The sequence below is a fragment of the Apium graveolens genome, chromosome 1 (assembly GCF_009905375.1).
Source record: "Apium graveolens cultivar Ventura chromosome 1, ASM990537v1, whole genome shotgun sequence".
Lineage (NCBI taxonomy): Eukaryota > Viridiplantae > Streptophyta > Magnoliopsida > Apiales > Apiaceae > Apium > Apium graveolens.
The window spans coordinates 161,401,819-161,545,997 of record NC_133647.1 but is presented as its reverse complement, the minus strand read 5'-3'; the positions used below and the strand labels follow the sequence as shown (position 1 = coordinate 161,545,997).

General features: G+C 36.0%; 5 protein-coding genes, 2 long non-coding RNA genes, 1 other non-coding gene and 1 pseudogene across 11 annotated transcripts; 2 read left to right on the top strand and 7 right to left on the bottom strand.

Annotated features, from left to right (window-relative positions):
• Positions 1 to 17,971: 17,971 nt before the first annotated feature.
• Positions 17,972 to 18,484, bottom strand: LOC141708923 (uncharacterized). The gene is made up of 2 exons (XM_074512765.1): positions 18,178 to 18,484; positions 17,972 to 18,105 (listed from the first exon to the last, which is right to left on the bottom strand). Exons 1-2 carry the CDS (start codon positions 18,482 to 18,484, stop codon positions 17,972 to 17,974), a joined length of 441 nt encoding a protein of 146 aa, XP_074368866.1.
• Positions 18,485 to 20,522: 2,038 nt separating this feature from the next.
• Positions 20,523 to 21,709, bottom strand: LOC141708914 (uncharacterized). Its single transcript, XM_074512753.1, has 3 exons — positions 21,601 to 21,709; positions 21,224 to 21,480; positions 20,523 to 21,014 (listed from the first exon to the last, which is right to left on the bottom strand). The coding sequence occupies exons 1-3, from the start codon at positions 21,707 to 21,709 to the stop codon at positions 20,523 to 20,525; spliced, it is 858 nt and encodes a 285-aa protein (XP_074368854.1).
• A 35,324-nt stretch (positions 21,710 to 57,033) lies between these two features.
• On the bottom strand, positions 57,034 to 58,197 carry LOC141708890 (uncharacterized; annotated as a pseudogene).
• Positions 58,198 to 60,773: 2,576 nt separating this feature from the next.
• LOC141721416 (uncharacterized) lies at positions 60,774 to 62,115 on the bottom strand. Its single transcript, XR_012574733.1, has 2 exons — positions 61,662 to 62,115; positions 60,774 to 61,033 (listed from the first exon to the last, which is right to left on the bottom strand). It is a non-coding gene; the product is annotated as an uncharacterized LOC141721416 (long non-coding RNA).
• A 115-nt stretch (positions 62,116 to 62,230) lies between these two features.
• On the top strand, positions 62,231 to 68,562 carry LOC141669173 (uncharacterized). 2 transcript variants are annotated; one of them, XR_012553467.1, is made up of 4 exons: positions 62,231 to 64,603; positions 64,690 to 64,785; positions 65,092 to 65,764; positions 68,332 to 68,562. It is a non-coding gene; the product is annotated as an uncharacterized LOC141669173 (long non-coding RNA). The 2 variants fall into 2 exon arrangements; XR_012553473.1 differs by lacking the exon at positions 68,332 to 68,562 and adding an exon at positions 67,350 to 68,246.
• A 541-nt stretch (positions 68,563 to 69,103) lies between these two features.
• On the bottom strand, positions 69,104 to 71,321 carry LOC141669157 (uncharacterized protein At5g01610-like). The gene is made up of 2 exons (XM_074476077.1): positions 70,735 to 71,321; positions 69,104 to 69,498 (listed from the first exon to the last, which is right to left on the bottom strand). The coding sequence occupies exons 1-2, from the start codon at positions 71,236 to 71,238 to the stop codon at positions 69,436 to 69,438; spliced, it is 567 nt and encodes a 188-aa protein (XP_074332178.1). The 5' UTR covers positions 71,239 to 71,321; the 3' UTR covers positions 69,104 to 69,435.
• Positions 71,322 to 76,205: 4,884 nt separating this feature from the next.
• Positions 76,206 to 77,210, bottom strand: LOC141708876 (uncharacterized). The gene has a single exon (XM_074512698.1). The coding sequence runs from the start codon at positions 77,208 to 77,210 to the stop codon at positions 76,206 to 76,208; it is 1,005 nt and encodes a 334-aa protein (XP_074368799.1).
• An 8,579-nt stretch (positions 77,211 to 85,789) lies between these two features.
• Positions 85,790 to 94,478, bottom strand: LOC141669126 (U1 snRNP-associated protein usp106-like). 3 transcript variants are annotated; one of them, XM_074476075.1, is made up of 13 exons: positions 94,219 to 94,478; positions 92,750 to 92,802; positions 92,377 to 92,545; positions 92,189 to 92,252; positions 91,686 to 91,765; positions 91,444 to 91,597; positions 89,634 to 89,695; positions 89,402 to 89,467; positions 88,618 to 88,676; positions 88,219 to 88,300; positions 87,172 to 87,215; positions 86,800 to 87,039; positions 85,790 to 86,122 (listed from the first exon to the last, which is right to left on the bottom strand). In XM_074476075.1, the coding sequence occupies exons 1-13, from the start codon at positions 94,363 to 94,365 to the stop codon at positions 86,101 to 86,103; spliced, it is 1,242 nt and encodes a 413-aa protein (XP_074332176.1). In that variant the 5' UTR covers positions 94,366 to 94,478; the 3' UTR covers positions 85,790 to 86,100. The 3 variants fall into 3 exon arrangements, 2 of the variants coding, with proteins under 2 accessions (XP_074332176.1, XP_074332177.1); XM_074476076.1 differs by having other exon boundaries at positions 85,790 to 86,119; XR_012553443.1 differs by lacking the exon at positions 85,790 to 86,122 and adding an exon at positions 87,322 to 87,392 and having other exon boundaries at positions 86,946 to 87,039.
• A 44,201-nt stretch (positions 94,479 to 138,679) lies between these two features.
• On the top strand, positions 138,680 to 138,786 carry LOC141681927 (small nucleolar RNA R71). Its single transcript, XR_012559347.1, has one exon. It is a non-coding gene; the product is annotated as a small nucleolar RNA R71 (small nucleolar RNA).
• Positions 138,787 to 144,179: the final 5,393 nt, after the last annotated feature.

The following is a 144,179-nucleotide window of genomic DNA, read 5'->3' as shown; positions in this document are numbered from 1 at the left end:
AAAGGATGCATCTATGAAATGTGTGATCACTTTGAGCTCAAATTAGCCAAATCAGCGAGCATCATGTCTAACTAACATACTTTGCGAATTATTTTACTTTTGAAATTTAATTTTTAGGTTTAATTCATCGAAGCTGCAGTCTATCAGTGTCCACGACATACTTCAGTTGGTAATGAAGGTAATTTTGACTTGTTTCGGATTAACTAAATATTTGATCTTCTATATGCATTTAGTAGCAACGAAACCTACAAATTTATCATGCAATAACAAATATGGCTATATGAGTACAGTTTGTGCAAGTAGAAAAAACAAGCCAAGATATTTAACGCCACCATAACTATGAATTAAACCAACAGGAAGAAAGTTACAAAACTTGCATGTAGGCACACATACCAGGATGATGAACTCTGCAGCAGGTGAATTACTGAGCAAATACTTTATGACATGATTATTTGAGCTGGATGGGTATTACTTTTGGCTTGAAACTTTTCAGGTACAGTGAGTTAAGGTTAACAAATGGAGAAGACTGATACTTGAATAAATTGGGAATCCTTAAGAGAACCTATATGAATTGAGGTAGGCAAACAAGTGAAGTAGCATATATCACTAGATCTCTAGAAGTAACAATTCCTATTATTTTACTGAATAAAACCATTAAATACATATTCATTAAGCTTGATTGATCATACCTCAACAGTGTCCTGGAAAAGTGTGAGAACCTTGGGTTTTTCCAAATAAGCGAAACAGACTACTAATCTTCAGTATGATTTCATTCACTTGGTTCTCGTCCACCTCCCAGCTGTAATCTTCATGGAGATGCATATCATTATTCACTATCCGCCTCTGACCAAGATCAATTCTAAAACACACTTGTTCTAAGCAAGGAAATCCACCCTCAGCAGAAACCACTGGTACATATATAATTACCATCAAACCTAAACCATATAAGCTTTGGCGTGGATATCACAAACTTACATCCTGGATTTTGCTGCCCCTGGAAAATGTTGAGTTTTCAAGATTAGGAGGATCTATCCTAACAACCCCAGGCGGGTCCATAGAGTAAAACAATCATGTTTAAATTCAAGTTCTTCAAACAGTGAAATTCCTTGAAATCTAAGGTAGTTTCATCGCCATGAGTACAGACAGTATTAAGAATCAAAGTTGTCAAAAATGGTAAACTCCATTTCGTGAATGAGACATGGCATTGAAAGAGTGTAAGTTCTCTTAAGACCGGAAAACTCAAATAAGAATCAAGTTTTGTTTTGACAATCTGAAGTTTTCGAACACTGTGAGAAACTGTCCAGTTCACTGTCAGTAAAACTTCGCCTCTAACAGAATCTTTGAAACCAAACCTCAGATCAATTTTAACTGAGCAGGTCTCAGCTTGTTGGGCACGACCAAGGAGGAACTTAGTGATAAACTCAATATATTTATCTTTAGGAAGAATTAAACGAAGGTCTGCGAAGTCAAGATTTGGGAATGTACGCCAGAGATTTACCCTTCTTTTCGATAACACGCATATTCGAACTACCTCATTCAGCTTAACACGACGGGAGAAAATATGATGAATGAGTTCATCAGGCAATGTGCTGATCCTGTCTACTTCACTTGCCCCCATGTTGCTAAAATCCTCCATTAAGACTGTGTTCCAGAGTTTTGAAAGAAAAGGAAAAAAAACAATAATGCTATGAGTATCCTACTAAATTCATATTTATCCATTAAAGAAAAAAACTACCATCCACACATCAAGTAACACAAACAAATGTAATACACTGTTTATACAAATTTATTTATACCTTCTGCCAGAAATATGATCAAACAAGTTCAGACACAGACATCACGTGTAAAATATCATAAGTTACATATAAGTTTTACATATAAGTTATATGTGACTTCTGAGAGTGTTAATTTGATATGAACACACAAGTAACTAATTATGCATCTTAAAATGATCGCCGAGAATTTAGAAGTAACTTACTAGAAAGATTATGATGGGAACATGAATGATAGGCGGGGGAGAAGATAATGGGTAGGGCAATGCGTGTATTGAATCCAAACTTCTTAGGGCAAATTGAATTCAGATCATAGCACCGTTGTGATACAACAGTAATCCAAAAATTCAAATTTGTGACAGATTATCCCAAATTCCAAATTTCATGGGTGGTGTCCTTATATGTCACTTTCACATAAAAAATAGTACAAATTGTCATTTTCTAAAAAGATGGCCCTATATGTCACTTTTAATTAACGGAATATCGTGTTCCGTTTTGATTTTTTTTATTTAAAGGTAAAACGGAATTTCGTCTGTCATTTTAGCACTTTATTTTTTTTTTATATATGGAAAAACGGAACTTCGTGTACCGTTTTAGCACTTTGATTTTTTTTATAGGGCAAAATAATAGATAAAACAGCGTTTTGTAGCAAAACGTCACATAAAGTAACGTTTATACTTTTTTTTTTAAAAAGAAATATAAACAAAACACTATATCTTGTAAATTATTAAATCATAAATTAATAAAAAATATTTTAAATTATTTTCTAAAACCTAAAAGTGGATTGTTGAACACTAAAATGTTAAAAATTATTAAATTAAGTTACATCCTTAAATTTTATAATTATTTAATTTAAAATTAATATTTGTGGTTCCTAGGGTTTAGGGCTTAAATGACCTAAACCCTAGATTAAATTAGGGTTTAGGCTCTAGCCCTAAACCCTAAATCCTAAACCCTAAATAGGTATAATATTTTTTTTAATTTCTTTTTAAATGTTTCTAAAACTCAAAAGGGAATTGGTGAACCCTAAATGTTAAAAATTGTTAATTTTATAAATATTTAATTTAAAATTAATATTTCCGGTTCCTAGGATTTAGGGGTTTAGGGCCTAAACCCTAAATCGGTGTAACATTTATTAATTTCTTTTTAAATATTTCTAAATCTCAAAAGGCAATTGGTGAATCCTAAATGTTAAAAATTGTTAAATTATGGTATCATTTATAAATTCTAAAAATATTAAATAAATATAAATATTGAAAAACGTAACATTAAATGATGTTTCCGGAACCCTAAATAATACATCAAAACAAGCTTAAAATAAGAAAACAAAACAGAAAATAAAGGAAATACAAAACGTGACGTTGCTACTTTATTAAAAAAATAAGAGGCAAAACAGAAGACCATGTTCTGTTTTGTATGTATTAAAAAACGGAACATTATTAACCGAAATAGTGACAATCTCGGCCTTTGTTCAAATTATATTCCAACAGTCACCCAAACGGTGATCCAAATTTGGATTAGTGATCCAAATTTGGATCACTTGATTTAATATAAAATAATGATTTTGTTATTTGTAGTTTACTTGATTTTAAATTGATTTTTGATTATTTAATTATATAATTAATAACATAATATAATTAATAGTTAACAAAATTTATTTTTAAAATAAAAATTAAAATAATGAGAAAATATAATTTCATTAAAATTTCAAATCAAAAATAAGGAGACACATATTACACTTAGAGATATGAGCATTTGTGGGAAGAATATATTAATTCGGAAAATTAGTGTGTATCAATAATATTGTGTATGTTAATTATTGCAATAAATGTGTTTTTCGTGAATTAAGTGCACAATTTTAATATTTTAATGTGTATTAATTTTTTTTTGATTTAATTAATTTATGAAATGTTATATAAAATGTTAATAATAATTAAATGATAAATTTAACATAAAATTACTTAATATGATATTTATATATTATTATATGTAAAAAATAATTTGGATCAGATATTTGGATCACACTGTTGAAGTTGGTCAAAAATTTGGATCAGTATTTGGATCCAAATTTGGATTTTTGGATCACTGTTGAAGATGGCCTTATTAATTTTTTTAATTTTAAATTATTTTGATTCGAAACATATTTTTTTTAGGAAAACAAATTATAAAAGGTAATAAAATTATAAAAAAATATTATTAAAATGATTCAAACATTAAACCTTCTTAAATGATTAAACTATGTAATGTGATGTATCCGCTAAATGCACCAAGCAGTGCCATTTTTGTTCCTTTTTTCTTACTGATAGAAAGGTTAGAGGAAGATAATATATTTAAAAACCGAGTTGTTAAGTTCGAACATAGTCAGCCAAATAGAAAGGTACAATGAAGTTTGAAAAAGTCACGCCTGGTACAAGGAAAACTGAGATATTGCCTAGCAGATGGGACAAAGTCTGGTAGACGTCCGAGCTTTGCTAAAGGGCGCAAGGCATTAAAACTGCACTTGGTCTTTATCTAATCTTTATCTAATCGTGCTCAATCTTCTACATCTTCATCAACTTCGGATGCATCATCAGCAGCCTCGGACAACTGCAATTATCAACCAAAAAATTCAAGGGAATTATAGTCGGCCATGCTTTAATCTATAATATCAACTGCATATTTAGTGAGTAGTGACTCCATAATACCGTTACAGTAAGGAGTAATCTAAGACCATGTAAATAAGACTGCAGTATCGGTGGATAAACCGATTACTAATTATAAGTTGCTTGCATGTTTCGCAGGTCTCTTTTGGTTTCAGTTACTACTTGTCACAGCAACAAGCTGCTGCAAATCTGCTCCTCACATAAATTGGAACCCGGGTATCCTTCAAGAAAATTAATTTTGACACTTGAAATGAGTAAATCATCAACACTATAAGTAGTCTAGAACAATAAATCAGGTACACTTGACATCAATTATCATTTCTAAACAGAAATGCGATTCTTAATCAGTGCCTGAATCATATTGCTTCAGATGGGAGGAAGTAGCTCATGCCTCCAAGGCTTAGTTATGTGGTAGGTCATTTATGAGCAGAATTTGCTCTGTCTAGAAGAAAAAATACTCATGTAATTCACATATCATAATTATCCATGCAAGGCAATTAAGATTATCAATTATTAATTTTCGCTGGTTTTACTAAATATTCAGTCTCCTGCAGTAAACACACAGAGCCAAGGATAGTGCTATAAATCATAATTACTCGACATAAACACTATCAACCATCAGTGAGAAAAAAAAAAGAATCATACCATCAACTCTGAATGTACAGTGCATGTTCAGGTTCTAGGGAAGCAATAAGCGGAGCACAATTAATTTATTGTTGGTGACATGTGCCTATTCTATTCTGATGTGCAGAAGTTCGAAAAACTAAAAGCTTGATTATAAATTGAACTCTGAAGTATTGTTTCATGTATATGGAACCCTAAACTAAAACTACAGTCTATATTCTACACACATACTAAATGCAGCCAATTTGAATAAACAACAAGTTCAGCACATGCCCCAAAAAAACATGATTTGTAGGTGCACATAATAGTAGGACTTTGTCTTGTAAACTGAACAGAAGTCTCAAATCTTATCAATGTGGGACCGGGGTGTTACAACTGACATTTATCAAAGTGGATTTTTCTATGTTCGAAAAAAAAATTACTTCAAGGTGAATAACCAAGGGGCGAATTCAAGTAGCTAATGTGATCCCTTTCAGGTGATTGTGGCTAAGGCAATGAGCATTTTGTCTCACAAACAAATATAATTATAGAGGAACGCATCATCCAAACTGTTATATATCAAGAACAAAACGTATTTTACTGACTGATTCAACTAAATGTCATTGAATAACAATTCTAGATGTAACAGACCTCCGGGCTGTAAATTCTTCTTATAGTAGCACCATGACCTTCGTACATATTTACCGGGTTAGAGGCCAGTTACTTGTAAGCTTATAAAACTGTGCAGGTATAAATTAAGATACTTCAGCTTTCAAAACCAGTATATATATTAATGAAACCAACAGGCAGAAAGTTATATGAAATTGCAAAATTATTTTACTTGATCAACGTACCTGAATGATGATCTCTGCACCAGGTGCATTACGGAGCAAGTAGTTAATGAAATTATCTGTAGTGGTGAGCCCGGTGCACGTAATCTACTAGGTAGATCGAGTCCAGGTTAAAAAATGGAGAAGGGCGAAATTTTGAGAAATCTTGTGTTAGATATATTTGATAATGTCATCACTAATGTGATTTATGTTTAGTTTACAGATCTTTACTTAAACAGGACAAATCAGTACTTAACTGAAATCAGCACTTATATTGAAGTCGGAACTTAAGTCGTCAGAACTTAAGGTTCAGGAGATATTTATCTAGAAAATAATATCAGGACTTGAAGGAAACGTTCAGATAAGGAAAGTAGCTGATTTACAGGAAGAGAAGATCGAGACAAAACATAAGAAGAGATATGCATGAAGATAGAATTCTATGAAGAATACAATACTTGGAAGAAAAAATATCTGATTGATATATTTTAGGAAGCAGAATTATATTCCATATCAATTAGCGGTTATCTTGTAACTGTATAGTATATAAACACAGACATAGGGTTTACACTATAAATGTTATCATTAATCGAGAAGATTATTCATTGTAACCCTAGCAGCTCTCGTGATATTTGTGAATTTGTTCATCACTAAGAGAGGACAGTTTCATACTGTAACAGAGTTTATTGTTTTGAATAAAGTTTGTTTTCTGTTACTTGAGTTATTAACGTTCGATTTGATTGTGCTATACACTGTATTCACCCACCTCTACAGTGTGTGTGACCTAACAAGTGGTATCAGAGCCTATCTGTTAACACACAAACAATTTAAGATCCAAAAACAATCATGTCCGAAGTAGAAACTCCAACTAAGCCCACCAAAACTGAAGAACCTCCAAAGACACAAATTCAAAGCCGATATGAGACTATTAGAGTTCCCATTTTGAGACCATCTGAATATCCCATATGGAAGGTGAGGATGACCATGTTTCTGGAAGCTACAGATCCAGAATATCTTGATAGAATCAAGGAAGGACCTCACAAACCAACCAAGCTCGCTGTTGCAGTTGCAGGTGAAGCAGCAAAGTCAGTACCAAAGGAAATATGGAAGGGACGACCCAAGTGCATTGCTGGTATTAAGTAATATGCATCAGAAAAGCAAATAATTATTTTTCTTGGTGACTTTTCACACTCCATGACTACTGGAGAAATACTCTGTTAATAGCATAAATTCTAATAAGCAGTCGTGACTCACTTACACTGAGAAGCCACTGTAAAATGGAATTTCAAAAGATGCATAAAATAAGCACAAAACAGTTGAGGTGGACTCATGCATGAACTCATTCAATAGTAGGCTTCAGAATAATGACAGATTTTAAGCACAGTTTTAGTTATGCCTTATTTTTAAGATGTACTGAAGTGAATCAGACCTTACTCTTTGTCTGATATTTTGCTTCATGCACACACTTACGCTCCATATGAATGATGAAAATTACCGTGGCGTTCAATGTTGTTTTAGATGAACAGTTTATGTGTCAGATTGCATAAATTCTGAGGACAGGTTCTGATGGAAGTTCTGATGATTAAGTTCTGAAGAACCGAAATCAGAATTTGTATGAAGAATCACAGAGATAGGCATTCATTTTTCGAGTTAAGAAATCATGTTCTGATGACTGTTAAGTTCTGATATAAGTCTAAGTTCTGATATTAAATTCTGATCCTTTACTTGGCTTATTTGTGGTTACAATTTGAAACAGTCTCCTTTTCAATCAGAATATGTTTGGGTGGAATATTAACAGTCAATCTAATTAGGGTTAGTAGAACACATACATGCACAGTATTATTTTTTACTTGTTTGTTGTGCGCATTAAACCCTGTTTTACTTTTCCGATGACTGTTTTTCTTCTTCCAAGTCTAGGGAGACGAGGTAGAATTATTTCTACATGTCAGCATTGAATTTCCTTGCGTCTCCTGGAATTCTCTTGCCTATATAAACCAACACCTCAAATCAGCCTACACATCATTTCTTTTCTCACATACTCACTCTCCTTTCCTTCATACCAACACAAAATGGTCAAATACAATATGTTTTTGAACTATGAGATCTTCAACATGGAGCTGAGCTGTGAGGACTGGCAGCAAGAATGGCACGTAACTGTCATTCCTGATGAGATTTGGGACTCGGTTCCCCAGGAGGTTCTCACACACCTCCTGTTCTTTTACATGGACTACCATCGCCATCTGGAGCGATTGGAAGAAGAAAGGTTGGAAGCTCTCCGTCAACAAGAGCGAATCATTCGACTCGCTATTCTTTTTGTAGAGAGTAGGAAGAAGAAATAATTTATTTTTCTTCATCCTGTTTTTCTTCATCGTCAGCTTTGTCCGGCTTTTTAGCCAAGGACAAAAGCTGTTGATGTTAGGTTTAGAAGCTTAGGACAGTCTTGTAATACTCTGATGTAATTTCAATTTCATGAATGTATTCTCTTAATATATTAATGGAATTTCTTATTTTTGCAAGATTCTGTCTCTGAGATGTTTGCAATTTAACTGCACTGTTAAATCCTGATATATCCATGTTCTGATGATCATTTTAATCATTGATTTAAATTAAGTTCTGATTTTAAAATCTCAGTACTTGTTTACTTGATTTATTTTGGTCATTCTCACACTCGAAATTTATTTTTAGAATATTGGTTTTGCAGTGAAAATAATTGAATAAGTGGGAACAGTTTAAATTTTGAATTAAAACTGACTTACCTCAATTAATGGGATTACTGGGTAAGTGGAACGGTTTTTCCTTAAAAAACTGCATGTGATAAGTAATGATTACTGTTTTCCCGTGCCCATTAACTATTCATTATTGCTGCATGTCTGACAGGTGTCCAACGGTTATATTTTTTTTAACCATGTATAAGTAAGAGAGAGAAGATTATACAATCTTTTATTTACTTTTACACTTTATCTCTCTTTCTTCACTTTTACTATCTCTCATCTCCTGAAGTTATTTTTCATACAAACATTTTATCAAACGCCTTACCGGCACTCTCAATTTTCAATTTTTCTCATGGCACCTAAGGATTTGATCATTGATGGAGCTAAGTTCGTTCCAAATAACTATGCTGCAATTCTCAATCATGATGAAGCTCCGTCTGAGTTGCATTTTGTGCAAGATCTTCTTGCACACAGTGAAATTGGGTATGCATTGACCCAGCCTTCAGTCTTTTCAAGCCAACAAGTTCTGACGTTTTGGCGGACTGGGCATTTTGATAATGGTGGTGCAACTGGTACTCCCAGTATTGTTTTTGAAGTGGATGATTCTGAACATGTGGTAACTCCTGGTACAATTCGCAAGGCCTTACATTTACCAGAAGGCTGTATTTTTTCAACACTGGAGGAATCGGCTCTACAAGAGTTAATGGACAGTTTGGGGTATGAAAGGAGTTTGGCTAAGCTTGGACAGTTGAAGCGGGCACATATCAGAAAGGAATAGAGAGCTTCTTCTTCGACTGCATCACTAAAGCCTTCGGGAATAAGTGTTCCAACTTTGATGCCATTCCAATAATGAGTCAGCACATCGGGTATGCTATTATTAACCAAACTCATTTTGATTTTGCAAGTGCTGTGATAGGTTTTATTGGGGATAGGATGACAGAGGATAGGAATGTTGTCTACTTTGCTAGATTCTGTCAGCTTATATATAATTTCTGTTATGCTGATGAACCCCAACCTACCACCGACTTATATCCACCTTTCAAAATTATAAAACGAACCTTTAATGACTTGGTAAATGCTGACCTTAAGAAAACGGTGGTTAGACCTTTACAGATTCCTCAGTCTGTAAAACAGATCTTGGTAAATGCTGATCCTGAAACCTATAGAACTATTTATCCTGATGTACAACCCACCACCACATCCCAAACACCACAGCAACCATCAGAACATACCACCCATACATCTATACCTCAACCCTCCCTCAGAACATATCTCAAATCATATCTCACACCTTAACAGACAGCTCAACCTTCATCCTCAGCACCTACTGTGAAGCCTTCATCTTCCAAGCCCAAGAGGACAAAGACTTTTCCTCAAACACCACAGAAGAGAAGGAGGATTGTTCTGAGAGATGAGTCTGATAGTGAGGAACAGGTTTCTGCATCAGAACATGTTGTTACAGAAGTTGAGAAGGTTCCTTCTCAGAAGGATTCTGGAATTGGGGGATCTAAGCTTCTCAAAAGGCTTAGAAGAATGACTTCTGCTGAACCTCCCAAGGAATCCCAACCTTCGAAGAGATACAAGAAACAGAGAGCTAAAAGGCCAGCTTTAGATGATGAGGAAGCAGCAGCTAAGGAAGGAGATCAGGAATCTCTGATCTCAAAAGAACCAGAATTTGGCTACTACATCTCCTTCTTCATTGTCCTCACCTCAGGAAGCTACTACAGACAAGGCAAACACACCATCTGTGTCTCTAGTACATGAAACTGTATCTCCTGTAGACCCAGACACAAGTGCTGAAATTGATATTCAAAACCTGGTTGTGCCTGAGGTTCTTTACTTAGAAGCTCCAACAGCTATTAATCCATCAACAACACCTGTTACTGATGCTACTCAAACTCTAGAATTGTCTACTACACCTTCTCTGCATCTAGATGTTGATGATCAGAATATAGGTGAGCATCAGGATATGGCTGTTGATCAGAACTTGGAAACAGATCAGCTTTTAGAGGATGATGTTGAAGCCTCAATTGCTTCTCATACTGTTGTTTTATCAGAAGATGCTGATTCTGTAAGTTCTGATGCTGCAAATGCTGATGATACTGGTGATGCTGCTCCAAATGCAGATGCTGATGAAGCAGGTCCTTCAGGACATGCACCTCCACAAACTGTTTCTAAATCTGAACTAGTCAAGAAGTTTGTACGAGGAGACGCACCAGTACCTTGGAGTGAAACTCCTCGAGGACAGGAGTGGACTAAGGAATGGAACTCAGTTACCTTCGTTCCATCTGAAAAGATTCTTGCTGAGCACTTGGCAAAAGCTGATGAGATGTTAATTAATGATGATTTTAAGACACAGCTTCGAGTCACTGCATTGAGTACTAGACATCTTCAAGGTCTCCATTCAAAAACTCATGTAGAGTTACATAAAATTCAGGAAGAATTGCTCAAGCAAGAAACAGTTAAGAAACTTGAAAGAAAAGTTTCTTTAAACCTACCTTTAACAGAGTTGCTTACATTGAGAAGACCCAAGAGAAGCAACAGTCTCAGATTGATGATATTTTGAAAAATCAAGCTTCTCAGCAATCTCAACTCGATGAAATCCAAGCCTCAGTGGAATTGATTGTCTCTCTTCTCTTACCTGCTGATGCCAAAAAGGGGGAGAAAGTAATTAAGTCCAAATGCAACACTGATCAGACACTGAAGGGGAAGGATGATGAAAAAGATGACCAGGGAAACTCTGGAATGGGTGGAGGTCATGGTCAAGGTAGAAGTTTCTCATCAAGAAGAGCTGAAATTACAAGTCACGGGACAAGTTCTGATGCTGGAAAAAGAATTACTTCTGCTACTGGTAAAAGGATAAGTTCTGATGAACTTTTGGATCTTGATGAAGAATTATCAAGACAGTTATTTCTAAAGGAGAATCCAGGAATGGACTTGGAAAGTCTGATGGAAGAAGAAGCTAGACTTAAGTCAGAAAAAGTCAAATCTAAATCTGAAGCTTCTGTTGGTAAAAAGAAACTTCCAAAAGTCAAAAACATTGTGATAAAAGAAAGAACAAATCCTGAAGCAACCAAGGCTAAATCACAATTGCAGATAGATCCAAGGTCTAAGGGCAAAGAGAAAATTGGTAAACCTATTAAGGTTTATGTGCCTCCTGTGGATGAAGAAATTACTGTTGAAGATGCTGATCTTGCTCTGACTTCAAGAAAAATTTCTAAGACAACCTCTGACATGACTCAAGTTGTTCAGAGTAAAGATAGAGTTAGTTCTGATATCTCAAAGAAGCAAGTAACCTCTGACATAGCTCAAGTTAACTTGATATCAGAAGATAAATCAAAGGAAACCTCTGACATTGCTCATGTTAAACCTTCAAAGATACTCCTACCAGGATTCACCAAAGCCAAACAGACTCAACCTTTGAAGACTGCTGCAAGTGGTTTTGAAGCAAGAGTGGTTACTGGAAAGGAAGGAAGAGATAAAACTAGATTGGGAAGTGCTGATGAAAGAAGAATACAGAACACAACCAATGATCCAACTTCCTTAAGTGAACCAGGTATTGGAGCAACTCCTGAAAGATTGAATCAACTAGAATCTGTACTGATGGTTTACCATACCTACTTGAAAGAACACATCTTGTTGCACTTCATGACAGATGGTAGGGTTTATCATATAAGGGAAAATGCCATTACACTGAAGTATTATGAAGAATTGGAACATGTATTATTCTTACTTCAAGTGAATGACAAAATAACAGAAAGTGCTGCAAACTATTTGAAGAATCAGATTCAGAGACAGAAAAGGCTTTATTATGTTAAGTCTGACAGCACATATCTTCCAAAGTACAGAGATCACAAGGGTGATATTGTTGAGATGAAGCCTAACTCTGCTAAGATTATAACTACCTTTCTGGGTTACAGGGCTGTGGAATTCAATATTGAGTCTGACAAGGCGTATTTGATCAGACTGGATCAGGACATAAAGAAAGCTAAAATTAATGATCTCAGAGCTGCAATCTTTCAAACTGGTGAAGATTCTGCAGAACTTAAAAATGCTAAAAGGAGGATGATTGATGAACTCAGATATGCTGAGAGATGTTTGTTAAAGAACTATTTCAGAACAACTCCTGACATCAGAGATATCAGAAGATGAAGCCAAGTCAAGATCTACAACTGCTCAAATTCTGATATGAATACAAACTGAAGTTGTTATCAGAAGTTAAAGTTGGTAAAGCTTTAAGGACTGTAAGTTATAGTTATCAAGTCAAATTCTCATGCATTTGTACTTAATGTTTTTGACATCATCAAATATCTGTTAACTTGTATATTATGTTAATTTACAAGTTGGGGGAGATTGTTAGATATATTTGATAATGTCATGACTAATGTGATTTATGTTTAGTTTACAGATCTTACTTAAACAGGACAAATCAGTACTTAACTGAAATCAGCACTTATATTGAAGTCAGAACTTAAGTCGTCAGTACTTAAGGTTCAGGAGATATTTATCAGAAGATAATATCAGGACTTGAAGGAAACGTTCAGATAAGAAAAGCAGCTGATTTACAGGAAGAGAAGATCGAGACAAAACATAAGAAGAGATATGCATGAAGATAGAATTCTATGAAGAATAGAATACTTGGAAGCTAAGATATCTGATTGATATATTTTAGGAAGCAGAATTATTTTCCATATCAATTAGCAGTTATCTTGTAATTGTGTAGTATATAAACACAGACATAGGGTTTACACTATAAGTGTTATCATTAATCGAGAAGATTATTCATTGTAACCCTAGGAGCTCTCGTGATATTTGTTCATCACTGAGAGAGGACAGTTTCATACTGTAACAGAGTTTATTATTTTGAATAAAGTTTGTTTTCTGTTACTTGAGTTATTAACGTTCGATTTGATTGTGCTATACACTGTATTCACCCCCCTCTATAGTGTGTGTGAACTAACATCTTGAACCCTTGACAGTACCTACATAAGTAATCAAACATGTTAAGAGAACAAACAAGATGCTATATATGTATTATGATTTAAGAATGTGAACGTGCCACCTTAATTGTTTCCAGGTGAAGTGTGAGAGCCTTGGTTTCATGGAATACACGAAACAGATTACCAAACTTCAGCATGATTTCATTCACTTGGTTCTCATCCTCCAAATCATATTCTTCATAGGTATACATATAAATGTAATTCTCCTGGTTGATATCAATATCAAACTCGACTAATTCTAAACAAGGCAAGCCATCCTCAACAGAAAACACCGGCAAATACCTACCCCGAAACCTAAAATATTTGAGCTTAGGCGCCGATACCACAAAGACACAATTTGGAGGCATAGTATTCCCCTGGAAAATAGTAAGATTTTCCAGATTGGGAGCATCAATCTTGACAACCTCCAGATCCGTGCGGAAGGCCTCCTCTGTGATTGCTCCCAAACTTAAGTTCTTCAAACAGAGAAAATTCTTAAAACTTAAGTCATACCCGACATGAAATACAAGTTCGAGATGCAAAGTTGTTAAACAAGGAAAACTCCATTTTGTTAGTGCGCCGTCGCAGTGATTGAGTGATAGTGTTTTTAAGGCCCGAAAACTCAAATAAGAATCAATTTTTGCATTGGAAATATAAAGTTCCTGAACACTGTGAGACACTAGACGGGATAAAATCGATAATATGATGACTCCAACACCTTCATTAAAAGGATTTAAGTCGATATTAACTACGGAGGGGCCCGAATGTCGATTACGATTAAGGATAAAATTAGTGATGAAGTTACAACATATATCATCATTACTATGCGTACCGAAATTTTCATGATTCAAAGGATGGAGTTTGAAGTAAAGAAATGGGAAAGTAGACCAAAGATTTACCCATCGTTTCGAGAGAACGCTCGTTTGAACTACAACTTCAAGCTCCACATCGAAGGAGAGTATGTGATGAAGGAGCTCATCTGGCAATGCACTTATCATGTCTTCTTCTTCTCCACTGTGCCTGCTGTTAATTCCAAAGTTCTCCATTAAATCTCAGAAAAACCAAAATTCATTAGCTTTGTTGAGAAGTGTTTGGTAAAACCTCTGAAAAATATAAGATGCAAATGTATACAGTGACAAACAATAGGGGTCCTGTTTACTTGAATCTTTATTCATGAACCATTTTTACATCAATAAATTTATAGTAATATGTTCTTTTCGGAGTACATTGCATGTTGCAAACTGAGACATTTACTGTCAAATGAAGCCATCATCAAATGCTACAGTTGTGTCATGTCTTAGTGATGTTGCTACAGTTACCTGTCATGTCCAACTGTTTTGCTTTTACAATATTTCAAACATGAACTCTCTTTATATATTGAATATTCCCAACACAACCATTTTTCATGCATGAACCCTTCACATAGAAATCATAAATGGAACTAAATCGGTTGAACTACTGATTTACGATTTATTTGAAATAACTGATTTATCGAAATATAAAATTTGATTAAAATCAAATATATTTTAATATTATTCTAATATATATAGATATATAAATGTTTTAATTATTTAAATTTTAATTGGGCTTGTATAGTCCTGGACTCACGGCCCATACGATAATTATAGTGCTACTGGTCTACTACTAAGTTCACGTTAAGTTGTAATGCACACCATCTCCCCTCCCTTCTTGTGTACAAGTAAAGTCACACATCAACTTTAGCCGTGCCATTTTGATTAAAAATATACAAATATTAGAATCATTCACGAGATAGCCTCCCATTTCTTACTTTCCCTTCTCGGATAAAAAAAAAATTCAAAAAATTTGATATTCGCCCGGAAAATTTGTATTCACATCCGAAATAAAATGGATATTATCCGTATCGAAAATAAAGCGGATATTATCCGTATTCAAATCTGACAATTGCGGATATGAATATAAATATGGATATAGGCATATTCGTATCTGATAATATTCAAATCCGAACAAATATATATTATATTTAAATATATATTATATTAAATTTATAGTGTGTGTATGTGTGTGTATATATATTAAATATTATATTTATTCAATTTTTTATAATTTTAAAATTGTACAGACATATATAAAAAAATCATTTGAGCTTAACAATCTAAAGATAACAATTATATTGAAAAGATAAATAAAATTAAACTATGATTAAATCACTTTAACTCTTATTTTATTTTTAGAAATGAATTTTTAATTTTTACTATATTTTTTCAAAAAAAATCAATTTTTAATATAAAAATAAAAAACCTGATTGAAAATCATATTCAGATTCAGATATTTTTTGTATCCGGATTATATCTATCGAATCCGAATATTATTCTTTAACTAATTCCGAATACAGATACGAATTTTCATATTCGAATCCGGATACGAATACTTGCAGATCCGTATCCGAATAATCCATTTGACAGCTTTATCATTTCTAATTAAAAGCTTGAACTAGATTATTTATCTCTTTTTCTCCGAGGTGAGGTCGTCGCACATTTTCTCCGACCACTCTCCATCAAGGTTAAGCCCTCTCTTTGTCTTATCACTTCTTTTCTTTCCCTCGCACATTTTTCCATCTAGTTATTTTTTCGCTCACCAATCCGTTGACTTTACCGATTTTGCACCGATTTTTTATCCGATTTCAGAAAAACTTATTCTACAATGATTTTTGATAATTATAGCAGCATCATGCATTTCACCGATATTTTGACCGATTTATCGACGACATGATCAATGTCTATAACACTGGGCCCTTCACATTACTCCATCTGTCCTAACCATTTCCTTACACTTTTTTTTGGAATATCCCTTCCAATTCTTTTTATTTCAAAAAATTTCAAATATAGTAAAAATTTTATAATATAAAAAGTAAACTTATTCACTACTTAACTCCACTATATCCACTTTATACATAAAATATTAATCGGTGTCACCACTTTACTCATCTTTTTAACTTTTCACCAATATTTTATCATTTTTCTTAACCTCCACGCCCACAACAAATGTAAATAAATGGTTGGGACGGAGGTAGAGATGCACAAAAAGCCCCGGCCCGAAAATCTTGCCCGGCCCGATCCGGTCAAAACCCGGCCAAGCCCGGCCCGGTCCCGACCCGGGCTTAGGGCCTTGACGGGCCCTATATTTTTAGGCAAAGCCCGGCCCGACCTGGCCCGGTTAAAAGCCCGGGCTTCGGCCCGGCCCGACCCGATTTACATATTTGTGATTAATAATATTATTTATATACTTCATTGCATAAATAATAAAAGAAGATATAGTAAATACACTATATATATTTGAATAATAATGATAAAATATATTATTCTATAAACATGTTTATTTGTTGCCGAACTTAAATGTTTTCAACGAAGTAATGTTTTCATAAAATATTCCTTGTAAACTAATACATTTTTACGATGATCTAGTTGCTAACATATCTAGTCTTTGAAATCTCTAATAAAACTCGATCCAATTTAAATTAGAAAAAGCCCGGCCCGAAAAAAGCTCGGTTAGGCCCGCCTCAAGGGCCCAAACCGGGCTCTGATATTTTTGGAAAGCCCGGCCCGGCCCGGTCCGATCAAAGTCAAAGCCCGAAAAGCCCGGTCCGTTCAAAGTCCGGGCTTTTTAAGGCCCGATCAAATCCCGGCCCGGGGGGCCTTTTGTGCATCTCGAGACGGAGGGAGTAATTCACCGCTAGTTGCAAACTACAAAACATAGCATATGGTTTCGGTTTAATTTTAAAATATTAGTTCCATTACTAAGTAATTCAGTTTTGATTTCAATTTTATTCATATACATGTAGCAATATTATACGACCATTTTATATGTTGTACTTTTGAGATGAAGTATCGGTCCGCTAAGAATAACTCCAATGCAACATACTCAATTGTTACCTGTTTGTTTATTAACATCACGAAACATACTCATTTGTAGGTTCGGCTAATTGGTAATTAAGCTAACCCTGACCTATATGGAGTTTTCATGATAAAAAAAAAGACACAATGCGTCATTGAGGTTTTAATGATAATTTCATTTTTTGACGAATTGCTATTTTATTATTCCAAAGACTCGTTCGAGATACAAGATTTAACATTAACCGGGATAGATTCCTAGTCAAACACACAATCAGGGTACATATGAGACACATGAGCTAATTTATGTGCCGACATATTCGCAGACCGTTTAATGAAATACAATTTTACGTTGTTTAACTCGCGGACTAAAGTTCTACACTCTATTATCACATTTCCAAGTCTGGATCGCAAAGATGTAGCACTTTTGATCAACTGAATAAATACTAAGCAATCTGACTCAATAGTGATAGTTTTCTCTGTCCATTCCTTAGCCCAACTCAATGCTTCTTTAATTGCCAAAGCTTTAGCTAAAGTCGGGTTCACTACCTCTGAAAAGCATGTGGTTTTAGCCGATAACATATGACCTGCATGGTTCCGCACCACCAATCCTATTCCTGAAGCTCCTCTCAAAGACCGATGCATCCGCATTGATCTTTACTTCATCTTGTTGTGGCTTTGCCCAGTAGATTGCACAATCCCCTACAATAGGAGGTCGAAGAGGTGCGCTAGTATACCTACCCTGAGCTGTCGTCCACTATGAAAGATACTCACATGCCTTAGCAACAATTCTCATCGAGTTCCAGCTTTTATTACTCCACACCAAATCATTTCCGGCTCTCCAAATAGACCAGCACAAGGTGATGATCTTTGCAGTAGCTTGTTTCGGTTGTCCTGATAAGTTCCACTCCAGCCACTCAGCAAATTCCATTGTCTCATTTGTACTAATATTAGGATTATGGATTTGCCAAAACAGAGCTGTAGCCTTACATTGCACCAAACTGTGAAAAACTGATTCAGCCTCCTCATGACAAACCGGACAAATATTGTCGATTTGAACATGCTTAGTCTGCAAGAGCATCTTAGTTGGTAAGCAGTACGAGATCGCTCGCCAAACTAAATTTAGAGCCTTTAGAGGAACCTTAATCTTCCACAAACTCGTCCAAATGAAATTTTTTATTAGCTGCATTCCACGAACCTTTCTGTTCCTGTAGAAGCTTGTACGCACTTCTTACTGAATACTGCCCAGAATTTTCCATCTTCCAATACAAAGTATCTTTATTCAGATCTTGTTCCACCCTCGTGTTTGCAGTATAGTGTTGATCTCTTGTGTCAAAAATATCTTTAATGATCTTCATATCCCATTCTTTAGTCCCAGTACGAAATAGAGAGGCCACTCTCTGATTTAACAATGATGGTGTATTAAAAGAAATATAAGGATTATCAACATTATTCAGCCAAGGTTGTCCGGTGATTTGTATCTCCATGCTTGTGCTAATCCTCCAACACGACCCTGAAGAAATCACTTGTCTCGCTTCCATGATACTTCTCCAGATAAAACTAGGACTACTCCCTAGATTTGCTTCCATAAATTCTGTGTTGGCAAAGTATTTATCTTTATAAGTTCGGGCCACCAGACTTTCTGGATTAGTAATAAAACGCCAGCATTGTTTCCCCAACATCGAAAGGTTTACATCTCGTAAGCTTTTAAAACCTAAACCACCAGCATGCTTGTGATGGGACATTCTTTCCCAGGCCATTCATGTGATTTTGGAGTTATTTTTCTGTGAAGTATTCTAAAAGAACTTTACCATTGCTTTTTCCATATCACGAACAAGCTCTAATGGGAGAAGGAAGACATTCATGGCATAAGAAGGTAAGGTTTGAGCCACTGTTTTAATAAGGATTTCTTTTGTTGGTTTAGACACTTTCTTTTCATTCCAGCTATGGATACTGGCATTGACTTTGTCCTTCAAGTTGCCAAAGATTGCAGTCTTGTTCTTGCCTAACAGATTTGGTAAACCCAGGTACTTTGAAGGAATATCTGCCTCAGGAATTTGAAGCACCTGACAGAGCTCATCCTTGTTATATGGAATAACATTTGCACTAAAGAAAATAGTGGATTTACCTCTATTAACTCGTTGGCCTGAAGCATATATATCGACAATAACTCCAACACCTTCCTCGCTTCTTCTGACTCCGCCTTGCAGTAAATATAGCTATCATTAGCAAATAGCATGTGACTGATGGGCGGGGAATTTCTGCAAATTTTTATCCCATGCAACCATTTTATAGTTTCATACTACCTAATCAACCCAGTCAGACCTTCAGCGCAGATAATGAAGAGGTAAAGAGATAGATGATCTCCTTGTCGTAGGCCACGACTTGGCTTAATTGGACTTATTTCGTGCTCGGCATGAATAATGGTATAGTCAGCTGTTGACACACATTATAAAACAAGATGAGTCCACCAACTATCGAAACCCATTCGAAGAAGCATTTCTTGCAGGAACTTCCATTTGATGCGATCGTACGCCTTGGACATATCCAACTTAAGAGCCATAAAACCATCTTTACAAATTTCTTCCTTTTCAGATAATGCATGACCTCAAAGGACATCATGATATTGTCAGTAATTAATCTGCCCGGCAAGAAAGCACTCTAAGTGTCTGAGATCACCGAATCCAGCACACACTTGAGACGATTTGCGTTTATTTTAGTAATTATTTTCATCACCACATTGCACAAAGCAATAGGTCTCAACTCTGACAGCATAGATGGGTTTCTCTTTTTAGGGATAACAACAATATTAGTAATATTTCCATGAGAACCCATATCGCAAAAAATCCCTTACCATTTACACTACTGCCTCACCTACTGTATTCCAATTTTTCTGGAAAAAAAGCCGGGGTCATGCCATCTGGTCCCGACGCTTTATCTGGGTGCATATGAAACACAACATCTTTCACTTCCTTATCGGTCACAACGTTTAGCAGCTCTGAATTCTGTTGCTCCGATACATTTTTTGAGATACAATTTAACACCATCTCACTATGAGTCTTCTCCTCAGTAAATAAGTGCTGAAAATACTTCCTAATCAAATCTTGCAAACCACGGTCCTAGTCAACCCAAGCTCCATCTGCATTCTTGAGTTTTTGAATATGATTATTACGTTTCCTCTTTTTACAAGAAGCATGAAAATACTTGGTGTTCTTCTCCCCTGCTTGTAACCATAGTTGTTTAGATCTTTGCCTCCAGAAGATTTCCTTCTGATCGAGCACTAAGAACAGTTGTTGTCTAGTGTTCTCAAATTCTGCAACATACCATGCATCACGTTTACCGCGCAGCAACTTTAGCTTGGCTTTACAATCCTTGATACGGCTACTAAAAGAACCTATAATTTCTTTTCCCCATACATTCAAACTCTCTGCACACTTACTCAGTTTTTGAAGAATAGTGTTGTCTTCCTCCTCCTCCCAACAATCTTTAATGATTTGAGAGCACATTGGTTCGGTAAGCCAAGCGTTCTCAAACCGAAATGGCCTTCTCTTATTTCTTCTCAACTGCATTTCCGGACATAACAGCAGCGGGCTATGGTCTGATGGGGAGCCCTGCAAATTGTGGACTTTAGACATATCGAAAACATTTAATCACTGCGTATTTTCTAACACCCGATCCAGTCTAATCTCCACCCAATGATCCGTGTTTCGTCCTTTTTCCCATGTAAACTGGTGACCTATTATATCAAGTTCATGAAGATTAGCTTCGTGAAAACAGTCGTTAAATCCCTCAATAAGATGATCTGGGTATGGAGGACCACCCTCTTATCTGTTTGAGATGTAACATTGTTGAGATCTTCCATTACACACCAAGGTAGATTCGCATCACGAGATAAGTTCTTTAAAAGCTCCCACATTTTAAACCTTTGTGTCCTTGCAGGCTCTCCATCGATACCTGTCAAACACCAGCTTTTTGATTCCGCCCCATATACAGAAATATCAATGTGGGAACGAGAAAAACTTAACAGGTTCACAGCCTCTACATTTTTCCAGAATAGAGCAATTCCTCCACTTTTCCCTTGAGGCTCAACAACAATAAAAATTTAAACCCTAACTTACTACATAGCTTTTCCATTTTCTCATAACGACTTATAGTTTCACAAAGAAAGACAAACGACGGCTTCTCACTATGGGTTACTTCTTGAAGGAACTGAATCTTTCCAGGTGAACCCAAGCCCTGCCAGTTCCAAGCTAGTGCATTCATGATGACTGGCGGGTCTGCGAAGCAGCACCAACCAATAATCCATTTTTTATTTCAGTGGAATCTGTCATCAGTATCTCCGTACTCGTGTTGTGGGTCTGATTTTTAAGTGTAACAGTATTGTGGACAGGGTCCATTCTACGTCATTTTGAGTCCAAAACATTTAACTCAGCAGTATCCGGCCCATTAGTGTTTCCCTCCAAACTTAAACTTGAATTTTGTATGAATATCTGACTAGGGATATTATGATTTATCTTCCCCGACATTTCAGTGATTTCACCTTCCATTTCTCCCCAAGTTGTCATGTTTCCTTGTGAACCGTATCCTGAATTGGCGCTAGTTTGTTGAACCAATGCATTTTTTACGGGATTGTGCGTACCCGCAGTTACATCGCCTCTACCCCCATAATTATTCACCTGAGAAGCACCACCACTATGAAGCCACTTTGATCCCATCATATAGGTTTTCCTCCTTGAATCTGCACGAAGCCAGGCTCCATATGGTTTCTCGATTTTCTCCATTAGAGTATCAAAAACTCTGTCACAAAACCTTTCACCATGACCGATCATTCCGCATATGAAACAAAAGGTGGGAATAGTTTCATACTGGAAATTAACCCAACATCATTCCTTTTCTGATTTCCTGAGCTTCATTCTCCGTTTAATAGGGTTATCTGTTAGTAGTTGTCCCACATCATTTGTGGGAGGGGCAGTTTGCTAGAATATAAGCAGCCAGATAACTCCAATTAGTATGAGGCCTTTTGGGAGTGACCTAAAATAAATCCGTGCGGACTCGGTTCAAAGCGGACAATATCATACTAATGTGAAGTTAAGGCTGCTCAGCAAGCCCAACAAATGGTATCAGAGCTTCAGGTTATAAACGGTCCATAACAATCTCAGATGGGCTCCAGAAGTGACCTAGGAAGAAGAAAATGGGCTTGCCCCAGAATGGGCTCAAGGAAAAGCAGACGGGCCTTCCAGTATGGGCCTAAGGGGAGCAGATCGCCAGATGGACTTTTAGTATGGGTCAAGGGGGAGCCTGGTCACACTGAAGGAGGCAGAATCGACAGGTGTCGGGCCCGATGTATGAAGGGGGAGATTGTTAGGAGTTGTCCCACATCGTTTATGGAAGGGGAAGTTTGCTAGAATATAAGCATCCAGATAACTCCATTAGAATGAGGCCTTTTAGGAGGTGCATAAAAACAAACTCGTGCGGACTCGGTCCAAAGCGGACAATATCATACTAATATGGAGTTAAGGCTGCTCAGCAAGCCCAACAAGTGGTATCAGAGCTTCAGGTTATAAAACGGTCCATAACAATCTCAGATGGGCTCCAGAAGTGACCTAGGAAGAGGCAGATGGGCTTGCCCCAGAATGGGCTCAAGGAAAAGCAGACGGGCCTTCCAGTATGAGCCTAAGGGGAGCAGATAGCCAGATGGACTTTCAGTATGGGTCGAGGGGGAGCCTGATCACACTGAAGGAGGCAGAATCGACAGGTGTCAGGCCCGATGTGCGAAGGGGGAGATTGTTAGGAGTTGTCCCACATCGTTTGTGGGAGGGGCAGTTTGTTAGAATATAAGCAGCCAGACAACTCCAATTAGTATGAGGCCTTTTGGGAGGTGCCCAAAAATAAACCCGAGCGGGCTCGGCCCAAAGCGGACAATATCATATTAATGTGGAGTTATGTCTGCTCAACAAGCCCAACAACTGGTATCAGAGCTTCAGGTCATAAACGGTCCATAACAATCTCAGGTGGGCTCCAGAATGAACATAGGAAGCGACAGATGGGCTACCTCAAGATGGGCTAATGGGGGAGGAAGATGGGCCTTCCAGTATGGGTCTAAGGGGAGCTAGATAGCCAGATGGACTTCCAGTATTGGTCGAGGGGGAGCCTGGTCACACTAAAGGAGGCAGAGTCGACAGGTATCGAGCCCGATATGTGAAGGGGGAGATTGTTAGGAGCTGTCCCACATCGTTTGTGGGAGGGGCAGTTTTCTAGAATATAAGCAGCTAGATAACTCCACTAGTATGAGGCCTTTTGGGAGGTGCCCAAAAATAAACCCATGCGGGCTCGGCCCAAAGCGGACAATATCATACTAATATGGAGTTAGGCTTGCTCAGCAAGCCCAATAAGTGGTATCAGAGCTTCAGGTTATAAAACAGTCCATAACAATCTCAGATGGGCTCCAAAAGTGACCTAGGAAGAGGCAAATGGGCTTGCCCCAGAATGGGCTCAAGGAAAAGTAGACAGGCCTTCCAGTATGGGCCTAGGGGGAGCAGATAGCCAGATGGACTTTCAGTATGGGTCGAGGGGGAGCCTGGTCACACTGAAGAAGGAAGAATCAAAAGGTGTCGGGCCCGATATATGAAGGGGGAGATTGTTAGAAGTTGTCCCACATCGTTTGTGAGAGGGGTAATTTGCTAGAATATAAGCAGCCAGATAACTCCAATTAGTATGAGGTCTTTTGGGAGGTGCCCAAAAATAAACCCGTGCAGGCTCGGCCCAAAGCGGACAATATCATACTAATGTGGAGTTAGGTCTGCTCAGCAAGCCCAACAAGTGATATCAGAGCTTCAGGTTATAAACGGCCCATAACAATCTCAGATGGGCTCCAGAAGTGACCTAGGAAGAGGCAGATGGGCTTGCCCCAAAATGGGCTCAAGGAAAAGCAGACGGGCCTGCCACTATGGTCCTAGGGGGAGCAGATAGCCAGATGGGCTTTTAGTATGGGTCGAGAGGGAGCCTGGTCACACTGAAGGAGGCAAAATCGACAGGTGTCAGGCCCGATGTGTGAAGGGGGATTGTTAGGAGTTGTCCCACATCATTTGTGGGAGGGGCAGTTTGCTAGAATATAAGCAGCCAGATAACTCCAATTAGTATGAGGCCTTTTGGGAGGTGCCCAAAACCAAACCCGTGCAGGCTCGACCCAAAGCGGACAATATCTTACTAATGTGGAGGTAGGCCTGCTCAGCGAAGCCCAACATTATCTAGTGACAAAGTTACTCGAATCCTTAGGTACTCTTTCCAGACTCCCACAAAATTATTGGGATCTCCATCAACATATGTACCAACGTAATTACCAATATCAGTAGCCACTCGTTGTGACATGAATCCTGCAGACATACCGTATAGCTGAATCCATAAATTAATCTTATTAATCTCCAGTGTTCTAGGGTTGTCTCCATCTTTTAATCGTTCCATTACCATATGAAAACGGCCAAACGACCAGGGGCTCCCTTCCATGACTCTCCTGATATCTATTTCATGATAGAACTGGAAAAGAAACCTGTTATAATCCAGTTGTTTAACATACAATCATCTTCCCGGATGCCATAGAGATGTCATCTTGTGCTGCATGGCTTGGAAATCTATATGAAAGTCAGTAAGAAAACGTCCAACCAGACACCACCTTGTATTGATCTCGCTTAATCCATCATTTGTATTTTCATAGCAGAGTCCACCCTGTTCCTCCTCCTCTAGTTGGACCGCTGCAAAAGCCTCCTCTATTTCTTGCATGTATGTTTGTTGTTTATCCATTGAAAAGACAGAGAGTACGACGAATGAACAATGTAATCAATGTTAGTGTTTGTGCCCTAGAGACAACACTATTATGTTTATATTATGAAACATTTGGATTATTAATTATGATTAAATGGATTATTCTTTAGTAATTTATTATATCTTTATTTTCATCGATAAGATGTTAGATTAATAAATGTCCTTGGAATATGATATGTAAATCTATATCTCTAAGTACGTGACTTAGAAATGAGATTATGAGAATAGTATTGATATTCCTAAAGGTCCCTAGTCAAGTATTATTGTTAAGGGACGATAATAAATACATTGAGACTAGTGTGTTTGTTGGCTGATGATCACATCTCATTGATCATAGGTATGGTGATACTAAAGTCAAAACACAGGCACATGTATTAAATACGTGGTGCTGGATTGAGCCGTTGTGAGATACTACATGTTTATAGTGTCATAAGTTAATCTCATAATGATAATGATGTATTGGTCCTTTGACCTGAAATCATTATATTTCTATACAAGAATTAATATACTTTGATACTATTAAAAGTTATCCTTGACCGGGTAATAATAAAAATAGACATTGGGTAAATTATGAATCGTATGAGATATATGAATGATCTAGATGGGATTTAGCCCTCCTTTATTAAAGGAGTGATATTATTGGCCTCTTGATTGAGTAAGACTATAAAATGCATGGTCGTGCTCAAATACTGATTTATTTAATAGTTTACTCATTGATCAAGGAAAGAAGGATTGAACGTTAACAGAGGATGACACAATGCATGCCTCGAGTTTGATCTATAATATAAGGCTAAATGGATTATATTACATTATACACTATTCACGAAAGGTTTAATTGATCACCGATTTAATTATTATTACTTGGGTAACAATGATGTATTACTAGATGTCGCTCATTGTTTATGATTTTAAATTAGATTTAAAATTGTTGCCAACATAATAATAACCTAAAGGGTCGCACAAAGAATGATTGGAGGATTATTTAATTTAAATTCGGATTTAAATTAAATGTAAGTAATTCGAGTTATTTGTTATTAATTAAGTGTGACTTAATTAATTAAATAAATAGAAAATTCGAATTTTAATATTAAATCCGAAATTAAGTTATTGAATGATTAAGTGAGACTTAATAATACAATAATTAAAATTTCGAATTTAATAATAATAATAACTCTAAAATTCAGTTTAAGGTTGGAGACCCATTAACTCTTACATATATAATATCTTTTTTCTAATATAATTAGGGTTATACGTTTTATTTGATAAAATATAAACCCTAGCAGCTTGAAGAGAGATAGAGAGAGCAAGAAGGCGGCCTCAAGAACGTGCTAGTACATACCCATCCTCCGGGCGATCATTCGTGTGGATACCTTCGAGGCGTAGATCGTGAAAGACGACGAGCTACGTGGTGATCATTCAAGACCTCCATCTTTCCATTAACGTAAAGCTTCTTAAGGTAAACATACTGAACTACGAATTAAATATTATTTTTCGCATGGATCCTACTGAGGGTTTCGATTTTTAAGATTTAATTTACATTTTTTGTTGCGTTTATGTGCTAAAACCCATTCAATCAAAACAATAACTTGCACCAAAATAAAGAAGAGATTATAATCTCACAGAGTCTAACATGTCAGATGACAAGACTTTTCTTACTTAATTTTAATTTTGATAGAGAGGAATCACACAAAGTGAAGAAATTGGAAACTTATATCACTATAAATTGAGAAACTAATACCAAAAGGCAAATCAACACTCAATTAGATTCGAAAATCTCGCAAATTAGATCAATTTAGTGGTTGAGGGATTTACCTTAATCAAACAAATCGAATGGAATCTAAGCTGATTATACTCGGAAGTCGGAAGAGACAATTGTGATGTGTGTATATCGAATCGATTAATCGATGTGTGTGTATATCGATGAATCGATGTGTGTATTTGCCGGCTCTGTTTGTTCAGATTAGATGGTTCTTAATAATTTAATTTTATAGAATCGCATGATTTAGTTCCTTTCAAGAAATAAAATTAGAAGTAAAATATGGCAGATAAAAATATATAAGCGGGATGTTTAGTTCATAAGAGCAACTCTAATGGAGGGTGCCAAGAGGAGTGTCAACGTCATATGATGTGACTCTAAACTTTTTATGTAATCTGTTTTGATTTCATTGATATTAATAAAAGACTTGTTTTGTTACGGGCTCTATCTATTTAAGTGTTTAAATAAGATATACCATAGTTTAGAGTAAAACTTTTTATGGATTATGATGAGATCATAATAGTGAGACCTAAAAGATGATAACTCTAAACTTAAATAGTTTCTGGTCATAGGATTACTAACTGGTAATTAATAATCCGCAGAGATTGGTACATACTATGCTTGCTTCATTATGAAGGATGTCTGTTCTCATAGATATTTGTGTGGTGACACTATAGCTAGTATGTAGGTGCTTATTATAGAATAAGTTCACTGAACATGACTCGCCCAGCTGAACAACTGATGGAGTTCACTCACGTGTCAGCAGTTGTTCACATAGTGATAGTTGTACAAGTATCCTTAGACTTGAGGTCATCATAGTCATCTTGTGTACACTGAACTATGCTTTGGTTTAGTTCTTAGTCTCTAGGGACAATTATTAGGGCTCTACTGGGTATAGGAATTTGTACACGAAGATAGTGTATGATCAATAAAGGATCTACCCCTTCCAGTGAAGGAAGCGAATGTTCAAGGCTGATCCACTTATGCTAGTTCAGGAATCTCTGGCCAGAGTGAATGAAATTAGAAAGGAGTTTCTGATTTGCATAGAACTAAGCATAGTAAATGGTAAGCAAGTGATTAAATTAGATAGGCTTGACACGAGATCCATGCCTTGTATTTAATCGGGACATTGTAGGGTAGAAGGAGTTTATTGTACGGTAACTATTCACTGAATAGGTTCTTGGTATTCTAAGCAGTGAATTCATATTATCCGGATAGTCGCGATATGCTGATAAGTATCCCTCACGATGTAGAATAAATGTGATTAATTAATTAATCATATTTAATAAATTAGAGAATTTATATAAATAATGATAAAATAGTTTTTTTATTACTTATTTCTACTACCGGCTTAATATTGAACCTACAGGATCACACCATAAAAAGAGAATGATTTAATGGTGGAGGAATTAATTAATAATGGCTAATAATTATTTATTTGTGAAATAAATAATTAATTGGCAAATTTAATAATTGATTAAATGAGATTTAATTGATTATAAATTAATTAAGAAAAGTTCTTAATATTATTAATTAAGGATTTAATTTTTGGAAATTAAATCAAGAGAGAGAATTATTTCTAAAGTGTTTAGAAAAAGGATTAATAATTAAAAGGTGTTTTAATTATTAATGAGAATAATAAATGAGATAATAATAATAATATTTATGGGAAAATTTCAGCTGAAAATTTTGCCTATAAATATACTATTATAGACCCTATTTTTATTGGAACCCAAAAACACAAAAGTTTTAGAAAAACTAATTCTCTCCACCTCCTCCTCCTCCTTAACGTCGTTTTCTTGGTGGATACCGGTGGAGTGCTTCACGTTTGAGGAGCAGCTGCTAAGGATCTCCGATCGTTGCTTTTGGATCGCTATTAAAGGTTAGTAATCGATCCCTATATTTTTACCACGATTTATATGCTTTTATTTGGATTTTATGTATGTAAAAGTGTTTTACCATGCCCCCGCTGCGACTAAAATCCAACAATGGTATCAGAGCATAGGTTGTATGCATATAGATCTGTGGTAAAAATTTTAGAATTTTATGTGCTTGTATGAATTAATTATGATTTTTACAAGTTATATCATGGATTAATTTTGTCTGATGAGAAATCGTTTCTTAGAATAACTTTGAATGTTGATCTGGGTTCTACAAGTGTTGTAGATCGTCTGGGTATTTTTTTCATAATTTTATGATGTATAGATTTTTTATTATGAATTTTTGAAGTTCTTGTAATTAAATTCGTAATTAAATAAGTATATATATATGTATATTAAGTTGTATATATATATATATCTGCAATATATCTGTTTGTACTGTTGTTTGTCTGTTGTTATTATCTGTGATGCACGGAAGAAGACAGAGAAGGACGGCTGCGCGGCGATCGAGAACAGTTGTCGGCTGCTGCAAAAGAAAAAAAAGGGTGTCGCGCATTCCGGGAATGCGTTACACCTTGTGGCGCATTCACGGAATGCGTTACACCTTTTAATGGCTTAAAAGGGTTGTAACGCATCACCGGAATGCGTTACAGGGCTTGTAACGCGTTCCTATAATGCGTTACAGCCCGACTGTTTACATTAAAATTGATTTTCTGGGAGTTTCGTAACTCCGTTTTAGGCGTGCAATATACCGTTGGATTCGTTTTTCCGAGACGGATCTAATGGAGTGATCAATTTTAGTTTATATAAAAGTTTTGAACTGTTTATATTTCCGAAAGTGTTTTAAAGCTATTTTTAACTGTTTTTAATTGCTTTTAAATGCTTCATGTGATACATAGAGATGTATAATGCTTAGACTAATATGCTAGATGATGTAACATGCCTACCTTGATGTTTATTCATGTTTATATATGTGATATATGCTTAGTTTATCATGCGATGATAGATTTAGGTGAACTTAAATGAACATAAAGCGTTTGTTAGACAACCTAGTATAGTGAAATTGTTTCATAACCTTAATAATAATATTATGAATACAATCATGAGATTCTTGTATTTATGAAACACGTAATTGAATATGAATTTTCGATATGAGAGAAAGGATGATTCTGTCAATAACAGATTTCTATCTGTAAGAAAGGGTTATTAAGTGACGCCTCTTGACAATGCTCCACCCGATCTGGGAATCATCTGATTATTGATTTGAAATATTTAATTTAAAAGGAAGAATTTCTTTATAATATGATTATGATTGTAACGTAATATAATCCCTCTAAAATTAAATAATATCAAGTAGTAATTGGTCAATGAAACAACGGGCTTGTGTCGGTCATAGCCTTCCAACATGATAGAAAAGTAGTTCTTATTTTTGAATCATTGTCATTTCGTGCCACAGCCGAGGGCTTTGATTTCGAAATAAGAAATACTTGTCTATTACATAGAGATGTGTACATTGAATAAGAATCTAAAGGTCGTTACGTGCCACAGCCGGGGCCTTTGGGGACTGATTCAATTGTACGGAATGTTGGGTTAGACTTGACTTAGAATATTGAGTTTGTCGTGCCACAACCGTGACTCAATTATTCAAGAGGCTAAAGTTTGATTAGGGAATAACATTAGATGTAATTGACAAGAGTTGTCTGCCTATTGAACATTACATGGCGTTTCTTGCCACAGCCGGGGTTATGTAATGGAATGTAGGATCCCTATTCCCACTAGCATTATGAATGCTTAATTTTTCACGTAGGGGGTTGAATAAATTAGATAAACTTGTGGGAGCCACTTATGAATAAAGACCCGATTCATATAGTGTTTTAAAATGAAATCGAATATTTGCTAAGTGTTGTTATGTGTTTATCATTTACAGATTTACTTTGTACGTTATGTCTTCTGCACTATCACTCAGGAGCATACTAGATGCTCACAAATTGACTGGTCCTAATTATGCTGACTGGCTTCGAAACTTGAGAATTGTTCTCAGGATTGAGAAGCTGGAATACGTGATTGACTCACCTAAGCCTACTGAACCTGCTAGTGATGCACATAATGATGAACATGTTGTGTATCATAAGTGGATAGATGATGCAAATGTTGCTCAATGCATCATGCTAGCTTCCATGAACATTGAGCTACAGAAGCAACATGAGCATATGGATGCTCACACTATCCTAATGCATCTACAAGAGTGGTATGATATGGCGGGGACAGCTCGATATGAGATATCGAAGGAGCTGTTCGGTTGTAGGATGTCTGAGGGATCATCTGTGAATGACCATGTACTTAAGATGATCAATTTGATTGAACGTCTTGGACAACTTGGTTTTGCCATGGATGGGGAGCTGAGCCAAGACTTGGTCTTGCAATCGCTTCCCAGTTCGTTCTCGCAGTTTGTTGTGAACTTTCACATGAATAAGTTGGATGTCAGCCTGCCTGAACTCCACAACATGTTGAAGACTGCGGAATCGAATTTTCCCCCTAAGAAGAGTTTTGTTCTTCTAATTGGTGAAGGTTCCAATCCTAAGAAAAGGAAGAGGAACTCTTCCAAGAAGAAGAAAGTAGGTGAGAAAATGCTGGTTCCACCAAAAGCTGAAGACCCCAAGAGCAAAGTTATTTGCTTTCACTGTAACAAGGTGGGGCACTGGAAGAGGAACTGCAAGGTTTACCTTGCAGAATTGAAGAAGAAGAAGAAGAGGAAGGGTAGTGAGACTACCGCTTCTAATTCAGGTATGTTCATGATAGAAGTGAATATGTCATTAAATCAAATTTCTACTTGGGTATTAGATACCGCCTGTGGTTCTCATATCTGCAATTTGTTGCAGGGACTAAGGAGAAGTAGGACTCTTGAGGAAGAGGAGGTGATTCTACTGATGGGAAATGGAGCAAGAGTTGCTGCTGTAGATGTAGAATCATTTCATTTACATATGCCTACGGGCAAGACTATTGTTTTAAATAATTGTTATTTTGTTCCCTCGATTGTGAGGAATATTATTCCCATGTTAGACTTGGCTGGATTTTCATTTATTATTGAGAATAATGAATGTTCTATTCTTAGAGATAATATTCTTTATGGACGTGGTGCTTTAAATAATGGTCTGTATATATGTGACATAATTTACTTCAGATTGAACAAACTAATAAAAGAAAAGGGATGATGAAAATCTCACTTTATAGTGGCACTGCAGTCTCCATTTAGAAGACATGGAGAGAGGACTGCAAATTTGCTAGGAATGGTACACACAGATGTATGTGGACCAATGTCTACGCAAGCCATGGGTGGATTTTCATACTTTATTACTTTCATAGATGATAGATCTAGATTCAGATATGTGTTTGATGAAACACAAGTCTGAAGCCTTTGAAAAGTTCAAAGAGTATAAGTATGAAGTGGAGAAACAAACCAAACATAGTATTATAATTCTTCGATTAGATCGAGGTGGTGAATACTTTAATGGAGTGTTTCTAGATTATCTCAAAGTAAATGGTATAGTCTCCCAGTGAACTCCTCCAGATTGGTATCTGAAAGGAGAAATCGAACTTTGTTAGACATAGTTCGGTCCATGATGAGCTATGAGAATCTTCCAGTATTCTTATGGGGTTATGCAATGGAAACCTCAGCATATTTACTGAATAAGGTGCCTTCCAAATCTGTTCCTCAAACTCTGTATGAGATATGGAAAGAAAGGAAACTGAGTCTTAAACACGTTAAGATTTGGGGATGTCCGGCTTATGTCAAGTATGTTGACCCAGATAAGCTGGAATATCGATCCGTAAAATGTAGTTTTGTGGGATATCCTAAAGAGACTTTAGGGTATTACTTTTGCACCGATCATTGGGTGTTTGTCTCCATACATGCTACCTTCTTGGAAAAGGAGTTTATCCTTGAAGGAAACAGTGGGAGCAAAATTGAACTTGATGAAGTTCAAGAAGCACAAACTACTACGGATCAAGTGGAAACACCTGTTCTGACTGAACAACCTTTTGTGGAACAGCCCATTCATAGAACAGGGAGAGTGTCTCTCCAACCTGAGAGGAAATATGGCCTTGTCATTGAGAATGACAATGAGTTGTCGATCATTGATGATGACGACCCTGTGACCTATAATGAGGCTATGAGTAGTGTTGACTTAGAGAAATGGCATAGTGTCATGAAATCCGGAATGGAATCTATGTATACGGTATACGAAAGAATGATTAGAGCAGATGGCCAGGTGGAGACCTTTAAGGCCAGGCTTGTGGCAAAAGAATTCAAACAAAGGCAATGGATTGACTTTGATGAAACCTTTTACCTGTAGCCCTGTTATAATCAGTTCAGATTTTGCTTGCGATTGCTGCTTACTACGACTATGAGATCTGGCAAATAGCCAGATGGTTTTCTTTCCAAGAGAAATGAAAACCTAGTGTATAAGCTGCTGCGAACCATATGTGGTTTAAAGCAAGCTTCTCGAAAGATGGAACATTCATTTTGATGAGACAATCAAAGAGTTTGATTTTATCAAAAACGTAGATGAACCATGCGTTTACAAAAGGGTTAGTGGGAGCGCGATAACATTTCTTGTGTTGTATTGAATTAGAGTTGACACACATAACAACATAGCAGACCCACTCACAAAGCTACTTTATGAAAGTCACTTTGATCGTCATAAAGACAAGATGGGTATTAGATACCAGAGTGATTGGCTTTAGTACAAGTGGGAGATTGAAAGGAATATGTGCTAAGTCCAATCATGTATTAGGATTTAGGAATAACTTTTTATGTAATCTGTTTTGATTTCATTGATATTAATAAAAGACTTGTTTTGTTACGGGCTCTATCTATTTAAGTGTTTAAATAAGATATACCATAGTTTAGAGTAAAGCTTTTTATGGATTATGATGAGATCATAATAGTGAGACCTAAAAGATGATCTCTCTAAACTTAAATAGTTCCTGGTCGTAGGATTACTAACTGGTAATTAATAATCCGCAGAGATCGGTACATACTATGCTTGCTTCATTATGAAGGATGTTTGTTCTCATAGACATATGTGTGGTGACACTATAGCTAGTATGTAGGTGCTTATTATAGAATAAGTTCACTGAACATGACTCGCCCAGCTGAATAACTGATGGAGTTCACTCACGTGTCAGCAGTTGTTCACATAGTGATAGTTGTACAAGTATCCTTAGACTTGAGGTCATCATAGTCATCTTGTGTACACTGAACTATGCTTTGGTTTAGTTCTTAGTCTCTAGGGACAATTATTAGGGCTCTACTGGGTATAGGAATTTGTACACGAAGATAGTGTATGATCAATAAAGGATCTACCCCTTCCAGTGAAGGAAGTGAATGTTCAAGGCTGATCCACTTATGCTAGTTCAGGAATTTCTGGCCAGAGTGAATGAAATTAGAAAGGAGTTTCTGATTTGCATAGAACTAAGCATAGTAAATGGTAAGAAAGTGATTAAATTAGATAGGCTTGACACGAGATCCATGCCTTGTATTTAATCGGGACATTGTAGGGTAGAAGGAGTTTATTGTACGGTAACTATTCACTGAATAGGTTCTTGGTATTCTAAGCAGTGAATTCATATTATCCGGATAGTCGCGATATGCTGAGAAGTATCACTCACGATGTAGAATAAATGTGATTAATTAATTAATCATATTTAATAAATTAGAGAATTTATATAAATAATGATAAAATAGTTTTATTATTATTTATTTCTACTACCGGCTTAATATTGAACCTACAGGGTCACACCATAAAAAGAGAATGATTTAATGGTGGAGGAATTAATTAATAATGGCTAATAATTATTTATTTGTGAAATAAATAATTAAGTGGCAAATTTAATAATTGATTAAATGAGATTTAATTGATTATAAATTAATTAAGAAAAGTTCTTAATATTATTAATTAAGGATTTAATTTTTTGAAATTAAATCAAGAGAGAGAATTATTTCTAAAGTGTTTAGAAAAAGGATTAATAATTAAAAGGTGTTTTAATTATTAATGAGAATAATAAATGGGATAATAATAATAATATTTATGGGAAAATTTCAGCTGAAAATTTTGCCTATAAATATACTATTATAGACCCTATTTTTATTGGAACCCAAAAACACAAAAGTTTTAGAAAAACTAATTCTCTCCACCTCCTCCTCCTCCTTAACGTCGTTTTCTTGGTGGATACCGGTGGAGTGCTTCACGTTTGAGGAGCAGCTGCTAAGGATCTCCGATCGTTGCTTTTGGATCGCTATTAAAGGTTAGTAATCGATCCTTATGTTTTTACCACGATTTATATGCTTTTATTTGGATTTTATGTGTGTAAAAGTGTTTTACCATGCCCCCGCTGCGATTAAAATCCAACACAAACTTGGCAAAAGAGCATTAAAACTGCGGTTGATCTTCGTCTCGCATACACAATCTTAATTACCATCTGCATTGGGCATCTGCAATCATCCAAGGGGGGTCAGAGTCGGGAATGTTTTAATTTACAAATATCAATTGCATGCCTTTCGTACTTAGATACTCATGATACTCTAACAGTAACTGCTAATTTTGTACGCGTTAAGATATGGGGATGTTAGAATTAATCTAAACATGTTTTAGTTAATTAAGTAAATGCTATAATATGCTGGATATTGTCAGCTTAGTTTAAGTGTTTGAATCAGTTATAGAACGTTAGAAATATTTGTAGGGAGAAATAAGGTGGTGGCATCATAGTAAGTCACGATAACTGATTAATTAAGTGTTCTAATTCATATCACACACAAATTAATTCCTACATTTGGTATTAGAGCTGTTAAACAATCATGACAAACCCAGTTTCAATTGCAATGGAAACAAGCAAAGTAAAGGAGAACTCGTTTGGCTTGAACTACCCGATGTTGACAAAATACAACTACACCTTATGGGCTATGAAAATGCGAGTCTTTATGTAGGCACATGGAGTGTGGGAGGTTATAAAACCCAAGGATCCCAAGGCAGCTGTTGAATATAAGGTTGACAAACGTGCGTTGGCGGTGATTTACCAAGGGATTCCTGAGGACTATTTGTTGGCACTCTCAGAGAAGAAGACATTGAAGAAAGCTTGGAACACCCTTAAGATGATATGTTTGGGTGCTGATAAGGTGAAAGCAGCAAATGCACAGACTCTGAAAAGTGAATTCGAGGCCTTGACCATGAAGAAGACTGAAGAACTGGATGAGTTCTATATGAAATTGAACGGATTGGCTACGAAAATTAGAGCATTGGGAGAGACATTGGGAGAAGCATATGTGGTGAAAAAGTTACTCAGAGTTGTTCCCTCCAAGTTTGTACAAATAGCATCAACCATCGAACAGTTTGGCAACTTGGAGGAGATGTCTGTAGAAGAGGTGGTCGGCTCATTGAAAATTCATGAAGAGAGGGTTCGTGGACAAGTTGAGACAAGTCAAGGAAAGTTTCTATTGACAGAGGACGAATGGAGGAAAAGGGAGAATAGTGAGGGAAAACTGCTACTAACTCGAGAAGAATGGCTAAAGAGAAGTGGCAAGGAAGGAACTCGAACTGGTGTAAATGTTGCAGTGAGAGATAGGAGCAAAGTGTGTTGTTTCAATTGTCAGGCATATAGCACTTCGCTGCAGAATGTCGTAAGCCACGAAGGGAGAGAGAAGCACAAAGGGACGTGCAAAAAGAAGCAAATTTGACTCAGTTGTTTCAGACAGATGAACCTGCATTACTTGTTGTTGTAATTGTGAAACCAGTGACAGAGGCTACGCTGTTCAAGAAGGAGATAGCGGTGCCAGAATTGGAATTGAACACTGAAGGGCGACGGGACTAGATGGCCTGGTATCTAGATAATGGGGCATCAAATCATATGATGGGTAGTTGGGAAAATTCAAGGATCTCAATGAGAAAATAATTGGTGAGGTTAAATTTGGTGATGGCTCGACAGTAAGCATCAAAAATAAGGGGACTGTGGTGTTTAAGTGCAAAAACAGAGAGGAGAAAATGTTAAAGGAATGTATTCCCAGTTTGTGTAACAATATAATTAGTTTGGGTCAACTATAAGACGATGGATATAGAGTGGTGTTAAGTGGTGACTATCTGTGGGTCTATGATGAAAATGAGCGACTGTTAATGAAGGTGAAAAAGTCAGAAAATAGGTTGTATAAAATTAGTTTAGAGGACACTGTTCCTATGTGTTTAATGGGAAAAATGGAGGAAGAAACATGGTTGTGGCATGCTAGGTTGGGCCATGTCAATTTTCAGGCTATGGAATTGATGTCCAAAGACATGGCACATGGTTTGCCAAAGATGGTACAAATATTGAGAAAGTGTGAAGGGTGTCTTATGTCAAAGCAAACGAGGAAACCGTTCCCATCGCAAACAGATTTTAATGCAAAGGGAATTCTTGAGCTCGTTCATGGGGATATTTGTGGACCAATTTCACCTTCAACACCTGCAGGCAACAGGTATTTTCTTTTGTTGGTTGATGATTATAGTAGGAAAATGTGGGTTTATATGCTGAAATTAAAGAGTGAAGCTCTTAGTGCATTCAAGAAATTTAAGCTGCGTGTTGAAAATGAAACAAATCAGAAAATTAAAGTGCTTAGAACTGATCGAGGTGGTGAATTTTGTTCAAATGAATTTGAAATTTTTTGTGAAGATAATGGTGTACAAAGACACTATACGGCCCCTTACACTCCACAACAAAATGGAGTAGTGGAGCGTAGGAACCGTACGGTGGCTGCTATAACTCGAAGTTTCTTGAAGGGTGCGAAATTACCGTCAACAATGTGGGGTGAGGTTGTTAGACATTCAGTCTATGTCCTTAATCGATTACCAACACGGGTGTTGCGTGGACGGACTCCTTATGAGGCCTGGACAGGGGACAAACCAGACTTGGAGCATATAAAATTGTTTGAATGCTTAGGGTACATGAAAGTACCAGCTGTGCACACACAAAAACTGGACGATCGAAGTAAGGTGGTTATCTATTTGGGAAAGGAACCGGGAATAAAAGCCAGCAAATTGTATGATCTAAAGAAGGGTGTTGTGTGTGTAAGTCACGATGTAGTATTCCAAGAGGATAGATTTGAAAGGAATATGTCCTAAGTCCAATCATGTATTAGGATTTAGAAATAACTTTTTATCTGTTTTGATTTCATTGATATTAATAAAAGACTTCTTTTGTTTTTATTACGGGCTCTATCTATTTAAGTGTTTAAATAAGATATACCATAGTTTAGAGTAAAGCTTTTTATGGATTATGATTAGATCATAATAGTGAGACCTAAAAGATGATAACTCTAAACTTAAATAGTTCCTGATCATAGGATTACTAACTGGTAATTAATAATCCGCAAAGATCGGTACATACTATGCTTGCTTCATTATGAAGGATGTCTGTTCTCATAGACATTTGTGTGGTGACACTATAGCTAGTATGTAGGTGCTTATTATAGAATAAGTTCACTGAACATGACTCGCACAGCTGAACAATTGATGGAGTTCACTCACGTATCAGCAGTTGTTCACATAGTGATAGTTGTACAAGTATCATTAGACTTGAGGTCATCATAGTCATCTTGTGTACACTGAACTATGCTTTGGTTTAGTTCTTAGTCTCCAGGGACAATTATTAGGGCTCTACTGGGTATAGGAATTTGTACACGAAGATAGTGTATGATCAATAAAGGATCTACCCCTTCCAGTGAAGGAAGAGAATGTTCAAAGCTGATCCACTTATGCTAGTTCAGGAATCTCTGGCCAGAGTGAATGAAATTAGAAAGGAGTTTCTAATTTGCATAGAACTAAGCATGGTAAAAGGAAAGCAAGTGATTAAATTAGATAGGCTTGACACGAGATCCATGCCTTGTATTTAATCAGGACATTGTAGGGTAGAAGGAGTTTATTATACGGTAACTATTCACTGAATAGGTTCTTGGTATTCTAAGCAGTGAATTCGTATTATCCGGATAGTCGCGATATGCTGAGAAGTATCCCTCACGATGTAGAATAAATATGATTAATTAATTAATCATATTTAATAAATTAGAGATTTATATAAATAATAATAAAATAGTTTTATTATTATTTATTTCTACTACCGGCTTAATATTGAACCTACAGGGTCACACCATAAAAGAGAATGATTGAATGGTGGAGAAATTAATTAATAATGGCTGATAATTATTTATTTATGAAATAAATAATTAATTGGCAAATTTAATAATTGATTAAATGAGATTTAATTGATTATACATTAATTAAGAAAAGTTCTTAATATTATTAATTAAGAATTTAATTTTGGAAATTAAATCAAGAGAGAGAATTATTTCTAAAGTGTTTAGAAAAAGGATTAATAATTAAAAGGTGTTTTAATTATTAATGAGAATAATAAATGGGTTAATAATAATAATATTTTATGGGAAAATTTCAGCTGAAAATTTTACCTATAAATATACTATTATAAACCCTATTTTTATTCCAACCCAAAAGTTTTTAGAAAACCTAATTCTCTCCACCTCCTCCTCCTTCTTAACGTCGTTTTCTTGGTGGATACCGGTGGAGTGCTTCACGTTTGAGGAGCAGTTGCTAAGGATCTCCGATCGTTGCTTTTGGATCGCTATTAAAGGTTAGTAATCGATTCATATGTTTTAATCACGATTTATATGCTTTTATTTGGATTTTATATGTGTAAAAGTGTTTTACCATGCCTCCGCTGCGATTAAAATCCAACAATGGTATCAGAGCATAGGTTGTATGCATATAGATCTGTGGTAAAAATTTCAGAATTTTATGTGCTTGTATGAATTAATTATGATTTTTACAAGTTATATTATGGATTAATTATGTCTGATGAGAAATCGTTTCTCAGAATAATTTTGAATGTTGATCTGGGTTCTACAAGTGTTGTAGATCGTCTGGGTATTTTTTTCATAATTTTATGATGTATAGATTATTTATTATGAATTTTTGAAGTTATTGTAATTAAATTCATAATTAAATAATCATATATATATAAATTGTAAGTATGTATATATCTGCTGTTGTCTGCTATTACCTGTTGAATGCACGGAAGACAAAGAAACACAGATGTCAGGTACGGCTGCACGGCGATCGAGAGAATGAGCTGTCAGGCGGCTGCTGCAGGCGCGTGTGGTGCACGCGCGCGCGGGGGGTGTCGCGCATTCCGGGAATGCGTTACACCCTGTGGCGCATTCACGGAATGCGTTACACCTTTTAATGGCTTAAAAGGCTTGTAACGCATCACCGGAATGCGTTACAGAGCTAGTAACGCGTTCCTGTAATGCGTTACAGCCCATCTGTTTTTTTTTTAAATATGATTTCTGGGAGTTTCGTAACTCCGTTTTAGGCGTGCAATATATCGTTGGATTCGTTTTTCCGAGACGGATCTAATGGAGTGATCAAATTTTAGTTTATATAAAAGTTTTGAACTGTTTTTATTTCCGAAAGTGTTTTAAAGCTGTTTTTAACTGTTTTAACAGCTTTTAAATGCTTCATGTGATACATAGAGATGTATAATGCTTAGACCAATATGCTAGATGATGTAACATGCCTACCTTGATGTTTATTCATGTTGATATATGTGATATATGCTTAGTTTATCAGGCGATGATAGATTTAGGTGAACTTAAATGAACATAAGGCGTTTGTTAGACAACCTAGTATAGTGAAATTGTTTCATAACCTAAATAATAATATTATGAATACAATCATGAGATTCTTGTGTTTATGAAACACGTAATTGAATATGAATTTTCGATATGAGAGAAAGGATGATTCTGTCAACAACAGATTTCTATCTGTAAGAAAGGGTTATTAAGTGACGCCTCTTGACAATGCTCCACCCGATCTGGGAATCATCTGATTATTGATTATTGATTTGAAATATTTAATTTAAAAGGAAGAATCTCTTTATAATATGATTATGATTGTAACGTAATATAATCCCTCTAAAATTAAATAATATCAAGTAGTAATTGGCCAATGACACAACGGGCTTGTGTCGGTCATAGCCTTCCAACATGATAGAAAAGTAGTTCTTATTTTTGAATCATTGTCGGTTCGTGCTACAGCCGAGGGCTTTGATTTCGAAATAAGAAATACTTGTCTATTACATAGAGATGTGTACATTGAATTAGAATCTAAAGGTCGGTACGTGCCACAGCCGTGGGCCGTTGGGGACTGATTCAATTGTACGGAATGTTGGGTTAGACTTGACTTAGAATATTGAGTTTGTCGTGCCACAGCCGTGACTCAATTATTCAAGAGGCTAAAGTTTGATTAGGGAATAACATAAGATGTAATTGACAAGAGTTGTCTGCCTATTGAACATTACATGGCAGTTCGTGCTACAACCGGGGTTGTGTAATGGAATGTAGGATCCCTATTCCCACTAGCATTATGAATGCTTAATTTTTCATGTAGGGGGTTGAGTAAATTAGGTAAACTAGTGGGAGCCACTTATGAATGAAGACCCGATTCATATAGTATTTTAAAATAAAATCGAATATTTGCTAAGTGTTGTTATGTGTTTATCACTTACAGATTTACAATATACATTATGTCTTCTGCACTGTCACTCAGGAGCATACTGGATGCTCATAAGTTGACTGGTCCTAATTATGCTGACTGGCTTCGAAACTTGAGAATTGTTCTCAGGATTGAGAAGCTGGAATACGTGATTGACTCACCTAAGCCTACTGAACCTACAATTGATGCACATAATGATGAACATGTTGTGTATCGTAAATGGGTATATGATGCAAATGTTGCTCAATGCATCATGCTATCTTCCATGAACATTGAGCTACAGAAGCAACATGAGCATATGGATGCTCACACTATCCTCATGCATCTACAAGAGTTTTATGATGTGGCAGGGAGGACAGCTCGATATGAGATATCGAAGGAGCTGTTCGGTTGTAGGATGTCTGAGGGATCATCTGTGAATGACCATGTACTTAAGATGATCAATTTGATTGAACGTCTTGGACAACTTGGTTTTGCCATGGATGGGGAGTTGAGCCAAGACCTGGTCTTGCAATCGCTTCCGAGTTCGTTCTCGCAGTTTGTTGTGAACTTTCACATGAATAAGTTGGATGTCAGCCTTCCTGAACTCCACAGCATGTTGAAGACTGCGGAATCGAATTTTCCCCCTAAGAAGAGTTCTGTTCTTCTAATTGGTGAAGGTTCCAATCCTAAGAAAAGGAAGAGGAACCCTTCCAAGAAGAAGAAAGTAGGTGAGAAAAAGCCGGTTCCACCAAAAGCTGAAGACCCCAAGAGCAAAGTTGTTTGCTTTCACTGTAACAAGGCGGGGCACTGGAAGAGGAACTGCAAGGTTTACCTTACAGAATTGAAGAAGAAGAAGGGTAGTGAGACTACCGCTTCTGATTCAGGTATGTTCATGATAGAAGTGAATATGTCATTAAATCAAATTTCTACTTGGGTATTAGATACCGCCTGTGGTTCTCATATCTGCAATTTGTTGCAGGGACTAAGGAGAAGTAGGACTCTTGAGGAAGAGGAGGTGATTCTACTGATAGGAAATGGAGCAAGAGTTGCTGCTGAAGATGTAGAATCATTTCATTTACATATGCCTACGGGCAAGACTATTGTTTTTTAAATAATTGTTATTTTGTTCCCTCGATTGTGAGGAATATTATTCCCATGTTAGACTTGGATGGATTTTCATTTATTATTGAGAATAATGAATGTTCTATTCTTAGAGATGATATTCTTTATGGACGTGGTACTTTAAATAATGGTCTGTATAAATGTGACATAATTTACTTCAGATTGAACAAACTAATAAAAGAAAAGGGATGATGAAAATCTCACTTCATTGTGGCACTGCAGTCTCCATTTAGTAGACATGGAGAGAGGGCTGCAAATTTGCTAGGAATGGTACACACAGATGTATGTGGACCAATGTCTATGCAAGCCATGGGTGGATTTTCATACTTCATTACTTTCATGGATAATAGATCTAGATTCGGATATGTGTTTGATGAAACACAAGTCTGAAGCCTTTGAAAAGTTCAAAGAGTATAAGTATGAAGTGGAGAAACAAACCAAATATAGTATTATAATTCTTCGATTAGATCGAGGTGGTGAATACTTAAATGGAGAGTTTCTGGATTATCTCAAAGTAAATGGTATAGTCTCCCAGTGGACGCCTCCAGATTGGTATCTGAAAGGAGAAATCGAACTTTGTTAGACATAGTTCGGTCCATGATGAGCTATGCAAATCTTCCAGTATTCCTATGGGGTTATGCATTGGAAACCTCAGCATATTTACTGAATAAGGTGCCTTCCAAATCTGTTCCTCAAACTCCGTATGAGATATGGAAAGAAAGAAAACCGAGTCTTAAACACGTTAAGATTTGGGGATGTCCAGCTTATGTCAAGTAAGTTGACCCAGATAAGCTGGAATATCGATCCGTAAAATGTAGTTTTGTGGGATATCCTAAAGAGACTTTAGGGTCTTACTTTTACACCGATCATCGGGTGTTTGTCTCCAGACATGCTACCTTCTTGGAAAAGGAGTTTATCCTTGAAGGAAATAGTGGGAGCAAAATTGAACTTGAAGAAGTTCAAGAAGCACAAACTACTACGGATCAAGTGGAAACACCTGTTCTGACTGAACAACCTTCTGTGGAACAGCCCATTCATAGGTCAGGGAGAGTGTCTCGCCAACCTGAGAGGTAATATGGCCTTGTCATTGAGAATAACAATGAGTTGTCGTTCATTGATGATGACGACCTTGTGACCTATAATGAGGCTATGAGTAGTGTTGACCCAGAGAAATGGCATAGTGCCATGAAATCCGAAATGAAATCTATGTATACGGGATATAAAAGAATGATTAGAGCAGATGGCCAGGTGGAGACCTTTAAGGCCAGGCTTGTGGCAAAAAAATTTAAACAAAGGCAATGGATTGACTTTGAAGAAACCTTTTACCTGTAGCCCTGTTATGATCAGTTCGGATTTTGCTTGCGAATGCTGCTTACTACGACTATGAGATCTGGCAAATAGCCAGATGGTTTTCTTTCCAAGAGAAATGAAAACCTAGTGTGTAAGCTGCTGCGAACCATATGTGGTTTAAAGCAAGCTTCTCGTAGATGGAACATCCGTTTTGATGAGACAATCAAAGAGTTTGGTTTTATGAAAAACGTAGATGAACCATGTGTCTACAAAAGGGTTAGTGGGAGCGCGATAACATTTCTTGTGTTATATTGAAATAGAGTTGACACACATAACAACATAGCAGACCCACTCACAAAGTTACTTTATGAAAGTCACTTTGATCGTCATAAAGACTAGATGGGTATTAGATACCAGAGTGATTGGCTTTAGTACAAGTGGGAGATTGAAAGGAATATGTCCTAAGTCCAATCATGTATTAGGATTTAGGAATAACTTTTTATCTGTTTTGATTTCATTGATATTAATAAAAGATTTGTTTTGTTTTTATTACGGGCTCTATCTATTTAAGTGTTTAAATAAGATATACCATAGTTTAGAGTAAAGCTTTTTATGGATTATGATGAGATCATAATAGTGAGACCTAAAAGATGATAACTCTAAACTTAAATAGTTTCTGATCATAGGATTACTAACTGGTAATTAATAATCCGCAAAGATCGGTACATACTATGCTTGCTTCATTATGTAGGATGTCTGTTCTCATAGACATTTGTGTGGTGACACTATAGCTAGTATGTAGGTGCTTATTATAGAATAAGTTCACTGAACATGACTCGCACAGCTGAACAACTGATGGAGTTCACTCACGTGTCAGCAGTTGTTCACATAGTGATAGTTGTACAAGTATCCTTAGACTTGAGGTCATCATAGTCATCTTGTGTACACTGAACTATGCTTTGGTTTAGTTCTTAGTCTCCAGGGACAATTATTAGGGCTCTACTGGGTATAAGAATTTGTACACGAAGATAGTGTATGATCAATAAAGGATCTACCCCTTCCAGTGAAGGAAGAGAATGTTCAAAGCTGATCCACTTATGCTAGTTCAGGAATCTCTGGCCAGAGTGAATGAAATTAGAAAGGAGTTTCTAATTTGCATAGAACTAAGCATAGTAAATGGAAAGCAAGTGATTAAATTAGATAGGCTTGACACGAGATCCATGCCTTGTATTTAATCAGGATATTGTAGGGTAGAAGGAGTTTATTGTACGGTAACTATTCACTGAATAGGTTCTTGGTATTCTAAGCAGTGAATTCGTATTATCCGGATAGTCACGATATGCTGAGAAGTATCCCTCACGATGTAGAATAAATATGATTAATTAATTAATCATATTTAATAAATTAGAGAATTTATATAAATAATGATAAAATAGTTTTATTATTATTTATTTCTACTACCGGCTTAATATTGAACCTACAATGTCACACCATAAAAGAGAATGATTGAATGGTGGAGAAATTAATTAATAATGGCTGATAATTATTTATTTATGAAATAAATAATTAATTGGTAAATTTATTTATAATTGATTAAATGAGATTTAATTGATTATAAATTAATTAAGAAAAGTTCTTAATATTATTAATTAAGAATTTAATTTTGGAAATTAAATCAAGAGAGAGAATTATTTCTAAAGTGTTTAGAAAAAGGATTAATAATTAAAAGGTGTTTTAATTATTAATGAGAATAATAAATGGGTTAATAATAATAATATTTTATTGGAAAATTTCAGCTGAAAATTTTGCCTATAAATATACTATTATAAACCCTATTTTTATTCCAACCCAAAAGTTTTTAGAAAACCTAATTCTCTTCACCTCCTCCTCCTCCTTAACGTCAGATTCTTGGTGGATACCGGTGGAGTGTTTCACGTTTGAGGAGCAGCTGCTAAGGATCTCCGATCGTTGCTTTTGGATCGCTATTAAAGGTTAGTAATCGATTCATATTTTTTAATCACGATTTATATGCTTTTATTTGGATTTTATATGTGTAAAAGTGTTTTACCATGCCTTCGCTGCGATTAAAATCCATCAAGATTTTGGTCTTGGGAAGATAAGAACAACAATGAGGTGGTATTTCCAGGAGTAAAATCAAGCTCTGTTGTTGAACATTCAGTCGAGGAGACAACTGAAACAAGTTGGGAAGACTCGATGGTTGAACCTGTCACACCTATACAGAGCTATGGAGGAACGACAACTGAAGGATCAGTGACTGGTGAACAGGAATCAGGGTCGAGTACTGCAAGTTCAGAACCGAAGAATTACCGTTTATTAAGTGATGTGTATAATGTTACGGAGGAAATTGAGTTAGCAGATGATTTTTTGCTATTAAGTGTTGAATAACCTAGCTCGTATGATCAAGAAGCACATAACAAGGAGTGGCAACGAGCAATGGAGGTTGAACTTGAGTCGATTGAGAAAAATAAGACATGGAAACTGACTGATTTGCCACCTGGTCATAAAGCGATTGGGTTAAAATGGGTATACAAGCTTAAGAAGGATATAAAAGGAGTTATTATCAAGTATAAGGAACGTCTTGTGACGAAATGGTACGTGCAAAAATAGGGGGTGGATTTTGAAGAAACGTTTGCACCGATCACAAGGCTGGAGACTGTGCGTCTCTTTCTTGCTCTGTCTGCTATAAAAGGATGGGAAGTTCATCATCTAGATGTAAAGTCTGCCTTCTTAAATGGTAATATTCAAGAGGAGGTTTATGTGTAACAGCCAATTGGTTATGAAGTAAAGGGCCAAGAAAATAAGGTGTATAAACTTATCAAGGCACTATACGGTTTGAGACAAGCTCCCCGTGCCTGGTAGTCACGTCTGAGGAAGTTTCTTGAACAGCTGGGATTTGAGAAGTGTGCATATGATCATGAGTCTATATTAAGAGGGAAGGAAATGAGTCTTTGATAGTGGGTTTGTATGTGGATGATTTATTAGTAACCGGGACAAGTGTGAGTAATATTGATTAGTTTAAGGAACAAATGAACAAAGAGTTTGATATGACTGATTTGGGCAAGTTGGCATATTATCTCGGTATTGAAGTCGATCAGAGGAAGGGACATATCGAGTTGAAGCAGTCTACTTATGCACGGAAAATATTGGAAAATGCAGGTATGAGTAATTGCAATTCATGTATCCTATGGAAACTAAAGTTCAGTTGTATAAGGATGAAACAGGGAAAGCTGTGGACTCTTCAAAGTACAGAAGTTTGGTAGGAAGCTTGCGTTATTTGGTCCACACGAGGCCAGATATATCGTTTGTTGTTGGTATGATAAGCAGATTCATGGAACGACCAACTACGTTACATCTCAATGCTATGAAACGAGTGCTACGTTATATCAAAGGAACGCTGGGGTATGGTCTAATATACTCGAAAGGGACTGGTAATCACATGCTATCAATTTACTCTGACAGTGATTTTGCAGGGAATAGTGATGATCGTAGAAGCACTGGGGGAATGGCATTATATTTAAGTGAAAGTCTGATAGCATGGGTATCTCAAAAGCAACATTGTGTTGCCTTGTCATCTTGTGAGGCCGAATTTATGGCTGCAACTGCAGCAGCTTGTCAAGGGATTTGACTCCAGAAATTACTAAGTCAGGTTACTGGAGAAGCTTCAAAATCAGTCATTTTATTTGTTGATAACAGGTCTGCAATAGATTTAGTAAGGAATCCTGTCTTTCACGGTCGGAGCAAACATATTGACGTGAGGTTTCATTTCATTCGTAACTGTGTGGAACGTGGAGACATAATGATCAAGCACATCAGTTCAGAACAGCAGAGTGCAGACGTGCTTACCAAAGCTATGCTAGCAGCTAAGTTTAAAAAAATGAGAGAGTTGTTGGTAATTAAAAAGTTGCAGGACAGTGTTTAGATTAAGGGGGTGTATGTTGGAATTAATCTAAACATGTTTTAGTTAATTAAATAAATGCTATAATATGTTGGATATTGTCAGCTTAGTTAAGTATTTGAATCAGTCATAGAACGTTAGGGAGTATTTATAGGGAGCAATAAGGTGGTGGCATCATAGTAGGAGTCAGGTGCTATTTTCTAGCAAGTCACGATAGGTGTAGTTCATCCTACCAAAAACAGGGAGCATCCTGTCTTGTGAACATATTTCTTTGAAGTTCAATTTGTCTAAAACTGTAGTCTATCAATGTCCAGAATGTACTCCGCAGAAATTGATAATACTAAATATCATTCAAAAAGGATTCAAGATGTGGTGAAACGTATCGATGTCCACAATGTAGTCAAAAGAAATCAAGTACACTAAATTTCATTTGAAAAGGAGTTCTAGTCCTAGATGTGATGAAACTCCAGGTTGTTAATTCTTCTATTAGTAGCAACAGAACCAACACTTTAATTTATCATGCAATAACTAATATGAGTATTAACTTTGCTAGTATAAATAAAGATATTTCAACTTTACACACCAGATACCACCATCTCTATAATTACACTAAACGGAAAAAAGTTAATAAATTTGCAAAGGCAGACACTTTACATACCTGAGGACTTATTACTGAACAAGTACTTTATGACAGGATCGGTAGAGCTGGATGAATACTCGTATCTTGGTAATCTACCAGGTACAGCTCTTTCAGGTTAACATATGGAGAACACCGGTACTTGAAGAAATTGGGATCCTTTAAGAGACCCTTAGAAGGTAATGTAAAGTAGCAATAAAGATAAGACTATATATTAGAATGTAAATTAATTTCGATAAAATTAGACCAGGAAACAATGTTGTGTGATAAGCTCGATTAAAAATACATTTACCTGAAATGTATTTCTATCGAAACAAACTCAGGGTTCCTAAGGTAAACCAATCCAAAGCATCCTACCAAATGAAACACTTGAATTGGTTAAAACTATAGATAATTTCTTCAATACGAGGATTTCAACTTTGGAGAATTAAACTTGTCAAACAAGGCAAACTCCATTTTGTTAGTGAGACATAATTAACATTGATTGAGGGAAAGCTTTCTTAAGACGGGAAAACTCAAACAAGAATCAAGTTTTACGAAGGACATTCGAAGTTTGTCAACACAGCGGGTAGCTGCAAGGAATAAGATTAGTAAAACAATGCCAGCAACAGATTCATTGATACCATTCAAGTCTAAATCAACAGAGCAGGTCTGGACTTGTTGAGTACGACCAAGAAGAAATCTAGTAATGAAGTTGAGATATTTAGCATCACTAGCTAAAATAATACGGAGGGATGTGAAGTTTAGATTTGAGAAAGAACGCCAGAGATTTACCCATCATTTCGAGAGAATGCTGGTTTGAACTACGATATTGAGGCCAACTCCTAGAGTGGCCTAAAGGTCCAAATTTGGACCAATTTCGGTCAAATTCACCCAATAGTGGCCTAAATCTCGGTCCAAATTTGGACCGAGATTAAAATAGTAGATTTTAATGTATTTCTTTTAGTTTATTACATAAAGTTTTGATTTCGGGTATTTATAAATGCAATTAACCGATATTAGGATATTATTATTATTTATTTAAATAATAATTTAAATTAAAAAATATTTAAACGTAATTAAATAAATATCATTATCAATCAATCAATCAATCGTACCCAATAATACCGCCTAGGGCAGTGTCTGGGGAGGGTATATCGTACGCAGTCTTACCCTCATTCCAAATAATGAAGAGGCTGTTTCCTTAAAAGACCCCCGGTTTGTGTGTGTGCACAAATATGTGTCTCCTAGGTAAGTAATGATCCATAAACATAAGTACAGTAAGCGAGGCAACGATAAATAATGATACAATACCTCGGCCCATGGCCTTCTTCACATGGGACTTACCGTAAAAAGCTTCGTTCATTGGTTCATTGTCATAAGCCCCTTCTATTTCTCATTTTACACTCCTTTTGATGCCTCAAACGCAATATTTTCCTTGGAGATCACTCTCCAAACTAAATATTTGAATTACCACAAACCTGTCCAAAAAAAACTAAAACAGCACACAACCCATCTACCATATCATGTAATTAGTCATATGGCTTTAAAAAGCGACATTGTAGCACCTACACGAGCAACTAAGACTATTAATAACTATGAGAACAAACTACCAAACTTATTAAGTATAAGTACTAGACAAAGAAAATTATTACAAGCTACCAAAAAGTGCACTAAATTACAAACTACACATGCAAACTACGAAAGTCCAAACTAATCTGCCACCCTAATCCTCCTGCGCCAAGATCTCCTATCTGAGGTCATGTCAGCAATGAGGTTTAGGGCCCTTAAGTCCAGCATGAGTAGATCAGTCAAAGTCCTCCTTGGCCTCCCTCTCCTTCTCGATCCCGATACCACTAAATCCTCCACCCTACGCACTAGAGCAGCTACCCTTATTCGCCTAATATGCCCAAACCAACGCATTCGACCTTCCCTCACTTTTTCTGCAATAGGCGCAACTCGTAATTTATTCCTAAAAAACCATTTGACAATCTATCCAACATGGTACGTCCACAAATCCACCTTAACATTCTCATTTCCGCCACCTCTAACCTGCACTCTTGAGCCTTTTTCAATGCCCAGCACTCTGACCCGTATAACAAGGCCGGTCTGATCGCTACCCTATAAAATTTTCCTTTTACTCTGAAAGGAACCCTCCTATCACACAATACTCCTATAGCAGCCCTCCATTTTAGCCATCCTGATTTGATACGATGTGTAACATCCGCATCTATCCCCCCCTTTCTTATGCAAAACGGAACCCAAATACCTGAAATTATCTTTGGGGGGAAGTACTTGATCGGCCATCAGAACATCCACCCCTTCATCATTCGGTTGATTACTAGAGTTACACCACAAATATTCCGTCTTAGACCGACTAACCCGCAATCCATTAGATTCCAATATATACCTCCATCGCTCTAATGTTACATTAACTGCAACCCTTGTCTCATTAATTAGGACTATATCATCTGCGAATAATATACACCAAGGTACACTATCCTGAATCCCCCTAGTTAGATCATCCATTATAACTGCGAAAAGAAATGGGTTTAGCGAGGATCCTTGGTGAAGTCCTATTCCTACCGAAAAATAATGTGTATCCCCAACCGGTGTTCGAACACACATTCTTACCTGAAAATACATTTCTTGTATCGCCCTCATATATATCCATGGCACCCCTTTAGCCACCAAACTTTCCCAAATTACCTCACGCGGAACACTATCATATGTTTTCTCCAAATCTATGAATACCAAGTGTAAGTCTTTACTATGTGCACGATATTTCTCCATCACCTTTCTAAGAAGGTGAATTGCTTCCAAGGTTGACCTGCCCGACATAAAGCCAAATTGATTTTCTGACACTTCCACCTTACTTCTTAACCTAGTTTCAATCACTCTTTCCCATAATTTCATAGTATGACTTAAAAGTTTAATACCACGATAATTGCTACAGTCCTGTGCATCTCCCTTATTTTTATAGATCAGCACTACCATGCTAAGCCTCTATTCCTGCGGTATGTCACTAGTCCGAAGTATATTGTCGAATAACCTCGTTAGCCATTGCTCTCCCTCTTCACCAAAACACAACCATACCTCTATAGGTATTTGATCCGGCCACGTAGCTTTACCTCTCCCCATCTTATGTAATGCTCCCTTAACTTCGGCTCTGCTAAAAAAAGGCTGAACACCAAAGTCAAAGCTAGACTCACTATCTACTCCTATCTCCCTAACACCGATTCTCTCCTCATTAAATAACTCCCTAAAATAGTTATGCCATCTGTTCCGAATATCCTTATCCTTCACTAGCACGTGTCCATTTTATCCTTTATACACTTAACAAAACCTAAATTTCTTCTCCTCCTTTCTCTAACCTTCGCCAATCTATAAATAACATTTTGACCCTCTTTTGTACCAAGGTGATTATAAAATGTTCGGTGTCACCTCTCTATTATCGTGTACTACTCTTTTCCTCATACATATATCCATTACCAACAAACGATGTTGAGTAGTATATGCCTCACCCGGGAATACTTTACAATCTTTACAATCCATGTTGCCTTTTCTCATAAGAAGATAATCTATTTGTGAGTTACAACCTCCATTCCTAAAAGTAATCAGATGATCATCCCTTTTTTTAAAACAAGAATTCACAATCACTAATTCTTGTGCCAATGCAAACTCCAAAAGATCCCACCCACTCATGCTCCTCGACCCAAAACCAAAACCCCCATGAATGTCTACATAACCATCCGACTATTCGCCAATATGACCATTAAAATCACCTCCTATATATAAACTCTAGTCCCTAGGTATCAATCTAACTATTTTATCCAAACAATCCCAGAAATTCTTTCTCGCCAACTCACTCAAACCAATATGGGGTGCATACACACTTACAATATTAACTACCTCTTCATTAACTACGAGTTTAATCTTCGTAATCCTATCACTGACTCTATTCACTTCTACTACATTCTCCTTCACGAGCGTACTTATCATAATACCCACGCCATTCCTTGTATTACCAACCCCTGAATACCACAATTTAAACCCGTTAGCTTCCTTAGTGCTACCACCCTTCCACTTAGTTTCCTGAATGCAAACCACATCTACCTTTCTTTTCTTTAACATATCAACAAGTTCAAAAAATTCCCGGTCAGAGAACCTACATTCTGCGTACCTACTCGAAAATAGACATTAGTTGACCCTTGCCCCTCCCGAGAAAATCTTCTCCCTAAATTATTACCACTATCACCACCACCACCCCCACCCCTACTTCTTACCAACTCCATCAATCAAAGATAACTCTATGGCACAAAAATACACAACTTAAAAATGAAAAATACACACTATATAACAAGACACTATAAAAATGCAAATAAACTAAAAATAAATAAACAACAAGGAAATATACCTCTAAAGGCCTACTAAGTAACTGAACAAAAACAAATGATGCATGTTATGAAGACGATAAAGAAAAATCAAACATAATACCAACAGTGATTGTCGTAAGTCACAAAAATTCCCCCAAACTTCCGTAGTAATAATACTTTGATTCAGAACAATGATCTAGAGTGGTTGCAACGGTTAAAACTTTGATCCTTCCAAAGAGTCAAAAGGAGTACAAGAAGTTGAACACAATTCAAAGATTTTCGACAGGAACTCAATTGTATGATCGGAGCGGTTATATGTGGTTTTCAGACTCTGTAAATGAACTTTATGTATATTCATTTGATACTAGGGAACGTCAACACCTTTTCTTCCCTGTTCTTACGGTAATTGCCCGATCAATATGGCCGATGAATTAACAGAAAAATGTGCTAATCAGAGTAACAGAAGATAGATGAAGAAGATGCTTTAGTGTTACATGCTTTAGAGTCAGAAGATAGATGAAGAAGATGCTTTAGTTAACGATGTTTTAAGATTTAATTAATATTTGTACTTTTCTTATTTGAATGTAATGTTTTATTAACGGTTTTATTATAAAAATTATAACTAAATGTGTTTACTATTTTTCATATATATTTGAAGTTTAATTAGAATTCTATTATTCATTTATTAACAATTTTAAAATAAAACAAGTAATTAATAATAATAATAAAATATAAAGATAATATCTTACATCATATAAAAATAATATATTTATTATTATATGACCTTAAAATAATTAAATAAAAATTTTGAGTCTTGGACCAAAATTTAGACCAAACTGTTGAAGTTGAAGAGGGGTTTGGTCCAAATTTGAACCGAGTTTCGGTCCAAATTTGGACCAAACTCTTGGAGTTCTTCGGAGCTCAACACCAGAGGAGAGGATGCGATGAATGAGTTCATCAGGCAAAGCACTGATCCTCTCTTGTTCACTTGCCCCGTTGTTGCTTCCAATATCCTCCATTAAACACTTACAGAAATCTCTCGAAGTGTTTTTGTGTAGAGTAGAGCTATAAATGCTTTTCGCCATGTTCCCAATAATACACAAAATTGTATACAAAATTTTTCACAAAATGGACATGGTAAAGTATTAATTAAAATTGGTTTCTGCATTCATATCAACAGATCAATTAAATTATCACAAATCATGTGTAATATCATTTTGTAAATCTTTTGTGAAATATTACTCCAAGCTTACATAAGAAGCCTTTGTGTCTATATTCTAAGTTTAGTTCCCGAGCTTAGCTGATAAGCCTCGCGGTCTCAGGCTTGTTAGAATTTTAGACAAATAATAAATGTGATATAAACTCATTTTTTTATTAATTAATTACACACATGTAAAAGAATTAAACTTTTGACATTTCAGAAGAGGTAAAAGAATTCAACCATTATACCAACAATTGACATAAAACTTACTTTTATTTTAAGCACAGTGACAAACAATGTTACCAATCTGTGGGACGCAGGGCCATGAAGTAACATATAGCATTTGAAACAGTTTTATTGTGTGTGATTGTGGAGACTCGAATAAAGTTAATGAAAAAAAGTGAGTGTAAATTGATATGATAAAAATGGTGAACAAAATGTTGACAATAAGGAATGAAGCATTTACTTTCAAAATGTGATCGAAACCGAAAATTTTGAACAATCATACATATCATAATTTAAATTTTATTTTATTTTCTTCATTTTCATATATCTTAACCAAATACAAAATTTATGAGTTGAGTGTCCAACCATTTTCTTAAAATTGGAATTGTATTATAACCACGCAGATTTTTCTAAAAACTTTCTATTAAGTTTTAATTAACAATCGCCATAAAAAATTATTGTAAATAAGTCTAATATTATTTTATATTTTTTTATATTTTCCTAGTTCAAAACTATCAAGTGGTACAATCTTAAGTAGGGCTGCACAAAGGTCAAAAATCAGACCGGATCGAACCGATCCGGACCGGACCGAAAACCGGATTTTTCAGAATTTAGGATCGAGGACCGGACCGGCGCTATCCGGTCTTGACACCGGACCGGACCGGAAAAATCCGGATTGGACTGGGACCGGACCGGTTTGGACCGGTTTAATTAATATTTATATAAAAAAATTATTTATATAATTTTTTTTTTTTTTTTCAAATTTATATATATTAAAAAATTTGTTACTTGGTACGTCAATAAAAATTTAAAAGTAAGTAGATATTTTATTATTTTAAAAGTAAATATAAAATCTTAAGAGTATGAATATCAATATTTTATTACATGAATTACGAAATTTAGTAATTTAAAGTGTAGTATCGATCTATTTTATTATATGAATTTATTATCTATTAACTTGGATCAATAAAATATGATATTGGTGAATATTTAATATTTATATATGATCTTATAAGACATAAATTAAAGATAAAATAATTATATCTATGAATTCAGGTTCATTCAGGTCTGAACCAGATTTTTTCAGGTCTTGAACCGGACGAGATCAATTACCGGATTTTTTCAATTATAAGGACCGAAGACCGGATCGAGTATGTCCGGTCTGGTCCAGGTCTTGGACTGGTAGACCCGGTCCGGTCCGGTTTCAGGTCCAGACCGGAATTTTGTGTCGCCCTATCCTAAGAGGGGTTGTTTATGGACTATCTATCAAATTGAGACGGACATTAGTTTTTAGTACTGTTTAACGTTAGGTATACTTATCCAGGCTAAAAGTTATTATTAATTTTGTTAAAAATTATTGTGTAATAAGTTAAAAAATGATTGAAAGTTAAAAAAACAGTTACAAAAAAATTGGTAAGAAATACATTCTTTTTCAACTAACTTAATTTATATTGTAATTTTATTTGTCAAAAGTTTAATATTATAATTTAGTAAGAGATAACTTTTTCAAATAATATATGGTCGATAATCATAAATTAAAATAGACAACAAAATATTTTAAAATAATACTAAAAATGTTTAATCACCAAGATTATTATTAACACAATTGTTCTAAACCTTTTCTTAAATTTATTTTTTCCCACCCGAGACTAGGGGTGTATGCAGTTCGGATCGGATCGGTTTAGGGGTAAAAGTCGAACAAAACCGCGAAAAGCGGTTTTAGAAAATTTTCATCTGTGATTGCGAATTTGCGGTTATTTCGGATCGGTTTGCGGTTCAACCACTTATTTTAAAATAATTAATAATTTGCAAAAAAATAAATTCGGAATATTGATAAATTCAAGTTTAAGTTAAGTGAAAAATTTACATTCAAAAATAAAATACAAGCTAATTCTCCGTTTGGAGCAAGGATATTAAAAATATACAAAAATATGGAAGCGGGAGAGAAAAAAAGAAAATGATGAAAAAATTACATGTTGATTATATTTTCCATTTGTTTGGTTATATATCTTATAATTATTGTGAATGTTATGAACGAAGTCCTAACATTAACCTAAAATTAGTTAATAAATGTGTATACTTATTAATTTATATGATATGAACTACATTTTTGGAAATATATTTTATTATAAATATATGTTGTGATTTGCGGTTGCGATTTTGCGATTTTCAAAAATTTAAAAATGCATCCAAACCGCGAATGAGCGATTTTTAAAATTTAAATTCACAATCAACCCGCGTTTCATGATTTTTCGCAAAATACGGTTCGGTTGTGAGCGGTTGGATACAGTTGAGCGGTTGGATACGGTTGAGCGGTTCGTCCGTACACCCCTACCCGAGACTATCAAGTGGTCTGATGATCTGTAGCAGTAGTAGAGTGTTGCTTAAGAGCAGCTACAATGCTGCATGCCCATTTCCTCTTTTTATGTCAAATCATGCAGTCCAGGTGGAGAAACAGGGCAAGATAAAACATTTGGGCAAACTCCTCCAGCGCATGTGCCCGCTTTCCACATTTCGCGGGCCCTTCTTTGTCATATTTTATTATGGTTCAAGTTAACTAGTGTTTTGTATTATAATTTTAATTTGTTAAATAATATTTAAATTGTAATTATTTAAATTAAAATGATCAATTCTTAAGAAAATTAATATTAAAAGAGAATACATTCAACTGAATTAAAAACAATAAATTAAAAACATTACACGAGGAAACAAACAATTAAAAATAGTGCAATAAGAAATTAACGATTATTATGGAACTGCGAGATGTGCTCAACCAAGTCATTTTGTAGCTGACGATGTGTCCGTTTATCGCGCATTTGTAACGTATTTTGGATATACCTTTCATACGGGATAAATGGTTCTTAACCTAAATTTGGTTGAGATAAACCATTTGTTGCATCATCATAAATTGGTAAAGGACCAAATTGCGTGGCGTAAGTGTCTCTCTCGTCTTCAACAATCATATTATGCATTATAATGCATGCTCTCATAATTTTTCCAAGATCTGCTTTGTCCCAAAAACGTGCAGGACCACGCACAATTGCGAAACGAGACTGTAACACACCAAAAGCTCGTTCGACGTCTTTTCGCTGGCTTTCTTGATATTTTGAAAATAATTTTCTTTTCTCACTTTGAGGACGTGGTATCGTTTTAACGAATGTTGCCCATTCAGGATATATTCCATATGTTAAGTAGTATCCCATGTTATAAGTGTTTCCGTTGATGGAATAATTTACCTCTGGAGCACGACCTTCTAGCACATCATTAAATATCGGCGACCGTTCTAACACATTTATGTCATTATTTGATCCAGCAACTCCAAAAAATGCATGCCATATCCACAGATCAGATGAAGCAACCGCTTCCAGTATAATTGTTGCAACTCCTTTGTGACCACTCATAAACATTCCCTTTCAGGCTTTAGGATAATTTTTCCATTGCCAGTGCATGCAGTCTATACTGCCCATCATACCAGGAAAGTCGCGAGCATCACCCATCTGTAATAGTCGTTGAACATCACCGAAGTTTGGCTTTCGCAGGTATTCACTTTAAAATATCATGATGATATTTGAGATAAAAAATTTTAAGCACTCAACTGCAGTACTCTCTCTAATACGAACGTAGTCATCAACAGCGTCAGCGGATATTCCATATGCTAACATACGCATTGCCGCAGTACATTTCTGTAATGGTGATAAACCTTTTCTTCCCACAGCATCGACCCTTTGTTGAAAGTATGGATCGAAATTTGACATTGCATTCACAATACGTAGAAAAACATGCCTTCCCATACGAAATCTTCGTCGGAATGTTTCTTCAGGATATACCGGATTTGCTGAAAAGTAATCATTCTCTAGACGTTGATGCCCTGCTTCACGGTTTCTGAATATACTTTTTTGAGGCATGGATCTTGAGCTTTGACCATAAATTTCATGATAGAGTTCGAGACGACGATTATCTTCGGTATCGTCGAAGCAAAACTCATCAATAAATCCTTCAGTTAAATTTTCTAGTGTTTGATCCATATGAAAGTGATTTTAAAGATCTGAGAAAGGTAGTTTATATAGAAGGGAAAAAGAGAATTTATTCTAACGGCTAGATTACAAACAAATAAAAATAAACACTAGCTTCCAACGGCTAGATTACAAACAAATAAAAACAAACACTAGGTTCTTGCCATTATTTTGTCAAGCATTTTTGAATGAACTTTCCGCTGAGCCTCATTCATTTTACTAGTATCTGCCAAAATGACTTGCAAATCCATCTCAGTTTGTTTTGCTTCAATTTCTTTTTGTCGAGTCTCAATTTCTTTTTGCATAATGTTATTTAATGCTTCCATTAAGTTCAGCTTTTTGTATGCACTTGCATTTAATGCTTCCAACTCCTCACCTGCTTCTGTTGTTCTTGCCTTCCCTTTCCCCTTCCTTTTAGCTGCTTTCACTCCCATAGGACGAACCGGAGATTCAACAGCATTCTCACTTGTTGGTGTATCGTTATTTCCTGATGATGAGTAGGCTCTAGAAGAGCTTAATTTAGTTCTTTTAGAACTATCAGTAGATGACGGAGTTCTCCACTTGGGTTGTCCATGAAGCTGGAAATAATGTGGTTCAAAGTTAGACTTCTTCTTGTACGTGGTTGTATGAAGTGAATGAGCTGCATCAATTATGTTGCTCAAGTTTGAACCACTTCCGACTTGTTTTTGGGCCTTTTCAAAACACGCTCCATATTTTTGAGCACCTTCATTTATTCGTTGCCACCTTTTTCTTATAGCCACAACTCCTCTTTTGATGACACTGGGATTTTCTTCTACACAATATTGCTGAATTCGTTCCCAAAACGCATCAGCTTTTTGATCAGTGCCGACCAGTGGGTCAATTGATACATTTAACCATGCACTTATTAAGAGTTTATCTTCAACCCACTTCCACTGTCCGGTACTTTCTCGAATATCTTCGATTTCCTCGTAATCATCATTAAGATCAATAAATTTTGCATTATTAAAAGCAGGCACTTGTGAATGCGGGGAATTTTGAGTAAGTGATTGTTGGGTTTCAAATTGTGGGCTTGAAAATGGAGGAAATGGAAATTGATATGGAGAATTTTGAGGATACGGAAAAGGAAATTGAGAATTTACGGATTGTGGAAATTGATATTGAGAATTTGGGGTTTGAGAATTGAAATTAAAATTTTGTGTGTTTGGAAAAAAAGGATTTGGATATGGGTATGGAAATTGAGGGTTTAAATTTTGAGAATTTGTAGGAGGAGTGTTGTTTGGATTCATCTCTTAATCCATTTTTTTGGAGAAATAGAGAGTATGAATCATAAGAGTGTGAATTTATATTTATACGGGGTACAAATATTACCGTTACTAATATTTACGTTACAAAATATTAACGTTACAATTTATAACGTTAGGCTGCTTTTATGAACATTATACTGCTTTTGTCAACTTTGTTCAGTTTTGACAAAAATTTATTAATAAAATATTAAAAAGTGAGCAATTGGCCGTGGCCAGTATAGAGGGTGTGACCTCTTTTTTTTCTTTTGGTCCAATGCTGTGTCACGTGAATAGTTGGAGGCAGTGACCATTTTCAGTTTCCCAAAACACCAAGCGGCCTGCATTGCTCTAAGACCCTACACAATCTTTGAAACTCAAGCCATAATTACATTACTTACCTGTCATCCCACTGAGTCACTGACTGTAAAGTTGAAATGCACGAGACTGTCACATTCCCTTCCGAGATGAGCTCCTCAAAAGTTTTACGAGATAAATTTTTTTATTTTTGCAAACTATGTTTGTTGACTGTAAACCTAGTACTTCCTGTACTTGCATAAACTAAACTTCTCTTATTTGGTATTTCAAAATTCAAATCAAGTTTGTTAGCAATCCTACCCTAGTCCGGACAAAAAATCAGTCCTTCAAATTACAGGATAAAGGTATAAAGCTCACTTTGCCTCTTGTTAAAAATTTAACACCTTCCACTACGGACATAATTCTTTGTTATGAAATTTAACAAGACCTGAAACTGATTTGATTCTGCAATAATCAATTTCGATAATCACACTGCGCCACTTAATAAAACCTAAAATGTATCATTCATTATACCAAATCCATGGGCGGTCCTAGTTTAGCTCAATATCACCAACCTTCGTAGTCTATATAGATTTAATGGAGAAGAACTGGAGAATGATATGATTACATATTGGAGTTAACAGATAAGTTAACAAGACTCGAAGCACTCACTCATCCTATGGTTTTATTCTACTGATATTCCATGTCTTCAAATGTTACGATTGATAAATTTCCCTAATTTGCAAGAATTGCAAGTTCAGGACGAGGATCTCACTTTTCTCTTTTCGGATTATTAGTTGTAAAAGTATAAAAGGTTTCGGTACAACTAGTTACTAAAATATTTGTGGATGTAAAACACATAACTTAAAATTTTAAATTCAACAAATGTGTCATATTAGGGTTTCCGCATGAGTTGTAATTCTTATTGTTCATACTTAGAAAGATGCGAGCACCACAAATTGTTGCTTTTAATTTCGTATGATAATTTAAGTTAAAAAGTTGCATGATTTAGTTTTTTTAAGACAGGAATCAGAAATGATATATATTAGCAGATGAAAGGTACATTGTGAATTGTCTTAGTTTTAAACTGAGATAAACAGATAATTAAGAGTTGAAACACAGTAACACAACCATAACCAATGATGCTTAGTGGTAGTGAACTAATCTGGTAGACATCCAAGTTTGGCAAAAGGGCATAAGAACTGCGGTTGATCTTCGTGTAACATGCTCAAGTATCACTACCTGCCTTCGATGGATCATCATCTGCATTACTGATTCATGTGAAGATCCTGTTTATATAATAAGTCAGTACAGAGATGTGTAAGTTGAATTCTGAAAAATACAAAACGTGTATTTTTACTCAGACTCCTGTCTACTTTGAATCTGATTTGTGTGGATAAAACTAATTGAACTCGAATGCATATTTATTGAACACCAATGTAAGCTGATACATGTTGTCAACCAGGGTATTTTAGTGTCGAAAATGAAATGTCATTTGAAAGTTAATATCAAGAGGGTGATGCAGCTACCTAATGGTGTTCAATTTTAGGTCAAATTTCCCAAAACAGGGCATCCTATCTAATGAACATACTTTAAGTTTTAATTTACTTAATTTCAGCTAAAATTGCCTAAAAACTTATATTTCTTTTAGGCTCAATTCATCCAAACTGTAAGCCTATCAATGTCTTCACAGAAATTAAGTAAACTATATATCATTTTAAATGAAGTTGCAGATGTGGTAGAACTCCAGGTTGTTGATTCTTCTGTTAGTAGTGATGAAAACTACAAATTTATCATGTAATAACTAATACGAGATTTAGTTGTACAAGCTAAGATACTATGGGTTTAAACACCAGCATCTCAGTGATTTATACAAACATGCATCAGGTAGCTGTGGCACTTCACAATTTCACATACCTGGATGATGAACTCCGCACCAGGTGAATTACTGAGCAGATACTTTATGACTTGATTATTCACGTCGAGCAGTTGTGGAACGTAATCTCTCAGCCTTAGGTACAACGAGTTCAGTTAACAAATGGAGAAGGCTGACACTTGAAGAAATTGGAAACCCTTGAAAGAACCTGTAAAGTATCAGAACTGCTGTTGATCTTCATCTAATAAACTCAATCTAAAGTATCAGAATCTGCATCACCTGTTTTATTATCTGCTTTTGGACATTTGCGGCTCTATTTGTTTCCCTCCAAAAGGCTGTTTGTATAACAAGTATAAATGACATTAAGAGTTGAATTCTGTAAAATACAAACGTGTGCTTATATCATGTACTCATTTTGACCCTTAAGATTTTAGTTATAAAAATTATTATTATCCTCTCTCTCAAGTTTACTTCATGTGCCAAGTGATAAGTGATTGTTTTAAAGATAACCAAATTAGCTATAATCATCCACTGGATGAGACTGCATTGTTATCCATATGTAGGGACTATCAGACTACACCGTATAATCTAACATATTGATGTTCGGTCACTCTCAAGATCGTCTTTATTTTTTTCATAATATTTCCAAATCATATCCCAATAACACGTATGTGTTTGGTTATTACCTTGTATCGGGTCCATAAACATGTCTTCTTCAATAAAAAAAAAAATTCCACCTCTCTTCCTTCTTTAATTTCACGGTTTCTTTTGATGGATGCGGTTGGAATTGAGAGCAGGGTTGGGATTGAGAGGGTGGTCAAGAAAATACGAAATGTTCAAATAACCCATCATTGAGTAAAGAGGTGAATGGACCTTCCATTCTCTCTGTGAAAAGAACACAAGTTTTTGACAATTAAAAAGTTTCTGAAAACCCCCAATTTTCTAAGAATCAAAACCCTAATACAACTATACAAGAACATGTGATTTTGAAAAAATGTAAATGTATTTATATTATCAAATGATATATGGAACAAATCAAAAGTTTTAATTCACAATTTAAGAAGAGAAAGCATATCTTTGCAGCAGCATGAGAGGAGAAATAGCGGGAGATGATTTGAATAAATATAGAGGATGGGAAATGGATCAACAAATGTAGCTGACGAGTTTGAGGTTTCTATATGATTAACTAACAGCTCTGCATCCTTGAAAAACTTTATTTTTCAAAGAATAGCTATATGTGCTCGAGAGTCCAGCCGGAGGTTTTGCCTAACAGGCCGGTAAAGTCGGAGATGCTCTCGCTAACTCCTTCCAAGGTTCCACCTGCATACAGTAACGACGGTAACCTTGTTTCGGTCTTAACTCTTCGCAGTTAGTATTACTAGCTCTATATTGGAGCTCATATACCAGTTCAAGACACTAGTACACGACCTCCACACAGTAACTGCAATACAGTTTTGCACACAGGACCACTACCTCACTTTGACAGCTGCACCAGCTCATTTTTCTAGCCGTAGATGAGTTAGTTACAAGTAGATTCTGTTAGTTAGTTCTATATATAATTGTAAAACAGCTAGCTTAGTCATTAAGCAATAAATATACTTTTCTTCTTCTCTTTTCATAAAACACAAGATTTGTAAAACTCTGTACTGGTTTTTTACTTAAATAAATAATGTTTCAATGGTGATGATGATGCCGAGTTTATCATGGTATCGGAGCAATGCAATCGTTTCTGGATGATTTCATAGTTCATTTTCTTTGTTCATCTGTTTCGACAATCTCTCTCAACGACCTCTCTGCAATTCATCTCTCTTAGTTATATCTCTCTATAATTCATCTTCACCGATCTCAATTCTTCAACAACGAATTCATTACACTACAAGTATCAGGTGTTTTCATTCTAAATCTACTATAATTGTGAATTTGTATGAATATTTATCCGTACTGTGAATTTTCACATCGAATTTCATCTGAATTCTCTTGATATAATTACTAAAACCATGGATAATAGTAGACAACTGTTACATCCTAATCAAGATCCCTCTAGCATCTATTTCGTTCATCCTTCTGATTCTAATTCATCTCAACTGGTTTCTACTAAATTCAATGGAAATGGATTTATTAATTGGAAGCGTTCAATGCTATTGAGCTTATCTGCTAAGAATAATCTGAGCTTTATTGATGGAACACTACCTAGACCTATTGATACAACACCTGAAGCTAAGGCATGGGATAGATGTAATGATCTAGTTTGCTCTTGGTTATTGTTTAATCTGAATGATAATATTGCTAAAAGTGTGCTTTTCTTAAGAACTGCAAGAGAAATCTGGTTAGATTTGGAAGAGCGTTTTGGTTATACTAGTATGCCACAGTTATACTATTTAGAACAGCAGCTATCTGAGATGAATCAAGGATCACAGTCAATTTCTGAATTCTTCACTAGTATTAAGTCTGTTTGGGATGCTATGAATGATACTAGTCCCTTACCTGTTTGTACTTGTAATCTTTGTACTTGCAATTTAATTAAGAGAGTAGCAGATAAACAGCAAGAACAGAGATTGATCCAATTCATGATGAAATTGAGTGATAATTTCTCTGCTGTGAGAGGAAATGTCCTTATGATACAGCCTATGCCTACTGTTGCTTAAGTGTTTAGGTTGTTTACTCAAGAAGAAAAGCATAAGAAATTGTCTGAGCGTGTTGTGTCTAATGAATCTTTAGCTTTTGCTACAGAAAAGAGACAGTATGACAATGCTAAATATAAAGGAAATTCTGGTTTTAATCAAACAAACAGACAATTCCCTCCAAAGAACAATGTTGTTGCTTCTGCAAATGTGAAAAGAACTTACTATTGTTCTCATTGTAAGATTCCAGGTCATAGCCTAGAGAGATGCTTCAAAGTCCATGGATATCCACCGGGATTCAAGTTTAAAGAGAGGAAGGTTGCTGCAGTCTCCCAATATCAAGACACTCTTTAAAGTTTCAGGTTTAAAACCGGTTTGGTACTACTATCTCTTTTAGCAGTAGTAACAACTGATGCTAACAATTCTTCTACTACTGCTATCTCTGCAGATCAGTATAAGCAACTTCTTAATCTTCTCAATCATCATAACATGAGTTCTAATTCCACTGATGCTACTGGCACTACTGGTCATGTTCTTTTAGCAGGCAAGTGCATGCTCTCTTCAAATACTTCCACCTGGATATTAGATAGTGGAGCTACAGACCATATTTGCTCCAACTTAAATTGGTTTACAAATTTCTGTTCAACTTCTGATGCTAACAATTTCATAACAGTTCCAGATGGAAGAAAAGTTAAAGTAACACACATATGTGCTATATCTTTAAGTCCTGATATCATATTGAACAATGTTCTTTATGTTCCTGAGTTTCAGTTCAATCTCATTTCCATTCAAAAACTGTCAGGATTTATCTTGTGAAATTTTATTCACTAATGATAAGTGTGTTCTTCAGTTCCTTTCTCAGAACAAGAGGGAAATTCATCTTGGTAGCATTCAAGCTGGACTCTATTCTCTGGATATGCATAATGTCAAATCTGTTCAGATTGCCAGTCATCTTTGTAATAGTGCTTGCTTATCAGCTATTGAAGATGCCAAATTATGGCACTTAAGACTTGGACATATTCCTTTTCAACAGTTGAAATTTGTTATTCCTTCTTGTAATGTCAAGACATGTTTGCAAGACACAATTTGTCAGATTTGTCCTGCTGCTAAGCAAACCAGACTACCATTTACTCATAGTTATATCAAGACTACATCTGTTTTTGAAATGCTCCATTTAGATACCTTACCATACTAAATCTACTACTGGTTGTACAATATTCTTAACAATTGTAGATGATTTCAGTAGATTTACTTGGATACATTTGATGCATCACAAATCTGATGTTGCTGGTATTTTGTCCAAATTTGTTACTTATATTGAAAACCGGTTTGGTACTACTGTTAAGAGTTTCAGGTTAGATAATGCTAAGGAATTCCTTGAAGGAGATCTTAAAGTTTTTTGTGAAGCTAAAGGCATTATTCAACAAACCAGTTGTGGATACACACCTCAACAGAATGGTGTTCCTGAGAGAAAACATAGGCATCTGTTGGAAACAGCAAGGGCACTATATTTTCAGTCTAAGGTACCTGCTAAATTCTGGAGTGAATGTGTTCTATGTGCTGCATACATGATTAATAGAATGCCTTTAAGAAGTCTAGATTTTCAATCTCCCTATTTCAAACTTTATAAATCTCTACCTAATCTTAGTTCACTCAAAACCTTTGGTTGTTTATGTTACATGAGCACTGTTAAAGCACATAGAACTAAATTTGACCCTAGAGCTTTACCTTGTGTTTTTATTGGATATCATGTCTCTCAAAAAGGATATAAGCTCCTAGATTTAAAAACTAATATAATACATACTTCAAGAGATATTATATTTCATGAAAACCATTTTCCTTTTCATCATCAGTCAACATTATCTTCCTTTCCTGATTCCATTTATCTACCACAAGTCACTACTATTTCTGATCATGTTTCTGTAGATGATAACATTCCTTTGAGTCTGTCACATCCCTCTGATCAGCCAGTGATTTCTGATCAGTCAGAGCTTTCTAATCATTCAACATCATCTGTTATACCTAAACATTCAACAAGAGCTCATAATCCACCTTCCTATCTTAGTTCTTATTATTGTCATTCTACTATAAACCATGATCATTGGTGCAATTTGATTACATACTCTTCTTTCCCAGCTGTACATCAATGTTTCTTATCTAAATCCTGTGATATTGTTGAACCTTCTTCATATAAAGAAGCTTGTTGTGATCCATTATGGATTAAGGCTATGAATAAGGAAATTCAAGCTCTTACTGACAATAATACCTGGGAATTAGTTAATTTACCTAAAGGGAAGAAAGCTATAGGTTCTAAGTGGGTTTATAAGGTCAAACTCAAGGCTGATGGTTCATTGGAAATGTGTAAAGTTAGATTAGTAGCTAAAGGTTTTAATCAGAAATATGGTTTGGATTATTTGGAAACATTCACCCCTGTTGTTAAGATGGCTACGATTAGGACACTGTTGGTTGTTGCAGCAAGTAAGAAATGGCCTTTATCTCAACTTGATGTGAATAATGCATTTCTGCATGGTGATTTGCATGATTAAGTTTATATGAAGGTTCCTCAGGGTATTCACAATCCTCTCAACAAAGTTTGTAGACTTATTAAGTCAATATATTGACTTAAACAGGCTTCCAGAGAATGGTTCTCTAAGTTACTTGTTGAACTAGTTCTGCAAAGTTTTGTTCAGTCTAAGAATGATTATAGTCTCTTCATGAAAAAGACATCTTCTCATATTTGCATTGCAGCTGTCTATGTAGATGATATTATTCTCACTAGCACTTATTTAGCTCAAATTGATTCAATTAAAGCTCATTTGCACCAAGTGTTTGGCATCAAGGATTTAGGAAAATTGAATTATTTTCTGGACTTAGAAATTGGTTATCTTACAGATGGCATTGTTATTACTCAGCATAAATTTACTAGAGAGCTATTGCAAGATTGTGGTTTTGATGTGTCTAAGAAGGTTGTTACATCTTTGCCTGTTAATCTTAAATTCTCTGCATCTGAGGGTGATTTTCTATCAAATCCTGAAGTTTATAGATCACTAGTTGGGAAATTAAATTTCTTAACTAACACAAGGCCTGATTTGTCTTTTGTTGTTCAAGTTTTGAGTCAGTTTATGCAATCACCAAGATCTTCACATCTCCAAGCTCTACATCACACTCTCAGATATATTGCTCACACTGTCGGCCAGGGCATTTTACTCAAAGCATCTTCTTCATTGACTCTACAAGCTTTCTCTGATAGTGACTGGGCTTCATGTCCTGATTCTAGAAAATCTGTCACTGGATAAGTTTTGCTGCTTGGCAATTCTCCAATTACTTCGAAATCCAAGAAACAATCCACTATTTTCAGGTCTTCTTCTGAAGCTGAATATCGAGCTTTAGCCAGTGTTGCTGCTGAAATCACTTGGATGGTTCGTTTGTTAGAGGAACTTGATGTCTCAAACATAACTCCTGTTACTCTTCATTGTGATAATCAGTATGCTCTTCACATTACTCGTAACCCTGTTTTTCACGAAAGGACCAAACACATTGAAATCGATTGCCACTTTACTCGTGACAAGGTTTTAGATGGTCTCATCCAGCTTGCATATTTACCAACTACAGCTCAGTTGGCTGATTTGTTTACAAAGGCCATACCTTCTCCTCAGTTTAACCTTCTTCTCAGTTTAATCTACTCCTTTCCAAGTTATGCTTGTCTGATTTTACCAATCCTAACTTGAAGGGGGTATTGGAGCTCATATACCGACACTAGTACATGAGCTCCATATAATAACTGCAATACAGTTCTGCATATAGGAGTACAGCCTCACCACCACCTCATGTGTTAGTTACAAGTAGATTCTGTTAGTTAGTTCTATATATAATTGTAAAGGAGCTAGCTTAGTCATTAAGCAATAAACATATATTTCTTCTTCTCTTTTCATAAAACACAAGATGTGTAAAACTCTGAAATAAGTAATGTTATGATGTCGAGTTTATCAGTCTAGTATAGGTTTCTGCAGTGAATAGTTTCATTGCTTTTTTCTTTCTGGTGTTAAAATTTTATTGCTTTTAATAAATCTCGCATCAATATCATATGCAGTTATATCTTCAAAACTTGAGTGGAACTGAGTTGCTTGGCACACCATCTTCTATTGATTTTCGTAATTTACAAGAACAGAGGCATCATCAAGAACGGCTTTGAATAGAAGACCAGATAGCATAGCAGACACTACAGGATGATACATTACTGATACTCATCGCTCGTTTATTTTTCTTTAATTTACATTTATTTTTGGTTTAATGTCCAAGTTTCGATCTTTGTTCTTATATATTTACCTCAACTTTCCAATTTTCCTTTTTATTTTTCTGGTTTTACTTATTCTTTCCGCCTAAACAAGTGAAAAACACGAGCTAATGCACGTGGAAAAAAAACGAATTGCTTATTTAAATACCTCACGTACCAGTGAAATTGCATTCGGAATTATATTTTACTTTTAAGTTGATACATGAACATAGATCGATAAATTTTTGTTTTGGGGAAACCAGGCAAATTCTGAGAAAAAAAAAATTATATATTTGAATTTTGAGTAGAGGCACTTTCATATGCTATGATAAAAACTATGCTGCCATGGCCACTTAACCAACAAACAGGTGCAATCAGAACACTATGATAAAACTGGGCTCTTGGGCAACTTTACTGCTTATGTTTCTGCACTAACTGGAGAACCACCAATAACTGGAGAACCACCAATAACCGGAACGGTCCTTTAATTTTTTTCAATGGAAAAGTAAGTATCCATTTCATCATTTGTCATAGAACAGAAAAGCATATTCTGATTCAAAGTTCCACAGAGCTACAATTGTACTCTATATACAGCAACCCGTCAAATATATATTAATATAACAAACAAAACTTATACACTATTACATACATATAAGCTTTAGTCTTCATGACATGTAAACAGACTTATCTCCTGCATATCAGAAATTCATCTACCAAACCTAGTTTCTTCATTCAGTCTTTATCAGAAACTTGCCCCCCCCCCCCTTCCCCCGGTGCATATATAAGAATATCCAGGAGAAACGGTATCAAACATACAGCAAACAAACACGCAATAGATGCTAAGCCAGATCTTTGACACTCTCAAGACAAAAATGAAACCAAAACATAACAGGTATGTTAGACCTTGTACCAGCAATGAGCCTATGAGACGGCCCATAATGCATCTGCCTTGCCATATTTACTCTGAGGCTGTTCTAACCGATCCTGAAAATATGATTAAAAAAATTAACACAACACATTAATAAATCATAAATTATTCATGAAACAAACAATTATTATTTGATGATATACTGGCACAATTAATAGTACCCTAAAGTGCTATAGCCTAGTTGACAAGCTTAATATTTAACTAGTTTATATGAGGAAGCCCTTTGACTTGGAAAACGCTGTAATATAAGTAAAAGTTTACTAGCATAAGTTTAACAAAGCAAGTTTAAAACCCACAAAATGAGCTAACAAACTAAATCCAAACCGACATAAAGCACACGTAGTGATTCGAAGACTTAAGCCGCTACCCGAAGCAATAGCTTTCTTAGGAGATAAGCTTGTAAAAAAATACAAGCTTGTTGATTGTAGCATATTATGTTATAACTCTAAAACTAGTGCGTCAAACTTAGCAATTAAAACTAGTGCTTCGCCAAACTAATAGTGCGTCAAACTTAGCAATTAAAACTAGTGCTTCGCCAAACTAAATACCTTACTATCAACATAGTTTTTCAACAAGATAGTCATGATAGACTTGCCTTCTGTACTTGCATAAACTTAATCATCCTTCAAATTAAGTTTGTCAGCATTCCTACTGAATTTTGAATTAAAAAAAAAGTTAATTTAGATTGGACAGTGACAAGATATGAAGCTCCCAAAACTGGCCTCCGATATAAACTCATCTCCTTTCACTTCATACATATTTCTTTGCTATAATGTCTAACACGACGTGTAACCCGACTTAATTTTGACCAATTCAAAATGACATAGTCACAACTTAATCAGCCTAAACAATACAGAGCAAAACCAATGGCAGTTCAATTTAGCATGAAATGGTGAAACTTGTTGCTAACTTAGCAACAAGTCTCCAATGTATGGGTTTTAAATATCAAGAGAATATGTGTTCTTCGAGAAGAAAGAGTACTAAAAGTAATTTGTTTCTATTTTTTTCTCTTTGGTGCAGATCTGAATAATATAACAATACCTATAATTAATTATATGCATCTGTACGTCAATATTTAGCAACCTCCATCATCTTTGCTCTTAAAATTTCATTCCGTTAGCCTTAAAATGTACTATCTATTTAATATAGAGTTCTTTTCATTAGCCTAAACTCAATACTCAGCATTTTGTACAACTCCTAAACACTTACGAAAACTACATTTAACCGAAAATATCATAAAAAAAATCTTTAAAAAACGCGAACACAAATACACATAAAACTCAGAAATAAACCTGACCACCGTGCAACTTATCAACCAAAACAAGCCCATCAGCCTCCGATAACCACCCCTCCGTCCCCAAACACTCCCTCGGAGACTCAAACGACGAAACCGAGAACTGCTTAAACACAACCCCAACATCAAAATAAATTAACCCACTACTCGGAATATCAACCCGAATCCCCTTAACAGGGAACCACAAAAACAGCTCCTGAGCCGCAATTCCGGACAATTCACCTAATTGCCCGACCCGAATAGTACCCGAAACATTCAAGTCGTATCGAACATTCGATTCAAACTTCGCGTTACATGATTGTTGTAAGTACACTTCGAATTTACCGGTGGAGGAGTCGATTGTGAAGTTTGTGATGCCTTTCGGGAAGAGACCAATTGGGAGGCTGTGAGAACTGAGAATATCGTAGATGGAGGGAGATGATGAGGAGAGAGATAGCGAGAGAGATAGAGAGATTGTAAGAATAGAGAGTGTGAGTGTTGAGAAGTGATTTGGGGATTTCATTTTTTTAGGGTTAGGGTTTAGATTAAGATGATGATGGAGAGAGAGATGTTTGTGTATTTTTGGTGTGAATTTAAAGTTTTTTAGAGTAACATTTAAAGCATCAATGTTCTGCGAGTGAGTGTTCTTTCCGAATTTTTATTAAAAAAAAATTCGAATAATACGTTATATTATTTTAAATATTCAAGTTGCAACTCGTTTTCAAATTAAAATTAAAATTTTAATTTTAATATTTTAATTAAAGTTGCAACTCGTTTTTAAATATTTATTATACTTGAATTAATTAGTAAAGAAATTAAAATTTGTAATTCATTGACAATTGTTTATGTACAGTACAGAAATATATAAATTACGAACTAAGCAAGTAAAAGTAATTGATTGAAATTATAAATATAAGTATATGAGGAGTAGGTGCATATGGTTTAAGTTTAGATTAGCATCCGTAATAAAGAGAAATGATTTGAATAAGAAAAACAGAAGTATAACTCACACAAAGAACACAGGCAGACAGACAAGATGTTGTATAATTAACAGCATGACTTTGGATAATTATTAATACTTTCGTTACAAGTGATTATTTTACTTCTCAAGCATCTGCTTCTACTTTTGTTATCAAATCAAACTCTCGTTTGGGTAAAATTATGTGCATTCCAAAATACGATAATTTTCTACTAATAATTAATATCTTCCAAAATTTTATTTCAAAAACATAAAAGTATATTATAAATAATTTAATTTACATATAATTAACATAATCATTTCAAATACAAACACTTTGCAAAAAATCAAAAAGCAGCGACACACATAACCCAAAAGACACCTAACAGAAACATTAATAAACAAGGCATGGTACGAGGTACTTTATGCTTTTGAATTTTCTTAGCCAAAACAAAAGCCCAAGATACATAATATGATTATTACCGGAGTTTTTATATATTTGAGGTTATTGTAATATCCTAGCTATAAAAGAACAACCGGAGAGCTACTAAATTTAACAGAAGGAGGTAAGAAGCTGAGCATAGAAAGAAAGCTCGGGTGCCTCTTTCTTCATTACTGAGTGTGGCTATTTATAGCCAATGTGAATTTGCAAGAAGCCAAGAACATTAAATGCATACACAAATTCTACTCCTATAAATCATAGCCCTACTATTTGATTCATTGACCACATGCATGACAATCACTATATTACAACACTCCCCTTTGATTGTCATGATAGTGTGGATCATCAATTGCCTCGTTAAAACCTTGTCAAAGAAAAACTTAGTGGGATAAAAACTTTAACGAAGGAAAAAGAGTACAATCTCCCCTTGGAAGAAAACATCAATCACTGGAATTTTGTTGCAGCATATTCTTGAGTCGACGCATTCCAATGTTATGTCGCAGCTTTGCAAAGGTTGAATTTGGTAATGATTTTGTTAATAAATCTGCAAGGTTGTCACATGATTGAATTTGTTGTACATCAATTTCTCCATTCTTTTGAAGCTCATGAGTATAGAAGAATTTTGGTGAAATGTGCTTCGTCCTGTCTCCTTTGATGTATCCCTCTTTGAGTTGATCAATGCATGCAGTGTTATCCTCAAACATAACAGTAGGACTTCTCGTGATGTCCGGCAATCCACATGATTCTTGAATGTTCTTGATAATAGATCGCAACCAAACACATTCTCTACTGGCTTCGTGAATTGCAATTAGTTCTGAGTGATTTGTTGAGGTTGCCACTGTAGTTTGCTTCGTGGATTTTCATGAAATGGCTGTACCGCAATATGTGAATACATATCCAGTTTGTGATTTTCCAAAATGAGGATCTGACAGATATCCAGCGTCTGCATATCCAATCAACTGAGATGTCGAGTTTTCTGGAAAGAATAACCCCAAAATCAACGGTTCCACGAAGATAACGAAATATATGCTTGATCCCATTCCAATGTCTGGCCATCGGAGCAGAGCTAAATCTAGCCAATAAATTGACAGCAAAGGCAATATCTGGCCTTGTATTATTCGCAAGATACATAAGTGCACCAATTGCTCCAAGATATGGGATTTCAGGACCAAGAACTTTTTCATCATCTTCTCGTGGTCGAAATGGATCTTTATCTGGTTCTAAAGATCTAACCACCATTGGAGTAGTCAACGGATGAGATTTATCCATGTAAAATCTGCTCAAAACCTTTTCTGTATATGTAGATTGGTGGAGGAAAATTCCTGATGACAAGTGCTCGACTTGTATACCAAGACAATATTTTGTCTTCCCAAGATCTTTCATTTCAAACTCTGTCTTTAGATATATGACAGCTTCATCAACCTCTGTAGCTGTTCCTACAAGGTTTAAATCATCCACATATACAGCAATAATCACAAAACCAAATTGTGATTTTTTGATAAAAACACATGGACAAATTTGATTACTAATATACCCATTCTTTTGTAAATAACGACTAAGTCTGTTATACCACATACGACCAGATTGTTTCAATCCATACAATGATCGTTGAAGTTTAATGGAGTATATATGACGAGGTTTCTTGAACTCATCCATTTTTAATCCTTCTGGGATTTTCATAAAAATATCACTATCGAGTGATCCATATAGGTATGCAGTAACAACGTCCATAAGACGTGTTTCTAATTTTTCTTTAGATGCCATACCTAATATAAAATGAAAAGTAATTCCATCCATTACTGGCGAGTATGTCTCATGATAATCAATGCCAGGCCTTTGAGAAAACCCTTGTGCTACAAGTCGGGCTTTATATCTCACAATTTCATTCTTTTCATTTCTTTTTCTTATGAATACCCATTTATTCCCAACAGGGTTCACACCGATTGGTGTTTGGACAACAGGTCCAAATACTTCTCTTTTGCGCAATGAATTTAATTCTGTTTGAATTGCGTCTTTCCATTTTAGCCAGTCTTTTCTTTGACGGCATTCATCCACACTTTGTGGTTCAGGATCAGAATTTATGTCGACATCCAATGCCGCTGAATACACAAATACATCATCGATTATGGCTTTACTTCGATCCCATAATTTCATATCATGCACATAATTTATTGAAATTTCATGATTGTTTAATCCCGAATCTTCAGGGACGGGAATCTCTTCAGGAGATAATACCACTTCGGGGGTATTTGCTTCTTCTGGAGCATGTGCCACTTCAGGGGCAATTTTCTTTGTCTTTCTTTTTCTTGGTGCAACATCTTTCGCACCGACCGGTCTACCACGCTTCAGGCGTGGCTTTGAATCTGTAACCAATTCATTTGTACTTGATTTTTGAATTGGTATATCTACTCTAGCTGGAGTATTTACTGCAGGTATATGAGATTTAATTACATTTCTAGAATCGTTAAATGCGTCAGGCATTTGGTTTGCGATATTTTGCATATGTATGATTCTTTTAACTTCAAGTTCGCATTTACCGGTACGTGGATCTAGAAAATGTAACCCCGATGCATTCCATGTTATGTCAGGATTAATCTTATTCACATGTTTATCTCCCCCTAAGGGAGGAAACAAAGATTCGTCAAAATGACAATCTGCGTATCGTGCAGTAAATAAGTCTCCAGTTAGTGGTTCAAGATATCTAATTATAGATGTTGAATCAAAACCAACATAGATACCTATTCTTCTTTGAGCTCCCATCTTCGATCTCTGTGGTGGAGCAATCGGTACATATACAGCACTTCCGAAGATTTTGAAATGAGAAATATTAGGGATTTGACCAAGTACCATCTGTAGTGGAGAATGTTGGTTATAGGCAGTTGGTCTAATCCTTATAAGATTAGCAGCATGAAGTATTGCATGACCCCAAATAGATGTAGGTAATTTGGCTTTCAATAACAACGGTCTTGCAATAAGTTGAAGTCTTTTGATAAAGGACTCGGCTAACCCATTTTGTGTATGTACATGAGGAACTGGGTGCTCAACTGAAATTCCTACAGACATGCAATAGTCAACAAAGGTTGCAGATGTGAACTCACCGGCATTATCTAAACGAATTGACTTAATACAATGGTCTGGGAATTGAGCTCGCAACTTGATTATCTGGGCAAGTAATTTTGCAAAAGCATCATTACGAGTTGAGAGAAGACAAACATGAGACCCTCTAGTTGAGGCATCTATTAGTACCATGAAGTACCTAAATGGACCAGATGATGGGTGGATCGGTCCACATATGTCGCCCTGTATCCTTTCTAGAAAACTTGGACTTTCAAGCTTAACTTTAGTAGGAGATGGCCGAGTAATCAATTTTCCTAAAGAACATGCCGAACATGGAAGGTCATTTTTAGAAAGAACTTTAAGATCTCTAAGAGGATGTCCGGTAGAATTCTCTATAATACGACGCATCATAGAGACTCCAGGATGACCTAATCTTTCATGCCAAAGGGTAAATGATTTTGGATCTATGAGTTTGGAAGCAATGACATTGTGTGACTCAATGGTTCTGATTTTCATCATATATAATCCTGAGGAAAGTGACTGAAACTTTTCTAAGATTTTTTGTTGCTAGAATTAGCAGAAGTAATAAGGAGATATTCTTTACCAGCCTCAGAAGTGGTTTCGATGTGAAAATTGTTAAATCTGATATCCTTAAAACTAAGAAGATTTCTAGTGGACTTACTAGAAAATAAAGCATTTGGAATATGTATGTGTGTACCATTAGGTAAGACGAAACTAGCTTTTCCAAAACCTTCGATTATATTAGATACGCCAGAAATCGTTCCAACTTGAGCTTCAGTTTTGGTTATATGGGTAAAGTATTTTTTTATTTTGTAGAATCGTATGAGTTGTACCACAATCAGCAATGCATATATCTTCAGAATCCATTCTGTATATAATTAAGAAACATGATTTATTTGATAAGAACATAACACATTACATAGATAAAATAAAGCACACAGTACGCACTAGTAACTATAGTAATTCGGACCATTAATGCTCATTCCTCCGGTTACTAATAATTTTATGAAAACTAATCCTCAGCCTCCCACATGGGAGTTTCGTTAGTCTCATTAGGACCATTAACGCTTATTCCCCCGGTTGATATTATAAGAGAATCATCTAAGTTGTTGGCGAAATTGGTTTCCACCATTTTCCCTTTTGATCTTTTAGATGACTGATATAAATCAACAAGATGTTGTGGGATATAACAATTACGTGACCAATGCCCTTCCATTCCACACTTGTGACATAAATTGTTAGTTTTCCCTCCTTGTGGTGCCTTTCTTTTGCTCTGTGTTTCAGGTTGCCACTTCTGGTGACCAAAGCTATAATAAGGACGAAAATGCCCACGACCACGGCCTCGTCCACGGTAGCGACCATGGCCTCGTCCACCTCTATGCCCTTTTCCACGTACATTCTGCTGGAATGTCGTGTTATTTACTTCTGGTAAAGGGGCAGATCCCGTTGGACGGGATTGATGATTCTTAATCACCAATTCATGATTCTGCTCGGCAACAAGGAGGGTTGAAAAGAGATCCCCAAACTTGGTAAACTTGCGCTCCCTATACATCTCGGCTAAGTTGATATTATTGGGATGAAAAGTGGATAATGTTTTGTCGATCTTTCTTTTCTCAGTAACAATCTCACCACACATAATGAGCCTAGAACTTATTTTGAATAGTGCTGAGCTATATGCCCGAACACTCTTAAAATCTTGAACCCTTAGATTAGCCCAATCATTTTCAGCTGCAGGTAGATAAACTAGTTTCTGATGATCGAACCTATCCTTTAGATTTTCCCATAAAATAAAGGGATCCTCGACTTCTAGGTACTCAGATTTTAGATCTTCATGCATGTGGTGTCGAAGGAAAATAATAGAGGTAAAATTTTCTTCAATTGTGGATGTGTTTTCTGCCTTTATTGTGTTGCCTAATTTCTTTGAACCCAAATGCAACTTTACATCTTGTACCCACGATAGATAATTCTCCCCAGAAATGTCCAATGCAACGAACGACAAGTTTGTAAGATTTGTCATTTTAATCTGAATTTAACACCAAAATTATTAACTTAAATTTTCAATATAAATATTACATACAATCCTACTGAATCTGGTGCGTTAACAAGTAAGCAATAATAAATGTGTACATCATTATTATCATCGATATTATAAATAGATCTATATATAAAATGACAAATGGATTTTCACCCGCCATACGGACGTCTGCGTATACAGGTTATCTCCAACCAATAATATATTTAAGTGGAAAATTCTGCATAAGTTAGTTAGGCACAAAAGAATTATTATCCGATAGGCAGGCAATTTATAAATCAAGGTTCCCACTATATTTCGGTATTACCCAAAATTATATGGTACCGTAAATAGGCGGTGCTCCGGCCATATGTAGTTAAAATATTAGTAGAGGGTGTAACCACGTCTACTCATATATATGTACATTTAAATAAAATTATACCTTCTCAGTTCCGGCAGGGCTTCGTGCTGATAACGTATTGTAATATCCTAGCTATAAAAGAACAACCGGAGAGCTACTAAATTTAACAGAAGGAGGTAAGAAGCTGAGCATAGAAAGAAAGCTCGGGTGCCTCTTTCTTCATTACCGAGTGTGGCTATTTATAGCCAATGTGAATTTGCAAGAAGCCAAGAACATTAAATGCATACACAAATTCTACTCCTATAAATCATAGCCCTACTATTTGATTCATTGACCACATGCATGGCAATCACTATATTATAACAGAGGTTAGCTTTTTCATACGCATTTTATCTGTGATAATTTTATATATTTGATTTTTCACTCAAGTTACTCGTGTCGTGTTAGGAAAAAGGTAATATAATTAATTCTCACCGAAAAATAATTAGTATATTTGAAATTTTTGCAAAAGTATATATGAAATGGTTTTTTGAAACATGTAATACATACTTAAAATGAGTGAAATGTTTAAATTTATAACTAAGTTTTGACCATTAATATTCCACAACTCAATTTTACATGATTTGAGGATTTATTTTATGTATTTTTTCACAAATAATTCCAATATATAATTAATTTTTCAATCCGAAATCAATTTTATTACATTTTACGTAACACGGCCAAATAAAAAATCAAATGTCCTCAAGATTAGTACGTGTATAAACCAATAAATAAATAATATCAGCGAAAAAAGTCAATTTTATTATAATAACATAAATTATACCATAGACAATATCGATATTTTTAAGGTAAGAACTTGGAAAGGGAAATAATTACCCCTAGCGAAAAGAAAGGTCATGATGATTTCATCTATGTTCGTGTCGCTCGTGGGTTCATTTTAATTGTCATATTTTCTTTTTAACGGACAAAATGACTAATTTTTGACCAAAAATTTAAAACTACTTTTATATTACATTAATATATATATATATATATTGTTCTGATTTGGGTTCAATTAGTTGTTGGAGTAATTTTTCTAAGAGCTCTTTTCTTATTTGGGGATCAGTTATCTTTTCTATAATTTCGAGAGAATGTTCCTCATTTCTGGTTAGGACGTTGATTCGTCTGTCTTCAGAGGAGGAATTATGAGAGGAATATGAGCTTGTTACAATCTCATCTATTTGAAGGGGTTCATCATTTCCAGACATTTCAGATGTCTCAGAGTCGGAAGATTCAAGGAGTAAAGCCGAGATTTTGTTGGATTGGCTTTCTTCTATGTTTAACTCTTGTATTTTCCTATTAAGTCTGCAGAATCTAGATATATGTCCTTTTTTCCGCATTTATAACAATTCCTGTTTTATGTCCTTTTTTCCGCATTTATTTTGTGTCTTCTTTTGAATAATGCTGAGTTAGTCTCAGTGGGAAGTGTCTTCTTTGTCTTCTTTTGTGTCTTCTGCTTATTTTACGGGTTTTTGAGGGAGAAATGCCGATATAATGAAAACTAGATACAAAATTTAAATGTTGTACAATATCCTCTTTTTTTAAGTACTTTTTACCGTTTTACCCATAATAATTTGGAATAAAAAAAATATCTATACGAACTTATTACAATAATGAAATAAAGGAAAACTAAACAATATGAAATGATGTAAATTTGCATGAAATTTATGGGGGTATTTTGGACCTTTTTTTCAATCAGTGGAAACTACATGGGAAAATATCCCGTGACAATCATCTTCGTTGTCATCTCCTAAATGAAACGGACTGCTGTCATCGTCGGAATCATAAATTGAATTTGCGAGTTGAAGTAAAGATTCTTTGTATGGGCTTCTGGTTTTTGCTTGGGCTAATAATGCCTCGGCATTTGATTTTTGGGCAAAGAAAGTGGTAACTTCTTTGCTGGTAATAAAATTTTGACTTGATAACCATTTTTGAATGATCTCTTTGGAAATCTTTTGGTATTCTTTGAAATTGCTCCACAATTTGACTTTAAAGGACCGAACAATACATGACTGTATTTGGTTGAAATGAATTTTAAACTCCCAAGAACAGACCCATGGAAGAAAGAAATTTGAACATAACATTAAAAGAGGAGGAAAATGTCTTTCGTATTATGTGGGTTTGAAGCGTGTTTTGAACAGTTTTAGACATTCAGATCCATTTGGAGTAAGAATTTCTTCAATTGCTCCAAAGAAATCCCATCATTGAAGGAACCAATCAGGGAGTTCCTGAACTTGGATTTTGGTGTTGAAATAAAACAACCGGGAATGACTATTCTTCTGATTTTGGATAAAGAATGAATTGTGCCATACTTGCTGGTAATCCCAGTAGGAATATGAGGAGCAGTGGTTTAATTGTCTTTTAAAGTTTGAAGGAAAAAATTTTGAACGGTGGAGTTCTTGGCCCCATTGACTTGGGTAAATGACCTTTTGTATTTGACATGTTGTGTATGAAGGCGTTGAGTGTTCTCTATCCTGGGTGTTGTAAAAATGTTTGAACGTGACCGATTCAGTGGACAAGAGAATGACTTGATAATAGTCATTATTTTTTGATAGATCCCAGGGTTTGAACATCCATCCTTTAGGGAAAATATTTGAAATTGCTAGGGAGACATCGTCATTGTTAAATCCTCTTTCGACTGAGACTATTTTTTGATGGTTTCTTTTGGTATAGTAATCAGAATTGGATTTTGAAAAGTTTGATTGGCTGACTACTACCCCCTGATTTTGCATTTTTGGGTATCAATTTCTAATTTTGACATAGGTCTCTAAGGAACTAAGAGGGTTGGGTTTTGAAAACTGACTGATTGTGTAGTTTGAAAGGGAGTATTTGTAGGTTGGCTGGAAGAAGTGTTTTGTTGGGTAACTTTAGTTTATTTTTCTGAAGAGCTTTGAGAGGTTGTTGAGGGATTTTGGATGTTGAGGCCACGGGCTTTGATGGTTTGAAGGGTTAGAAATAAGTTATTGTCTTCTTCATCTGCAATTACCTTATCGATCCAGGATGTGATCGGTTTTTCTGAATAAGTACTCGCTTTGCTTTGTTGAGGGACCGGGGGTTGTCCAGGAAAGGCTGGGGGTTTTCCCCCACCCAGAACAATATTGCAGAAAAGAGATCACTGATCTCGAATCCAAAGGAATCATATCAAAATCCAGATCCCCGTGGTCCTGTGCAGCTTTCTATGTAAACAAAAATGCTGAAATTGAGAGAGGGACACCAAGGCTAGTTATCAATTATAAGCCTCTAAATAAAGCCCTAAGATGGGTACGATACCCTATACCTAATAAAAAAGACCTTTTACAAGAATTAAAATCTTTGGTAATATTCTCCAAATTTGATTTAAAATCAAGATTTTGGCATATTCAAATCCAACCAAAAAATAGATATAAAACTGCTTTTACGGTCCCATTCGGACAGTATGAATGGAATGTCCTTCCATTTGGAATCAAAACTGCCCCTAGCGAATTCCAAAGAATTATGAATGACATATTCAATGACTATTCTACATTCTATATAATATATATTGATGATGTTCTAGTTTTTTCAGAATCTATTGAACAACATTTCAAACACCTTAAAACTTTATGTCATGTATCTAGAAAAAATGGTTTAGTAATATCAAAATCCAAGATTTCCCTATTTCAAACTCGTGTAAGATTTCTTGGCCACTACATATCAAAAGGAACAGTTCACCAATTGAAAGAGCCCTAACTTTTGCAACAAAATTTCCCGATAAAATCATAGATAAAACCCAACTCCAAAGATTTTAAGGAAGTCTCAACTATGTCTTAGACTTCTATCCAAACATCAATAGGATAGCCAAGCCCTTACATGACCGCCTTCAAACTAACATCGTCCCTTGGTCATCTGAACATACCGAAATTGTTCGACAAATCAAAGCTCAAGTTCTAGAAATCCATTGTCTACACTTTGCTGATCCAAATGCTTCTAAAGTAGTTGAAATAGATGCTTCTGAGTTAGGATACGGCGGATACTAAAACAAGTAGTCAATGGTAAAGAACAAATAGTCAAGTTTACATCTGCATGTTGGAATGATTGTCAAAGAAATTATTCTACTATAAAAAATGAAATACTTTCAATTGTTTTATGTATTACGAAATTTCAGAGTGATTTATTAAATCAAAAAATTCTCTTTAGAGTCGATTGTAAATTTGCAAAAGAGGTTTTACAAAAAGATGTCCAAAATATTGCATCAAAACAAATTTTCGCCAGATGGCAAGCATTATTAAGAATTTTTTATTTTGATATTGAACACATTAAGGGAGATATGAACTGTGTCCCTGATTTCCTGACCCGTGAGTTTCTACAAAACAGATAGTCTCATGCCTCGAAAAGGCAGAGGTGGGGGAAAAACCCTAGCCTTTCACGGACAACTCCCGGCCCCTCAACAAAGCAAAGCGAGTACTTATTCAGAAAAACCGATCACATCCTGGATCGATAAGGTAATTGCAGATGAAGAAGACAATATCTTATTTCTAGCCCTTCAAACCATCAAAGCCCATGGCCTCAACATCCAAAATCCCTCAACAGCCTCCCAAAGCTCTTCAGAAAAATCAACTAAAGTTACCCAACAAAACACTTCTTCCAGCCAACCTACAAATACTCCCTTTCAAACTACACAATCAGTCAGTTTTCAAAACCCAACCCTCTTAGTTCCTTAGAGACCTATGTCAAAATTAGAAATTGATATCCCAAAAATGCAAAACCAGGATGTAGTAGTCAGCCAGTCAAACTTTTCAAAATCCAATTTTGATTACTATACAAAAAGAAACCATCAAAAAATAGTCTCAGTCGAAAGAGGATTTAACAATGACGATGCCTCCCTAGCAATTTCAAATGTTTTCCCTAAAGGATGGATGTTCAAACCCTATGATCTATTAAAAAATAATGACTATTATCAAGCCATTCTCTTGTCTACTGAATCGGTCACGTTCAAACATTTTTACAACGCCCAGGATAGAGAACACTCAACGCCTTCATACACAACATGTCAAATACAAAAGGTCATCCACCCAAGTCAATGGGGCCAAGAACTCCGCCGTCCAAATTTTTTTCCTTCAAACTTCAAAAGACAATTAAACCACTGCTCCTCATATTCCTACTGGGATTACCAGCAAGCATGACACAATTCATTCTTTATCCAAAATCAGAAGAATAGTCATTCCCGGTTGTTTTATTTCAACACCAAAATCCAAGTTCAGAAACTCCCTGTTTGGTTCCTTCAATGGTGGGATTTCTTCGAAGCAATTGAAGAAATTCTTACTCCAAATACATCTGAATGTCTAAAACTGTTCAAAACACACTTCAAACCCACATAATACGAAAGTCGTTTTCCTCCTCTTTTAATATTATGTTCAAATTTCTTTCTTCCATGGGTCTGTTCTTGGGAGTTTAAAATTCATTTCAACCAAATACAGTCTTGTATTGTTCGGTCATTTAAAGTCAAATGGTGGAGCAATTTCAAAGAAGGCCAAAAGATTTCCAAAGAGATCATTCAAAAATGGTTATCAAGTCAAAATTTTATTACCAACAAAGAAGTTACCACTTTCTTTGTCCAGAAATCAAATGCCCAGGCATTATTAGCCCAAGCAAAAACCATAAGCCAATACAAAGAATCCTTACTTCAACTCTGCAAATTCAATTTATGATTCCGACGACGACAGCAGTCCGGTTCATTTAGGAGATGACAACGAAGATGGCTGTCACGGGATATTTTCCCCCGTAGTTTCCACTGATTGAAAAAAAGGTCCAAAATACATGCAAATTTACATCATTTCATATTGTTTAGTTTTCCTTTATTTCATTATTGTAATAAGTTTGTATAGATATTTTTTTACTCCAAATTATTAGGGGTAAAACGGTAAAAAGTACTTAAAAAAGAGGATATTATACATTTAAATTTTGTATCTAGTTTTCATTATATCGGCATTTCTCCCTCAAAAACCCGTAAAATAAGCAGAAGACACAAAAGAAGACAAAGAAGACACTTCCCATTGAGACTAACTCGACATTATTCAAAAGAAGACAAAGAAGACGCAAAAGAAGATTCCCACTGAGACCAACTCAGCATTATTCTCCAAACAAAGCAACTTTCGGTGGAAGAGGAATCATACTCAAAATCATGTGAAGAAAGTAGTCTCACACTCAGGAAAGCAGCCCCTCCACTAAGAAAAAAAGGACCTCCCACTCAAGTCAAGCTGTCCACTCAGGAAAGCAGAACTCCACTACAAGAAAAAGAATGATGTTGTTTCAAGAATTTAGACTCCTCATCCTTCTATAAATAAGGAGAAGAAGAGAGTAATAAACACACTTGAAATTAGAGAACAGATAATATACACATCTTGTACCAGTGATAAGCAGTTCATATTTCTGAAGTTTATTCTCAAGTTTTCTCAAATTTTACACAAAGAGTAGCATATTGCTTTCAGTTATATAATCAAAAGTGTTTCCAAGTAATTTCAAATCATATTTTGTTCATATCATGTTTTAATATTTTGTGTTAATTCTTATATTTGTCATGACTTAGTTATATATATATAATATGCATATCATATCTTAGTCTTACTATATTACTCTCCCCTACTGTTTATATTAATATTTGTTGGTCCTATAATGTCCTTTTGGTATCAGAGCCAAAAGGACTTAGTTATATATATATATATATAATATGCATACCATGTTTATAAATATAGATATATAGATGGCTACTCTAATGGAAACCATTTTAGAATATAAATTAGAAACCAAATATTTTTTTTTAATTATTTTGAAACATAACACATATGGTATGCAAATCGATCGTTTTGAGATGAAGAAAAATACAGTGAAGTCGGATTTTAAAATAAAATTAACGTTTGACGGGAAAAATCAAATTAAAATGGAGGGGAAAATCTAAGATTGGGTGTGTGAGGGTGTATATTAGTTGAGTGTTTTGATTTTAGAGGGACCATTAGATTAAATTGATCTAATGGCTTAAATCATCTCACTATATATATATATATATATATATATAAATGGTCCACATGATTTGGAAATCATAAAAAATAACTAACTACACGAAGTTAACACATTAAAAGATGTTTAAAAACCTAATTAACTTGCACTTTTGAAAACCTTAATTTGTTTAATTTTATAAAACACATAAAACTTAATTTATTAATCATAATATGTTACGATGTGTTTTTAATTGCAACACAACATTCATGTGTCATGTAAATCTTTTAATTTTGTCAATAATTTATTTTTACATATTTTCTATCCCTTATTTTCTAATAAATAGTATTTTAAAATTAGAAAACCTAAAAATGACATCAAAACAAATAAAACTCTAGAAAAACAATACTCGAGATCAAAATTTTAAAGAACAAACAATTATTATAAAACACAACAATGTTAAAAAAAAATCCAGTACACAAAACAATTACAGAACATGTTAAACTTTCACTGACATTAGTTAAAAATAACATTAACAAAAAAAGAGAATATATAAAAATTACATAACATTAGTAAAAATACAGAACACGTACAAATTACATAACATTAATTAAAAATAAATAACACTGGTAAACAATAAATCCAATAAAAATAATAATTAAGAAACATAAAAATAATTTTAGAATACATTATTACTAGATGAAAAAAAAATAAAGAACACTACAATATAAAATACTTAAAAAACACGGTAGCCGTGTTAAATATCAGAACAAAATGTCAAGATTGCAGAACATTAAGGTAGTTAAGAACAATAAGAACATAAAAATAGTTGAGAATAATAAATTATAGAATATAAACATGTTGACCTATGAGAAATAGTTACTTAATTATCTTAATAAAATAGTTACCCACTCCCTTTATATATATTAAAATAGATTAAATTTACTTCCAATGATATCCTATCTTTTATTTTATTTAAATAAAACTAATCAATAAACTTAGTCAATATTTGGTCAAATAAATTTGACCCACCAAATATTAAATGCAACAAAAAAAAAGAAATTGAGAGAGTTACTTAATAGTTTTAAGCGTTCAAGAACAAGAGAATAGTCGCCAACTTTTAGAACGAAAGTTAAAAAACTATTTATTTAATAAGAACTCCTAATGATGTGGATTAGAAAAATCAAACATCAAAATTATATTGTCAAAATAAACTAGCAATGAAATAGAAAACTAAAATAATTAGAAGTACATAAAAAAACATTACTTATTCTGATAAATAAAGTATTTATGCCTTGCTGCTAAAATCACTAAACAAACTAAATTCAACGTTACCATCAGGACAGACACTTGCAAATTTTGAAGCGGCAATCAAACAAAGAAAATGTCTTCCCATACTATTACAGGATTAATCTCTGAATAACCACTACTTTAAGTCAATTTAATAAAAACCAAACATGTTTCCCCAACATATGATCTAGGACATTACTAATTTGCCGGGACATGAAGTCCTAGATCCACAGGCCAACTGCACACTGCAGGTGGCTAGTATCGATCATGACGCCTGCTGCAAAATAGCACGGAAGTATATCAAAATCACAAGCATGTTGGAGGGAACATGAAACTGAAAGCAACACCAAAGGCATGTGAAAAACGTAAAACTTGAACTTATCAAAGATATCTAGTTCTATTTGGAATTTAGTGTCTGTGTGCAGTGTTCCTACTCTCACCTTTTGAGGCTTATAAAAACACTTTGAATGTTTAATAATGTCATATGTAACATCTAAAAGCTGAATTGTCTGACAGTGCCAACAGCCCAACACGAATAGTTGAATACTTCTTAGTTTAACAACAAATGAAATTTCAGGCAGCCGTAAGCTGCAGGGCTGGAATGACTGAAAATCAGTTTATTTATTTATTCTGGTCAGAGTCATGAAAAATAGTTTTAACACATCAATATCCTGTACAATAACTCAATGTAATCCCTAAAAGATGACCATTATGCACTATTACATTTATTTAAAAGGCTTGTGCACTTCCATAGACAGATTATTCCACAAGGAATGAAAAACATCTCCATTAAAGTAGATATACTCAGTTATCTTAGTAATTTAACTTAAAAGGACGGACAACCAGAAACTAGATCTGGCAGTACATAATATTACAACCAAACAGAAAAGGCAATGGACAAAGACGATTCATAATGTGATACCAAACAAAGATCCAGCATGGAAGAGAGTATACCTATGGCGATCATAATCTCTAGCTCGCTCTCTTGATCGTGAACGTGATCTACGGCGACTCCTTGAGTCGTAGCTGCGAGATCGGTCCCTCTCCCTTTCACGTTCTCGATCGTACCCATAATCACGGTCAGAATACCTGTCACGATCTCTGCTCCTACGATCATGGTCCCTTGCTCGTTCCCGACTCCCTCCTCGATCCCTACTACCTTCCCTGTCACGTTCTCTGCTCTGTTCTTTTGATCTGCAGAAAATTAAAACCATATAACTAAGGGATATTCCAAAATTAAAAAAAAAACAGGGAAGGTTAACAAAATAGAGTAAATACATGCAAACAATATATTATAGGCAAAAACAATGTAAGTAAACTCCTTACTTTCTCAGTTCTTCTGATGCCTTCCTTTTATTGTCTCTCTCATCCTGACAAATATAGTATCAAGTAAATACAATTGAGAACTCTTAAACAATTACCTTACTCCTGAACTAAGAACACTGACATGTACAGAGACACAAATATTTAACTCACAATAGAAAATGCTTGTCGGATTAGATCTTGCGAGATTGTTAAATAGCAAATCTCAAAACAAACATTCAATCCTGATACAGCAGTTCATTCAGGCAGAGTGATAAATAATGAAATCAGAAGTTCGCACTCATCTTTTTCCTCTAAAACGAAACATAAAATCACTAAATGTTGTCTAAAGTACAATAAGAACATAAAGGGAGACAAACTTACAGAAACCGACTCCCGCAAGACTATTATTGTCGAGACCAGAACCCAAATTTGCTCTTCTACAGCCTACTATAATCTGGCACAACACTTTGCCTACCTCCTACCATTGCTTAAAAGTTAAAAAACAATATTATACCACTTAATTTTCTGGCTTCATATTTAACCATTCATTGTCGAAACTGCATAATGGCTACTTGTTCTTTGATTCTTTATTGCCATTATAGTTTCTAATCATAGCTAAGACGGGGTTTGAATAATTAAGTCAAATTGATTTATAAAACAATTAAAAAAATGTTAAATACATATCTTCTCTTGAGATTCCAGTAAATTGCATTAGTAACAAATATATAAATATTTTCCGAACTTTAAAGAAAAAAAATGCAAAATGAGGACTGAAGTCTCGTATTCTGATCGGCCAAATTCAGATATATGTAGAAGTAGACCATGTGTCAGAAGATTAAACAGGATGTGAGATCCAATGAGAAGAAAACACCTGGCAATTTAACCAAAAGGGCCGCAGATACAATCTTACAGGCTAACCGACACCAACTTGCATAGCTCATGACCATTTTAAAGATTAGAAGATCACTCTTTACAGTCTAATATCTTTTTTGATACTTTTAATTGCAACGTCTGTTGGAAATGATAACACGAACCTAAATACAAAGAAGAAGAGGGTGCTGTATTTACCTTTAAATCAGCCAACTTTTCACGGATTTGCATATAGCCAAGGTGAAGCTTTCCTCCAAAATGGTCAGCCAATCGACGGTCACTGGTGAGACCACAATAAATAGGGACAGATCATTCATACATGCTTGAAAAAACGAAGCTACTGAACAAATATGCAGTGCATTTCCCAAAACATTTAATTTAAAGATAGCATGATTGACAAACAAAACAGAAAAAAACGCACATTCTTTAGCTGCATAAGTTTATCCTCGTAAAACTGGGCCAAAAGCCTGCTGGTGACAAGGAGGTATATTGCCAGGTCAAAGACTGAAGTACTTAAAACCCCTAAACTAGTTCTTTGTCTTTACAAAATTATAGAAGATACATAAATATTGTGGAGTATGAAAAATTGAATTTCACCTGTCATAGACGCTCAAAAAAGCTCCACATATGTCACAGACACGCAACTTCTGATCCGTCTATAAGAAGAAGAAAATGGTCAGATTTGATGTATTAAAACCACACAATTTTTACATGCAACTAATACTTAGATGCTAGCTTGTTACTTAAGAAGCAATAAATAGTTTCATCAAACAAATTTATATACACAATCTTAAATGTAAAACTTTAGGTGCACGTATACAATACCGACTGGTAGCATCCCCAGCACTGGCTGTAGTTCATGAATGATGCAACATGGTAATAATGAATACAAGTTTACAGCTCAAATATGAGGGCATCTTTTAGTATGAAGTTTATTATGATCACAGGGTTCAAGTTATAAGAGAAATTTAAATGGTGCAAAGTGTATATAATTATCAGGAAAGGGTTCACATTCCATGTTTTGACCCGGCAGTAAAAATGTAAATCAAAGTGAGTCCTGAATTTTAGGAGGCAAAAGAATAGAAAAAAGAAATAGAGAGGAGAAGATAGAGTTAGAATATCAAAAAAAATAACAAGCATATTACAAAAAAAGGCATACATGGATTTAAAATTTATAGCCTTGTTTTTCATTACTTTTTAAATCTTTTTTTTATAACCAGGTGTCCGAGCCAGCTTAGGCGCACCTATAGGTTTTAGAATTGAGAGTAAAAGTAAAAATTTGCTACCCACACAAAAAAACTACAGAGCACATAATTTTTTTTTCAAATTTAAGGTTGTAAACATACTGAAAGCATAAAAAATATCAGCAAAAGATACTTACAATACGCACATCAGCAGCTGTGTACTTCGAGGAATCCACCACAGGTTCTTGTCGAGGGCCAGGCAACTGATTCAGAAATAACTAAAATTGTAAGGACATAGAATATTAAAATTATTCTTCTGCTGAAATGTTGGTAAAATTTTTAAATATCAGAGTACCACACAAATAGAACAATCTGCAAAAAAATTATCCCAGAAGCAGTAAGAAGGAAGAGAATAATTCATGTTGATACCTTCTTGAGTTCTTCAGCTTCTTCCAATGCTTTCTGAGCCTCATCAACCAAACCTTGCTCACCTGTAAAAAGATCAAAACATTAGAACAATCATGGGGAAAATTAAGGTGCCGGAACACATCAAAGTGCGCAACACTCACACATACAGGCATAGTCAGATCACGTGACAACGCTCTGCAATGAATCAAAGTGCGCAACACTTGCACACATACATGAATGGTTAGATTTACATTACAATGCCGTGGGGGCGAAATTGTTGTATTCAAGTAAACAATAGTAGAGTCTGTTGAAAAATTAAGCACCTACAAATTTGTGTTAGTAAAGGAGTACAAAAGGCAACATGGGAATATACAAAAACTCTAAAAATTTAGTGTGACACTAAATTTGGTGTAACTTTTGGTTGACACCAAAATGGTGTAACTTTTAGGGTTGAGTTGGAGAGGAGTTTTACACTAAAATGGTTGTAAAAGAACAAATTTAGAGTTGGGTTGGAGATGGTCTTAGTTTATATTTTTTTAATGTAGATTAAATAATATACCTATCTATATATTATGTATGTGGGCTAGGAATATATCATTTAAGTAGTTTTTTTAATAATAAAGCCCAATTGATTACGGGGCATAGTCAATATATTAGGGTTTCTATTCCCTATATAAGCATTGTAATCCCCACATTATTACTAAGCTTTGATTATACACTTTTTTTAAGAATAATATTGAGTAAATATTCTTGGGAATCGTTTAATTCATTGCTTATTTGCTATTTAATATTTTGTCCTACATACTATTCCCAAGAAAAGTGTAAGATTAAAGCTTAAATAATAATGTTGGGATTATAATGCTTATATAGGGAATAGTAACCATAATAAAATAACCTAATTGACCAAGGCCCATAAACAATTGGGCTTTATTATTAATAAACTATTTCAACGATAAATTCCTAACCCCCCCCCATATAAAATTATTAGATAAATACATTATTTATCACTACACTTAACAAATATAAACTAATTACAAACATATATATATATAAATTACTCGATCAGACCGTTCAACAATTTTCAATAGTTCACCAATTTTAAACATTCAGGTATATAACAATTTATCATTCAGATTTACTATATGGCCTCTAAATCACTCTTAGGATAGTAAGATACCAACAAAAATAGACATGGAGAAGCAGCTGTATATATCCACAACATCAGTAACAAATTTCAATTCATCACACTCAACCAAGATAGCAATCTTTAACGCAAAGCATGGTATCCTTCAATTCTTAAACACGGATCCGCAGGGACAGCCCCAGTTCTTTTCGTCTCAACAAATATTTTAACAATTTAATTAGCACAGAACATTGCATATCTACTAGTTTATCAATCAGTACACACCTTGGCTGGTGAAGAGCTTAAGCAGGCTTATCCTAGCATTGCCTAAGTCGACTGAATTACATAGCCATCTTAAGATAAAAATCTTTTTCTTAAAATATCACCTACACAGTTTTCTTATCGAGCTTGTACAAAGAACTACCTCTATTTTACCCATAAACATAGAATACCCTAAACACTAGGAAACAACCAAGGAAACAAAGAATTCATTAAGATAATCAAAGTTTGATTCAGTTAGGGGCGCCAGGCTCATCCTATAAATAAGGGAACATGTTCCCTGGTATGCAAGCCAATAGTTTTTTTCTCCCGAAAGACAATTAGATATGTGCAAGTATGAAGACACAACAAATTCCACGAATAACCAAAATAAATTATAGGAGATGAGAAATATAAAATTTTAGAAAAGGGTTTGCATATAGAAAGTACCAAGAATTTCAGCTTTCTTAAGCTTCTCATTTATCATCTCCTGCGTGCGAGCATCAGGAACAGCTACAGGTAAAGGAGCCAATGATGGAGTATTTGGAAGGGGCTGAGGCAAGGAAGCCCGGTCTTTGTTAAAGGCATCTAACAGAAGCATCGACTGCCCAAATAGAAATGAAAGAATATTAATAAATTTAATCACCATAATTCTCACGAATACATATTGGATCTTAAGAGTCTAGTGTCACCTGTTTGTCTGCTCTTTTAGTTCTAAGTTCTTCCACGACTTCTAAAGCTCGAATCTTCATATCTGTCTTGCCTTCAAGATCTGCAACACTTTGAATAGTTATTCTCTTCGACAACATTGATGTGCATATGTAGCAATTAAGCAGGTATGAAGCATGTTACACATGTATCTAGAATAGTTAGCACACTGTACCTACTTTTTCAAAATGATGCTAGTAATTATTTATAAGTCAGTCAAATAATACATCTGACTTTCAAATTTCACCAAAAAGTATTCAATTTGACTTTTAAAGAAACTATCAGATTCATCATGTACAAGTTTCAATTAATTGTAAAACACTATTTTGCGGCAGTGCTTTCTTCATATATTGTCATTCGCAAAGCACTGTGGGTCTTTCTAATTGTACACTTAATTCAACATCAAATGAAAGACCCTCAACACACAACACATAAAATATTCAAATATTAATAATAAATATAAGTCGCACAAGATTCAAAAGATTACCATACTGATCAGCTTCTTTGAGCTTCTCCTTGATCTCTTTTGACATTTCAAGGACCTCGGGTGTCTGTAATAAGAATATTTTGCAAGCACAATAAGTATCCCCACGATTAGAAAGAGTAAGCAGTAAACACATAGCTATTAGCAATACATGAGTTTTATATAATTTGACTCAGCAATTTAAAAATTACCGTGGTAACTTCAGAGACGGAGATTGCTATAGCTGCTTTAGCATCCTCATCAGTCAGACGTTTAAGAGCTCTAGTAATTTTTCTATCACACTCAACAATAAGTCTATCGATAACATCTTCCAGCTCCCTTTCGTAGTTGTCTTGACCTTTAGCCCGGGATTCTTCATATCTGATACAGGGTTAAGGAAATACGGGGAGAAGTGCTTATTGCTAATTGACATTTTAATGATTATTTAAAGTTGAGATCTAAGAAGCTACTTGGAACATAAATAGTTGACATATTCAAGTGGCTTAAAAGAACACTTAACATTTGTTCACAAATTAAGCTATATAACATAATGATACAGAACTCGAGCTAAAAGTTTAAGGATACTCTTTCCTCAATTGTAGCGAGTGCACCTTTGAGCAAGGTCCCATGTCCATTTTCTGAACAAATAAAAAGAAGAAAAACAGTAAAGACTTGTCAGAATTCAAAGGTGAAGCAATGATTTAAAATTGTTCATCAGAACTTGTACTAAGCATATCATAACAGAGATAAAGGGCTATGAAGCATTACGTGCACATGCATTTATTCATCTTGAACAGTCATGTTCAACTCTGGTACTAATTTTTTATTTTAATTTGATAACAAATACCTAGAAGTTTTAGACATATGTAAAATTGATAATTCACTGCATGTACAGATTTTATCATCCTCTTTTGATGTAACATTTAAAAGAGTACTCGTGCATAAAAAGTTAAACGTCATAAAACTAAATAAGTCGAACATATCAGAATATTGAGGACACACACACACACACACCAATGTGCTGTGCACTCATCAAAATAAACTCATTGTCAATAAAAGAGAAAGTAAAGGACTCGAACTATATGTTCAGTAATTAGTTTAAGCTTAACTGCTGTAGTTGTTTAGTATGCAAATATCCTCTTCGCTCCATCCTTTTTCAAGTCTAAATGAATGTGGTCAATAAGTTTCTATCACATAATTTGCAGTTTTACATATCTAATTATAACGGGTAAATGTTCCTCTCTGCGTGTGCAGGCTGTGAATTATGGAATACTATGTGCATCACAAAGACCATTAGGATTTAAAATTATTGGTAAATGCTTTCGAAAAAATGAGAAAGAAGGCATGAAAAGCTTTGCATAATTCTACTACGATTTTGTTAAAAGAAAAAGTACTCGTAAATTACAATTTGAAAGTAAACCCTTTTAAAATGCCAGAAAAGATAAAATTATGCAATCTAAATGATCTTTTTATCATGATGTCCAAATCATCAGCACAACTGACTACATTTACCAGTAACGTTTAGTTTGCAAAAATAATAATAATTCTTCAAAACCTTTAAGTTACATATTCGTAATCAAGTATAATTTTCAACATCCTATCATGGTGTTGGAAAGGAGCTATCCATCCTATAAGCATGTTTATATTAAACCAGTCCTCCTGGCCATATTCCGTGTCAAACATAAGCTTACAGAAGTCACGTCTATTAGAATCACCAATAAAACCAAACAATAAACTCCATACTCGAAAAACCACATTTCAAATCAACCAGAAAATCGAAAAACATCATCTGAACTCCATAGCATCGCAAATCCAAATCATCAAAACACTAAAATGACCGAATATACATATACAGATACAATCACACGAAATCTATAAACACAAACCACAAAAACAAAGCAATTAAAGAAAATCTATAGCTACAAACCACGAAACAAAGAAATTACATGAAATCGATACATATAAACCGCGAACACACAGAAATTACATGAAATTTACAGATAAAACAATCAAAACAAAGTAATTGAATGAAATCTATAGATAGAGATACAAACAGTGAGTTGAAAGAGCTCGTGAGGACAAAGTCCGACTAAGTAGAGACGACAGACATCGCGATCGTAATACTTGCGATTGACTTCGCGAACGTCGCCGTTTCGATTGGCTCCCATCAACACATCAAGCTGCTTTCGCAGTGCGTCCATGGCGGTGTGTGTGTGTTTTCTAGGGTTTGGGTTTGGGGGAAAAGGGGACAGTTTTGAGTTAAAAAACGTAATCACTTCTGTGTCCGTTTGCCCGTAAATTTGATAAACAAGATTGATATGGTAAATAAGATTTGATGAAATCTTTATATAATATTTGTCATAGTATATCTAGAAAAATAACGTATCTTAATTAAAAATGTATAAAACACTAATATATTTTAGTCGAAAAGATAATTGATTAGTTATTAATAATTTATAATATTTTTATTTTATGAATAAAATTGTCCGCGTTATTTTTTTTAAAAAAATGGGTTCTTTATAAAGAAAATATTAGAGTTAATATGTTTTAGGTGAAAAAGGTAATTGGTTGGTATTATTAAATTATAATATTATTATACTATTTATATTATAAATAGAAATATATTTACCCGTGAAATTTATGAAAAAAGAGGTGTTTTAGTTGAAAAAAAAATAGAAAGCATAGCATGTTCTAATCGAGGATACTTTTGGAAAAAAATGTGTTTTAGTTGAGAAAAAATAGAATAGGTAAATTTATGAAAAAGAGATATTTAGGAGAGTTAACTTATTTTAATTAAAAAAGGTCGATGTCCATGATATATTTGGAAAATGGGGTGTTTTAATTGAAATTAAAAACTAATTTTATAAATTTATTTTTATAAAAAATTATAAGTAAGGATAATTAGGTAAATCAGTCGATTCAAACTTTAATATTTAGGATTTGATCATATTTTAACCAAAATATAATTCTCTTTCAATAATAATTGACTTTGGTAATGCTAGAAAGAATGTCCGCCAAGTTCAGATAAGGTTCATATAGCAATAACCCGTGACACTGTTATTTATGAATAATTTTAAGTAAGGGTAATAAAAATTTTAAGGCAATTTTGTAAAATTAACGTGTACATAAAAAAGTAAGGTATCAAAATTTTTAATATTTCACCCATTATACTATAATATCGAAAGTATATATAGGATGTATTGATAGATAGATTTGTGTGCGTATTTTTGTGTTTGGTTCGTTTAATGCAATTATTTTTCCCACGTCTTTCGTTTTCATGCTAAATGTTTTGTTACTTTCATTTTCATGTCTATTTTAGTATCTTGAGCATGGTCGTAAATATGACACTGTTAGGCTTAAGAGCTTGAACTCCACAAAAGCATAAATTTTAAACTTGAAGTTCAGCTCGATCAAAATTAGATATTTTTTAGTCCAGTCTTAAAACTCGACTTGAATTCACTATGTATTGAGAAAAACTTAAATGTAATATATTATATATATTTATATAACAAGATATTAATAAAATATAACATTAAAATGATAAGTGTGCACCTTATCTTCGTATTGTCATTTTGTATTGATTTGAAATTTTATTTGATGAGTATTTGTTTTATTGTAGGTATAAAAGAGATACAATAAAGGAGGTTTGAAGCTTAAATAGCAAGAGTCGGAGAATAATTCGATTAAAAATTGAATTATATGAGTGACTTGCGCAATCTAAATAGTTTGGGTCATAACCGGAGTTCTATAAGTCTGATTCAGACGTATCAACAGCCACGAAAAGATTACGAGAAGGGATTTAATTTATAATTGATCTTGATTTTATATTTCAGTGGTATCACTCCAAAATCAGCGTAAAAAAGACAACTTCGAATTTCCTATTTAAAATCCAATTTTATTGGGAAATCTACTCGTATTTGCATTAAATAGTTAAAAAGACTTTTATAAGAGATATATTATTAGAGAGGACCATACCTAATATAGCGAAGGGGCAAGAGACAAGTAGACACATAAAGGAGAAAGAGAAGAAGCCATCAGAGAAGAAGAATTCAGTCATCGGAGACATTCAATTGGTTTTATTTTATCTTATATTTTTACATATGTGCCTATAGATATTTATTTGAGATATTTGCTATGCACTTAAATTATATGAGTTAGGATTATTATGGAATATGTCACATGCCTATTCTTTTTTCTTCGAATCTCTTGCGCCGCCTACTCTCGTGCCTCTGTTTCCCAGTTGCCCCGTCTGTACTAGCAGTCACATCTGCCCACACAGCTTTGTCTACCCAAGCGCCACAAGAACGACATCATTCCCTCACGAAACTCATATATAATTAAAGTGCACAATCTGACATTATATATATATATGAACGTGCACACAATATAAGGCGAATGCCAACTTTTATATTTATTATCACAATATATAGAAAGCATCCCACATCATACTTAGATTTTCCCAACCCAGGTGTCTACCACGCTATTACATATATTATACCCAATACAAGCAATTTCTATTATACAATACATGTTTACATCTGAATGCCTAACATATAAATAGATCAACCACAAATTTGAACTCACTATCGGACATTTTATAAAACTACTCTACATGCCTTGAAACTGCCCCCTTGAGTGCCCGCCACTTGTGCCCCTCTTATTTTCCAGTTTCCTTTGTCACCCAACTATTATGACTCATCAAAATCATTAATAACCTTCACTAAGTGATTTTCTACTTACACATCAGTTGTTGCTAAGATTGTCACCATGATTGTCGCGTGGAGCCCCAGCAGCCCCAGTCGCCCCATCTAGCCAGACTACGCACACAGTTATTGTCGGGTAAGTGTCGCCATATTTAGTTGCTTTGACTACCACCGAGCGGTATCTCATCTAACTCAGGTTTCCCGACTCATGCCCATCTTAGATGTCTTACAAACCCTCTCATGCCACTTGAGTCAATGTCCTCATTGACTTGAGTTTTGACTAACCTCTTGACCGTCCTCAATTTTTATTTCACCATGTCAATGACCCAATCAAGCGCCCCAATGCTAGCTCCCTTCTGAAGGTATGATATCGCTGACCATTTTATGAAGTCAACCCGTTAAATCGAATGATGTAAGTAAACTAAATCAGTGCTTTCGCTTGCCTCCCACTAGCCTAACTTTGCTACCCATCATTCGAGAACTCGATTACCCACTTACCGCTTATTCCCCAAATAATTAAGACAACCTAGGCACTGGTCGCCCAATTGTGCAGACTCCTTAGGCTCGCCTGCTAACCTCCAACAAATTCTTACTCCATTTCGAACCTCGCCCCCACACTTGGAGCATCCTCAACAACCTACACAACATTAACCCCACGTATGGAACTTGTTCTTTCTATAACAGGTTCCTCCTTACATAGATCAGCCCGTGAAGAAGCCCGTTTTCTAAATTTTGGACATTTTTTCATAAAGTACGGTCCCTCACAGATAAAGCACTCAATAGTCTTTGGTGCAACGCCGTGAATGGAGCCATCATGACCAACATTAGTTTTTGTCGCCTCCTCAAAACCAGATCCAACTTCACTATCAACATCAACCATAACACAAACCATTTCTCTATGGGGACAAACCCTAGCTGTAATAACCCCAATTTTTGTAATTTTTGAAATCCTAATGAATAATAACTTTTGCTGATTTTCGTTGATTGAGTAAATTATCATCGCACCCTATATAGGAGCTCTGTTATGAAAATTCTGAGCTCATATTAGTATTCCATAATGTAAATGAGTGTATGTAAAGGTCGTTATAATTCGAATTCGAATACTTTATTTTTTCCAGAAACTCCACCAGATGCCGAAGGAATTAAGTATAAGGTAATAAGATTAAAGGAATTAAATCCAAGGATTATAAAGGAGGATTGTTAAAGGAACAGAAGATATTAAAAAGAGCTCAGGGAACCCCAAATGATAAGGTCACGGATATGATCCCTCGAACGATCAACGAGAATGAGATTTAAGCAAACCGTGAAATAAATAAACGGTCAAGGAACAAGCTTGTACAAGAAGCAAGGGAGATTAATCAAGTGGGTTAGAATTAAGGTGACATCATCTCACCATAAGAATGAGACATGTGGCTAATTGATGAGGTAATCAAGATAATGCAAGCAATTAGAAAGATATTTAGCCAAGAATCATTCTCAACCAACTAGACTTTATGATGGAAACTCTAAGTCAAGAGATTCAGAAATGTTCCTTCTGAGAGGGGAAATTAGGATTCTTTCAAGTGGCAGAATTCATGATATCCCTCAACTTCCATGAAGAAGTATACCTCATAAACTCGTCATATGATATCTGAGTTCTTATTTACAAGTTGCTATTTTGACTAAGTCAAAATTATTTTCAGATTTGAATTTTTGGAAGATAATCAATGATCAATGATGTCACGACCCGAGAATATAACTGAGAACTGGAAAAAGATAACAACTGATAATTAAATATATTATAAACGGTTGATTACAACATAATCTAAGATCGCATAGGTTTAGTATTTGAACAACCCAACACTAACAACTATTACAACTTTATATAGAACCATCGAGCCTCACACAAACATGGCTAAACAACTTGAGCTCCCAAATAGGCCTCAACATCTCCATTGGTAAACTTACGAGCAGTCTGCTTGAATCCTTGAATCTAACCATACTTGCTAGCTGAAATAACATGGGATAAATAGCAAGAAGTGAGCCAAATGCTCAGCAAGCAAAATAATGAAACAAAAATTAACAATATAACATTTCATAGTTCAAATAAAGGTAGATGACATCATTATTCAAGTCAAAAACATTATTAAATCAAAACATTACTCAAAATCATTTTACGACGCTACGGATTACAGCCGGTGATCAGCCGCGAAGTAATCCCGAACCTCGCCGGGTTCTAAATTTTTTTAATTTGGGATCCCTAGGCAACTTTTAAGCCTAATATACAAGTGTAAAAGGGACTTGCATCTTAGTCTAACCCACTAGTCTCAAGAAAACATTTATTCGTTTGAAAATTTCTCTTTTAAGCAAGTACCTTTTGTAAAATTGATGCTTGGGGGTGAATTCCAGAGATTCTAAGTAAATATATCAATTATTCCACTTTCAAAGGATTCTAGGTAATAGAATTACAATCAAAAGTTAAAGGATTAGAAGTATAAGGATCTTATCAAGAAAGGAATCATCATCTTACTAGTGGGGTCATTAGAGATGAAAGATCAATCATTCAAGAGTAATGGTATCGCATAATTTACAAGTTCAAGAATCATAATCATGGAATCATAAGGTTCAATGACTAAGGAAGAAAGTATTGAAAGAACGTAACTATTATCAATAGGTCAAGGCAAAATAATTGCTCAAAATGAGTTATAAAAGAAGTGGAGGAACACCTGCCTCTCTTAAAGTCCCTAGCTAACACAAAATCTACCTTGATGTAACACCCCCAGATCCGGGGTCGGGAATCCGGGTCGTCACGGTCTTTCTTTCCACAATATCACTTCACTTAATTAATAATAAATAACCTTATGCTATGACCCCACACTAACACACACCACAACCCGTTATAGTCTCAGAGATGAAATTGAAATAAGTACAAGTCCTTGAATCCACAATTTAAAAGTTATTACAACCCAAAATGATTACTTGATAAATTTACAGTTAATTGCCATTATCTGCCACAAGTTATAATTATACAATATTTGGTTCCCAAAAGTAGAATGCCTGATCTACCAATAGATCTACCTCCGCAGCTATAACAGCTACAACATCAACGGGAAGACGCGGGACGCTTCCCACGCGCTTGCGCTGGGTCTGCTTGAGTCTGACCATCTTTCCTAACTGTTGTTGTGTGATGAAGAAATGAAGCAAGAGTGAGCATTACAGCTCACAAGATAATATATATTGTAAACAATAATGCAAGTATCTAAATGGATAACTTACTAGAATCCTTTATCAAGTTTAAGGTAATTACTTACTGGATATAAGCTTAAAGGAAGATGAAGTTACCAATTACTTCACTATACTTATACCCTTTTTAGAAATCTACTTGAACTACTACTGTTCAAAGTATAATAAGTTTTAAAAGGTCATCCCATAGATGAGACCACAAGTTAAGACTTGAATATATTCAATCTTTGAGATATTTTTAAAGGAAATGAAGTTACGAGATACTTCATTCAATGGAAACACCATTAAAATTGTTTGACTTTGTCAAAGCTTCGGCAACCACCCATTCGTAGCCTTTCGATCGAAATGCTCTGGGTAGTGTTGCAGAATTGTCCAACTGGATGATGAACTCATTACGGGAGTTTTGTCACGCCAGGAAGACCACTTACGATGATCAGTCGTAGTAGTGCAACCCCACCATTTTCTACATGTAGAGGAGAACCTGTCGAATTTACTTGTCAACCGAACACTGGACTCCTAAGGAATGTACCGTCTTGCGGAACTTCCAGGCCATTTGGGCCAATATAATAAGGCTGGGCCGGCGCCACTCGACCACTTACGACACTCCTAGTTCAGATGAAATCCATGACTCTGAAATGTAAAGCTCGTCCCCACTTTCCCCAAGTAGAAACTTGTTGATACGGCTCCACAAAGAAGTCGTATCTAGTTGGAAAGGAAAATTCACCGATATTTCCCAGGCGATGCCTGTTAATGGATTAACTTGTTCCATGAATTTTACTTCCCGAATATTGGGTAAGTAATCAAAACTCTTTTATCAAAATAGCAACCTGATTGCGAATATAAAACACACCACAAAGCCGGATCCCTCAGGTTTTGAGCGAATATTTAAATCCCCTTTGAAAGAAAGATCTTAAATATATAAAAAATGAGTTTTGGGGTCCGCTCTAACTTTTAAAATCATTTTGAAGGCTCGCAAACATTTTTAAGAATGTTTGGAGTAGTGCTGATTTAATGAAATAAATCAGTCCCAATTTATTAGAAAATATCCGAATATTATTATTTAAATAATATTCTCATAAAGAATAATCTTTATAAGAATAATTGAAGTAGAAGTTTTAAAACTTATACTTGCAATGAATATTAAATGACCAAAGATATACTTATACGAAAGTACTATCTTTATTTGAATAATCAAAAGTAAGTTTGATTATCGACACATTATTCTTTAATAAAATTAAGAATAATAATTAGTAAATAATTAGAGTCATAAGTCCTCGAATGAATATTCAAATAATAATATTCATTAATAAAATAAACGGGGTCATAAGCCCTCGAATGAATATTCAAAATAATATTCAATAATAAAATAAACGGGGTCATAAGCCCTCGAATGAATATTCAAAATAATATTCATTAATAAAATAAGGTTATCGAATAAACCTTATTTGATTCATAGTTTTTAAAAACTATTCATATATATATATATAAATATATATATTATACTCGGAAGCATCGACTCCCGATTTTAGAAAAATGTTCACCTTTGGGTCTCCTATACTAAGGGTATATGCAAATTATCGCTTATCTCTAGCATAGGTATTATCAACTGAATCAACAGATATATGTATCAAGATTACGAAACAGGCATGCATATATACCATATCACATGCTACAATATATCGCAAGAATTTGCTAAATAACCATTATGTATCCATCACAAGATAATGCGTGTACAAATGTATACATCACAACAACAATATAACGGATAGAAAACTTGCCTGAGCGACTGGGGGTTATAAATGACTTGGGACGAGTCTGGTAACCTATAAACAACATATAAGTTGGAATTAAACCAAAGTCACTTATAAATCTATACTTTAACCAATTTAGACTCTAACGCTCGCTTTGCGCTTACTGATTCTCTTAAATCGCTTGAGTACCCTCGGCTCCACCATTTTTTATAAATTAACCATTAAGAGTTTTAAGGCGATTCTTTCGCGAGTGTCTTACCAACTGCCTAATACACTTTACATAAATGTTTCATACTCCAATTAGTCCTTTTAGGTCTTTAACCTATGTTTCAAAGTAAGGCGAGGGGTAATGATTCGTTCGCGAAACGCCGTTACTTAAAACGGTCGTTTCTCCTAAACCGTACATCGGAATCAAACGAACTACATATCAAAACGAAGCTCGTAACATGAACTATCTAATCATGGCAATGGTCAAAACCTAGCAGTGAGTTCACGGGTCCTAATGTTAAGAACAAAAACAGTCTAAAGTAAATCGGACATTACGACGGCTATGTTTACGCGATTACCCAAATTTAAACCACTCCAAATCAACCCACAATCAACATCCCAACCAAACTCCATCCATACTTCACCATAACAGCCCCAACAACTCAACATTATCAATTTATGCTATTCTCAAACATGAATTTAAACTATACTTTAATTCATTAATCAACAATCCAAGAATTACAACTTCAAAAACTTCACAAAACCAACTAACCTCTACATACACAACAATCAAGCCTCTCATAAATTATAACAACAAAACTAAACCTAATTAATCAAGTAAAGTTAGGGTTTGGAGGGGTTATACCTTCCTTGGAGAGTGGAGAATCAAGTAATTAGCTTGGAATCACCCTTAAAAGTCCTTATCCGAGCCTAATCTAAACAAAAACTCAAGAACAAAAATTTTTGTTCTTGAAAAACACTATTCACCATCTTCTTCCATGATTTTTAGGAAGAGATTGTGAATGATTTAGGAGCTCAAACTTATAGGATAGATATATATATGCATAAGGAGTCTTAGATAATTACCTTGCTAATTAACAAAGCTTGGAACTAGGATTTTGAATTTCTTGCTTTGAAGAAGAAGAAAAAGCCGAGAGCTTTTAGGATGAAGAAGGTGAAATAATTTTGTGTTTTTTGGTGAGAATGAAATGTTTTGGCTTGGTTGGTTGTTTTTTTGATTTGTTTTGTTTTGTTACCTTTTTACCATGGTAACTTTTGTGTGGTTCTAAATCAACCAACAACAAACTTTGCTTGGTCATGCTTATGTCACCAAGTGATGTCACCCTCCCACCTTTGTCCTCTTCTTATTGGTTTGATGACATCATCCCCACTAATCTCTTTGATTAGCTTCTAATTACTTGGCTAATGACCGCTGATCTGTTATACGGTCCGCTTAACTTTCGTTTTCGTTTATCGTTTGAGGGATCATACCCGGGATCTTATTACTTGGGTTTCCTTAACCTTTCTCAATACATTATATTCCTTTTATGATCCTCTCTTATAATCCTTGAATTTAAATCATTTTTACCATGTTACCTTATACTCAATTCTTTCGGTATCTGGTGGATTTTCAGGAAAAATCAAAGTGTTCGAATTTGGATTCTGACGATCTTTACATACACTTATATATCATATAGAGTGCTAATAAGATCTCAGAATAATAATAAAAGAACCCCTACATAGTGTGACATGAAAAGTTTTCTTATTCAGCAACATCAGCAAAAACACTATTCATAAGGGTTACAAAAAGTTCAAAATTTTGGGGTTATTACACTTGAGCTCCCTTAATCGACTTTGATGACAAGAGTATTTCCTCTATTTTCTCTTGAATCTACACACATAATAAATCTCGTCACTAAACATACCCTATATCTATACACCATACGACCCCAATGCAACATATAGGTCTTATGCACACGACTATACTTATTATCATCCATCTCTACCATATAATCACTTAGCGAACATAATGACATATAATTATATGTAATTACATAGAAATATGGCATTCATTCCACATAATCATATGAGTATCCGACGATCTCAAGACATTCTACACTTGATCACTTGATTCTTCCTATATCTCATTCCTAGTCACCAAACTTTGTAATCCCAAGTACTATAAAACAATCCTATTGATTCTTTATTAGCATATTATCTTCTACTGACATTAATCTATCTTATGAGTGTCGAGTCACACCTAGACCTCACCTAATTGGACTCATAAGCACCTTAGACAAACCCAACCTTCCTGAATGCACCATTCGACATCACCTTGTGTGCCTTGGCAAAAACGAACCTTTATACCTTGTGCATTCACTCAACTCTGACTTTTCCTAACTCCTAACTCATAAAACTAACTCCTAAACTTGGTTTGACACTAAGGCCTCGTTTGGGCCGACCTATGGCTTCCTATGAAGTTGACACAATTCTGCAGTTGCAACTTTGCAAACTGCCCTATTTTAACCATCTTAAAACCCATAAATTTTAGCTCTTAGGTTGATTATAATGGATTGATGACCTTCCCTAGACTCCATTACACCTTTACCTATCAAGACATGTGGTTTAATTACCCAAAACGAACCTAAATTAGACCATAGTCACACTTTCTTCAAAAATTGTCCCTGTTTTAGAGTGCTCTCAGTTTTACACCAATGCACCCATCAAAACACAATGTTTTCCTCAATATATGGCTACTGGACCCAAGATTATATTAATTTCCAACACTCTGGAGCTTGGGCCTCTTAGGGTTTCACTAATGCTCGCTCAAAACACAACAATTTTTCGACAAAATCTCAACTCATGACTCGAACTACACTATCTTTTTCTCCTTGATTCCATTCGACTTAATCCAACTCCACAACAGGGATAACCAAAAATATAACCGTATTTTTATTCCTATTATCTACCTATAAGATCATCCCATACTCCAAAATTACCAAAATCAATTAGTATATAAATATAGTTAAGCATGCATGACACTTAATCACATTTTTTAATTATTTATGCATAAATTTGAATATAATCATCAATATAAAATCATATTATCAACTAAATAAGCTCACTTAACACATAACATACTTTGTTTAAGAAAAATAAGATATTATCTAGTGCATGCAAGTCAAATTCGAAGCCAAAACATATGCATTTCACCATAGAATAACTAGTCTCAAAGGTACCTATTAGCACTTAAAAATTTTAGTACCAAAACCAAAATGCAAGTACTCATACATCTATATCTCAAGTAAAACATGACATTCAAGAGTTTTAAGTTAACATGCATGACTAGAACTATAGAGATCATTGACATGCAAAAGTTTTAAACTAAGTGGTCTACTTTAAAATCATTATTCTTAACACATAACTTTCCAAATCAACACATCAACCAAAAACCTATTTCATTCGGCTCGTTAAGAGTCATGGACGAATGAATATGGGTGGAATAAGGCTTGCATGAGTGTGATATACTCAAGACTTGCCATTCACAACCTTTGCTAATTTAACTCTTAGTTTGGACCTTAAATTCATAAGAACTAAGGTCCTTCACTTAAGTTTTGGAATCATATCTAACATGCAACACTTAAACACTCAAACTTTCATGTAAAACATATATGAATGGGTTGCACAAGGATTAAAGAGTTGGATTACACAAGAATCTTGATGGATTGAATAAAAAATTGAGGGGATGGTGTGTGTGTGTGTGTGTTCAGCCGAGAGGGGGAAATGGAGAGGGGGGGAGAGAAATGAAAGTGGGTTGATTGAGTGGAGTGATAAAAAATGATTACCTTGGTCACTTGGTGGGTTTATATGTGCTATTCTAGGTAATGGGGTTGAGAATTTACTTGATCAACCTTCCACCACACTAACCATAATATGCATGCAACGCTATGCTGGTAATTTGGCTAGTAGAAAAGATGTTAGTGTGGTTGGAAATGACATTGGTGTCCCTCTCTCCTTTTGGATGATCAAATGCATGCAAGGTCATATTAGTAATCAACTAGTTATTATTCACATTATCAAATATCATTTAAAAGAATGATTTTTTATAAATAAAAATATGATTTCATAAATCACAAAAATTATACCATAATATAATTTAAAATTTTAGAGATTTTATGAGATCATTTTTATAATTTTAAAGTAAAAATATTTTTTTTAAAAACTAACTTTCATCATAAAGCAATATCTTTAAAGTCACACACAAAATTCCAAATAAAACATTTTGCTTATCGATTTATAATGTTCTGCTATACTAGCCACATAAACACATAATCGACACGTATTCGTGCAATTCTTTAATAATTTACAACCAAATATTCATATATAACTCAATTACGAATACTCAAATACCGGTTGTTACATCCTTCCCCCTTAAAGGATTCTGTCCCTAGAATCTAGGAGAACAAATGAGGATATTGAACCCGCATATCAGACTTTAACTCCCATGTTGACTCTTCAACCTTGAGATTCCTCCAAAGTACTTTCACTAATCTCACCGATTTATTCCTAAGACTCTTTTCTTTCCAGTCGAGTATCTTGACAGATTGCTCTACATATGACAAATCTGCCTGAATTTTTATTGGCTTAAAATCTGTCACATGCTTGACATCTGGATTATACTTCTTAAGCAATGACACATGGAATACGTTATGAACGTGCTGATATTGTTGCGGCAAAGCTAGCTCGTAAGCAACTTTTCCCACTCGAACCAAAATTTCAAAGGGACAGATGTATCATTTTACTAACTTTCCTTTCTTCCAAAATCTGGTCAATCCTTTACACGATGACACTTTTAGCAATACGGCTTCACCTACTTGGAAATTCACATCTCAAGGGCAACTGCTCAAGGACCTCGGGAAACTCATCCTGGATGGCCTCCACAGCAGCGTCCCAGCCTTCCTTATAGCTAACAGGATGAAGAAGGGCGTCATGCTCCACCATCAAGTCTTTGAATTCTTGAGTGTCCATCCAGCCATCAAAGGCTTTTTCCTTCTGCGCCTTCAAGATGACATTTTCAGCCCGGGCCGTCTCCAGGTCAGAAGTGGAAGAGGCCAATTGAGCTTCAAGGGCCTCAATTTTTTGATTGGCCTCCTCCAACTTCTTGTTGGCATCTTCCAGGCCAACCTTCCAAGCCTTGGCTTGGTGAATAGCCCCTTGAAAATGGGCGTTAGCCTGCAGGAGAAAACAACAAAGGTTTAGAAAAGAAAGAAAAGAGAATTGTAAAAAGCATAAGTAAAGTACATACCGTCGCCAGAGCTTGGGCTCCAAACAGCTCATTCCCCTCCAAGTCCTGTTGAAGGACAAAATCTTGATAATCCACCGGGGAAATGGAATGCTTAGACCATTCCTTGGACAGGGCCGTGCTGCCCACAATTGAGTCCTTGCCCCGGATCCCCCAAGCAGGTTGAAAGTAGGCACCTGGCCTCTGCTTGGTGCGCAGAACTTGGCCGGGGCCTTCCTCATCTGGCTCCGTCGCCTGAAGAAGGAACTCCGGGAAGCGGTCACCCAGTCGAGGGTCCTTAAAGATCTTCCCAGCCCTCTTCATCCTGGTTGTCTCCAGGTCCTTCGGCTTGGTAGCCTCCTCAATCTTCTCAGCCACTGCAAGAAACAAAGTCAGTTGAAAATCAATGAAATAAAAGTGCAGGAAATAAAGGAGATAAGAAAGGGAACTTACTTTTCTTATTAACGGGCGAAAGGCCGCGTTCTACCAGGACGGTCTCCCGGATAAGGTCCCAACAATGGGAAGTGCCGTTGTCTTGCGTAAGGAGGTTGAAACCTCTAGCTTCCTCCTCAGACAAAGTTATGTCATTCGGGCTCCCGTCTACGGCCAGCCCAAAGGATGATCGAAACAGGGAGCCCCAATCTCCACCTTCCCAAATAACAAACAAAAAATCTTTCTTCCACCCCAAGTTGTTGTCAGGGATGGACTTCCCATTTACGATATGGGGGATAGTGGGGCGCTGGTTGATAGAAACCCAACCCGGACTTTTATCAAGGCTGTTTTTAAACTCAAAAATCTTCCTGAAGACAGCAACAGATGTGGGGACGTTGTGCTTGGCGCATTGCGACAGATAACACAGAATCAACCTCCAGGAATTAGGGGGAAGTTGGCAAGGGCTGATGCCCACATCAGCCAGTAGCAAAGGAATGAATGGATGAAAAGGGAGTCTAATACCTGCCCTCAGAGTATCCCTGTAGACGCATAGCGCGTCCTTCTTCCACTGACAGGCCCTGTCGGCCGGACCCGCAAGAACCAGCTTAAAAGGCTCCTTGATTTTGAAGCAGCTGCTCAACTTTTCCAGCTCCTTGGGATCCCGTAAAGCACTGATATGATCGTGCGCGTCCAGATGCGCATCAGACGGATACTCGTCCCCTCGAGTGTTGATCATGTCGATTAAGGAAGTATACCTCGATCGAATAGGAAAATCATTGGACTTCCTAGCCACGTTCATCTTGGCCAAACGAGTCATTCTTTTGTCAGCCATCTGAAAAAAAAGTATGAGGCACGTAAATAGGCTATCTTAAAATGGCACACAATGGAAAAATAATGAAAGGCAAAGGGAGGAATCTTACCTGAAGAAGCGCTCCTGAAAAAAGGCTTTGAGCTCCGACTTGCTGTTATTCCTCTGAGAATCTTAGCAGGAAGATGAAGAAGAAAACTAAGAAATGAGAAAGTGAGGAGTAATAGCCTTTCCTCATTCCTTTATATAAGAGGAAAAGGAAGTTGAAGGGACGAAAAGCCCATTGAGGACAAAAGTCCATAAGAAAAAGCCCAGAAAAAAGAATATTCCAGAATATTCCAAGGAATTCTAGAGCATTCTTAACAGGGTGTATTAAGCCCAGATCAATAAAAAGAGGCCCAATAAGATTTGAAAAGGCCCAATAAAAGAGGCCCAATAAGATTTGGAAAAACCCAATAATAGAGGCTCAGAAAAATTTAATAAGGCCCAACAAAAAAGGCCAGGCCCAAATCCAATTTGGATTTGGAAAATACAATACCCTAAATTAAAGCTAAATAAGGAAGGCTAGTGGAAGACCAGGAACCAGGTCGAAATCCAGGTCGTGAATCCTGCCCGAAATCTTTCGAGCAGACACCCGAAAATAGCGGGTAAAAAAGACCAGAATCCAGGTCGAAATCCAGGTCGTGGATCCTGCCCGAAATCTTTCGAGCAGACACCCGAAAATAGCGGGTGAAAAAGACCAGAATCCAGGTCGAAATCCAGGTCGTGGATCCTGCCCGAAATCTTTCGAGCAGACACCTGAAAATAGCGGGTGAAAAAGACCAGAATCCAGGTCGAATTCCAGGTCGTGAATCCTGCCCGAAATCTTTCGAGCAGACACCCGAAAATAGCTGGAATAACGGAACTGAATTGAGGTCGAAGCTTCGACCAGGAATGAGGTCGAATAAAACCAAGCATCTTTCAAAAAATAGGGATTAAAAACCCAGGTCGAAGTTCGACTAGGATCCTGGTCGAATTCCAGGTCGTGGATCCTAGTCGAAATCCTTCGACCAGGAAGCAAGAAAACCAAAGAATTTTCGAACAGGATTCAGGTCGAAATATCGACTAGAATCCTAGTCGAAATCCTAGTCGATAGGCTTATAAAAAAAAAAAAAAAGAAAAAAAAAGGGGGGTTGAATTTTCGACCTCGATCCAGGTCGAATTTTCGACTAGGATCCTGGTCGAATTCCAGGTCCTAGATCCAGGTCGAAATTTCGACTAGGATCCTGGTCGAATTCCAGGTCGTGGATCCTAGTCGAATTCCTATTCGACTAGGATGACAAGGCTGGCCCCATTTTTCGACTAGGATCCTGGTCGAAATTTCGACCTGGATCCTGGTCGAAAAAAGGGCTGGAAATTTGAAAATTCCAGAAAATAAGGAAAAATACCAGAAAATTCCAGAAAATAAGGAAAAATACCAGAAAAATTCCAGAAAATAAGGAAAAATACCAGAAAATTCCAGAAAATAAGGAAAAATCCCAGAAAATTAGGGAAAATTCCAAAAAATAAGGAAAAATTCCAGAAAATTCCAGAAAATTAGGGAAAAATCCCAGAAAATTAGGGAAAATCCCAGAAAATTAGGGAAAAATTCCAGAAAATAAGGGAAAAATCCCGAAAATAAGGGAAAAATTCCTGGAAATTAAGATAATTCCTGAATAAAAGGAAAAATTCGTTGTGAATGTGTAGGTCGCTCCACACTTTACGGAAAAACGAAACCCTGTAAGGGAACAAATAGACTTAACTTCTGCGAAACCTAATCAATGTTTCCCAAAAGTTGGGGGGCAAATGATAGGGATAAATAAATTATGTTTGTATAATTAAATACTGCATTAATTGTACAAACTGTGGGCTGCCAGGCCCAATAAAAAGATATATGATACTCAGACCAGAAAGGTTAAGTCTGATGGACCAGATCAGGTCTGATGGAATAAAAAAGGCCCAAAAGCCCTGATTATTAATTAATTACGAAATTAATTAATAAGGGACAAATCAGATGTTGAAAAGAGTCCCGATAAGGGTATAAATCCTTGGAGATTAGCCTCAAGGGGACCTAAAAGGATAAGGAATCAGTTTCCTACTATCTAGGACTCCAAAGTCCATTCTAATTATGAGACTTGCCCACCAAGTCTCCTATACCAAGTCCAATTCAAGGACTCCCAACATCTATATAAGGGGTCTCACCCCCACCAATCAGAACTACGTTTTTTGGCTTGATTCTCTAATTCACAGAGATACGTAGGCATCTCGTAAAGGCAGATTGAGTCACGAAACACGAGAGCAGCCATTAAAGGCCTTGAGCTCCCGAATCTTAGTATTAAATACAGCAAGTAATAACCTTGGTTTTTTATCCATAACATTTATCATTATTTATATAAACTCTCTAATTCATTAAATATGATTAATTAATAAATTAATCATATTTATTCTACATCGTGAGGGATAATTCTCAGCATATCGTGAATATGCGGATAATACGAATTAACTGCTTAGAATACCAAGAACCTATTCAGTTAGTAGTTACCGTACAATCAATTCCTTCTACCCTGCAATGTCACGATTAAATACAAGGCATGGAGCTTGTGTCAAGCCTATCTTATTTAATCATTTGCTTTCCCATTCACTATGCTTAGTTCTATTTAATGTGTATTAGAAACTCCTTTCTATTTTCATTCACTCTGGCCAGAGATTCCTGAACTAGCATAAGTGGATCAGCATTGAACATTCTCTTCCTTCACTGGAAGGGGTAGATCCTTTATTGATCATACACTATCTTTGTGTACAAATTCCTATACCCAGTAGAGCCCTTATTATTGTCCCTGGAGACTAAGAACTAAACCAAAGCATAGTTCAGTGTACACAAGATGACTATGATGACCTCAAGTCTAAGGATACTTGTACAACTATCACTATGTGAACAACTGCTGACATGTGAGTGAACTCCATTAGTTATTCAGCTGTGTGAGTCATGTTCAGTGAACTTATTCTATAATAAGCACCTACATACTAGCTATAGTGTCACCACACAAATGTCTATGAGAACAGACATCCTTTATAATGAAGCAAACATAGTATGTACCGATTTTTGCGGATTACTAATTACCAGTTAGTAATCCTACGACCAGGAAATATTTAAGTTTAGAGTTATCATCTTTTAGGTCTCATTATTATGATCTCATCATAATCCATAAAAAACTTTACTCTAAACTATGGTATATCTTATTTAAACACTTAAATAGATAAGCCCACAATAAAACCAAAACAAGTCTTTTATTAATATTAATGAAATCAAAACAGATTACATAAAAGTTATTCTTAAATCATTATACATGATTGGACTTAGGACACATCTCTTTCACATCCGTCGGGAATATGTTGATCATCCGTTGGGAGCCTTGTAGATCATCCATCGGGAGTCTATCTGTCACTTGACTCTATTTCATTTATACAGAATTACAAGACATCTCATATTTATAATTAGCCAACCTATTCTGCATATCTATCTAGCAGTCAACATGACTTAGATAATCCTACAGAATCTACTAGACTAAGCATGTTGTTTGCAGGAATGTGCTACAGTACTTATTTGTTACATAAGCTACACTCTCGATGGATGTTAAATTGTCATCCATCGGGACTATAAAGTTCATCCGTCGGGATTATATTAGAACATCCGTCGAGAGCTACAAAATTCACTAAAGTTAAATCTACTAAGGTGTTCTGTTTAACTTATCATCAAGTTCACAACATATTCCTAACAATCTCCCCCAATTTATGTCTACTGGAATTGTAGCCATAAATTAAGAGAAACTTGATGATAACAAAACACCCCAAATGTACATATTAAAATATAGTAGATAAAACTGATAAGTGCTACAATATTTATTAAAAATTGAACAAAGTAAAGTTTTCAAAGAGTTCTCACAACCATTATCAAGGTGCTCATCTAGACTGAGCAGATGATTCTATTTCCTTGATTGTCTGGATTTCTTCCCAAGCTTCCTGTTGTTTTCTTCTATTTGATTCTGGAGTTGTCTGTGAAATTCAAGTTCATCAGTTTCAGATAGATCCAGCTTTTTTTGCATTTCCAATAGAGTCTCATTGCTAGAGATACTTAATTGGTCATCCAGTCTGAAGAATCTTTTAACTCCCTTATCATCCATGAATTCCATCAGCCAATAAGGCCTTAAATGCAATCTATTTCCTGTTAAGGGAATTGTTAGAGTTCTTGGAAGTGCATTCTTGGCTTTATTACTCCTTAGATCTTCTATCTTCTTTAGGACCAATTTCCTTGCAGTTACATTGAAACCCACGTTTTTCTTGAAGGATGAGAAGACCTTTATCAGTACAGATTGGCTTTCTTGAAGAATCATGTGAAGATGCCATTTGATTTCTCTCCCTCCCTTGTACTTAAACACCAGTCTTTCAGGAAGATGTCTGTGAGCATCAATCCCTCTCACTTCTTCCAATTCATCCAAGTAGAGGTTTAAATCTGAAAACTCCTTGATGTCACAGATATATAACAGATCTCCCTTGTTGACTGTTTGTTGAGTTTTGGCTAAGGTTTTGGTTCTGAGAGTCACAGTCTTGACCTTCTTGGTTGCTCTTATCTTTGTCTTCTTTGGCTTGTTGAAGATAGGTAAATTGAGTTCAGGAATTGGTAAACTTTCCCAGTCTATTGGCTCATCCTTGAAAATTATAGGGTCACCATGAAAATTCTTTGTTGGATCCATCTTGAATTCCTCATACACCACTGAGGGCTTGGATGTTTGAGTTGAAGTTGTAGACTGTTTGGGAATGTAGTTTTCCATTTCCTCATCACTAAAGTCCAATTTTCTTTTGGTGTGAAGCTTGTATCTGAATTTTCTTTTCTAGTGAAGGTATATTTTGCATTTGCTGATTTTGAGCTTCAGTAATCATAGGTGGTTTTTTCACAGCTTGAAGTTTGGCTACTATAGCAGCTTGCTATTTCTTCTGTTTGAGCTTCTTAGCATCTAAAGCATCTTGCCTCTTTTCTTGCTTAATTCTTTCTTTTTTTTCCCTTTTTGCTGCTGCAAACTGAGGGTGTCCAACCACCACACATATCTCTTTTCCATTCCTGTAAATTTTGGCAATTCTCTTCTTTTGTATTGAATCAGATGGATCTTTGTAAAATGCAATTGACCTTGCCAATAACTTCTTTTCATCTGGCCTAGCTATCTCAAATATAAGATCCACAGGGTTTTTGTCTGAGAGCTTTGAATAGTTCCTTTTAGGCTTCAAAATTAGATTGGCTTTTAGAGATTTGATACATGAAGTTTGGCCTTTTTCCAAGCTACCTAGACTCATTTCATTCACTGAGATTTGCTTGACTTGTGAATGGTGATGAAAGATCTTGTCTGGTTTCTGTATCTGACCAAATTTCTTCTGAATGTCTGCATCAATCTTCTTTCATTTATCATCCATCTCCTTCTCAGCTGCTGCTATATTAATCTTTTTCAGTTTATCATCTAATTCCAGTTTTGCTGCTGCTAGTTTGATGAGATCAATGTTATCCATAGTTGGTGGCTTAGCGAAAGAAATTGCTGGCACAATTACTTTACTGACTTGGATGTTGAGCAGTTTCTCCCCCTCACTTGATGAGTCCCCTTGACTAACTGGGATGAGTGAATCTTTCTCCCCCTATTTGTTAACATCAAGTTGATGAGAAGTAGGGAGTTGTGCAGCCACCAACTGTTGTTGCAGAGTAGTCTGAGCTTCCTGATTGGCAAGTATTTTGGCCACTGACTTCTCCACATTTGTCAGTCTAGAGTCCATGGCCTCAACTTTCCTGTTCAAATCAGCTTCTTTTCCCAATTTCTGAGCTATCTCAGTCATGGTGGTTCCAGGAAGCCTAACATCCAACCTTGCTACAAAATCCTATTTGACATCTGAAATTTCTTGCTTAAGTTTATCTACATTCTGACTGTGTTGGAGAGCCTGAATTTTGTGCAGTTGTAGAGCTTCAAGATGTGCTGCGAGTACCCTTCTTGTGCTGGCACTTGTAGATGCTTGAATGGTTGTTTGGGTGTCATGAATAAGCTTGAATAAAGTGGATTGGAGATGTGAATATGAACATTTTTTAGTTAGCATCCATGAAGGAATATCTGCATCTCCCCTATGTTCATGCTGTCATTCTCATCATCCTCACCATCGTCCCCAAAAGAGTCTTCAACCAATTCAAACTCACGACCATTTGTGGATGGCATAGCAGTGATGACATCCTTTTCCCTTTACATTAAGGCAGTTGTATGCACCAGGTTCAGTATTCTCTCAGCATTCTCATTGCCCTATCCATCTAGAGTTTGATAAGCTGGAACAGGATGTATAAATGTCTCAGCATCCAAAGAGATAGAATTTATAACAACTTGATATTCTTGCTGAAATAGTCTCTCTTTTTCTGCTTCACTGACATCCATTGACTAACTAGCAATGGTTTCCATCCTTATAACTCATGTACCTTCATTTCTCTCATGTTCTCTCTTTTGTTGCATCGAGGGCTCCCCTTGGCTCACCACCCTCACAACCTCACCTTCACCTACTAAGGTGGAACTCCTCTCACTCTCTTTTGCCAGGCTGGAAGAAATAGTTGGCATTTGTTCACTCCTTTCCTCTCCTTTTGCCTGGGAGCAACCCAGCCTCTCACTCAATTCACTCTATTCCCTCAACCCTAAGAGTGATTGTACAACTACTAACTCATCTACACTTGTAACAATTATTGAAATTTCAGTGTGTGTAGTGAGTACCAACGGATGAGAAACAACCATCAGGGTAGTAGTTAGGCTAGCCGACAGATGACTGCTTTTAGGCACATCCTTCGGGATACAATCACTAACTGACGGATGAACAATATCCATCAGAATAGAAGAAATAAATGAGTTTGGAGTGGAAACTATGGTAGACTCTGTGCAGATTGATGAAAATTTGGGCACAGATGTCTTAATAGTTCCTGAAAGCATTGACAAGTGAGCCAACAAATCATCCAAAAGATGATGCTCACTTGCACTAGATTTTGGCTTCCCCAACAAAGTTAAAGAAGGGGAATCAGGAATTGATATGTTGATCATATCCACATCCAGAGAATTTATGGGAGAGTTTGGTGTTTGTGGTGCTTCTATAATTAAGGATTTTGGTCATGACTCCACATTTATTGGAGCCACATCAAACTGAATTTGTAATGGTGCATGTACTGAGTCTTTGACTGGAGTAGGCACTGTGTGTGTACCCTGTGTATCCCCAGTTGGTTTGGATTTCTTCTTTCTGGCATATGTTTGGGGTGAGCTAGTGTCCCTTGCCCTCTTGGCATGTGCTCTTGGCTGAGAGCTTTGTTCAATAGCTACATCCTTTTGGGAGGATGCAGCTAGCAATGAGCTTAAGTTCTTTTTAAGCTATGCAGTTTGTTGGGAAACTGCAGTGTGGCTAGGCTGGGAAACACTCACCTCTCCAACCTTATCCTTAGGGCTTCTTTAATGTTCACCCTATCCCTCACCTAACTCACTCACCTTCACACTCCCCTCTTGGTGTTTGGTAGATTTTGCAATTGGTTTCTTTTGAGAGAAACCAAGGGGAGTTTTCTTTGATTTAGTTTTTGAAAAAATTTTTTGGTGACTTGTATAACGACTCGTGAATTTTCTTTTATTTTTAATATTCTAAAATGTGTAATAATTGAATAAATAATTAAATAAAATGCGTGCATTGATTTTTGGCAGCAGTTTGTTGATTATTATTTATTTATTTGTGATCTGTTGATATGTGGGTTGGATTGTGTGATTTATTATTGAGTCATACGATTTTATTTCGCTTGTAAAAGTGATTTTATTACAATTTAAATTCCATAAATATTTGGATTGCCTCTAAAATTTGTTTTATAATTTTATAATTTTACAATTTCAATAATTATTTTTAGGACTTTATAAAATTGAGAAATCAATATTTCACTAATTATTTATCTTTAAATGATTTCCCGAGTCTATTTATTTGTAAATTCTATAACTAATTCCATAATTATACAAAAATCACGAAACTCATATTTTATAAAGTTCATAATATTCTGGGAATTTTAAAATTATTTTGGAAATTTCGGGATTAATTTCACCCACGCGTTGTTTCGTTTAATTGTGAAAAGCGGGTATACAATTGTGTTTCAAAAGTTATTCTTAAATTTTGAGATTTATGTTTTTACAAACTTCGGGATATTTATGACGTTTTAAAACTATTTTCGTAATTTTTGGAGATTATTTTATGTGCACCGCGGCCCGATAATCTCGAATTTCAGGACAAAATCGGTCTTTAAATCTTCGTAATTATCCCCAAGAGCAACGTGCCAGTTTATTAGTATTGCACAACCACGTGTTGTCATTGCAGAGGAGAAAAAAAACAATAGGGGTTTCCCCTTTTTCCTTTGTTCCCTCGGCTGTGTGTTGTGTCTCTCTCTCTCGCCTCGATTCTTCTCCTCTCTTCATTCTTTTTCCTGTTGCTCGTCTCCGGTTGCTTGTTTCCGGCCTATTTCCGGTGAGCCGCCGCCTTGTGCTTGGCTTGGCTGTTTATTCTGTTATATGCATATATATGTATATATACCTTTGTGTATATATGTGTGTGATATGTGTAGTGACTGTGCGTTTGTGTTTGTGTGTGGTACGGCTGTATTTTTTTCCGTCCATCCCCGTGTTTTGCTGGTTGTTTGCTGCGGTTCTGTGGTGGCGCGTTGTGCGCGTGTTGCCCTGTTTCGTTGCTTGCATTTGGTTCGATTGGTTTGGATTAATTCATATTATTTAATTAATTTTAGGGAATTATGACTACAATTCATGATATAAATAATTTCGTGCAATTAATTTTAATCGAATAAATCGGTGTAATTTATTTGGAAACATGTATTATATCGGGCACCAATAAATTGTACCGCCGTTGACGATGAACTTCGGTGAGTCAACGGTGGACGGTGATGACGTTGTTTTGAGTCCTAAATTTTATAAACAAATAAAATGATTTGTATAAAATGTTTCCGAAAATAAATTGTATATTGGAATTGTACTTAAATAATTACGAGATTGTGGAATTGATATTGTGACAAAACTTGTGGATTGTTGTGATTATTGACGTCGATTGTAATCGATGGGTAGGCTTATAAATAAAAGAGTTGCTGCTAAAATTTTCTAAAATTTATTTTAAAACGTTCTTTATTATATTAAATGTTTTACCCCTAATTGTATTCGGACTATGTGATTACGTGATTATGTGTATAATACCTATACGAGTCGGGTTATTGGATTGGGTTATTAGGGTTTGAGGATATCAAGCATGTCGATATAACTGATTAGGGTATTCTGTATTTGTATATCTCAGTCTAGTTTCGCCAGGACCGAAGTCAGCGTAAATGCTACTTAGGGTTTCCGAAAGCGTTGCAAGGCAAGTACCCTTGACCATTCTTTTATGGTTCAGTATGTATGAATAGACTAATGTTTTAATCTCGTAATGGAACAAAAACGTTTTTAGTTACGTATCCCCTGTAGTTATAAATCACCGTTTTAAATCTGTTTTGGGGAAAAGTAACTTCGAAATGTACCTATCTCGAATGAAATGATTTGCGAACGAGATTTTTTATGTGTGCTGTTAAAATGAATGATTTAAAATGAGATTGGTACAAGTGTTTTGAAAACTGGATAAAACGATCAGATATGGGATACATAGGGGCCAGAGTAGGCCTATTGAGGTGGCGTAAGAGGCTAATTCAGTTGCGCACAAATTATAACCGATTAGTCCAGCAGGTCAGAGACCTAGCTAGTCTCTGAGTTCCGGAACAGGTAAATGGGATGGAAGTTAGAGCCGTCTGGTGTTGATAGCCTGATCAGCTGTCTTCACATATCCATTACGTATCTGATTTGGCTTTGTGATTCGCGTAAGGGTATAAGTACATGATACAATGGTTTTATAAATGTGAATAACATGCTAAAATTGGACTCTGGTACTTACACAGTACACTACTACATTTATTTTGTTAATAGCATGCTAGTCAGTGATATCTAGTTATCTAAGTTTTACAATATATAATGTTGTTCGCATGATTACAGCTCTGTTCTTATCATTGTTTACAATACTGTTTTTATCTTGTTATTCATATGTTGGTACTGCTGAGCGATTATGCTCACCCTTACAATATATATATGTATATATATATATATATCGTAAATGCCTAGAAGACCAATCAGACCTTGGCAGAACCGTGTTTCAGCCCCTTCAGGACCCGGCTCCTCAGAGGTAGTTAGTATCAGACCATTTACGGTTTGATGAGTTGCTGAATAAGTTATTTTATGTTATACTTTTAAATAAATGGTTTGTAATAATATGTAGCTTGGATCATACTTGAACCTGGATAGGATCTTGGTTCGGGGTCGAGTTATTTTATTTTAATAATAATCTTGTTGTTTTTCTGGTAATTGTGTTTGGTGACGTCAACTCCTGACCCCGGGGTTGAGGCCGTCACAGTTGGTATCAGAGCTACAGGTTCAAGTCCCTGATCCAGGTTAGGGATTGAGTTAAAAAGGTGTAGAATTGAGTCTTAAGGTGTGAGTCAGCAACTCATATAGAGGAGCAAACCCTAGGAGTCAGTCGAGGGTTCCGACGACGTTACCCTGGCATCTATTAAATGTTTTGATAGAAATGCCTTGACCTTGATGTGTCTTTCCTGTATATTTATCCTGTTGGCAGTGGCCTATTGTGATCTCTAGTTCCCCATCTCGAGAGAACCCATCAGACTTGGATAGCTCTAACTCCGAGAGGACTATGGATGTTGTTGCTGAGGAGACACATATGCCTTCCTCACCAGTTCCTTCCTTTGTACCGAGGGACATCCCTGGATCTAGTGCTCGTCCCCGCTGGGTACGTAGGCATGTGTCCGCTGTTAGGGATTTTCCTTCCGGCTGTGGTCCTAGTTCTTCCTCGTCGAGACCTCCGGTTCCTCCTGTGGCCCCTAGTGGTACCTCTTCTCCGATCCCTTACCATGTTCACCAAGCAGTGAATAGAACTTTTATCAGAGAGCAGAGTCCAGGGTTGGCTGCTCAGCTTGACCAGATACCAGTTGCACATTTCCAGGGCATCCCTGCCCCTTCCCTGAGGTGCAGGCCCGTGTGCGATCTTTGACCCAGATGGCTGTTGAGAGGGTTAGATCCATTGACCGTTTCATTATCTCAGAGTTCAGGGTTGTGCAATATCAGGATCTAGTGAACTGGCTAGTGTTTGAGCTAGGATCTATCGGTGGCATTGGAAGTGGTTAGACCAGGGTTGCAGCAGAGAGATACAGAGCTCAAAGTTGGCTTCCGGGAGTTCTGTAGTTGTTTTCTTTGTATATGTATATTATGTTGTGATAGTTTGTAGTAGGCGGAGGCTGCTATGATAACCAGTTTTGATGTGTATTGGGATGGTTTCTTTTCAGTTGGATTCCAGTTGTACTAGTTGGATTCTGTTGGTTATTGTATCGTAGCTGCTTTATTTTGTTGTTCAGTTTTTATATATATACTTGTGCGTTGTTATTATTGTTGGTACTATTATTGTTGCTTTTGTTGCTGGCATTTCTAGATTATGATGATTCACTCATGATGGATCCAATTATACTGAGGATGAGGATATTGTCTTGGTGGAAACACTCTCCTGATGCATATGTATAAACTGCTTGGAGCAATCCATTTTCTTATATATGATTGTTATGTTTTAGGAGAATGCCACTAAAGAAGAATTCTCAGCCCAATAACGGATATGTTGGGGATCCCTTCATGAGTGAATTGATGAATTTGTTGTGTCAACAGTCTACCCAGCTGGCCCAACAACAACAACAATTCTAGCAGCAACAACAATTACAGCAACAACAACAACAACAACAATAACTCATATAACAACAACAACAACAACAAATCTAACAGCAGCAACTGCAAATCCAACAACAGCATGAGATGAGGGGGACAAATGAGGTTAGTTTTAAGTCTTTTCAGGCAGTGAAGCCCCCAGAGTTTAAAGGAGAGGTGGATCATGTTGCTGCCAGGATACGGTTAAAGGAAATGGAAAAGGCGTTTGTGCTCACCAAGGTGGGCGAGGATTTAAAGACGGATTATGCTAGTTATTTTCTGAAGAATAATTTGAACTATTGGTGGGAGTTTATGCGAGCATTAGAAGGAGAAGGTCATGTACCCTGGACCAGATTCACAAAACTGTTCTTGGAGAAATATTTTCCGGACTGTCTCTAGAGTCAGATGGAGATGGAGTTTTTAGAGTTGAATCAAGGAGACAGGAGTGTCACGGAGTATGAAGCAAAGTTTACGGAGTTAGCCCGTATAGCACCAGAATATGTGAGTTCGGAAGCTCAACGAGCGAAGTGGTTTCAACAAGGGTTGAAGCCAGAAATAAGGAGTGGAGTTGTAGCTCTACAACTCAAGACATATACTTCGGTAGTTCAGGCTGCCTTAGTAATAGAAAGTGACCAGAGGTTAGCTGCAAAGGAGCAGGGTGAGAAGAAAAGGAAGTTTGAAAGTGGACCTGCTAGGTCAGAAGCAGGTGGAGTAAGTCAGAAGTTCCAGCGTTGGGTTGGAAAGAATAAAAATAAGAAGTTCCGAAGACAGAATTTCCCCCAGGCTAGGCCCAGTACCACTTCAGTTAGTTCTATCCCGACAAGGTTTAGCAAGCCAGTGGTTGATTGTAAGACATGTGGGAAGAAGCACAGTGGTTAGTGCCGAGAAAATATCAACTGTTTTAAGTGTGGCAAGAAGGGTCATTATTCCACGGAGTGTAAGTCCGAGACTCAAGGAGTAACTTGTTTTAGTTGCGGCAAAGTGGGCCATATTGCTAGAAATTGCAAGTCAGTGACCCAAGGTAGTGTTAGAAGGAGCGTGTCCCAAGGACCAGCAACCAGTACTGCTGGAGCTAGAACCTTTAAGATGACCAAGAAATCTCCAGCTCATGATTCTGACATAGTTGCAGGTACGCTTTCTCTTAATTCCGTACCTGTTAACATTTTGTTTGATTCAGGGGCGTCCAAATATTTTATATCTATGAACTGTGTGAATAAAATGCAATTGATGTTGGAAGATTTAGATGAACCTTTGACCATAAAAGTGGGTAATAAAGATAAAGTGCTCGTAAGTCAATTCTATCCTAAATACTCCTTAGAGATTTCAGGATATGCTTTCCCTGTCGACCTAATACCCTTTGAGTTAGGAGAATTTGAGGTTATTTTAGGCATGGATTGGTTGTCTCTATATAAGGCAAATATTGACTATAAGAAAAAGAGAGTTGTTATGTACACCCCAGAAAATAAAAGGATCAGTTATCAAGGACAGCGGGAGGATAAAAAGTTCCTTTCAGTATTGCAAGCAAAGAGATTGTTACGACAAGGGTGTGAGGCGTATTTGGCTCATGTGGTGGATACGAAGAAAGAGACCCCTACTTTGGATGAGATTCCCATAGTAAGAGAATTCCCTGACGTCTTTCCAGAAGAGTTACCAGGATTACCACCTGATCGAGAGATAGAGTTCTCCATTGATTTGATGCCCGGAGCCGAACCAGTTTCCAAAGCTCCATATAGAATGACTCTAGTGGAAATGAAAGAATTGGCCAAACAACTTCAGGAACTATTGGATAAGGGAGTTATTCGACCCAGTGTTTCTCCGGGGGGTGCTCCAATGCTATTCGTAAAGAAGAAGGATGTAAGTATGAGGTTGTGCATTGACTACAGAGAACTGAACAAGTTGACAATAAAGAATAAATATTATTTTCCATGCATCGATGATTTGTTTGATCAGCTTAAGGGGGCATGTTATTTTTCAAAGATTAATTTAAGGTCTGGCTACCACCAACTGAAGATAAAGCCCGAAGATATTCCCAAGACTGCATTCAGAACAAGGTATGGCCATTATGAGTTCTTAGTGATATCGTTTGGATTGACAAATGCGCCAACACATTTTATGGATTTAATGAATAGGGTGTATAAGGAGTACTTGGATAAGTTTGTTATTATATTTATGATGACATCCTCATATATTCAAAGACTCCAGAAGGTCACGCTACAGATTTCCCTTCAGAAGTTGAGAGAAAAGCAACTGTATGCAAAGTTCTCTAAGTGTGAGTTTTGGTTGACAGAGGTACAATTTCTTGGACATGTGGTGAGTAAGGAAGGTATCAAAGTGGACCCTGTAAAGATTGAAGCCGTATCCAAGTGGGAGCAACCGAAGACTCCGACGGAAATAAGAAGTTTTCTTGGATTAGCTGGATATTATCGAAGGTTTGTAAAGGATTTCTCTAAGATTGCATCCCCATTAACCAAGCTAACCAGGAAGAATGATAAGTTCATTTGGACGGAAAAGTGTGAAGAAAGTTTCCAGGAATTGAAAAGGAGGTAAGTGTCTGCTCCAGTACTAGCATTGCCAGATGAGACGGGAAACTTTGTGATTTATAGCGACGCTTCTTTGAAAGGATTGGGTTGTGTACTAATACAGCACAACAAAGTTATCGCCTATGCCTCTAGACAACTAAAGCCTCACGAGCAAAAATATCCAGTTCATGACCTTGAGTTGGCAGTTATAGTGTTTCCTTTAAAGTTATGGCATCATTACTTGTATGGAGAGAAGTGCGATATTTATACGGATCATAAGAGCCTGAAGTACATATTCACGCAAAAGGGTTTGAACATGAGACAGAGAAGATGGCTGGAATTGATCAAGGACTACGATTGTTCGATTAATTATCACCCAGGTAAAGCCAATGTGGTGGCAGATGCCTTGAGCAGAAAAGAGAAGTTGAATATGGTTTAGATTGTGGAAGAATTAGCACGAGACTTAGAAAATATGGAGATTGAGGTTCGAGTACCAAGTGAAAGTCAGGAGCAGCTATATGAAGTTACCTTCCAGCCAACGTTGATGGAAAAGATCAAAATGTGTCAAGAAGGAGTTATTGAACAAGAGTTGGATACTCTGACATGAGAAAAGTTATGTACTCAAAAGGATAACCAAGGTTTGTTTAGATTTTCCTCTAGAGTTTGGATTCCTAATGTGTCGGAACTGAAGAATGAAGTATTACACGAAGCGCACAACTCTAGGTTTTCTAATGTGGTACCAAGACTTGCAGAGAAAATTTTGGTGGCTGGGAATGAAGAAGGATATTGTCAATAGGGTTAGTAAATGTCACGTGTGCCAGACGGTAAAAGCTGAACATCAACGACCAAGTGGATTGTTACAACCTTTGGAGATTCCCCAATAGAAGTGGGAAGAGATTGCTATGGATTTTGTAGTGGGATTGCCAAATATGAGAGCAAATCACGATGCTATTTGGGTAATCATTGATAGGTTGATCAAGTCAGCACATTTTCTTCCAATCAATGAAAGGTATTCTTTGGAAAAACTATTTAAATTATATTTGGATGAGATAGTGACCAAACATGGGGTTCATGTGTCCATTGTGTCAGATCGAGACCCAAGATTCAATTCTAGATTTTGGACCAAATTCCAAGAGTGTCTAGGAACTAAGTTGAATATGAGCACCGCCTATCATCCTCAGACAGACGGTCAAAGTAAGAGAACGATTCAGACCATAGAGGATATGTTGAGAGTTTGTGTTTTGGATTTTAAGGGTAATTGGGATGAACACTTACCTTTGATTGAGTTCTCGTACAACAACAGCTACCATGCCAGCATTGGAATGCCACCCTACGAAGCTTTATATGGACGTAAGTGTAGATCACCGTTGTATTGGGATGAAGTAGGAGAAAGGAAAGTGTTAGGTCCTGAGTTGGTTTAGCAAACCGGAGATGCGGTAGCATTGATTCAGAAAAGGTTAGAGGCAGCCCAGTATAGGCAAAGGAAGAATACGGATTTGCATAGGAAGGATATGAACTTCGAGATAGGAGCTCTGGTGTTACTAAAGGTATCACCTTGGAAAGGGTTAGTGCGATTTGGTTAGAAAGAAAAACTTAGACCCAGATTTATAGGACCATTTGAGGTTTTGAAGAAAGTAGGGAAGGTTGCCTACACGATAGCGATACAACCACAGTGGCAGCACATTCATAATATATTCCATATATCTATGTTGAAGCCCTATGTTCCTGATTCGAACCATGTCATAGAATATGAACCGATTGAGCTTCATCCATATTTGTCCTATGTGGAGCAACCGATCCAAATCTTAGACCGTAAAGAGTGAGTCCTTGGGAATAAGTTGATCCCCATAGTGAAAGTCTTGTGGAGAAATCCTCGAGTAGAAGAGTCTACTTGGGAATTAGAGTTAGACATGCTTGATAAATATCCTCATTTGTTTAGCTGAGTCAGATTTTGGGGATATAATCTTTTTAAGGGGAAATGATATAACGACTCGTGTATTTTCTTTTATTTTTAATATTCTAAAAAGTGTAATAATTGAATAAATAATAAATAAAATGTGTGCACTGATTTTTGGCAGCAGTTTGCTGATTATTATTTATTTATTTGTGATCTGTTGATATGTGGGTTGGATTGTGTGATTTATTATTGAGTTATACGATTTTATTTCACTTGTAAAAGTGATTTTATTACAGTTTTAATTCCATAAATATTTGGATTGCCTCTAAAATTTGTTTTATAATTTTATAATTTCAATAAATATTTTTAGGACTTTATAAAATTGAGAAATCAATATTTCACTAATTATTTATCTTTAAATAATTTTTTGAGTGTGTTTATTTATAAATTCTATAACTAATTCCATAATTCTTCAAAAATCACGAAACTCATATTTTATTAAGTTCATAATATTCTGGGAATTTTAAAATTATTTTGGAAATTTTCAGGATTAATTTCACCCGCGCGTTGTTTCGTTTAGTTGTTAAAAGCGGGTATAAAATTGTGTTTCAAAAGTTATTCTTAAATTTTGAGATTTATGTTTTTGTAAACTTCGGGATATTTATGACGTTTTAAAACTATTTTTGTAATTTTTGGAGATTGTTTTATGTGCACCTCGGCCCGATAATCTCGAATTTCAGGACAAAACCGGTCTTTAAATCTTTGTAATTATCACCAAAAGCAACGTCTTAGTTTATTAGTATTGCACAACCACGTGTTCTCATTGCAGAGGAGAAAAAAAATAAAATAAACAACAGGGGGGTTTCCCCTTTTTCCTTTGTTCCCTCGGCTGTGTGTTGTGTCTCTCTCTCTCGCCTCGATTCTTCTCCTCTCTTCGTTCTTTTTCCTGTTGCTCGTCTCCGGTTGCTTGTTTCCGGCCTATTTCCGGTGAGCCACCACCTTGTGCTTGGCTTGGCTGTTTATTCTGTTATATGCATATATATGTATATATACCTTTGTGTATATATGTGTGTGATATGTGTAGTGACTGTGAGTGTGTGTGCCTTTGTGTTTGTGTGTGGTGTGGCTGTATTTTTTTCTGGCCATCCCTGTGTTTTGCTGGTTGGTTGCCGCGGTTCTATGGTGGCACGTTATGCGCTTGTTGCTTTGTTTTGTTGCTTTCATTTGGTTCGATTGTTTTGGATTAATTCATATTATTTTATTAATTTCAGGGAATTATGACTATAATTCGTGATATAAATAATTTCGTGCAATTAATTTTAATCGAATAAATCAGTGTAATTTATTTAAAAACCCGTATTATATCGGACACCAATAAATTGTACCGCTGTTGACGATGAACTTCGGCGAGTCAACGGTGGACGGTGATGACGTTGTTCTGAGACCTAAATTTTATAAACAAATAAAATGATTTGTATATAATGTTTCCGAAAATAACTTGTATATTGGAATTGTACGTAAATAATTACGAGATTGTGGAATTGATATTGTGATGAAACTTGTGGATTGTTGTGATTATTGACGTCGATTGTAATCGACATGTAGGCTTATAAACAAAAGAGTTGATGCCAAAATTTTCTAAAATTTATTTTAAAACGTACTTTATTATATTAAACGTTTTACCCCTAATTATATTCGGACTATGTGGTTACGTGATTATGTGTATAATACCTATACGAGTCGGGTTATCGGATTGGGTTATTAGAGTTTTAGGATATCAAGCATGTCGATATAACTGATTAGGGTATTCTGTATTTGTAGATCCCAGTCGAGTTTCGCCAGGACCGAAGTCAGCGTAAAAGCTACTTAGGGTTTCTGAAAGCGTTGCAAGGCAAGTACCGCTGACCATTCTTTTATGGTTCGGTAAGTATGAATAGACTAATGTTTTAATCTCATAATGGAACAGAAACATTTTAAGTTACTTATCCCCTGTAGTTATAAATCACCATTTTAAATCTGTTTTGGGGAAAAGTTACTTCAAAAGGTACCTATCTCGAATGAAATGATTTGCGAACGAGATTTTCTATGTGTGTTGTTAAAACGAATGATTTTGAAATGAGATAGGTACAAGTGTTTTCAAAACTGGATAAAATGATCAAATATGGGATATATAGGGGCCAGAGTAGGCTATTGAGGTGGCGTAAGAGGCTAATTCGGTTGCGCGTAAATTATAACCGATTAGTCCAACAGGTCAGAGACCTAGCTAGTCTATGAGTTTTGGAACAGGTAAATGGGATGGCGGTTAGAGCCGTCTGGTGTTAATAGCCTGATCAACTGTCTTCACATATCCGTTACGTATCTGATTTGGCTTTGTGATTCCCGTAAGGGTATAAGTACATGATACAATGGTTTTATAAATGTGAATAGCATGCTAAAATTGGACTCTGGTACTTACACAGCACAGTACTACGTTTGTTTTGTTAATAGCATGCTATTCAGGGATATCGAGTTATCTCAGTTTTACAAAATATAATGTTGTTCGCATGATTACAACTATGTTCCTATCATTGTTTACATTACTGTTTTTATCTTGTTATTCATATGTTGGTACTGCTTAGCGATTATGCTCACCCTTGCAACCTGTTATATATATATATCGCATATGCCTAGAAGACCAATCAGACCTTGGCAGAACCGTGTTTCAGCCCCTCCAGGACCCGACTCCTCAGAGGTAGTTAGTATCAGACCACTTGCGGTCTGATGAGTTGTTGAATAAGTTAGTTTGTGTCATACTTTTGAATAAATGGTTTGTAATAATGTGTAGTTTGGATCATACTTAAACGTGGATCGGATCTTTGTTCGGGGTCGAGTTAGTTTATTTTAATAATAATCTTGTTGTTTATATTTTTGGTAATTGTGTTTGGTGACGTCAACTCCTGACCCCGGGGTTGAGGCTGTCACAACTTGGGTAGGCATCTGTTTGGTCATTGACACAGATGTCGTGGCCACACTCAAAGACAAAGAAATTTGAGAGGTTGGAATAATAGGTACAGTCGTGCTTACCTTACTTACATGAGGGCCCTCCATGATTGGAAAATAAACCAAGGGCACCTCCTTGTGTTGATCAGCTCTATTCAAATATGCAATTACCCTTCTTTCTTGAACCCAACAATCTAATTTGTTGGTTGGGTTTTCAATTACAAGATCTTCACAGATATGGTTAGCAATAATCATAAGGAATCTAGCATAATAGATATGTTTAGATCTCTTATTAACCTCTCCTAACTTATATCCTAACTCAAACATAACAGCATCACTGAAATTGAAGTACTTATCAGTAAGAAGCATGTTAAGCATAGTAGTATTGACAGAATCAAAGTTACTTATCTTACCAAAAAACACTTTGGTTACTACATCACACAAGAAACTCCACTATTTCCTAAGACCTAGCCTCCTAATCTCACTTAAATTAGTAGTAGGAAGTGCATAGCCCATGGAGTTAAGCAAATTAACTATATCAACATCTGTGTGTGGATTAGTAGTGGTGTTATCTGGAATCTTAAAGCATGCTTTGTTGATGTCACAGTTAATGCAGTGTTCCTTACCTTTGATGGAGAGAGTGATGGTTTTGTCACTAGCCTGATAAACAGCAGTTGTCCACATCTCCTCCACAACTTCGCAGTAGATTGTGGGTGATTCCAGCATGGCATAATTGAGCTTGCATCCCTTAACAAATCCATCATTTTGTGATAATCTTCAGATGCTGGAATCCCTTCGTTCACAAGTGCCACAAAATTGTTCTTCTCATAGATAAATCCTAACTGAGATATGATTTTGACTACTGGTGCCATTGTTAGAGTAAGATAACTTGCAGAAAGAGAGAGGGTTTTGCTTTGAAGAAGAAGAGAGTAGTTAATTGCAGTAGAGAAGATAAAAGAAAGGAATGAAAATGAATTTAGCTTTTATACTATCTCAGAAATAAACTGTCAAAAATAATAAAGTAAAATAAAGTAACCAATCAAAATTGTCTAAAATAGCCGTTTAAAATAAAATAAACTGTCAAAATTCTGTCAATTATCTGTCGTGATATACTTACAGACTGTAAGTATATCCGATGGATAATGTTCAGTACTTTTAACGGCTAAGATGTAGACAATTCGACGGATGAGGATAAAACAGTTATCCGTCGGGTATAAAATAATCCAAAAAATTAATTGATTTTTATTAAGAAATTCTATTTCGACGGATGATCAAACTCGATGGATAATGAGCATCCGTCGAGGTGTAAATTTTGACTTAGCCAAAATGTCATCTAAAACATAAAAATCAATTAAGTTTCTGGCTGCATCATAGCTTGCAAAATTATCAGAAAGGATTCAAGAATAATTAAGCATACCTAACTCACTTACCAACCTAGAAAAGGTGGATTCATCAAGTGGCTTGGTAAATATATCTGCAAGCTGCTTTTTACTTCTAACAAAATGAAGTTCCACAGTACCATTCATCACATATTTCCTAATGAAGTGGTAATTAATGTCTATGTGCTTTGTTCTTGAATGTTGTACTGGATTTTCAGTGATGGCAATTGCACTTGTGTTATCCTAGAAAATTGGAATTTTGTCCACTTGTAGACCATAGTCCAACAGTTGGTTTTTCATCCATAAAATTTGTGCACAGCAACTACCAGCAGCAATATATTCAGCTTCGGCTGTAGAAGTAGAAACTGAATTTTGCTTTTTACTGAACCAGGATATAATCTTGTTTCCTAGAAATTGACAGGTTCCTGTTGTACTTTTTCAATCTATTTTACAACCTGCATAATCTGCATCTGAGTAACCAGTTAGATCAAAACCAGAATCTCCAGGGTACCAAATGCCAAGTTTTGGTGTTCCCTTGAGATATCTGAAAATTCTCTTAATAGCTACTAAGTGAGATTCTATAGGATCAGACTAAAATTTAGCACAAAGACAAGTAGCAAACATTATATCTGGCCTACTAGCTGTTAAGTACAAAAGTGAGCCAACCATGCCTCTATAGCTTAAAATATCCACAGACTTTTCAGTAGTGTTTAATTCAAGCTTAGTTGCAGTGGCTGTTAGTCGCTAAATACGTGCTAAAATTACACGCAAGTATACGCATTCACAAGTAGTATAAGATATAAATCAGGTTCATTCCCACAGGGACTGGTTTAGGTTAACTTTATAATTTATGCACTTAAGCGACAATGTATGGTTATTATTTAATGATAAGACGAATAACAATTTGAAGTTGTTTATAACTAAGAATTAAACTAACAATTATAACTAAAAGAATAAGAATGATTGAGTTAATATATATGACAAACATGGGATTCTAACTTCATTAAATACTTCATTCAATAGCCTTTTTGTTCTTAACCTTAACATGTAATGGTGATGACACTAATCAGATAACACGAAACTGATAAACACCAACTTTCGTTGTATGAATACCATACTACCAGACATTTATAAAAGAGATAGAAGCTGAATAGACACCAATTATATTGAGACCCTATATGTCTAGAATTTGACAACATAACGGTTTAAGCACAAGTTATCTATCTCGATTATATAGGGCAAGTAAGATGGTTAAAATTACCCACGAATCATGTATAACAAATACATGAACCCATGCTAGCATGGAAAGTTCTAAGTCCTTAAATTCACTTTCGCTTAATTAAAGATTAACACACTATCTTATAAGTTCGCGACGCTCATAAGACGAATACGCACAACCAATACTAGGTTATCATACAATCATCACACACTAAGGCATCAAAATAAATCAACCAAAGAAATCCATATATAAATTTGCTAGAACCCCACGATAACGATTAGCCCATAATCGGACTCATCGTCAACGTGGGTTCCGATGAAAGCATGTTATAATAAACGTAGTCTTTATAACGAATAATAAAACAAAGTTAATACAAGAGAATAGGTTCAACAAAACAGGAAACGAGCATCCAAGATTATAACTCAAAACAAAGAGTCACAAGAATAAACTAGATCATCTTCGCCTTTGTTGACTTGTGCTATAGGTCTCTTACCTCTTTTGCTTAGCTCTGATATGTCTCTGGCTTGATAAGTTATGAAAAATGACCTAAAGTTATGATTATATAGCAGCCCCTTGCAAAGTAGAAGTCTTCCTCTCAAAAGCCAAGTAGAATCAGGATTCTCTTATCCCGACACGGCGCGGCCGCACGCTTGATCAGCGTGGGCGCGCTGGGTTTTTGATGTTTGGGCGCGGACGCGCGCTTTGACAGCGCGGGCGCGCTGGCTCACTGATCACAAGCTTTACAGAGCGTAATAAAGTGTCATAAATGCCACTCAACATACCCCCAAACTTGAATCGATGCTTGTCCTCAAGCATAAACAGACTCAAAACTACAAAACAAACCTAATGCATGAATGCAATTACGTGAATGCAACTAAATAAATGAAAAGATCCCCATAGAATAACTAAACCAATCAACAAGAAACACCTCAGCAAATGCAATTATTCACATAAAGATCAATCAAACCTCACAAATCAATCTACAAACCAAAGACGTGCATGTGTGGAACTGCTTACAGATACACTTTCGCAACTAAATCAACAATCATGACTCACTACTTATCAAAGCAATCACAAGTTTATAAATAGAATAAAATCTAAACTGAAAATAATTTTTAGCACTTCAATTCTTATATCAGAGTTTAACATGGATTCACGCTTTTATTCATAACAAGACAAAAAAACTATGCTTATTTGATCGTGCAATGAGTGAGGTCCACAAAAGACTTATACAATAGTACCCATGTAGCGAGCGTTAGGTTAGCGGATCCCAGACTATAAAAGCCTTATGTCATTAGGCACAAAGTCCCCTAAGAATTTAATAACTCGAGTACTAAAGAGCCCACTCGTGATCAATTATACATAACACTCCTTTTTTTCTTTTTCTTTTTTTTTTAATTTCTGAACGAGTGCGTTTCGCTCCATCTTGCTCAACCCTAGACTACTCATATAAATATGAGCTGGCTACTAGCCATTTGACACATAGCCACACAAATAACAATGAAATCCAATTTTCTACAATTTTTTAAATATCCATGCTAATTTATTATTAAGAGAATATCTTAAATTCTAAATATAAACCTCGACAAACAAATAAACCATGACCATGATCTAGCACTCTAGCAACCTATAAGACTTAGTGAATTACAATTGTCTCTAGCATGCAAATCAATTCGATAAGACTTAACATCACTAAATACGACATCACTATATTAGCATCAATATCACAAATTAATCGGAAAAATCATCTAAGGGATCATGTTATTATGCACATGCATGAAACTACATGAACAAACTATCATAAAAAACTACCAAAAATATAAAAAACTACTACATGGAAAAATATGTAAACTATATACACTAAACTATCATGAATATGCAACTATATGTGACTCACACAAAACATATTCCTTCAACTACTACCCCCAAACTTAAAATATTCACCGTCCTCAGTGAAGATAATAGTAGGAAATCAGGCACACCTACTCCGATCAGGCGTGTCTGGAGGCGGATACACAAAGTCCTCACCAAATACTAGTCACTGGATGTCAACACCGGTGGCTCTGAAAGCTGTCCTAAGTGCCTGGGTGAGATCATATGCAAACCGACTATGGATGTCGTGCATCGCATCCATCCTCCTCGCTGGAGGCCTATACTGCGTTGAACTCAAACCAGCTCCAACATCTGCTCCAGCTGCCTCCTTGCTGCTGCTACTGCGACGAACCAGCCTCCTCTCCTAACTGAGCTCTCCAAGCTGCCTTACTTGCCTGCTACGTTCCACCCGCATACATCTGATCGCGAGGCCTTCCACCTGGTAGATGGTCAAAAGAGTAAACAAGCCCCTCCAAATCAGCCTTACCTCCTCCCCACTCAGTCATGTTCAACAGCGTAGAACTGTCGATAGGAGCACTGGGAAGCTGAAGCTACTTATGTGCGGGCCACACCAACTGCCACGCAAAACTTCGTCACAACGAACACATATGGTATAGAACCCGTAGTACCTCCTCTCAAGAATCTCAAAATCCCCTGATAAATCACCATCCCCAAATCAATGTAATCGCCCTGAAGAATACCCCACAGCAGACGAGCACGCTCCACCGTAATCTCATGCACATGAGAAGATGGCATGATGTTAGCACAAATAAACGAGTTCCAAGCCCGTGCAAACCTGTTCATGCACGATGCAGGGAACACGGAGTAATCAATAGTGCCCCTCTTTAACTTCCAGTGAGTCTCAGGCACACACAAAGTCGCAACGATCAGATCCAAGTTGAAGTCCTCAGGAGTCTTATCGTTCCAAGTGTCCTGGACGGGCTTCCTCGCGGGCTGCTCAATCACCCTCCTAATGGCATCAACACTGTACTCTACAGTCATTCCCCTAACCACCGTGAAACCATTCTTCTCCACTTCGCGTTATCATAAAACTCCCACACAACACTCATGGGCACAACATCAGGAGCCTCACAAAAAGGAACCCAACCCATCTCAAGAATCATCTTCAACAGCTTACCATCCTTTCCTGATGGCAGAAAACCTCGCTTCTTAGCAATAGGATTCGAGCGAAGCCTCGTGTACTCCTCTTTAGCCTCAGGAGTAGAAAACCTTGGCCTCACACCACCCACAGATGAAGAATCAGTGGTACTGCTGCCTACTTGCGTTCTTTGTCTCTTCGGTGCCATTGAGATTGAATAAGAGAGAATAAAAACTAAGTGTTTGAGAGAGATTTGTGTTTGAGAATTTGTGAAGTGGTGGAGAAATTTGTGTATAAGTGTGTGTATTTCTAGGCGGGGAGATGAGAATTAGATATGGAATAGAATTTGGAATTGATTATGGGAATCGTGGGAATAATGGGTTTGATTTGGGATGTGGAAGAGTAAAATCCGGTTTGAAATTGATTTTGTGGCAAAAATCCTATTTTTTACTCTTCAAACTGCTGTTTTCATTTTTTAAGTCGGGACCCCGGCGCGGCCGCACACTTGGACAGCGCGGGCGCGCTCACCTTCTGGAAAACCGGCGCGGCCGCGTGCTAGGTCAGTGCGGCCGCGCTCACTTTCTGGAAAACCGGCGCGGACGCACGCTAGATGAGCGCGGGCGCGCTTACCTTTTGAAGTTGGCCCTGATTTTTTTCTTTTTCTGATTTTTTGTGTTTTTCTCCTTTCTTCTTGCTTCCTCTACCTACTAATGTATAACAAACTTGGGTTGCCTCCCAAGAAGCGCTTCTTTCACGTCGCTAGCTCAACAGAGAACCTTGAGCTCAAATGGACAATAGAACGGCACTAACCAACTCGCGGTTTTCCGTGTCACCATAGTAATGCTTCAACCTCTAACCATTTACCTTGAATGCTTGGCCCGGATCGCTTTCAAAAATTTCCACCGCTCCATGCGAAAACACAGTTTTGATTATGAAGGGCCCTGACCACCTTGACTTCAACTTTCCAGGAAAAAGATGAAGACGAGAGTTAAACAAAAGAACTTGTTGCCCCGACACAAATGATTTGAGCACTAGACCCATATCATGCCACCTCTTAACTTTCTCCTTGTACATTTTGTTGTTCTCATAAGCTTGAAGTCAAAACTCGTCTAGTTTATTCAATTGAAGCATCCTCTTCTTTCCAGCCGCATCCAAGTCAAGATTTAATTTCTTTAAAGCCCAATATGCCTTATGCTCGAGCTCCACAGGAAAATGACACCCCTTACCATAGACCAACTGAAATGGCGACATTCCCAATGGAGTCTTGTATGCTGTTCTATACGCCCAAACAACTTCATCAAGCTTCAAAGACCAATCTTTCCTCGATAGACACACAACTTTCTCTAAAATGCGCTTGATATCTCTGTTAGACACCTCAGCTTGACCATTTGTCTGAGGATGATAAGCCGTAGCAATGCGATGATTCATATTATACCTTTGCATCATAGTAGTGAACTTGCGATTGCAAAAATGTGACCCCTCATCACTGAGTATGACTCTTGGAGTTCCAAACCTTGTGAATATCTGCTTGTGAAGAAAATTAAGCACCATTTTCGTATTGTTCATTGGCAACGCCTTAACTTTAACCCATTTTGACACATAATCAACCGCCAACAAGATGTACTGATTATTACAAGATGAGACAAATAGCCCCATGAAGTCAATTCCCCAGACATCGAAGACCTCAACCTTGAGAAGCACATTAAGAGGCATATCATCCCTCTTAGACATATTACCCACACATTGACATCGATCACATTTCAAAACACACTGATGAGCATCTTTAAATAAGGTCGGCTAAAAGAAACCTGCTTGAAGAATATGAGCTGCTGTCTTTTCTCCACCATAGTATCCTCCATAAGCCGTTGAGCGGCAATCTCGCAAGATCCCCCCCGTTTCACTGTAAGGAATACATCTCCTGATGATTTGGTCAGCTCCTTATCAAAAAATAAATGGCTCATCCTACATATACCACTTCACTTCATGTAAAAACTTCTTCCTTTGAACATATGATAAGTCGAGAGGCATGATATTACTCACAAGGTAGTTCATAATGTCTGCAAACCACGGTTCTTCGTCTTGCACTCTAAACAACTGCTCATCGGGAAAAGACTCATTTATCAAAATCTTATCCAATGAAGTAGCATTAGGGTTCTCTAAACGCGAAAGATGATCAGTGACTTAATTTTTAGTCCCCTTTCTGTCCTTGATCTCTAGTTCAAATTCTTGAAGCAAAAGAACCCATCGAATCAATCTAGGCTTCGAGTCCTTCTTTGAGATGATATGACAAATTGCTGCGTGATCAGTGAAAACTGTCACTTTAGTCCCAAGTAGATAAGATCAAAATTTCTCAAAACCATAGACTATAGCCAAAAGTTCTTTCTCCGTAGTAGTATAATTCAGTTGAGCACCATTTAGGGTCTTAATATGTTGTTTTTTTCTGCCCAAGAACTACTCCAACTGCATAGTCACTTGCATCACACATCATCTCAAAAGGTTCATTTCAATCAAATGTAGTTATAACAGGAGCCGTGATTAAACTCTTCTTCAATGTCTCAAAAGCTACAAGGCACTCATCATCAAACTTGAAAGGGACATCTTTCTCTAAAAAACTGCACAATGGATTCGAAATCTTAGAAAAGTCCTTGATGAAACGCCTATAAAAACCCGCATGTCCAAGAAAACTGCGAATTCCCTTAACAGAAATAGGTGGAGGAAGATTCTCAATGACCCCCACTTTGGCTATGTCCACCTTAAGACCCTTACTAGAAACCTTGTGCCCAAGAATAATGTCCTGTCGTACCATAAAGTGACATTTCTCCCAATTGAGAATCAAATTGGTCTCAACATACCTCTTGAGAATGTGTCCAAGATTTTACAAGCATTCATCAAAAGAATCGCCAGAGAAGTGGTTCATGAACACCTCCACATTCTGGCCAATCATATCAGAAAAGATGGCCATCATACATCTCTGAAATGTGGCTGGTGCACCACACAGATCGAGAGAAACTCTTCTGAAGGCGGAAGTACCAAATGGACAAGTGAAGGTAGTCTTCTCCTGATCTTCAGGAGCGATACAAATCTGATTGTAACCCGAATAGCCATCCAGAAGACAGTATTACTCATGACCCGCCAATCTGTCAAGCATCTGGTCAATGAAGGGAAAATGAAAGTTATCCTTTCTAGTGGCCTTGTTCAGCTTTCTTTAGTCCATACAAACTCTCCCCCCGTGACTGTTCGAGTAGGGATGAGCTCATTTTTCTCATTTGCTACCACATTAATGCCACCTTTCTTTGGCACACATTGAACTGGGCTCACCCATGAACTATCAGAAACAGGATAGATGATCCCTGCATCTAGCCACTTAAGAATTTCCTTCTTTACCACCTCCTTCATGATTGGATTAAGTCTTCTTTACTGCTCGACCGTGGGCTTGCTACCTTCCTCTAGCAGAATTTTATGTATGCAATATGAAGGGATGATTCCCTTGATATCTGCTATAGTCCAACCAATTGCCGATTTGAACTCTCTCAGAATCCTCAGAAGCTTTTCCTCGTCACTACCTGAAAGGTCAGATGCGATAATCACAGGCAGAGTAGATGCATCACCTAGAAAAGCGTACCTCAAATGCTCAGGTAAAGGCTTAAGCTCGTGAGTGGGAGCTTCCTCAATAGATGGCTTGAGGCATTTAGGAGCTTTGTTTAATTCATCCATTCCAAAAGATTCAAAAGGCATATCAATCTTCCTCTTCCAGGGAGAAGCATTCAAATATTGTAATTGCTCTTCACCTTCGTCATCTTCACTATCTGAATTCCCCAATAAGGCCTTCTCTAAGGCATCAGACCTCAGCAATTGATCAAGTTCAGAAGTCACCATAGAAACGACCGACTCCACCTTTAAGCACTCCTCATTTTCCATAGTAAATTTCATAGCATTGAACACATTAAAAGTTACGTCCTGATCCAGCACTCGCATTGTAAGCTCACCCTTCTACACATCTATCAAGGTTCGGCCAGTTTCCAAGAAAGGTCTTCCCAAGATTATGGGAATCTTCTTATCCTCCTCGAAATCAAGAATTATAAAATCAGCAGGGAATATGAGTTTATCAACCTTGACCAAGACATCCTCCACAATACATCTGGATATGTAATAGAACGGTCGGCCAACTGCAAAGTCATATAAGTCAGTTTTGGATCAGGTAAGTCCAACTGCTTGAAGATTGACAAAGGCATTAGATTGATGCTAGCTCCCAAATCACATAAGCATATGTCAAAAGACACTTTTCCAATAGTATATGGAATAGTGAAGCTTCCCGGATCTTTAAGCTTCGGAGGTAACTTCTGTTGCAGTAGAGCACTACATTCCTCCATGAGAGCGAGAGTCTCTAAATCATCTAGCTTCACTTTTCGAGAGAGAATACCTTTCATAAACTTTACGTAACTAGGCATCTGCTCAAGAGCCTCAACGAAAGGTATGTTGATATGAAGTTTCCTGAACACCTCCAGAAACTTCTCAAATTGCTTGTCCAGCTTTTTCTTCTGCAGCCGCTTAGGAAAAGGCGGTGGAGGATAGATCTGTTTCTCCCCTGTATTACCCTCAGGAGGAGTGTGCTCAATAGTAGTCTTCCTTGGTTCCACTTCTAATTCCTGCCGCTCTATTTCTTTTTCAGCCCCAGCTTCTTCAGTCGACACTTGAGTTTGTTCGGGATTCACAACCTTTCCAGACCTCAAAGTGATTGCCTTTACCTGCTCCTTAGCTTCCTTTCTTCCTGGCACTTTAGTGTCACTAGGTAATGTACCAGGTTGACAATTTAGTAAGGCATTGGCAATTTGCCCAATTTGATTTTCCAAGGTCTTGATAGAAACAACTTGACTCTTGCACATAAGCTTCAACTCCTCTAATTCAGATTTTTCATTAGCTTGTTACTGTTGGAGTTGCTGCCTTGGTGCATATTGCAGCTGCTGAAAACCAGGGGGGTTGTACTACTTAGCTAGATACTGCTGATAAGGCTGTTGAACCGCATTCTGAGCATTGCTCCAACTGAAATTAGGATGATTGCGGTTGTTGGGATGATAAGTGGCTGGCACAGGTTGCTGCGAACGCTGAAATTTGCTCACGAACTGAGCTGATTCACTAGAAATTGTGCATTGATTAGTCTCATGGGCACAAGCACAAAGCTCACAGACACTAGCGATTTGATTAACTCCATAATTAGCCAAAGTGTCCACCTTCATAGTTAAAGCCTTAAGTTGGGCAGCTATAGCAGTTGCTGCATCCAACTCCAGAATTTTTGCTACTTTTCCCCGAGTCAGTCTCTGAGAAGGATTCTAGTATTTATTAGCAGCCATCAGTTCGATCAATTCATAAGCTTCATCCTAGCTCTTAGCCCACAAGGCTCCTCCTAATGCTGCATCGAGCATGGGTATAGAAGTAGCACCCAATCCATTGTAGAAACAGTTTATAATCATCCAATCAGGCATGCCATGGTGTGGGCACTTCCTTAGCATCTCCTTATATCGATCCCAAGCCTCACACAGAGATTCTCCAGTTTGATGAGCAAACTAAGTAAGAGCATTCCCGATTGTAGCAGTCTTCACCATAGGGAAGAATTTAGTGAGAAAATTATGAGCAAGATCTTCCCAAGTGGTGTTAGACCTTGCTGGTAGAGAATGTAACCAGCACTTAGCTTTATCCCTCAGAGAGAATGGGAAGTATCGCAGCTTGGTAGCATCTTCAGTCACATCATTGAACTTGAAAGTGTCGCAGATCTCGATGAATTCCCTGATGTGCATGTTGGGGTCTTCAGTAGGAGAACCCCCAAACTGAACTGAGTTTTGTATCATCTGGATCGTGTTTGACTTGATCTTAAAAGTGTTAGCCCTGATGGCTGGCCTGATGATACTTGACTGAATGTCATTGATCTTAGGCTGAGAATAGTCCATCAAAGCCTTAGGATTTTCTGCTTGATCTCCCATCACTACTAAAACTGGTTCCTCGACTTTCTCTTCTTCTTCTACCTTTTTTCTTCTTCAAAAACTTCCCTTCGAACCACCACAACTTCTTCTTAGGCTTTATCCAGAGTTCTATTACGAGATCGCGAACGCGTATGCATACACCCCCGCTAGAGTACCTGAAATAAGACAAGGAAACAGATAAGTAACAATGTCCGAGTCAATGAGCTTTAACGACCACTGATGGAAAACACATAAACTAAAAATTAACACCGAGTCCCCAGCAGCGGCGCCAAAAACTTGGTAGTCACTAAACACACGCTAAAATTACACGCAAATATATGTGTTCGCAAGTAGTATAAGATATAAATCAGATTCATTCCCACAGGGACTGGTTTAGGTTAACTTTATAACATATGTACTTAAGCAACAATGTATGGTTATTATTCAATGCTAAGAAGAATAACAATTTGAAGTTGTTTATAACTAAGAATTAAACTAACAATTATAACTAAAAGAATAAGAATGATTGAGTTAATATATATGACAAAAATGGGATTCTAACTTCATTAAATACTTCATTCAATAGCCTTTTGGTTCTTAACCTTAGCATGTAATAGTGATGACACTAATCAGATAACATGAAACTGATAAACACCAACTTTTGTTGTATGAATACTATACTACCAGACATCCACAAAAGAGATAAAAGCTGAATAGACACCAATTATATTGAGACCCTATATGTCTATAGAATTTGACAACATAACGATTTAAGCACAGGTTATCTATCTTGATTATATAGGGCAAGTAAGATGGTTAAAATTACCCACGAATTATGCATAACAAGTACATGAACCTATGCAAGCATGACAAGTTCTAAATCCTTAAATTCACTTTCGCTTAATTAAAGATTAACACACTATCTTATAAGTTCACGACGCTCATAAGACGAATATGCACAACCAATACTAGGTTATCATACAATCACCACACACTAAGGCATCGAAACAAATTAACTAAAGAAATCCATAAATAGATCCGCTAGAACCCCACGATAACGATTAGCCCATAATCAGACTCATCATCAACGTGGGTTCCGATGAAAGCATGGTATAATTAACGTAGTCTTTATAACAAATAATAAAACAAAGTTAACACAAGAGAATAGGTTCAACAAAACAAGAAACGAGCATCTAAGATTACAACTCAAAACAAAGAGCCACAAGAATAAACTAGATCGTCTTCGCCTTTGTTGACTTGTGCTATAGGTCTCTTGCCGTCTTCTCCTTAGCTCTGATATGTCTCTGGCTTGATAAGTTATGAAAATGACCTAAATTTATGATTATATAGCATCCCCTTGCAAAGTAGAAGTCTTCCTCTCAAAATCCAAGTAGAATCAGGATTCTTCTATCCCGACATGGTGCAGGCGCGCGCTTGATCATTGGGGCGCGCTGAGTTTCTGATATTTGGGCGCAGGCGCACGCTTTGACAGCGTGGGCGCGCTGGCTCACTGATCACAACTTTGACTTCTTCTTTTTCCTTCTTGATTTGAGTTGGTCTTCCACTAGCTTTATTCCAACATCTTTCTGACACCAAATCAGCACCAAAATAATGCTAATTTTCCTGATTACCTAAAGAATGCCTGAAAATGCAAAAACACTAGAAAACACATTAAAACACCAATAACTTGAGTACAAATACACCAATTCAAAGCTTTATGGAGCGTAATAAAGTGTCATAAATGCCACTCAACATACCCCCAAACTTGAATCGATGCTTGTTCTCAAGCATAAACAGACTCAAAACTATAAAACAAATCTAATGCATGAATGCAACTATGTGAATGCAACTAAATGAATGCAACGATCCCCATATAATAACTAAACCAATCAACAAGCAACACCTCAGCAAATGCAGTTATTCACATAAAGATCAATCAAACCTCATAAATCAATCTACAAACCAAAGACGTGCGTGTGTGCAACTGCTTACAAATATACTTTCGTAACTAGATCAACAATCATGAATCACTACTTATCAAAGCAATTACAAGTTTATAATTAAACTTCATTTGACTAATAAATATTCCATCACTAACTTGCTTAACTTATAAACCAAGAAAGTAAGTTAGTTCTCCTATCATGCTCATTTCATACTTAATTTAAATCAATTTGGCAAACTTTTTGCAAAGTTTCTCATCCGTAGAGCCAAATATAATATCATCTACATAAATTTGAACAAGTATACTAGAGCCATTAACATTTCTAAAGAATAGTGTTTCGTCAACAGTACCTCTTGTGAAGTCATTTTCTAAGAGAAACTTTGATAAAGTGTCATACCAGGCTCGAGGTGCTGCTTCAATCCATAAAGTGCTTTCAATAGATAATAGACATTCTGGAAAATTTGGATCTTCAAAACCAGGAGGCTGACTGACATAGACTTCCTCCTCTAAATCTACATTCAGAAAGACACTTTTTACATCCATTTGATAGACCTTGAAATTGGCATGGGCTGCATAGGCTAAGAAAATTCTGATGGCTTCAAGTCTGGAAACAGGAGCAAAGGTTTCATCAAAATCTATTCCTTCTTATTGACAATAGCCCTTAGCAACCAGTCTAGCTTTGTTCCTGACCACTATGCCATTTTCATCCATCTTGTTTCTGAATACCCACTTGGTGTCAATTGGATTCTTTCCTTTAGGCTTGGGTACCAGCTTCCAAACCTTGTTCTTTTCAAATTGGTTTAGCTCTTCTTGCATAGCTAAAACCCAATCAGGATCCAATAGAGCTTCTTCTACCTTCTTTGGTTATTCCTTAGAAAGAAAGCTGCTATATAGACATTCTTCTTGAGTTGCTTTCCTTATTTGAACTCTAGAGGATGCATCACCAATAATGAGCTCAAAAGGGTGATCTCTAGTCCATTTTCTCTTTTTTGGTAGATTAGCTCGAGATGAAGAGGCCTCATTATTGTCTTGATATGTGACTGAGTTTTAATTAAAAGAAACTCCCCCTGAGTTTGTGGATCTTTGACTTAAAGATGGGGTTCTTTCTGTAAGTGATTTGTTTTGACTCTCAGCTTCTCTTATTGTTCCGACGGATGATGCACTTTTTATCTCGACGGATGAAGCTGATAGTCTATCGATGTATGAAGCATTATGTAACTCGACGAATGTTGATTTATGTGCTTCATTAGGTGTAGATTTTTCTGTGTTGTCCTTAGCCACAGTTTCTTGATCACTTTCATCATCACTGTCATCACTAACCATCTCAACATTATCGAATTTGAGGCTTTCATGGAAATCTCCATCTTGTAGTCCTTCAATATTTTTATCATCAAACACAACATGTACTGATTTCATAACAATGTTGGTTCTTAGATTGTAGACTCTAAATGCTTTTCCAACAGCATATCCAACAAAGATTCCTTCATCTGCTTTGGCATCAAACTTTCCATGTTGATCAATTTAATTTCTTAGAATGTAGCATTTACAGCCAAAGACATGTAAGAAATTTAGAGTTGGCTTCCTATTCTTGAACAACTAATAAAGAGTCATGCATTTGTCTTGATTAACCAAAGAAATATTCTGAGTGTAGCATGCAGTATTCACAGCTTCAGCCCAAAAATATGTTGGTAACTTTAATTCTTCAAGCATTGTCCTTGCAGCTTCAATAAGAGATCTGTTTTTCCTTTCCACCACTCCATTTTGTTGTGGAGTTCTAGCTGCAGAAAACTCATGCATAATCCCATTCTCTTCACAAAATGATCTCATCACAGAGTTCTTGAACTCAGTTCTATTGTCACTCTTGATTCTTCTTACTTTGAAGTCAGGATGATTGTTGACTTGCCTTATGTGATTGATGATGATTTCAATAGATTCATATTTGGATTTAAGAAAATATGTCCAAGAGAACTTTGAGAAATCATCTACAATTACTAGGAAAAATCTTTTCCTTGAGATAGATAATACATTGACTGGTCCAAACAAATCCATGTGCAACAGTTGTAAAGGTTCTTCAATTGTTGAATCAAGCTTCTTTCTGAGTAATGCTCTGATCTACTTTCCTTTTTGACAGGCATCACACAATCCATCCTTAGTAAACTCCACTTGAGGAATCCCTCTAACCAATTCTTTCTTGACTAGCTCATTCATGGTCTTGGAGTTTAGATGGGACAACTTCTTGTGTAATAGCCAACTTTCATCTTGACTTGCTCTACTGAGAAGACAAGTGACTGATTCTGTATTTGATAAGTTAAAGTCAGCTAGGTACACATTTCCTTTTCTTACTCCAGTGAGAACCACTTAGTTGCTCTTCTTGTTGGTCACAACACAGGCTTCTGAATTGAAAGTAACTGAGTTGCCCTTATCACAAAGCTGGCTGATACTCAACAAATTATGCTTGAGTCCATCCATTAGGGCAACCTCTTCAATGATGACATTATTCTTTGAAATCAAGCCATATCCCATATTATAACCCTTGCCGTCATCTCCAAAAGTGATACTTGGGCCAACTCTTTCCTTAAAATCAGTGAGCTGGGTAGAATCTCCAGTCATGTGCCTTGAGCAACCACTATCTAAATACCAAAGATTCTTTCTATTTCCCTGATTACTTGAAGAACTGGTCTCTGTTTCATCTGATTTTGCCATTAGGGCTAGATTAACATAGCTTGTTTCTTCATCTTCATCCAATCCATCTACAGCCCAATCATTTTCCTGTGTATTAAAAGCCCTTTGAATTGACATAGCAATTCAAAGTATTTCTGCTTATAATCAACAAACTCAAACTTCTTTTTGATGGAATCAGACTTTCTACACTCACTAGCAAATTGACCTGCCAAGCCACATTTGAAACACTTGAATTTTGATTTATCAACCATATTTCTGTTTGGCTTGGCTGCTCCAAAATTCTTCTTGAATTTGAGCTTGGAAAATCTTCTGGATAAAAATGCTAGATGCTCATCAATATCATCCATGTCATCTTGGCTCAACCGATCTTCACTCTCAGCTACCAGCCCTTTATCCTTGC

Bases quoted from the DNA above. Each gene is read 5' to 3' on its own strand.
- LOC141708923 (XM_074512765.1), bottom strand. From the start codon at position 18,484: ATGCTCTTGCAGACTAAGCATGTTCAAATCGACAATATTTGTCCGGTT. The intron at 18,106-18,177 runs GTGAGTATCTTT...CTCCTATTGTAG, and splicing joins GAGAATTGTTGCTAAGGCAT to GGGATTGTGCAATCTACTGG.
- LOC141708914 (XM_074512753.1), bottom strand. From the start codon at position 21,709: ATGGATTATTGGTTGGTGCTGCTTCGCAGACCCGCCAGTCATCATGAA. The intron at 21,481-21,600 runs GTAACCCATAGT...TTGAGCCTCAAG, and splicing joins AGATTCAGTTCCTTCAAGAA to GGAAAAGTGGAGGAATTGCT. The intron at 21,015-21,223 runs GTGGTCCTCCAT...CACAATTTGCAG, and splicing joins CATCTCAAACAGATAAGAGG to GGCTCCCCATCAGACCATAG.
- LOC141669157 (XM_074476077.1), bottom strand. From the start codon at position 71,238: ATGAAATCCCCAAATCACTTCTCAACACTCACACTCTCTATTCTTACA. The intron at 69,499-70,734 runs GTTTATTTCTGA...TCATATTTTCAG, and splicing joins ATAAGTTGCACGGTGGTCAG to GATCGGTTAGAACAGCCTCA.
- LOC141708876 (XM_074512698.1), bottom strand. From the start codon at position 77,210: ATGACAAATCTTACAAACTTGTCGTTCGTTGCATTGGACATTTCTGGG.
- LOC141669126 (XM_074476075.1), bottom strand. From the start codon at position 94,365: ATGGACGCACTGCGAAAGCAGCTTGATGTGTTGATGGGAGCCAATCGA. The intron at 92,803-94,218 runs GTTTGTATCTCT...TTATTTGTTCAG, and splicing joins ACGAGCTCTTTCAACTCACT to AAAATGGACATGGGACCTTG. The intron at 87,216-88,218 runs GTAAATACAGCA...TATATTTGTCAG, and splicing joins AAAAGTTGGCTGATTTAAAG to GATGAGAGAGACAATAAAAG.